This window comes from Thamnophis elegans, chromosome 2 (genome assembly GCF_009769535.1).
Source record: "Thamnophis elegans isolate rThaEle1 chromosome 2, rThaEle1.pri, whole genome shotgun sequence".
In the NCBI taxonomy this organism is placed as follows: domain Eukaryota; kingdom Metazoa; phylum Chordata; class Lepidosauria; order Squamata; family Colubridae; genus Thamnophis; species Thamnophis elegans.
This window is the reverse complement of record NC_045542.1, coordinates 19,415,825-19,560,003: the sequence shown is the minus strand read 5'-3', so window position 1 is coordinate 19,560,003 and position 144,179 is coordinate 19,415,825. Positions and strand designations below refer to the sequence as shown.

The window sequence follows — 144,179 nt, the reverse complement described above, 5'->3', positions numbered from 1 at the left end:
TGTACACATCCTGACAGACCAATCCTTTTCTATTCAATTGCATCAGAGGAAATCAGTGACAAGGCATGAAGGTCTCTTTATAACCCCCAGAGACGAAGGAATAAGTTCTGACCAACCGGAAGCTTCCTGCCTTCCTCCTCTACATTTCAAGCAAAAGAGTTCAAATCTGTTTTTGTAGAATCTCCTCTGCAGCAAAGCAGCATTTAACTTAAAAGTGAAACAGCTGAGTTGCTACTCCCCTAGGTCAACGTATCATGGGATAAGATAGAGATGTTGCAATTATTTTGTGTGGTAGAGATCGGAAGAAAATGGTCACTGCAGCTATAGATTTCCTTCTTCAAGTCCTATAGGAAAAGGGGCCTTCCTCCTTTTTGTCTTAAATGATCAGGTGTGAAGACTGAGACTTCATATTTTCAGTCTGTCATAGTCACTTTTTCAGGTTTGGATGGAAAAAACTACATCTGCTCCTGTTGGCATTGGAGACTGATGAAAAAAAAAAACGAACCATGAAGGACAGTCTGTTGAATTGGTGTTTATACTGGTGTGCAAGCAAAAACATTATAAAAGGAGATGATTCTAGCTACCTGCAACCTCAAACCAAACTGTAATTGGCTGCAGTGAGAATTTCATTGAATAATAGACAGCAGATTGAGGGAAGAAGAAAAGGGGGACAATAACAGATAAGATGGCTCTACAGGATTCAAGAGATTACTCAGGCATCCTTGGCATCACTACTGGTTATTGCTGGAGACAGGTTGAGAAAGCAAGCATTTGTTCACATAATCACCAGGAATCAACTACCCAATTCACAGTTTATTAAATACAGAAGAAACCACATGCAGATCTGTATACGGATATTTACTTGACTATTTAGATCCAAGTCAAACAATATTAACTTCCTTTGTTGGTTGGAGTACTAACTCTGTTTTTAGGTAAGGAAAGCTTATAAGAGAAGAGTCCTTTCTCCCAATTTATTGCAAAATATGTTAGTTAAAGGTTTTTCTGTTTTGTAGTTAAAATTGAATCAGTATGCCTAGGATTACCAGATGATGACCAGCAAAAAGAGGATATCCTCTTTTTCATCTTCATATCCTCCATCTGGCAGGCATAGCCTTAAAATCAAATATTGTTTTGTTTATTTATTTAGGACCATTTCCCCAACATAGTCATCCAAACCTTTGTGCATTGTTATTTTGTAAATTATCTGCTTCTTTCTTTCTCACATCTGTTGTCGGACGCAAAGAATCAGGACCACTTGTAAAGTTCCAATTAAGCTGATTTATTGCTCATGCCCATATGCAAGATTCTAATCATCTGACAATCAGTATTATTTGGCACTCGATAAAGGTTAATGGAATTCAAGAGGTTTGTGAGAATGTAATTACTTTATGCTGATTCCTCTCTTGACTCTGGCTTTAGACTCTGCCATCCCTTCTTCTCCTACATCTTTTGACAGACTCAACAGACAAGGTTTACATTGTTTTATTTATCATATTTAGAACTACCCATCCCCTCATAAAGCAACTCTGGATGGTTAATTTATTTTCACATTCCCGCAATCAGCTTCACTCCAACCCCTTCAAATCTACAATTATTCTAGTCTGCAAATCATATGACAAGTCGTCTATTTCTAGGACAAAATTTAGAAAGAATGTCATTCTCGATTCTATATTACCTCTAGCACAGGGGTGTTGCTGCCGGTTTTACTACCAGTTCTCAACCCGTGCATGCATCAGATGCACACTGTGTGTGCGTGAACTGTTCAATCTAAATTGTTCTTTGTGCATGTGCAGAACAATTTACAGTGAACTGTGCACACCCAGTCACTAAAAACCAAAATGGTGGTAGCCCAGTGGTGGCGAGGGAACCTGGGTCATACGGGGGCAGGCAGGCTTCGGTGACTGCCGGTTCTGCAACCCAGGGCTGAATTCCATTATCGGTTCAGCTGAACCAGGCCAAACCAGGAGCAACCCACCTCTGTTTTAACCCTTCCTAGGTTATAACGAGGCCTACCCAAACTGGGAAATCAAAGATGGCCCCAGTGACATAGGTGAGAGAGATCAGCTATTCAAAAATGTTGATCTGTTCCTGCTGTGTGGAACGCTTGGGTTATTTTCAGACTTCATTCTGTTGCCTCTGGTTAGAATTGGGCAGGCGGGAAGGTAGGGGAGAAATGCCAGCTGTTTAGCTCTTTTCTCTCTAAATTCAGCCTCCAGTTTCAATAGGCCTCTTTGTTCACAGGTACCTTTCCGCAAAGTTGATTTTCCATATCCCACTTATTTTGTATCCCACCTACACATACATACACTCTGGCTCTATAGGGATTTTTATTTTTTTTAGAGGAGGGAGGTAATCATCTCTCTAACGTCTCTCTATTTTGGTCTGGAGAAATTTGCTGAAAGGAAGCGTTGCATTAAAGTACACTTTTAACATAAAAAGGCCATCCAGTTGAAATCGCCTCCTTTCCAGTCTGCCTTTAGAAGAAATAACTGTATGTTGCCAATATTATTTGAATAAAATATTTGGTGAAGCATCCAAGAAAATATTTTGCAACTGTGTGTCCAGGTAATATTTTTTTAAAAAAATCAGGCCATAATCCTATTTTCCAAAACAGCAAACCAATTTTTGGAATGTCTGTTTAATGTGATATATAATGTCCTGCTATGCTTATTACAGTTAATTACTTTTATTAATTAAAAAAATAGTTTCAATAGATGCATGCACAGTGAATAAAACTACAAGCCTGGCTCAAAAGCTGTTTCCCTATAGCTGGTATTGAGATATACTGCTTCTGATGTTGGAAGTTTTACCATAGTCTTAATTATTAGCAGCAGTTAATAGAATTATCTTCTCTGGATTTATTTAGTACTCTTAAAGTCATCTAACTTTGTGGTCATCATAATGTTACATGACACAAGTCATATGAAGTTTGGGAAAAACCTTCCCTTTTTTACTCTACTAAATGCTTTGCCAGTTCAGTTGCATAATCTGAGTTCCAATATTGAGAGAGATTTAATTTTCTCTAATCATTTGCTATCTCTATGACTGTCCTGTTAATCTTCAATTTAAATGATTAAAAGATCCCAAACAGCTTTGTAAAAAAAATGTTGAGACTCTAGAAAGAGTGCAGAGAAGTCAATGAAGATGATTAGGGGACTCAAGGCTAAAACATATAAACAATGGTTGCTGGAACTGGATATGTCTAGTGTTATGAAAAGAAGTACTAGGAGTGACATGATAGCACTGTTCCAATATCTCAGGGGCTGCCACAAAGAAGCGGGAGTCAGACTATTTTCCAAAGCACCTGAGAGTAGAACAAGAAGCAATCGGTGGAAACTAATCAAGGAGAGAAGCAATTTAGAACTAAGGAGAAATTTCCTGATAGTTAGAACAATTAATCAGTGGAAAAACTTGCCTCCAGAAGTTGTAAATGTTCCAACTCTGGAAGTTTTAAGAAGAGATTAGATAACCATTTGTGTGAAGTGGTGTAGGATTTGCTGCCTAAGCAAGGGATTGGATTAGAAGACCTCCAAGGTCCCTTCCAACGCTGTTATTCTATTCTATTCTATTCTATTCTATTCTATTCCATTCCATTCTATTCTATTCATAAGCTTAGATTTTCATTGAAAGTGCAAGAGAAAGAAGATGCTTATTTGTTTTCTAAGGGAAAAGAAAGATAAATCCGTTATGTCACCTATTCTTTGGGTTCCGTAACTTTGCAGGTTGCAATACCTTTACATAGAGTGCAACCTATTGAATATAACAGAATTTACTTTCTGTATCGGCGTTACTAGGATTGTGTTGATAAGAGCCTAAGAGCCTTTTCCATAGGGCAACACTAAATTTCTATCATTTATGGTAGGAACTGGCAGAAAACATTGCTAGCCTAAAGAAGACCTGACTACATTCCTAACCCTCCCATTGTATCTGTAACAAAGTGGGACAAGGTTCTGTCTGCATTGGAATTGGAGTAGGGAGGAGAAAGATGGGGCCCTTGTGAATCTTGGCTGGCAGCAGAAGATCTGTGGGATCAGAGGCCTGGCACTAAAGGAGCTGTTCTCCATCACTTCTTCTCTCCTCCCACCAACATGCCTTCTGTCACTGATGGAAAGAGAAATAGGGAAGAGTAAGGATCTGTTCTATCCTTTCCTCCTCACTTTTCTCATTATGAAGGGTGGAGCAACTTCTGCCAGCAGCCCCACGGTGAAACTGTCCATGGCTTCATCTTGGAGGTCTTAGCCAAAGAAATGAAGGTGGCAGTGCCAGAGTAAAGCTGCCAACCCTCCTTTTCCTTAGGTGCTGAAGTGACTAAACATCAGGAGGGTTTTCTACGAGGAGAAAAAGATCTCAAAATAGTAGCTGACTCAGAGAGGGCCAAAAGGTTTCAAACCAGTAGATCTTATCAAGTGAGGCACAGAGAGATAGATTTCTCCTTGGCTACCTTCTATCTATATCCCCAACCACTTCAAGCCAGAGGAAACATCTGCTTTTACACTTGCTTTGTATTGAGTAGGGTATTTTTGGTGATCTTTGGGGAAAAATTAAGATTCCTGTGCTTTAAATACAGGTAGTCCTCAACTTACAACAGTTCTTTTGGTGATCGTTTGAAATTAGAACAGCACTGAAAAAGGTGACATAACCATTTTTTACATTTATGACCCTTGCAACATCCGATGGTCACGTGATTTATTTTTGGGTGCTTGTCAACTAACTCACATTTATGACGGTTGCAGTATACTGGTTTCATGTGATCTCTTTTTGCAACCTTCTAACAAGCAAAATCAATGGGGAAGCCAGATTCACTTGACAACTGGGTTAGTAACAAATGCAGTGATTCAGTTAACAAATGTGATAAGAAAACTCATAAAACAGGGCAAATCTCACAACAAATTTCTCACTTAGCAAAATAAATTCTGGCTCAATTGAGGTTTTAAGTTGAGGACTATCTATAATGGCAATGGTCTCGCATTTGCAAATTTTCTTGAAGCACAAATTGGCTTTTTTCTTCTTGCACACATTTTGACTTTGATTCGATTTTAACTTATTTATGTCCAACAGTTTCTTATATTTGTATAATTTCAGAAATAGTGCAAGGAATAAAAAAAACTGCAAATAAGAGTGTGGGGAACGTGGGAGAACCACAGAAGCACTAGAAAACACACACACCCCACACGCACACACTCGCACTGTAGATGAACACATAGAGGCATACATACACAACAGCCTAAGGAACGGGGAAATATTTCGTTTTGTTGCTCTGAAAGGAATTCAACCTTTTTCTGAAGGGTCTTTCAGAACCAGGCAGGTTTTGAGAATAAAGAGCCATTTCAGAAAGCAAAACCCCTGGCTTGCTTCCAAACAATGGATGTATAGGGAGAAATGACACATCTAAAGCTGGAAAATGACGCTGCACACAGTGAACTGAACCATTCTTTCCTAGGTGAACAAAATATCACATCAGTGCCATGCCATGAAAATGTCATTTTAATGCCCTTTTGCAAAGCTTGCAAAATCATTTCATTAGCTCAACTTGTGAAAGGGCTATTCTAGTTCATAGCAATCACATATCTTCAACTTTGTTCTTTAGCACAGAGAGGGACCTCTCCAGTAGTGGGATTCAAATAATTTAACAACCGGTTCTGTGCCCTAATGATTTCTTCCAACAACCAGTTCACCAAACTGCTCAGAAAGTTAACAACCGGTTTCCCGAAGTGGTGCAAACTGCCTGAATCCACCATTGGACCTACCTCTCTTAAATGATCCTTCAGCCAAGCCTCTTCTGCAGCTTTTTGCAATTATACCAAAAATACAGAAAGTTGTGTGTATGGAGATTCTCAATCATCCAGGTCATGGTTGTCCCAAAGGTGCTTTTCAAAAGACAATTGAACTTTCTTGGGTTTTTTTTTTCAGTTTCAGAGTTCAGTTCTTCAGAGAACTGAAGAGGCTTCTTGGATGAGAAGCGAAACATTTTCAAGGAAAAAAACAACAAGAAAGTCCAGTTGCTTTTGAAAAAGCACCTTTGGTACAGAAAGTTGTATTCAGTATCATTGATTGCCAGGGTGGTGACTGGTGTTAAAAGCATTTTAAATCATTATTATTGTGATAATTGTGTTTAACAGTGCATTGATAATGCCACGTGAAATCTCAGGCACCAGGCAGAGAGAAGCAGAATGAAGTTGGACATTAATGTTGACTAAAATTTCCAGAATGGTTTTTACCATCTTGCATAGTATTTCCTTAAAGTCTGTACTATGGTAAAGACATAATAACAGCTACTACAACAACAAATGCTAACCTGTTCTATTAATTTTACTGTATATTTTTGTGAATCTTGTTTACACAGGATTGGTTCATCTTGATGAAGAACTTTTTTCCCTTTCCTTCTTTCTCTCCTCCCCTCCCTCTTAAATTCAGGCCACAGATTTTCTGGAGTACGTCCTAAAATTGGTGTGGTGTTCACAATCCAAACAGTTCTTTTTTTGGTGTGTGTGTGTGTGTGTGTGTGTGTGTGTGTGTGTGTGTAAGAAATACATTTACAGTCTCTCCTGGATTTTTCATTCATATAGTCTGTAATGCAGAATCCTGTGCCTTAACCTCCAGAGGGCCCTTGTTCAAAGTAAAATAGGTGACTGTTCAGTAGCTCTGGGGCTAAACCCTAAACCTTACCTCAACTACTTCCAAGGAGAAACTTGAGAGGCTGCATGGATATCACAGAGTATGTGATGTATTGCGGTCTCAACTGTGATCTCTCCTAGTAAACCTAGATGGGAGAGAAAAATGAGAACAGTGTTTGGGTGCTTCCTCACTGGGGCACTGGGGGAGGGGAGAGGAGATAGAGGTGGTATTCAGCTGGTTCTCTCTGGTTCGGGTGAACTGGTAGCGGTGGCTGCAGGAGGCTCCGCCCACATGCCCCAATGAAATGTGCAATAATTGCGCATGCACAAAAGGTGGTGCACATGTGGAGATGCGGTGCATGCGCTCACATTTACAAACTGGTAGGGAAGGTAAGTGAATCCCACCGGGAAGGGAAGGGAGAGGGAAAGAGAATGATTTCACCTCTTTCTGATGACATGAACTCTTTCTATGGGTCATCCATCGATGCAATTGACAAATGAACCACAATATTTTGACGAGGTACTCAGAGATTTATTAAAGTTCTTCAGAGTCACCGCTTTGGTGGTTTTACAAAGACTTTGATGATGTATTTCATGGGACTTCTAAGGCCATTGAGAGGTTTTTCTAACTGAATCCAGGATTCTTTTTCTTTATTTTGTATGCTCTCAGTTATGCTTCCCCCTTTGCTTCCACAATTGTTAGGTTATGCCTTTCTCTTATGGCATTTTTGAGTTTATAATATGGAGGTTGTGTTCCATAGGATGTCACTCTAGGCTGTAGTGGGGAATGACAATAAAAGTAAAGGCAAAGGTTCCCCCGCACATGCGTGCTAGTCATTTCTGGCTCTAGGGGGCGGTGCTCATCACCGTTTCTAAGCCGAAGAGCCACCGCTGTCTGAAGACGTCTCCATGGTCATGTGTACCGTGGTCATGACTAAATGCCGAAGGCGCATGGAGTCCTGTTACTTTCCCACCAAAGGTGGTCCCTATTTTTCTACTTGCATTTTTTACATGCTTTCAAACTGCTCGGTTGGCAGAAGCTGGGACAAGCAATGGGAGCTCACTCCATGACGTGGTGCTAGGGATTTGAACCATTGATCTGCCAACCTTCTGATCAACAAGCTTAGCATCTTAGTCACTGAGTCACTGAGTCACTTAGTCACTGAGCCACCACGTCCCTTCAATAAATGACAATAAAAGCGGGGAGTCAAAACCAGTATTTATGATCTGCATGACTGGATACATTTATTTATATTCCTCCTTTATTGTTTTGATAAATAACTCAAGGCAGCAAACATACTTAATACTCCATCTTATTATTCCTATTTTCCCCCACAACAAAAAGTGAAGTCGGTTGGGCTACGAAAGAACTGGCCCAAAGTCACTCAGCTTGGTTTCACGACTAAGAGGAGACTAGAACTCACAGTCTCCCACTTCCTAGCCTGGTACCCTAAACATTACACCTACCAAACATGCACACAAATAAAATAAATCTTTGTGCCTTGACCACAGACTTTGGCAAGGGGAGCAAACCCCACTCCTTTCCCACCCCGGGTCCTTTGACAATGTTGCGTCTCAAGCTACTACTTAATTTTTATGAAAAACATACTGGCTGTTTGCATGGCACACTGAACCACAGATTAACCAGGTAAACCTAACATCTGAGGTAAGTTTATGATTTCAGAAAAATTGATTGAGAAAACCATCATTATGTTAATATGGGTAAAAAGTGCCATGCAAATACAGCACTTTCCCTATCAGATAAATAGCAGCTTGTGTGAGTTTTATGTTGAAAACGATTCTATGTTAGATTTCATTTGCCCAATCTCTATTGCCCTGAATCAGTCTGGATCTCACTCATTTCCAAGGCTACTTCTTGGCAAATTTAATAGAGGTGAGAATTCCCAATACAAACCTCTCTTTTTCATATTTTAAGCCAATTTCCCCACCCTTAAACCAGTGTGAGACTAATGAAAATGGAGAATTGAAGTGCGCACATTGTCTCCATTGCACCGAGTTGAAGTCCACATATCTTAAAGTTGCCAAAATTGAGAAACATTGGTCTAGGTCAGAGCTGGATTTTATCATCCTGCATTTCTATAGGCATCTTATTTAATTTTTAAACTTTCATTTTCAGGGTTATGATTAGACTTAGAATAAATAACTTTATTGTCACTTTAAATGTACACTAATCGGCATATATTAAAATGAAATTTAGTTGCATGCAGCTCTCAAAGGGTCACCCCCTCCAATATATACTACATAAACATGACATAATAAATAAATACAACAATTATGCATATAATGGTGCCCACATATATTATATGATGCATAGAAACAACACAGTTTAGTTCGGATCTATAGGATGTACATGGCAAGAAAATCGAATCTTGTGAGTTTACCAGGCAGATGGCATAGGGAACAAAGCTGTTACAGAATCTGGTAGTCCTGCTAGAAATACTTCAAAATATCCTCCCAGAGGGGAGCAAAAAAACAGACCGTAAAGTGTGTGTGTGGTGTGATTGATACAATATAAGTAGCTTAAGCCTCTAAGCATTTACTTCCCAATACATGTGATGACTATCATCCAGTGATGGGTTTCAAAAATTGTTCGAACCTACTCTGTGGGTGGGGTCTCCTTTATGGGAGTGGCTTGCTGCCCATGTGACCGGATGGGAATGGCTTGTCGCCCATGTAACTGGATATGAAGATGCCAATGACACTTGTCAGAACCACCTTAAATTACCTCACACACAGCACTGGCATGTATAGGAATATGATGTAAACTTGTTTTTTAAAAGACATCTTTGGTTTGCGTTAAAACAACTTCAACACACGCAATGTTCTGATTGCACCACAAACGCAGTAGTCATCCTTACCTTTCACAGAGGCACTGAGTTTTATAAATATGAGCATAATAGTGTAGAATAATCATATCCAAGGGCCAGTGGTGGGTTTCAAAAAAAATTTGAACCTCTTCTGTAGGTGTGGCCTGCTTTCCGGGTCCACTGGTGGAACCTCTTCTAACCGGTTCAGTAGATTTGACGAACCGGGTTCTACCGAATAGGTGCAAACTGGTAGGAACCCACCTCTGCTATCATCACACAGAACTATCTGCCTCCTTCTGGTGCTCTTTTATTTTTTACTGAACAGTCAATATTCCTCTTAGGTGAATATACAGTATTTAAATGTCACCAGGTTGGAGAAGGCTGTCATATGAAGTTGTCCATATATTGTAAATCAGTCGTAACAAACTAGACTCCAAAAAATATTCCACCCATTTCTAATTTAACATAGTTCCAAAGGCTTCCTAAAACGGACATTGCATCCCCCCCCATTTAAATGCTCAATATGTAATATAAAATATTAATGTTTTAATTAAATGTTTTCGGAGCTGTTTGACATGCACGGTGTTGTCAATAAGCTGATGTATTTATGAAGAACGGCTCAACCTAAACAAACACATCAGTTCTGGGTTGCAGTAATGGAGCAACAAGCTACTAGGAAATTTAATTTTTGGTTTTCAGCAATAAGACCCAGAGAAGGAGGTATGTTTCAGGAGAAATGCCAAAGGATATTTCTCATTTTCATTGCCTCATTTCATGCTTCTTGCTCAGAAGTGAGGACACGTTGTTAATCCCGAAGTACATTCCATACTGCTGCTGAAAACGTATTGGAAGGAGATTTCTTGGAAAAACTAGTAGCTCAGAAAGGTTATTTGCAGAAGCTGTGGAATGCTCTGGTCCTTTGAGATGCTTTCCTTAAATCCTTGCTTTCTCTGACAACCGTCCTTTCTGCTAGACATTTCTCATACCTGCCCATTAGACCAGAGGAAATATTTTTGGGAAAGTCTGAGGTTAGTTTGCAAAGTCATTTTTGACTTGCATTGCTCAAAAAGACAGCAGGGGAGAGGAGACAGTTTTGCACTTGATGAAAAATTTAATTGCCACCTGAAACTCCTTGGTTGATCCACCTTTCAATCAAATATTATTTGTAGAATTCCCCCCCCCCCCCGGTGGGGAATAGGAGGAGAAGGACAAGACATTGTGGAGGCATTAAACAAAGATATGTGTACATGTATGAAAAACAGGCAATGGAGACACAAATAGGACCAGATTTCCCCCCAAAAAAAATTGTTTAAATTTTTTTTATTTAAATAAATAAAAAATCAATGTGTGAACAGTGTGGCACCTGGGTGTCATACATTCTAATACAAATAAAACTAATAAAATTACTCATTATTATTACATTCAGTCAACTTATGTATTTCTAATAATAATACACATTTATATTAGATTATAGTCCATCATTATTCAATTACTCCATGTTATATCTTGTTATTACTTTTATTATTATAAAGTATATACACGAATATTCCCCCTTCTCTTATTTCTATCACTTATTCTAGCTTTTCATCATGTCTCACTTTATTAAAAACCCTTTTTCTGTCTATCCTAACTTCTAATCCTGTTACCTATCTAGAAAAAGAAAAAGAAAAGAGAGAGAGAGAGAGAGAGAAAAGGAAAAGCAAATCAGAACAACAACAAAAAGGATCATCCATCCATCGTTTCTTGCCCCTTCAATATTTTATTTGCTACACTTTAAAAAAGACAGAAAAGTAAATCAGAGCAATAAAAAGGAATGGGACCAGATTTTCCATTGCTAAGTAAGATGGTTGTTAAGAGAGCCACATTCAATTTTATAAACTTTTTTTTGGCCATGGCTATTAAGTGAATAACTGCAGTTGTTTTGTGAATCATCCCGTTATCCCATTCTGAATCCGGCTTTCCCATTGACTTTGCTCACTGAAAGCTGATTGAGAAAGTCACAAACAGTTATCACATGATTTCTAGAATGGAGGATGTTACCTACTTTGGGTAATTAAAAGTTTGCAAGATAACCCAGCTCAGAGAGCACCAAGGACTCCCTGAATTATCGCATGACCCTGAGATACCATAACTGGCATAAATACATGCCGGTTGTCGAGCACCCAAATTTTGATCACATGGCTGTGGAGAGGCTGCAACCTATTGTAAGTGTGAGAGGGAAAAAAGTAAGTCACTTTTTCAGTGCTTTGTGACTTTGAACAGTGGCTTAATAAATTGTTGTAAGTCAAGGACTACCTGTATAGAAGAAAGGAAGGATGAAAATACTTTGCTGCTTCATTGGTGGCAGAAGAATTGTGGGTACAGAGCTATATATTTCTTGGTACATCCGTGTTACGTTTTTCAGCATTCATCCATAAAATGCTAAATATTTATCCCAGTCCTCTACAAGCATAAGTGGGTTCAGATAGCACAAGTGATCCAGCTACATGGGGAAGAAAGTAGAACAGGAGGTTTAGTTTGGTGTATTATTTATATCTTTTAAATATTAATCGTCTGCCCAAATTAAGATTTAAGGAAAATTAATTCAATATATGGAAATGCTGTCCAGTTATGGATAGACCAGAATGTTTTTCTTTCTCACATTTTTGAAGTTTAGGGCAGGGGTTCCCAACCTAAGGGCTATGGCCCACTATTGGACTGTGGCCTATTTGCAGCTGGGCTGTGTGAGTGGTGGACCAGCGCACACGTGCACAGCCCAGTTCACGCAAGCAGCAGGCACCGGTACTCCCAGTCCCACTTGTGCAAGCGGTGGGTGCCGGTGCTTGCAGCCTGTCACCCTCGTGAGCGGTGGGCGCTCACACAAATGAAGCGGTGCGTGACTGGCCCTTGCACAAAACCATTAGTCTTTTCCCGCCCTCCCCCGGTGCCGGGCCGCCAACCCAGAAAGGTTGGGGAATGCTGGTTTAGCTCTTGGTGGCTAATTTCCTTTGCTGTGGGGTTCTTCGTGTAAGATAGAGTACTAACCCCCAGAATTAAAACACACTGTCTAGGCAGGATCTATCTGTTCAGCAAAATTAAGTAGCAGAACCTTGAACACAGGAGAAAAATTATAAGTAACTCTAACACCCAGCTACTGGTAGGTTCTTTTACACCTCCAGTGTTATTGCATCAGGAGTAGGAATGCTCCATGAAAACTCATCATGGCTCTTCCTTTGAATCACTAAGAAAGGGGTATCAAATTCAAGGCCCGGGAGCCTGATCTGGCCTGCAGAGTGCTTAGATCTGGCCCACGGGCTGCCCTGAAAACAGTGAAGGCCTGGCCCGCGGTGCCTCTGCCAATGAAAATGGAGGTTTCAAGGGCCACAGTTAGCCATCCCAAGCTCCATTTTCACTGGCAGAGGGCTTCAGGAGTCTGTCGCAGGTGAACATAGAGCTTGGGAGCCTGTTTTCGCTGGCAGAGTGCTTAGGTCACTACAGGACCAACACAAGTGATCTTGATCTTGCCATGCCCACCCTGGCCACGCCCACTCAGGCCCCCAAGGTTAAACACAACCCTCAATGTTTGACACCACTGCACCAGTGGTGAAATTCAATTGTTTTTTTTGCTACCAGTTCTGTGGGTGTGGCTTGGTGGGCATGGCAGGGGAAGGATACTGCAAAATCCCCATTTCCTCCCCACACCTGGGGGAAGGATATTGCAAAGTCTCCATTCCCACCACACTCTGGGGCCAGCCAGAGGTAATATTTGTCAGTTCTCTGAACTACTCAAAATTTCCGCTAACGGTTCTCGTCAGAACCTGCTGAATTTCACCCCTGCCCTGCACTAAGATAAAAACTCATCAAGCTAAGAAAGGATCATCTGCTATGATTGAATCTTAGATCCAATATCTCATCGTATTGATTATGGCCATCTCACAATACCTTGCTTTGAGACCTGTTTAAAAAGATCCCTGTGGGTTATAATCAGCAGAGTCAGTGTGTCTAGGTAGCTGCACACTTTAGTCACAATGAAACTGCTACTTGAAAGAAACAAGAACACAAAGGGAATTGAGTTGGTCCAATTTGCTAACTTCTCTTGGTCCACCCTGTGAATAATTCTTAATAGTTTCCAATTCTTCCACACTTTGCCTTTCTTAAAGCGACAATATAAGGGGCCAGCTGAAAAGTTGGCAACTTTATTCTTAAATAATAACACAAATATAGTAAACAACAGGGCTGGGTTCCTGCCAGTTCTAACCTTTTCTATAGAACCGGTTCCAACTCCCTCCCCCTGCCTGTCTGCACATCATAAAGATGAAGAGCGAGAGGAGGAATGGTGGGAGTTGAAGTCCACAAGTCTTAAAGCTGTCAAGTTTGAACACCCCTGGGGCTTTTTTCTAAAGTGTTAGGGATGCAAGGGTCTTGTAATTTGACAGCTTTAAGACTTGCGTGCTTCAAATACCAGAGTTTCTGAGCCAACATTTTGTTTGCTAAGCAAGAGCGTTGTTAAGTGAATTTCACCACGTTTTGCAAATTGCCCACACCCACCCAGTCACATGGCTGACAAGCCACTCCCACAAAGCAGGCCATACCTACAGAAGAGGTTCTAAAAATTTTTGAAACCCACCACTGGTAAACACCTCCTGTTCATTCCAAATATCAGCTTGATCTCCTCTTCCTTTGAAACACTAAGAATTCCAAGTCTGATTTTATTGGAATCCAGCAAACAATTTATCAATATTTTGGAGACTTTTCTCCTTGGTTCAGTTTTGAGCCTGCTTTACACACTTCTCCAAAGCAACTTTATCATTCAGAAATAGTAAACAGAAATGGTGGCGCCTTGCCAGAACACTCAAAGCAGTCAGTCAGCTAGACGTCTGCTTCCTGTTCCTTATATGAAGGTGAACGCAACAGAAGCCTACTATCTCTCTCAGGCCTGGACCAGACAGGGGATGAAAGGAAAGAGAGGTCAAATTTCATTCTGGAAAGGTTTCATTGATAGCTTTCAGCTCTGGGTTTCCATCTCTGGTCTCATCAACACACACACAAACACACCCTGTCTGTGTATTTATCTGTGTTGTGTACACACACATGGGCTGTCCCACTCACTCACACATTGTGAGTTAGTGGGTTTATTAATGTTCCCCAGCATTTCCTTTAATCCAAACCCCGGAACTGTCCCAATTAAATCCAGTCAAAAGCAGACCAATGCTAGTCCACAGAGTAACGACCAATGAATCCACAAGGCACTTGAAAGTTTCCCAAACAAGACAAACCCACCAGGCAAAATTAAATCCACCATACAAGCGGATTCACGAGGCAAGAAAAGCATCTTTTCTACCTGAGGGTAGAACAAGAAGCAAGGGGTAGAAACTAATCAAGGAGAGAAGCAACCTAGAACTGAGGAGAAATTTCCTGACAGTTAGAACAATTAATCAGTGGAACAACTTGCCTCCAGAAGTTGTGAATGCTCCAACACTGGAAGTTTTTAAGAAGATGTTGGACATCCATTTGTCTGAAATGGTGTAGGGTTTCCTGCCTAAGCAGGAGATTAGATTAAAATACCTCCAAGGTCCCTTCCAACTCTGCTATTCTATTTTCTATTTTTCTAAGTGATGTGAAGCTTTTTCTCATTACTGTTCTTTTGGCATAACAATTGGGTTGAATATTTCTAGAAAGCTTTACTATAGGTCACTACAAGTAGTTGCAAGATCCAATCTGGGTTGGTCATCAGGACCAGAGGTTCATTCTTTTGAACTTTCAGACTTGTGCTGGAGCACCATCTTCAGGGAACTTCTCTACAGGCAGTAGTCCTTGACTTATGTCCACAACCGCAATTGGAATTCCCATCATTAAGGGCAGTTGTTATGTCAGTTACGTCTTATTTTATGACCTTTTTTGCCATGGACATTAAACGAATCACTACGTGAGTCAGGTGGTAGTTAAGCAAATCTGGCTTCCCCATTGATTTTGCTTGTGGGCAGCTTCCCTGGGAAGATTGCAAATGGTAATCATGTGACCCCAGCATGCTGCAACGGTCATAAATAATTTTGATTGTGGGATGCTGCAGTGGTTATGAGTGCAAGCACTGGTTGTAAGTCAATCTTTAAATGATGTTCATTAGTTGATCATAGATTACAGTTTTCCTACTGATGAGTCAAAGCACTCTCCACATCCTTCAACCATCACTGAAAAAATATCAAGGTTGTCCTCATTATTGTTGCAAACATAGCATTTGTTTAAGGAGCTGTAGAGAGGAGTTAACAGTATATGAGCATCCCTATGGTGATTTTTTTTCTTTCAGATTCGCAGCGCTCCAAGTCTTACTTATTACTCCCTAAAATATTTTAATGTATGTGGAAATCAGCCACTAGAGGGCCCTGTTATATCTGAAGGATGTCCTCCTGCGTCTTCAGTATGAGGGGGTGGAAATTAAGTCATAAATTATTAGATTTAATGAACTAAGCCTCAAGGCCCTTTTCTGCTGCTATTATTATTATGGCAAAAAATGGCTACTCCTTTGACAGAGATTGTACTTTAGATGTAACAATTTCACATCAATTTCAATTATCTGCAGGGCCTACACAAGGCTTTGATGTCAAGGCATTTGATGATGTGAAAAGATTTCATATAATGCCATGAACTATTCGTTTTGGGAAGCAAGCCAGATTCCACCCCCACCCCCCAACTACCTCTCCATTTCCAAATAAGCAAGGGAATGAATGAATGAATAAACACAGACACACAAACAAAGAGAGAGACACAGAGAGAAAGACAGAGAAAGAGATATAAACACACATACACAGAGAGAATCATTTTGGAATTTTCAAACTGTAAGATTCTGAATAGTTTTGTCTCCCTCTGTCAAGCAGCAGAGACCAATAGCATTAAATTTTAGGAGGAAACAAGACAGATGGTTGATGACCATTTAATGGAGAAAATCCCTTTCAGAAAAAAAAGTTATGTTATCTAATATTATTCCTTTTTTTATATATAATGGAAAGACTTTAATGACTTAAAATGAATATTACAACATAAGGATAACTTACAGACATGTGTGCACACGTACGATTTGTCTATATGTTACTTATGTTGTAATATAGCTAAAAATGGGGTGCAACATTCTTTCTCCGTCAATGTCCAGTTAAGGCAATGCAGACTTTTTTCCTTCTGCAAAGATTGGCATTCAGAACCATATTGCCCTATTTAACTACCAAGTTAACACTGTTCATTCCATTTTATTCCTTTCTCTACCAAAAGCCACAATGAGGGAGTACTTTTTCTGGGAGCAGTCAAGCATTGTAAAATTGCTAGCAAACTATTTGGACAATGACCCACATTGTAACATTTGAACAAAGGATAGGATTGCTGTTCTCATTCAAATGAACCAGTCACCTAGAAACTATTAATATTATATATATATATGAAAATTTATGCATGTCTACTATTACCATGATGTGTAAAGTATACTTTGAGTTGTGTATTCTATTAAAGGGATGGTTGAATATATGCCTGTCCATACGCGAATACACAAAAGATTTAACTGTATCTGGCTATTATCAATAGCACAACAATTATTCAAAATTAAAATTATCCTGTCCTCTTTCCTTAACCATTATAAATAGCCCGATAACTGAATACAAGTAATTCAATAATTTTAAAGCAATAAATATATTCCTAAAAACCAAATCAGTACTTTAAAAAAAATCATACTGTAATTTAACAATAGTAATCTAAATAATTTTAAAGAGAATATAGCTGTTTAGGCACTAATATTTTTCTCCTTTTGTTTCTTCCTGTGGTTCCCTAACCCATGGAAGGTCATGAAATAAGTGGGAGATGTTCCACAGTGAAAAAGAAAAAAAAATTCTACTCAAAGGTAAATGTAATTCCTATTTTCCCTTGATGTTGTCTTCTATATCTCAAAACTGGGTAGCAAAGAGTTTGCTAATACAGGAAGTCCTCAACTTACAACCACAATTGAACCCAACATTTCTTTTGTTAAGTGAGACATTTGTTAACTGAGTTTTGCCGCATTTCTTACCACAGTTGTTAAGCGAATCACTGCAGTTGATAAGTTAGTAACACGGTTGTTAAGGGAATCACTTTTCCCCATTGTCTTTGCTTTTCGGAAAGTTGCAAAAGGTGATTCCATGACCCTGGGACAAAGCAACGGTCATAAGGTTGAACCAGGTGCCAAGCATCTGAATTTTAATCTCATGATCATGGGCTGCTACAAAGGTTGTAAATGTGAAAAATTGTCATAAATCACATATTGCAACTTTGAACCTCACTAAATAAACTGTTGTAAGTTGAGGACTACCTATACTGACACTCAGTCAATTGATCAGTTAAATGATAGAGGCATCAACTAAAATGTATTTACTTGGTTGACAGTCATACCTTAAATCAAGCAGGTTGAATCTTGCAGTCTCCTGTCAGTGGGGGGGGGGGGGAGTAGGAGGCTCTGAAAAATCCAACAGGTGTGCACCTGGGCCTCTGTGTCAGATGTGATATTCTTCCACATCTTTTCCTGACTCTGGGCTTTTAATTATTAGTGATGAGCAGATATTTCTTCTGGCATAACTCAACCCTGTGCACCTGGGCCAAAAATTCCTGTGTTGAAGCTATAATGTGTTGGCCAGGGAGGTAGAAATTAAATTAACAGCCTGAGCTGACAAATGATAATAAGAGGGGAAATTGGCCTGGTTTGTCTTAGTGCCTTTTTAGAGCAACATGGTCATCATGCGGAAGCCCCATCTACAACGTATAGATCAGGGCTGTTAAACCTGCGGCCCGTGGGCTACATACATCATGTGCTGGCCACGCCCATGCCCAGTTTAGCGAAAGGGGAAAAAGTCCCAATATGCCAGTCCTCAATTTATGACCACAATTGGGCCAGTGTACCTTCGAGACCGCCTACTGCCACATACCTCCCAGCGGCCAGTAAGATCCCACAGATTGGGCCTCCTTCAGATGCCGTCAGCCAGTGTCGGCTGGCGGGCCCCCGGAGGAGAGCCTTCTCTGTGGCTGCTCCAACCCTCTGGAATCAGCTACCCCCAGAGATCTGGACCATACCCACTCTCATGACCTTCGGGAAAGCTGTTAAAACCTGGCTGTTCCGGCAGTCCTGGGGCTGTTGACCTCATTGTTGAGATCCAGCCCCGGTTAGAATGAATGCATGTTGTGATTTAGATTTAGATTTTAGATTTGAAGTTTATTTGTATGCCGCCCTTTTCCCTGGGGGGACTCAGGGCATCTCACAACCAAAGGGGAGGGGGGAGACAAACTTTTAACATATAAGACAATACATAATTAAAAATACAACATTCATACCATTCGGGCGGGTTACAGTCTTAGCCCCAGGCCTGACGGGATAGCCAGATTCTGAGGGCTGTGCGGAAGGTCTGGAGGGTGGTGAGGGTACGAATCTCCATGGGGAGATTTTAAACTGTCTTTTTCTTATTTTTTCTTTCTCTTTTTCTTTTGTAAGCCCCCCGGAGTCCTTCGGGATTGGGCGGCATATAAATTTTAATAATAAATAAAATAAAATAAATAAATAAATAATTGAGCCCAACGCTTTTGTTGCTAAGTGAATTTTGCCCCATGTTACAAACTTTCTTTCCATAGTTGTTAAATGAATCACTGCAGTTGTCAAGTTAGTATCATAGTCATTAAGTGAATCTGGCTTCCCTATTGACTTTGCTTGTCAGAAGGTTGCAAAAGATGATCACGTGACCTTGGGAAACAGCAATAGTCACAAATATAAGTCTGTCAGAATTTTGATCACATGAACATGGGGATTCTGCAAGGGAGGTAAGTGTGAAAAACAGCCATAACTCACATTTTTGACTTTGACCAGTCACTAAATGAACTGTTGTAAGCCAAGGACTACCTGTAGTCTATCAGTGAATCACAGGGCTCCCAAGCTTGGTCTGCCAATGTAAGCTTAAGCATTTATCCTCTTAAGGTTCTTATCCCACAGGCTGTGAATCTAGAATCTAACTTTATAGATAAGATAAATGTTGAAGAATGCAAAATGATCTTTAAATCTTTAAAGAGAGGCCTTGATCTGTGACAATGAATGGATTTGTAAATTATTTTTATATGTGCACCCTATTTGAATTCTTTCCAGTTTAGATTGTCAGTAATGTCTGGTTTAAATGTCCTAGCGTTCCACATAACTTATACAAAATTGCACATGTATTTCTTTTTTGATATTCATGCTGAAATCTGAAACACTTCATTTGAACAGGAAACCAAGTTCAATTCAATTAAACTTTGCTTACTAAAAAGCAGTATTCTGAAATCAAATCAGCTGAGCTAAAATCAACACAGAACATAGTAACAAGCAGAACTAAACATGCTGGAGAATCACTTGTGGTTCAGATGTGAACTCTAATATGCTCTCTCAGCACTGGTAGATTGTTGCTTGTAAAAGATTGCACAACCAATTTCAACCACTTATAGACTGCAAATGGGAAACTTCTGAATGTAGGCATTTTTTTTTTATTTCACTCCACTTTTTTCACTTACATCATGATACCCACATGGGCACCCACAATCTGAATTGTGTCTCCTAAGAGCAAATTTGGGCGGAATGAAAGAATTACAAAATAAAAGCCTTTCCTTTTGCTTTCGTTTATTTTCTGTGGCAATGTACGGGAACTAGTAAAAGACTATCAAGAGTTTAGAAAGCTATCTTAATGTGCCTCCACAGCCTCAATTAAATAACTGTCTCCAGCCAGTCTAAACAATAACAGGCTAAGAAAGGTTGGGCTAGGAGCATATTGCTATATGATAATGAAGAGTTAAGTTTTCCGACCTGATCTCTAATGGATATCTGGATTTGTGTAATTCAAAATTGACAGTCCTACTTGTGCCTGTTTCATTCCATTATTGTTCATATGACAAGAGAAGGTAGGAAGCAGTAAAAACTGGAATGCTTTGTGTAACACCATCATGTATGTTTCCTCACAATTAGTCTTACTTACATACTGGTGCTTATATATGTATGGCAGAACGTGGAGTGGATTCAAGAAAAATCAGACCAGAGTCTCTACATAGCCACAAATGAACCGAGTCTAACCCCTCTTGAATGCTACTCAATTGTAGGTTAGCCCTATCTCGCCATTAAACAAGAGTTAATGCCAAGGTAGTGCTAACCCAGATTAGATTCTTGTGTGTAGGCATTCTTAGTAATAAATCAATTTAATTGAAACTTCATATGTGATCCAGATCTTTCACATCTCATAATATAGCTAAGATAACCTTGACATTTAGGTTGTTTTCTTCTGGATCTTTAAGCTGCAAAACATTTAGCCTGCAAGACACCAGGGACAGCCCAAAGGATACAGATCCTACCCCCCAAATCAATATAAGCTTTTAGGAAGCAGAGGCCAGAATTGTTGACCTTTAACCTCTATTAAAGGCATTCTTCCCCACTTAGCATTCTAGATATTGTACCCAATTCTCACTTGGGTTATTTGAGGTCTAAAAAAGTCAAGCTTATCTACAAAAATCAAGGGTGTTTTGAGTAAAGTTACCTTACACCAGATTCTAGTGAAGTGGTTGAACCCATGCAATGTTGTTGACACACCTGAACATAACTTTCGACTCTAGTCAACAGCCCTGTTTCCCATTTGACTCTGCTTAATCTTTTAGATTAGTCAAGACCAACTAGATCAGGGGTGTCAAACTCGTTTCATCTTGGCAGCGTCACATATGACTTTTTTTCTTTTGCTAAACCGGGTGTCGATGTGGCGAACACATGATACATCTAGCCCGTGGGCCACGAGTTTGACACCACCAAACTAGATGTTGCTGTCAAGCTGGGTAGGATTGTTGCAGACTATTCTATAAAATGTTTGCCTTCTGCTTTTAATAGACTTGTCCCAGACCAAGAAATAGTGAGCCCAATCATCTACTTTGCACTCTAACTGCTGTTAAGTAAACCATAAACTGAGTTTCTTATAGATTTTTGTTTGTATCTGTTTCTTTGCCAGTTTGGATGATTGCTGAGTGTGTCTCAGAGATCTGAAGAGGCTACTAAAAATTGCAGCAAAATGCTGCTTCTTAGTGTACAAAGTGCTGCTTTCAGGACTGATAGAAACAACATGGTAGGGCATGAGCAAGTATAGGGAGTCTTTGTAGGTTCTAGCAAGCCTACCAATGTTGGTTTGGGAATATTTTTAATCTTTTGTTCTTATAACTGTCAGTAATCAGATCTTCAGAAATGAGTAGATGAAGATTTTTATAGCATGCAAAATAGAACTGGGAGAGGAAACTACATCGGGGCAATAAAAAAGGGTACAAAATTTCACCCCAGGTTAAGAAAAGTCTCATACCTAAAGGTTTTGGAATTTGTAATGGTTCTTCCAAGATTTCCCTTTGTAAATAAAAATTCTAAAGCAATTGACTCTGAACAAATAAAATTGAAGTCGAGGTATCCTAACTGCATGAGGAATTTAAACTCAGAATCCAAGGTGTAAATGCATTTTATTTCAGCTCCTTTATTGCAGCAAAGATTAGGCAGTGAGCATGTAATTGATGAAAAAGTTGCCAGTTGGTTGCAAAACATGGATCTGTCACCTCACTGCAAGAAAACAGAGGGTATTTAAAGTGGGTTTGTCTTAATGACAGGTTGAAAAACAGATAAAAATAGCATTCACAAACCACACACACGTATTATCAAAATCTACTGTTGCATTCAGTGAGCACTGAGTTATTTCCAAGCCTCAGTGGAATAGCTTCCCTGTTTAAATTCAGTGGGGTGAGCAGAATTCATCCAGTTTTGAGGTAAAAGATGAGGGATCTCTGCCATTGGTTAATTGATGGGGCACATTTTTAGCATTCACAGCCAAACAAGGGCAAAGCTCACTGGCTCTTTTTACAACCGAGAGTGTGAGTTATTTTGGGGGAAGGTTCATACCACGCTGTGGCCATCTTTGCTACAAGCACACACTGTAGCTTTTCATGAGCATTGAAAAATTAGGAGCCTTCTTCAAAGAAACCCCTAATGCATTAATGAGCATCAAAATTACAATAGTGTTTTTTGTGTTGTGGCAACAATAATAAGAGATGATTGAAAGTTTTTGGAATATTAGAGGTGGTGTCAAGTTACTGAAGTTTATACTTGTCTGGAGTCATCTTTTATACATGCTTATTTCTTTTATTTTTTATATTTCTTTGTACTTCTCTTTTTCTCTTTATTTTTTATACTTTCCTTAGTTTGTATTTGTGTTTACAAACACAAAGTTTCTATCTTTGTGTTTGTAAACTCTAATAATTATTATGAACAAGAATAGTATTAATCAAATTTATATGACTTCCCATCTCATGGAAAATGACACCATACATACAACATTCCAAAAAACCAATAAATATAAGACAATTGTTACATAAAACCATTATAAATATTTTTTAAAAAAATGTTTATTAATCAAATTTGGTATGCATTTAAACTACTTTGTGTAAATGAAGAAACTGGCATAACTTCTTCAAATGTTTTGTCTCCTCCGATAGATTTGCACTCGCAACTTGTTTCTCAGCCTTTTTCATTTTGTTGCCTCTAGAAACACTTTGTCCAACTGGGTGACTTTAGGGCAGTTGCGCACTCTCTCAGCGCAACACAGGGTTGTTGTTGTGGGGGGGGAAGGCGGAAGAAGGGGTGTGGGTTCACCATCTTGAATTATTCGTAAAAATAATAAAGATGGGATACGAAATAAATAAAATAATAAATTATCTCCAAGCTACAAAGAGTCATGTATTGATATATTGCAAATTTAACCGATCTTACGGGTCAGGAACAATGCCTTTGAATTAGTAGAATTCTGCTTTGGAGCATTAATTCATAAATCACATAATTTTGTGTCGATTATGCACTCTGGAGCCTGGATTCTCCTTGGGGAGGAAACGGCAGGGAAGAAAAATGTAATCTCCACTTTCCCATTCACATAAGATCAGTTCCAAAGGCAGCTGCTTCTTTACAAAGAAATATTTCAGTTATTGGCCAAAAAGCATCTGGTGAGGGCAGTGTGAGGATTAAATGTTGTTCATTTAACTGCTGTCCTATTAAAAAAATGCAACGCTTCCCAAAGATGCTTTGGAGAGTACATACAGCCGTTTTGTATCTGGTTTGAAAAAAGGTTGAGTCACAAAACTACGAGATTGATGTATCAAGGAAGGAATTGGAGAATTTGCCTTAAAATTCTGTATGGTGTTTAAACCAGTTTGGTCTATTGGTTAAGGGCACCTGGATGGAAAGCAGAAGACTAATCCCACCTTAGCCATGAAAGTCACCTGGGTGACCTTGAGCCAGTCATTCTCCTCAGGCCAATTCACCTCGCAGGGTTGTTATTGTTGCGGGGAAAATAGGAGGTTGATGTGTTAGATTCGTTCACTGCCTTCAGGTATTTCTGAAAATAATAAATGTGGGATGTTAAGTAAGTAGAAAAACAGAAATGTATCCTAATATTTGAACACTAACTGAATAAGTTACTATATTTCAGAGCTCAGGGTTAATTAATAGAGAAACTGGCCTAACCATTTTTAGGCAATAGTCAACAGGTACTGATATCCCTTCTATCTGGAGAATGAATGCCTGCCAAGCATTTGTGATTTATTTTTAAGGAAATATAATACAATGTGCATTTCCTTCCAATTTATGCCACTCAAAGATACTTATTACATAAAATTCTATGCAACTTGAACCAGACCATTTAGGCCACAAACTCCAACTCTCTGAGTCTAGGAATTTAAATTAAAGCATCCCAGACAAATGGCAGCACAGTTTTGCTTGAACACATCCATGAAAGCATGCTCACTACTTCCAATGAGCAATTTATTCCATTATTAAGATATTCATAGGCTTAAGAATCTTTTTAAAAGAACATTGTTATATGCTTTCCTATAACTTTAATCAATTATTCTGCAAGGAAAAAAAGTTCTAGATGGCATCCTTTCAGTTATTCTTTAGAACCAAAGATGTTTCCTTTTATGTTGATCTCTGATACAGGATATTTAACTAAGGAGATAAATGTATCCTGATTTATTTTCTCATTCTTTTACTACTCATTCATCTCTCCCTACCAATACACACACACAAACCCTGAATTGATGGGTGCCAATTTTGTAATTGCTTATGTTTAACTGGGTGTAACCCAACAAGTATAATTTAAACATTTATTTATTTACTTATAAAGCATTTATATAGCTGTCCATCTTCTAAGTAACTCTGGGCACCCCCCCCCCCCAAAAGTTAAAACAAATAGAAAAGCATACAAAACTATAAAGCTCAACAGATTAAAACATTAAAAACAACAAAGACCTGGCGTCAAGTCAAATTTCTAATGTGGAACTATCCAATCTTATCCCAGTGCTTGGGGGGAAAGCCAGGTGTTAAAGTTTTACAGAAGGCTAGAAGGGTGTAGGTCTGCCCAACATAGATAGCAATGCCTAAGGGGTGGGTCTAGGGAGCTTCCCCACCTTATCTGATCTGGTAGGACAAGTAGATGTCCTGCAGATAACCTGGTCCTGTGCCATTTAGGGCTTTAAAAGTGCTGGCTAGCACCTTGTATTGCACCCAGAATTAAACTGGAAGCCAGTGCAGCTCCCTAACATGGGCAAACCCATTACTGTGCTCACTGCTGCATTGTGGACCAGCTGACCAGTGGTGTATTAACCATTAAGCAGACTAAGCACCTGCTTAGTGCTCCAGACCCAAGGGGGCACCACAAAGTTGAGAAGAAGAAAAAACCAACGAAGATTTGTACAGTATGTATAAAGGAGGGGGGCACCAAGATTTGTCAGTACTTAGGGCACCAGTAAGCCTTAATCTGTCACTGTAGTTGACGTTTGGAGGTGTCTGGATTTGACAGTTACCTTTTTTGCACGCTTTTTACTTCTGAACTACATTCCCTCCAGTGGTGAAATTCATTTTTTTTTCACTACCAGTCCTGTGGGCATGGCTTGGTGGGTGTGGCAGGGGAAGGAAACTGCAAAATCTTCATCCCCCCCCCCCCCACTCTGGGGCCAGTCAAGAGGTGGTATTTGCCATTTCTCCGAACTACTCAAACTTTGCTACGGGTTCTCCAGAACCTGTGAGAACCTGCTGGATTTCACCCAATTCCCTCCATAGGCACAAAATACGGAGTAAAGCTATCCTTCCAGGCTTATTGTATCATTTGGGGGGGGGGGTGAACTATTTTAACTGGTAACAAAACCACACTAAACACAATGCAGCTGAGCGAAATTACATTGCAACTAGGTAGGTTATTTCACCGTTTTCATAACAGAGGCAGAAAGCTTGTCTATTTTGGACTTAGCATTAAGCCTACCGGAACCTCGGAATGACTATTCACTATAACCTATGAATTGGAATAACCTATGCTTATTCCGAAGAAGCCCAAAGACACAAAACCTTGCTGGCAACTAGATGGTCTCCCAGATAGCTGGCAAAAAAAATGCACTAGGTTCTCCGTTGGTTTGTCCAGTCCTGTTGTGGTCCTATTTCCCTCCCTCTTCGGAAATTTCTTCCAGTTGGGAACTCCCCCCCCTCCCCCTCAATCATCTGCAAAAAAAAAAAAAAAAAAAACAACCCGCGCTTGACTAAACGCCGCACAAACTCTCTGCCACTTGGCCTCCCTCTGGGCGCCAAGCTTCGAGCCACGTGCGCCGCAAAACCAGAGCCAAGCCAGCTAAGCTGCGCGCGCAGCTGGATGCGTTGGGTCCCGCCGGAGCTGGCAGCTCCGCCTTCTGTCCGCCTGCGCTCTTTTTTTTTGCTACTGTAGATTGTTTTCTGGGTATTATGACCGAAACCGGGAATGGGTCTCCTCGGCCGGGACATGGGAGAAGCACTTAATGCTGGAGAAGGCGGCTCTCCATCAAAGGGCTGCTGGGCTGCGTCCTAAACTTAGTGTCTCAAATATAAGCCTTGCTACATTTAGTGGGACTTCTTAACTGTTGAGTAAGGCTCACGCCCGGGCTTCACAGCCAATTTTTCCTCCCATCTTGGGCACTTAAGGGACCATTTACGTTTGATCGTCTTTTTTCTCCCTGGAAATGGCGATGCAATAATGGGAAGAGGGATCGGGCAGGGCTGGGATAGCGAGTATCGTCGTGTGCGACGGGGGAGAGGGAGGGGATCGCTCTCATTAGCCAGTATGTTTCTCATACCCTCCTCTGAAAGGGAAAAGGGGTCAGGAAGGGAGAAATTGAATGAAATGAGGAAAGAGGGGGTTATTCTGCCTATTTGGTCGTTTGCGCCCCCTCAGTTCAGGAAAAGCCACTCGATCATCTCAGCCATGGGGGTGGGGGTGAGGTAGTCAAAACTCAGACCCCCTTCCCAAGCCATTTTCCCCAGCGTTAATTCAGAGTTGAATTAATCAGCGTCATCAATAGCATTTAGACGTATATAGCGCTTCACAGTGCTGTTACAGCCCTCTCTAAGCGGTTTACAATGTCAGCCTATCGTCCCCAACAGTCTGGGTCCTCATTTTACCCACCTCGGAAGGATGGGAGGCTGAGTCAACCTTGAACTTGGTGAGAGTCGAACTGCTAAATTTCAGGCAGCCAGCAGTCAGCAGAAGTAGCCTGCAATTACTGCACGTTAAGCGGCGGAGAGGATGGCCCTAGAAAAACAACCACGACGGGAAAATACAGGAGAGATTTCTTGGGCCAAGCTGGGGGAAACGATTCGTGGGCTGAGGATTTAAACAGCACACACGGGGGTATATTTAGTACGCAAGGGAAGCAGTGAGGTTGAAGCATCTTGAGAGGGGGAAGAAAAGGGGATGCTGCGGGAAAAGAAGGCAACAGGTGGGGAGGGCAAAGCGCGCTCTCTTCGGACCTAGCTGATGCTGCGCGCGTCTCGTGTAGGCAAGCTTGCTTTAAGAATCCGGATAAAGTAAAGTAATCGGTCTCACTTCCCGATTTGTAGAAAAATCGGATGCAAAAAAAGTGGGAGACTCTGGAGAAATGGAAGTCACGCCGACCCCGGGAGTCCAATTGAGCCGCTGCGCTCCCAGCCAGATTCCCAGCTCAAAAGAGTTCCGCGCGCTGTTCTCCGAAGTTGCTCCTTGGAGAGGAGAGCGAGAGCTGGACCGGGCTGATGATGGAGATTTGCATATGAGGTCTGCCAGCCGCCGAAGCGGTAGCGGGAGGGGGGGGTGGGAGAGGGTACGAGTGTGCCTGTATGGAGCGGGGCTGGAGAGGGAAGAGGGCCACAGACCCCTCCCTTTCGTCTGGTTGCCACCCGTTTTGGCTGCAGGAGTTGGACTTGAGATCGATCAGGAGGAGGGGTCTCTAACTAGGGGACAAGGCTGAAAGCTCAGGTTACAGCTCAGCTGGGGGCCAGGGGAGGACTGAGACCTGGGCATATACACGGGCTGCTAGAAGGCAGAGGGGAGCATCAGCCGCGGTGCTTCAGCCCAGAGCCCTCGGCATTAGCCAGGTTTCTGCTGGGCCTTTTGCTACTTTGGATTCTCTTGCTGTTTTTTTTTTTTTTTAAGACCGCGGAGGATCGACTGCATGAAGGCTCGGTAGCCACTGGGGAAACTACCACCACTTACTATCACCTCCTCCTCCTCCTCCTCCTCCTTTCTCATCCACACGAAGGTCCTGCATGTCTAACATTTAGACATGTTCAGCTTTCTGGATTCAAGGACTCTGGTGCTCCTGGCAGCTACTCAAGTAATTTTATTAGAAGTTGTCAATTGTCAGAATGAGGATAACCGTAAGTTACACCTTTCTCTCTCTTGTCCAGAAAGCAGGGGGAAAAGCAAGTTGATGAGGAACAATACATTAGGAGAGGGAGGGGGGAAAGTCAGGAGAGCAAGCAAACTTTTTTTTTTTAATTCACTTGTGAATTTGTACAATTAAACTTCCTCCTTTGAGTTAATCTCCCTCCATCTGTTCTTGCACTTGGTTTCTCTTCTTTCGGCTCCTCAAATTCTTTCCTGTGCAGAGAGATGTTGTTCCATCCTCATAATTAGTCTGAAATCCCAATCTGTTCTTTGTAATGCTTGGTTACTCAAAAACAAGAGCCGCACTTAGCACAATCTAATTCAAATGCTGTACCGTTTCTTCTCTGGGCCTTCAAAAACAAGTAGGGTGAGCTGGGGATAAAGTTTTTTTTAAATTATTACTATTATTATTATGAGTGTTTAAAGTGTTATGTGCCTTCATCTCCAGAAAACAGTATGGTAAAAAGTCATATTCTCAACTCACAGAGGATAAAATGACCTCTCCAACCTCTTGTTGGTGGAATGAAGGGGTTAACTTTCAATGATTTGTATAGGGGCTCATTGAGGGGGGGTCAAGACAAAAGAGAACATACCAGGAAGATTGGGGGGGGGGAATCAGAAAGAAAGATCTTTATCCATAAGATCTAGTGTCTCTCCCCTAGTTCAGTTAAGGATGTGGAGTAAGGTGATGGGGAATTTGATAGCTAACAGATTTTTTTTCTTTTGGGTAGCTGAAGGAACAGGAGGAAAAATTTCCCCAACTCAAAAGAGGCCACCTGAGGGGTACAAAACATTCCAGAGGCACATCAGTCCATTTATTCTACTCTCACTCTTCCCCTCCCCCCACACACTTAGAGGCATGGGAATCCTTCCTGTGTATTAGGGAATTGTGTATAACCATCCCCACCCCCCCTTCCTCTCTCCAAAGCTTTTATCAACTTTCCCTCCCAATCATTACAAAATTTAGAGCCAATTTCTCCCTTTTTCTGCCGCTCATTCAGAGAAAGCCTTTGTTGTTTGCAGTATTTTATTCAAGTGTGAAAATTGAGTGGGTGGAAACAATTCCTCCCTTCCTATATTTTGGGCAGGTTTTCTTCTGTTTGAATCCCATCCTTTCCTCCAGATATTAAATCAATTGCAGGGATTATAATCATGGAAGCAGGGTGGAATTTCCTTTTTTCCCCGCTCCTGATCTTGGGCCTTGCTTTCTCCCAGTGCAAAATTCCAGAGAAAGAGTCTAATTCTTTTTTTTTTTACTATTAATATGCTATAATCTCTGCAGTTGAGTCTTTTGAGTTGGTAAGAGAAAGAGCCTTACACTGCTTTGCCTCGGGGTGGTTCAAGAAAGGGACCTGACCTAGGTTGCTAGCCCTACAGATCAAAAGGTATTGAGGAGTTAGTCTATTCTCTGCTTCTAACAACCATAACAAGCTGGGAAAATACGGGAGGACTACCGATGGAAAAGAGTAGGAGAACTGTGTTAGTTTGTGATGATCAGAAAACAAACAAATACCAGGAGTTGCACTTTTTCTGACTAACACACTTTATTAAGAGGCACAAGCTTTCCATGAACTAAGCAGGGCAACTGCACGCTGAAAGTAGCTGAAACACACTGAATCTTGGGAGACGATTTGTAATTCCCGATCACAATCAGGTGCTCTTTCTCTTATTAATCAGCTGGTGTGCAGAGTGTTAAGTGTAGTCTTTCTAAGTTTAGCATCTTTTCTCACATCTTTTGCCGTGATTAAAGCACTGTGGCTTGGAGATTCAGAAACACGCAGGAGAAGCAAAGTGTTCATCGGCAAATATCATTTAATTATTATTATTTTTGGGTTTTTGAAAGCATATTTTCATATTCTCATGAAGGGGAAAGTTTTTAATCCAGGTGCTTATTTGGAGAGTCTCATTTTTTTCCCTTTTACACACTGATCCCCCCCCCCCCAATAAGTGTTCTCCAAGGTTAGGGTGTAAGCTGAATCCTTGCTTTATGCAGGTTTATTTGCCTTGAGCAGCAATAGCTTCCAGATGCTGAAAGGCTGCCCATGTTTATTTAAAGTAGTCCCTACTGGAGCAATGTGAATTGCACTCTGTGTGCATTTGAGAAAAGGTCCATTCATGAGTGGAGGGTCCCTTGGGCTCCAACTGGCTCTGCTGACTTGTGCACAATAGCCCCCCTGTCATATCATTGCTGCTGTCAGGCCTTTGCTAAGAAGTTAAAGAAAAGGGGAGGAGGGGGAGGGAAGAGATGCAAGTGCAAATGAGGTGCATTTTTAATATACTTTTTTCTGATCTCTTCCCTATGAAATACAATTTCTATTTCACTAACCTAAGGAGCGGGGGTTTCGGACAGAGAGAAAGAGTTAATCTGAAGTTTAAATTACAGCATCAAAGTCTTCCTCTGCCTTCTTGTTTGAACTCTTCCACCACTCTCCATCCGCTATATCCACCAATCTGACATTAGTTTGGTCTTCTGTTGCCTAATAACCCCCCCCCCCACACACACACATTTTAAATGAGAAAAACACATTTTACTCTTCCTTAGAGTTATCAAGAATTAATTCAGGTCACTACTGTTTCTTAGATGCAGGTTGAAAGGGGCTAGAGCAAATTGGGTGGCCTCTAATATCCTCCCTTCCCACATTATAGCCACGAATTAGTGTTAGGGATTGCAAAGTGAATTAATTATGTGGCCCAATATAACTGTTCTAAGTCCTAAACCTCTTCCACCAGAAATGCTATCAGTTCAGCCAAGTGGCTCTTCAAACCACCATGAAATGAGACTATGCTTGTTTATAAGTGACAGTTTGTTAAACGGCAAGGTCTGCTGAGTGAGGACTGAGGGAACTCTAGCTCAGCAGTAGAGAGAGAGGGGAGCAACTACTATAGCTGAGCTAAGACTGAGAATAAACACAACTTATACATCTCTGGTTAGGTTTTAGGCTTGCCGGGTATTTTTTTATGAAGTTAGTATCACTGTACCCAAGAAGTAATTTATAGCAAGCAAAATACGTTTGATGTGGCAAGAAGTAATAAAGACAATGCAGGAATACTCTTGGGCAAGCAATTGCTACTTTATTGGATACCCTGGAAGTAACTAATACTCTAGCAATATCTTATAGGAATCTATTACCCTAATTACTCTATAACTATAATTACTGGGTAATACATTCTGTTAGGTCAAGTAGGCATTATCTTGTAGCGGAGATAACTAATGCTCTAGCCTTTATCTCACAAATGCCTACTACTGGTACCCTAGTTATTAATTTGCAAGTAATTATTATCCTGGCTCTTACTTTGAAGGTAGCTATTACCCAAGCCATTACTTCACAGATAAGCATTCTCTTGCCTCATGGGTGGCTATAGCATCCTAACACACCTCAGATAGCTAATGGTGAGGATAAATGAAAACTGTGATGTGCTAAGTGTCTTGAGCCCACACAGCTGGTAGGAAGGAACCCTAAAAGATACTCTATTTATTCACCACTGCTAAGATCACAACTGGGGTATTATCTAGGATTTTGAATAATGCAATCCCAGAAGGGGTTTTCAGAGGAAGACAAAAATGATGATACAAGTATTTGTAAGACATTTCCTAAGAAGATATGCCGAAGCAACTTGGGATGTTCAGTCTGGAGAAACGGAAACTGAGGACAGACACGATAACCATTGTTCAGGTACATAAAGGGAAGTGATCAAAACTGCTCTCCACAGCTATAGAAACTAGAACCAGAAATAATAGCCTATAAATAAACAAATTGCTGCTACCTAGATTTGTTTTAAATATTTCCTGACAGTAAAATTTTTGTATCAGTGGAACAGTTTACCTGAGGGTTCTGGATTCTCCATCTCTGGGGTTTTTTTAAAAAAAAAAAGGTCTGGAGAGCTACCTATCATGGATGGTTTCAATTGATTTTCCTGCACATTGCTGAAGATTGGGCAGATGATTGGCCATGAATGTTATCATCATTGTTGTGAGGAACCCTGAGATAAATTTATGGGTACTACTTATGTGGAAGTGAGGATGGGGTTGGGAGCAGTTAACCAAAGGCCTTTTTCCTCTATTTGTGAATAGCAAAATGCCCTCGTAACCTGTGGGAAGTTGATGAGATGTTCTTGAAGGGGGGCCGGTTGGGAATAACGGAGGTCAATGTTGTATCACTGGCACAAATGCTGCTATTTCTTTCGCTCTTGGTTTCTGCTGCATTTGTCTCTTAACCTGCTTTCTCCTTTCCCTTTCCTTCTGGCACAGAGGAGGCAGGCAGCTGTGTACAGGATGGGCAGAGATATAGTGATAAAGATGTGTGGAAACCCGAACCGTGCCAGATCTGTGTTTGTGACACTGGCACTGTCCTCTGCGACGATATTCTCTGCGAAGAAATGAGAGACTGTCCCAGGCCTGAGATACCCTTCGGAGAATGTTGCCCTATATGTCCTACTGATCAGCCCACCGCCAGTGGTTGTAATTTATTTATTTCTATTTCATATAAATAAATTACTTGAGAGATGATAGCACCAAACAAGAAAGATGAATAAGAACCATGGATGTGACTCTCAGATGTTTTCGCATCCATGAAAGGCAATTGCTGCAAAAGGCTACTTCTCACAATTCCTCAATCTGTGTTTATGACGTAGAAGAGATTAATTAATTGAACCATGAATGTATGACAGAAGAAGATGGGCAGCATTGTTGATCAACTATTAACTTGTCTAAGACAGCCAATACATTTATTAACAGTGCAGGCATTTTAGACACATTCTAGAAATTTCAAAAATTTTCCTCAGCAAGTAGGTTTTTAACAACTATGGCACCAACTTTTTCGTTTGTATTTACTGTTGCTTTAAAATATTGAGGAAGTGGGAAGAAACTTCCTAATGCTAAATATGTCTTCCACTACACAACGTTGAACTGTGATTTCTGTGTCAGAATTTATAGGGTGACCTAGACAATGGAAAGGTTTTTTTATAGTCCTATAAAAGACTAATCAGGTATTGATATCAGGTATCTGATGGCAAAAACTTTTCCATGTGGTTTTTGAAGGACTGGGAATTTCATTCTTAATATCTAAATTTAGTTATGTGCATAAATCACAGCTTGTGGCTACCATTAAAAAAGTGATGCTGATGCTATATAGTGCTTTAATAAAATGCAGTATTTTATTAGTGTACCCATGTTCAATAAAATTAAAGGCGTATGTAAGCAGCTAATCGGTACATCCTATTAATAACAATGTGTATTTGGCACACATTTTCTAAACAGTACCCATTGCTGTATGCTTTAACAGCTTTCACTTAGTATGCCAATCAAAGTTATGTAAAAAAATTATAAGGGCCAAGTATGAGGAACACAAGTGCCTTTCAACTTTCCCTCTTTGATTAGCATTCCTACTGAAGGCTAGTGTTTGGAAGGATGTAAAATGCTCGAGTAATTTTGGAGTTACTGGGCACATCAACAAAGCAGGAGAAGTAGATAGCAGTTGTCCTTTTAGTGAAATGTGTTTTTGGTCACAGCAAAAAACGTGTATGGTTCAGCCTCTACGAGGGTAAGCTAAAAAAAGTCAAGATATTAGTTTTGATTGGATGATCACAGCTGCCATTTTTTACTTTTTGCACTCAACACACAAACACACACACAAACACACACCCCTGCCTAGCAGATAACTCTGGCTCCTCCCATACGTTATATCTCTCTGGAGCCTTAAAGCCCGGTAAAGAATTCCTGGTTCATTAATTGAGGGGTGGGGGAGAGGCCTCAAGCATCAAGAGGTCAACCTTTCCCCTTGTGTGAACTTTAAAAAGAATGTCCTAACTTTCATACCTCAAGTTTGGGAGATGATTTATAAGGCTTCCTTGCCTCACCTCTGTGCTGCCTTGGGGTCCTGTTTTCCACAGCAATGTCAGGAAAGCAACCACTTTTTCAGTTTCAAAAATAGCAGTTTTTAAATAAGTCTTAACAGTAGATGAGGAATTGTAACTAGAAGTGGCCTTTTTTAACCCTTTCTCCTCTTCTGGCTGTTTGAGGCTCCTCTAATTAAAAGGGAAGCATCAGAAACAAAGTAACAGGGAGGCTGCCAGGAGGAGTAAAAGGGTTGAGAGCTGCAAAAGTTAACCCTGTTTTTTCTGTGCATTGGTTTTTTGTTTTGTTTGCAATTAAGCTGGTTTGGCTTTTAACCTCTGTGTTTTGCCTCATGCATCTGTTTTTTTTTTAATAGCCTACATATCACCCTCAAACCTAATGTTTGCTTATTTGATTGATTTAACCATGTTTAATGGTGGTGAGTTTCACTCATTTTTTAAAATATTTCATTGGGAAGTTGCTTGTAAACAAGCTTGTAAACATTTTGGGAATCCAACTTCCTCCAATCCGTGGGATTCTCCGTTCTCTCCTTCCATCCTATGCAAATTTACGTGGAAGAAAGTCCTAAATGGACACAGTTTTAAAATAGACAATATTGCTTTGATAAAACTGAACTGCAGTTCCTGTGGGCAAAGTGGAATTAAAGTTAGCTAGCCTGCTTTAGCATGGCTTGCAATGAATTATTCAGAACACTATTATTCTCTCTACACTCGCTTGTTTTGTTACTTTGCATCAGCCCTTACATTCCCAGTGTAAAAAAAAAAATCCTGTGCCTGTTGTATTCCTGGGACATCAGCATCTCCCACCGAGCAGTGATTTGAAAAAAGGCAAGCACTGAAATAATAAAGCTCTCCTGTCTGTTTCCTTGATCTAGTTACAGGTTACCCTAAGTTTGTCTTCTGTGTTGTCAAATGCTTCATGAATGAACAGACTGAGGATATTTGTGAAACTCATTTTTATATATATAATCCTGTTTTCAAAATAGTTCTGATGTTTTCTTCTTCTCTCTCTTTCTCTCCTTCATTCTTAACAGGGCAACCTGGTCCCAAGGTAAGACAACTGAACACTATTAATAACCACCATTGTCTGTTAGCACCCCAAGGTTTGCCAACTATATTAGAGGCACAACAAGGCCTTGCATCATGGGTTGCTATTCAGTAAGCAGCTTTATTAATTTAAAATGTGTCATTCATAACCTTCGTCGATCTGCTTTTTTTAAAAAAATGAATAAGTATTACTTATCACCATGTCCCCCAAAAGCTAATCTCTGCCGTATGAGATGCTATAAAAAGCACTGTTGTGGCTACACGTTCTTTGGGGTTTGACTTCAGCCCGAGGGAGAAGACAGCTCTTCAAAACCAAATGATGCAGCAGATAGTTATCATGAATTATGACAGAATCTGGCTATGAATGTGAATGGCAATCTGACAGCTTCCTACTGAAATTGATGATATAATTGCTTTGCTCCAACCAAATGAATATTTTAGTGACTTTACTAAGTCTGTTCATGTTTTAGGTAAAATTATGCATACCGTAGTTGCAAAATTGGAGGTTGGATACTCTCTAACACCTACAGTTCCCACAGGCTATCTATTGCTGTAGTGTTGGAAAGTTAAAAATGTAGATTTAGAATTCAAGATGTGTGAATTGACTGGCTTGGGATGTTTGGTCCCACCCATCCCCTAATTTTACATATTTTGTATCTGGCAGGGTCAAAAAGGAGAACCTGGTGATATCAAGGATGTAAGTTTCAAGTTTAATGAATCCCTTTCTAATTTTTCTTAAAACCGAGCTGTACAAAGTATATCTTTGACTGAACTGATTTTCTGTATGTTTTCTTCTTTTTCTTGTTTTCTCTTTTGGTCTAGGTTGTAGGACCAAAAGGCCCTCCTGGACCACAGGTAGGGGCGTCTTCTGCTATCTCGTTTACATGTATTGAAAAAGAGGTCTTTTAAAAATGGGTTGTGAATGCTCTTATTATCTTCTGCAGGGACCTTCAGGTGAACAAGGACCAAGGGGAGAACGTGGAGATAAAGGAGAAAGGGTAAAACCAACTATACCTGTGCAATGTTTAATGAACTAAACAGGCTGCAAGTCTATTTATACTTACCTCCGAGTAAGTTCTAAGCAAAGTAGAGTTTGCATCCAATTCAAGGTGTCTAGTGCTGTAGTTGTAGAATACCATTGTCTATGTCAAATTAGCAATTTTTTGCAGAGGTAACTCATCAAACCCTCAAGGCAGGTCCACCAACATTAGATATTACAGTTTGTATTAAAATCATAATCATCACAAGAAGTGTGGAAGAAGATCACTTAAGGCATGATTAGGTACAAGAGGCGGGATTAATAACCTGACCGATGAACTTCTAGACACCTCCCTTACCTGAAAAATTGTTGAATTTACTGAACCAGCCCAAGGCATTTGGTTTTGTGTCTCTGAGCCTCTCCCATACGTACATCACTGCATTCAGCATCCAAGTTGAACTGACAATTGAATTCTACTTCAGTGCTCACAGTGCAATAACATTCTTTAGTGCAAACAGACTAGTTTTGGGGGCACAGAATAAGCTACCTTGGGGATTGCAGGGAGCCTGGTATTGGGATGTTCCTTGCTCTCCACAACTTATCACTGGAAATAATTACCTATGACTATTCTGGAATAGAACAAGACTTCCAAATTAGTAGACGTATGGCTAGTACAGTATTTGGACAGTGGTATTTTCCACTTATATCCTTCCATTCCCAATGCTTTCTTTCTCCTCACAAAATCTACTGGTATATTTGTGTGAGAGAGACATGACAATTTAGCCATCAAATGTTTTGACTGGTAAGGTGAGGACTAAACTTCTGGAAGTATTTTTCTTTTGTAGCTTTTGCATTTAGCTAGATAATAATATACAGTTTCAATATTTTTTAAGCCAAATAATGTAGGTTAGAATTCAATTGTAGACTAATGAAATGGGATAATGTACGCTCATAATTTTATTCCTCTATGAAACTTAACTAGCTGAATTTGAGCCAGTTGCTGTATATTTTAGAGGTTTTTTTGTAAAGAGTATGAAAGGCATTTTAAGTCTAAAGATCAAAATGTTTCCCAACATTATTAAGAATTAAGAGGCACAATCTAATGGCATGGTATCCTATCCCATGCCAATTAAAATTAGTATACTGGGCAAAATTCCTAATAATATAGGCATAGGGTTGACACACTGAAATTTAATTTAGTTATAAACAATAAACAACCTTTAATGCAATGGAACTTTCTTTTGCATAGTTTTGAGTTATAAAATACTGTTTTAAAAATTATGAGATTAACTGCATTAGAAGTTGAGGTTTCTAAAAATGATGTATAAGTGAAATGTTAACTGGACATAAGAGTGGAGAGTTTGATATTCATGAAATATCTTCCTTCCTTCCTTCCTTCCTTCCTTCCATCCATCCATCCATCCATCCATCCATCCATCCATCCATAGGGTGTTGCGGGTCCACGTGGCAAAGATGGTGAACCTGGTATACCTGGCAATCCAGGGCCCCCTGGACTCCCAGGACCTCCAGGCCCCCCTGGCCTTGGTGGAGTGAGTATTCTTGACTTTAGGGAAAGTTTTAATCTCACAACTTCTGCATATGAACATTACACAAGACATGTAAATACCTCCTTCACTGGGTTGCCCCTCGAGAATTCCTAATGGAGAAGTCTTACTTCAGAATAACGTGTAATGTGTTGCACATTCAAATACCCAAAACAGCAAGTAACACTCGTGATTATTTTTTAATCAACTAACAAGGCCTTTGACCCACTCCCGTTGCTTTGCTCTGTGAGACTCTCTGCATGAAAGAATAACGTTCCCTTGTGTTGAAAAGCTCCCTGCATTGCTCGAAGGGGGGAAGAAAAAAGCATCCTCATAATCTATAATAATATGAACAAAATTCTTCGCAGCATAGCTAGTTCATCATTACTAAGTTTATTTTTCTGCAGGCCGCCACAAAGAAGCATTGGTTTTTATGGAAGAACGCATTCTTAATTTTTGCTGGGTCAACAGAGGGTCACAATAGGGCGGACCATTGTTCTTTGTAAATTCAGACTGTGCCCCATGACCCAGAATCCTTTGTAATACTAGTGTGTTCGATGGGTTTCCTCAGCAGGCTGACTGAAGTGGGAAGAATTCCCTTAAAGAAGAAAACTTTAGAGACCAAATGCCTTTGTCAGTATAGTTTGGACCAATAGCCCAGCAGGGAATTAGATATGCCCTACGAACTGATTGATTTCAATAGGCATAATTGCCTCTGTGTTTCGTTGTGTTGCTAAGGTCCAACTAATAGTACAAATGGCCTCTCGTAACTCTGGGATCTGTTGACTTTGCTTACTTTAACAGAGAAATTACAAAACATCTCTACTTAATCTACTAATTATCCTCTAGCTCCTTTAGAGGGAAATATTTAAAAGAGTAATGTCTAATCCTTGAATAAGAAAACGCAGAAAGATCTAATTGTTTTTAATTTCAGGGGAGGTTTTAGAATGATCAGGTGAGTGATGGCTAGGCACAAAAACATTTCCACCCTGGGTGTTTCTATAAAATCATTTATTAGAATCACTCACGTTTTAATTTCTTTTGCTGTGAATCATGGATTTTTATTTGCAATGCAAAAACATGACCAGTGATAGAAATGTTGAATAGTATATCTGTAGAATATGTACCAAGTTCTCACTTTGTATCCGCAGTAAGTATTTTAACTTTGGATCTACTTTATTACACCAATCATAGGATACATTCACAAGGTCTTTTAGTCCAAATTAATATACTTTAACAACTAAATTCCACTTATCAGTAACAATTCACCAGAAAAGATGCATTGAAAAGAACACAAAAGCACCCGCTGTAATTGTTTCCAAGCTGTTCTTTTGTATAGGACCGTGATGATCTTCTAGTTTCTGATGCGCGCATGCACACCAGCCACCTAGTCTTCCAGTTTCTGGTGCACATCTGCATGCAAAAACCAGCTGGCTGGTGCACACGTGTGCACCGGAAACCGGAAGATCATCTTCCTGGCGTGTGCATGTGTGCAGCTGCTCTTCTGGTTTCCGGCACTTGGTACCAAAAAGATTCACTAACACTGGTATAGGATATGAGTAGTTCTTAGGATAAGAACTATTCATCTTGATGTTACCTCTTAGGATGTGAAATTTAGGGTTGCTTTTCTGCTCACCCCTATATGGTGACAGATTTTTCTTTGAAAATATACTTAGCAAAATCCATATTTAAGTTACACTTAAATTATTCTCAGTGCCTTTTTATAATTTGAGATTTATTGATTTACTTTACATTACAAACACCATGACTTCAAGAGTAGTTAAAATCTCTTGTATTTGAAAATAACTCTTGAAAGGTTGGATAGTATTACTTTTACTTCTGTCACTACAGAGTTTCCATTCATATCCAATAAATGTTAAACACTTTTGTAGAAGAATAATCAATTGCTAAATAAAATGCCCCCTTTTTTCTCCTTCACCTGAAATACTTTCCAGAAATACCTCCTGATAAAATATCTGCAGGAGTTGCAGGGAGAGAGAAAAATGGTAAAAGAGAGCAAACTTACCCAAATTTCTCCCCTCTGTAACATGGCAAACATTGCCCATCAGATATAAAAGAAAGGTCTGTGCTTTTAAAAGACCTTCTTATATTTCATATGGTACAAGTGTTCTCCATTTAATCACGTCATATTCTGCATCTCACTGAAACTATGTTCCTTTTGTCTTTTGCAGAGCTTTGCTGCTCAGATGGCTGGTGGATTTGATGAGAAAGCAGGCGGTGGGGGTGCTCAGATGGGAGTGATGCAAGGACCTATGGTAAGGATTGGGAGAGTGTACATTCCTTGAATATTTGCACTACTCTACTGGTTTTATAGGGATGCGGTTTTATATGGCTCAGTGGCTAAGACGCTGAGCTTGTCGATCAGAAAGATCGGCATTTCAAATCCCTAGCACTTCGTAATGGAGTGAGCTCCCATTACTTGTCCCAGCTTCTGCCAACTTAGCAGTTCGAAAGCATGTAGAAATGCAAGTAGAAAAACAGGAACCATCTTTAGTGGGAAGATAACAGCGTTCCATGCACCTTCGGCATTTAGTAATGCCGGCCACATGACCACGGAGACATCTTTGGACAGCACCGGCTCTTCGGCTTTGAAACAGAGATGAGCACTGCCCCCTAGAGTCAGGAACAACTAGCACATATATGGGAGGGTAACCTTTGCCTTAATCTTACTGGTTATATATCAAGTTATGGGTCTTGGCCTAATATCCTCCAAAGAATCTAGTCACAGGGGTGTCAAATTGGTGGCCCGTGGACCAGATGCATCACGCATAGGCCACACCCATCCCTGCTCCGTGAAGGGGGAAACGTCATGATATATCATGTGACGGCACCGTGACACGGTTAGTTTGCACCCGTGATCTAGAGAGTTGGTTTTAGTGAGCCTGAGAGTTGAGTCATGATGATGGGCTAAGCAGGTTTGGTAAGCTGTAGCAACCTAATTTGACCTAGATTTCACAAGAGTTTTGCATATGAAGATGCATTTGATCCAAAGCTCACATTTTATATAAAACAATTCAAAAAAAATTTAACGCATATTTTTGTGAGAAATACGTTATTGGCTAACATATGCAAAAATGGAACAAACAAAAATAAACTTTCTAGGTGAGAAGCAATTGCTACTTTAATAAGGTGATCTACATTGATTTCAATTTGATTTTCAAAATGATGACCTTTCTGCAGAAAACAGATTGTGTGCTTCCCACTGGGCTTAGTAGTGTCACTTGAGCCTGTGATTTCATTGGTCAATTGTACTGAAAGGGATGGGAGGTACTTTCTCATAAATTGATTGAGCCTAATGTTGCCCAGACATTTTTTTTTCAATCTGAGGTTCCTTAAGAGCTAAATATTTCTTATTTTTGGGGTGGGGGGAGGGAAGAGCTGGGAATCTAAACAAGCTTTATCTACCCTAAAATGTGGCTGCAACTTTTGAGTTTCATAGTTAATTTTAGACCTGCTCATCTAAACAACCGCCTTAATGGCTGTTTTGGAATTATACGGATACAGGATTTTGAGGGTCGAAATAGACCCAGATTCTTGGATATTCACCTGAAAGAAATAGGCTCCTTGATGAGTCAGGAGTGTTTTTCCACTTCTCATCTTTATGATTCATGTAAATATTGATTGTTATGGGGTGATGGTTCTCTACAAAAGTTGGAACCTTAACAAATATCTTAATTTGCCATTCTCTTGACAGTGCGAAGCATTTGCTAGTGAATGCAGTATATAACAGCCTATTCAACTCTGTAGAGTAGTTATACTTTGAGCAACTTGGCATACTAAATGCCTATTTTTATATTAGAAATTATGCATTTTGACAAACTTAAAAAAGATCAGGAAAATTGGTTGGCTATAACACTATCAGCAATGGCTGTGTTGGTCATTTTATATTTCAAATTATTTAATTATTTTAATTTTCACAATGATAGTGTATGCAGATATACAAAGCAGATAGATATGTATATTAATTTCCTTTTAAGAAGACATCAAGAGTACTTTATGCTTGTTTTATTATTATTTAATCTTATTCTTTTGTTTTAAGTAAAAAAATTCAGAAAAATTATAAATATAGGTAATTAATGAGGTTGTGCAATTTTTACTCAATTTGTTAGTAAAGATTCCAAGCAAAGTGTATTAAATTAATTTTTTGATATCAAAAAGAAATATAATATTGTGGTTTGAGCTTTAACCTTAAAAGTTTACAAGATATTCTTCAGATGGCCTTAATTTGAGGAATTAGATTATTGTTTATACATATACGATTCCTCCATCTTAGTCAATTTGCTTTACAACACTGCTTGTTTTTCTTTTGCAAATAAAAAATGGCAGACAAATGTCTGTGTCACATACTTTATTTAGATTGTGTTAGCCATTAAGAAATGGTTGATTAACTTTCATGGTGCAGTCTAATAAATCAAGAATGGCTTTGAATCTCTTGATTGGAAATAAGATTATACCTCCTTTCCATTTATTTCTTTAAATCAAAAGGATCCTACAAATTAGCAAGCATTTTAAAAAAGTCTAAAGACCACGTTACTCAAAAGAGTTATACTCCTAGTTTAATAACCAATCAACTAGCACAGGGTCAGGGCAAAATCTGAGGTTTTGAAATGATTCCATCAAAGTTATAGCAATACCAATTTTCCTAATACCCCCCCAATCCCAATAAAAAATGGTTCATTGTCAGGGTGATATTCTATATTGCTTTGAAAGAATTGCATGGACATAGGATCAACTGGAGCCATTGCAAAGAGAATGGAGATCTCAGAATCTCTCCTCAGTTCCCGTGAAAACCTCTTCAGGCCTTTCATTTTCTGCCTTGGAAGCCTTCAGACAAAAGTGCCCTGGTCATTTAAAAAAAGATTTTCTTAGTTTGCATTATTACTTAAGAATGTGAGCAGATCGTTGTAATGTAGAAGTGGGTTTTAGAAAATAGCTGTAGGCCTTTGTATTATTGTTATTATTTGTCAAAGCTTCTTGAGGACAGGTGCCAAAATCTTTGAAACAGATGATTATAGATAGGGAAGTAATAAAGAGGGTTGTTTTGGGAATTCCCTCAGTGTTTTCCTTGGACCAAAGGCTGAAGTTATGCAAAGACAGATAGCAGCTACTGTTCTTCAGGATCCACAAAACTTCCAGCAGGAAATTTCTGCTATCCAGCATTTCTTGGCAAGCTGTAAATGAAATTCAGTCTTAGTCAACATGGACTGTTTCCAAGAGAAACCGTGTGTGTGTGTGTTTTGTGCGCGCGCTTCTTTTTGCCTCAGCATGCCTTCCCTAAATAAAAATAGTTCTGCATGAATACAGAGGGAGAAAGAGAGAATTAAAGGAAGCAGCATTATAGCTATAGCCCTGAGATTAGACCCACTCTTAATCAGGCTCAACTCTTCTCTTGTGCTTCAATTATAAAACATAACAATATTGATATGATTGTTTTTCCCCTTTTTTATTGTTACATAGGGACCAATGGGACCACGGGGTCCTCCAGGACCATCAGGATCTCCAGTGAGTATAGAATTTGATACTTTCCTTAGATGACCTTGCAATGATGACCTGAAAACAATACCGTAGAAAAACAGAAAGATTATTCTATCTTGGGATGATCACTGTTGGTGCTTCTATCACCATTTTTCAGGGCCCTCAAGGATTTCAAGGCAGCCCTGGAGAACCTGGAGAACCTGGTGCTGGGGTGAGTATCCAGGAAGCAGGGTTGTCTTAACCAAAGGCATGACATTTTCAGCACAAAAAACGGACATGTATTTCACCTTCCATGTGTGCCTGCAGAAATTTCCCTTGAACTTTCAGCCAACAGGAGAACTGATTGATATACCCAGTCTAAGAATTTTTAAAAGGGTCAGGAAAGATAAAAGTGCTGTGCCTTCTTCAGTGTTACATAGAGCATACTGAGAAAGTTAGGGATCTTATTTAGGCTATTTAGATTATTGTATTTTTGTATTTTGTATTTATTGCACATTTATAGGCCGCCCTTTTCCCTGAGGGGACTCAGGGCGGCTTACAATCAAAGGGGAAAGGGAGTGTAGGACAAATACAAAAAGAGATGTAAGCAAAGGTAAATTAAACAGTAAAACACAACATTCACTCAGCATTCGGGAGGGGCGAAAATAGACTTATCCCCAGGCCTGACGGGCTAGCCAGTTCTTGAGGGCTGTGCGGAAGGCTTGGACGGTGGTGAGGGTACGAATCTCCACGGGGAGATTGTTCCATAGCATCGGAGCCGCAACAGAGAAGGCTCTCCTCCGAGTAGTCGCCAGTCGGCACTGACTGGCGGATGGAATACGGAGGAGGCCAACTCTATGCGATCTGATGGGACGCAGGGAGGTAATTGGCAGAAGGCGGTCTCTCAAATAGCCAGATCCACTACCATGAAGCGCTTTATAGGTGGTGAGTAGGACCTTGAAGTGCACCCGGAGATCGACAGGTAGCCAGTGCAGCTCGCGGAGGATCGATGTTATGTGGGCGAACCGTGGTGCGCCCACGATCACTCGCGCGGCCGCATTCTGGACTAGCTGAAGTCTCCGGATGCTCTTCAAGGGCAGCCCCATGTAGAGCACATTGCAGTATTCCAGCCTGGAGATCACAAGGGCTCGAGTGACTGTTGTGAGGGCCTCCCGATTCAGGTAGGGCCGCAACTGGCGCACCAGGCGAACCTGGGCAAATGCCCCCCTGGTCACAGCTGAAAGGTGGTGGTCAAAAGTCAGCTGTGGGTCCAGGAGGACTCCCAAGTTGCGGGCCCTTTCTGAGGGGTGTAAATTTTGTCCCCCCAGCCTGAGTGATGGTATGTTGGTCAAATTTTTGGGAGGAAAACACAACAGCCACTCGGTCTTGTCTGGGTTGAGTATCAGCTTGTTTGCTCTCATCCAGTCTTTAACGGCCTCAAGACCCCGGTTCATCACGTCCACCGCTTCATTGAGTGAGATTAGATTTAGATTTATTTTATTTGTATGCTGCCCTTCTCCGGGAGGGACTCAGGGCGGCAAACAACTCAAGGGGGGAAAGGGAAACATAGAACACAATAGAAGAAGTTAAAATAGCCAAGAATCACACAACCACACAAGTCGAGAGGGGAGGGGAACTCATCAACCCCAGGCAAGCCCGCAAAGCCAGGTTTTGACAGCTTTTCGGAAGGCCTGGAGAGAGGTGAGGGCCCGAATCCCTGCGGGGAGTTCGTTCCAGAGGGCCGGAGCTGCCACAGAGAAGGCCCTCCCCCGGGTAGTAGCCAGGTGGCATTGGCTGGTAGACGGAACCCGGAGGAGGCCGACCCTGTGTGATCTAATGGGTCTTTGGGAGGTAATTGGCAGCAGGCGGTCTCTCAAGTACCCAGGTCCATATCCGGAGACTGATCGGTAGCCAGTGCAGCTCGCGGAGGATAGGTGTAACGTGGGTGTACCGAGGTGCACCCACAATCGCTCGCGCGGCTGTGTTCTGGACGAGTTGAAGTCTCCGAATACTCTTCAAGGGCTGCCCCATGTAGAGCATGGTACAGATAGCACTTCACAATTGAGTCCAAAACTTCTGTTGCCAAGCAACAGTTGTTAGTTGAGTCTTGCCCCATTTTACAACCTCCCTTGCCACAGTTGTTAAGTGTATCACTGCAGTTGTTAAAGTTAATACCATGATTGTTAAATGAATCTGGCTTCTCCATTGAATTTACTTGTCAGAAGGCCACAAGAGGTAATCACATGACCTGGGATGTTGCAACCAACATAAATATGGATCCATCAAGCGAAGGGAAGAAAAGGAGTCTGCCCCTTTTAAACTCAGCTCAGTAAAACCCTTTATTACCTTAATAGTAACACAAGGAACACTTTCAGGAAGAAATGGTTTGTGTTTAACAGTTTTTCTCCTGTGTATATTTCCTATCAGTCCTTTTCCTCAGAGCAATCTTCTCCAATTGCACTAATTTTATTCCTGGGATCAAAAAAGAGATATGGGAACAATAACAGAGCATAAGGTGGTCGCGTCTTGGGGAGAGAGAATTGGGGATAAGCATCCCAACTTCCTAGTTTGTTACTTTGCCTCACTTTAGCTCTATGAAGCCAACAATTCTATTATAGAGGATTTTGGGATGTGGATATGCTATTTAAATAGCAGATGCTTATTACAGATTTACAGGACCTTAACCCAATCAGCCAGATATTATGAGCCTTGGGACTTTTTAATCACATTCTTCACACTGATCTATTTGAATATTATAACCAGCATTCTTAGCCCATTGTACATTCCTTAAATTGCTCTTCCTCTATTTCCAAATCTCAAGAAAAGTTTATACATTTTAGCCATTGCGTGTTCATCATTTGTACAGAATTCATTTTCAGATTTATCACATTCTATTCCTAGTGACTTTATATTAAACCTATCTGAATTGTGCATATTGGAACCATTAAAACTAAAACTGTCTGACCCTCTTTATATGTTAATCATTTCTCTTTGGTTAGAGAGAAAGAACCATGTTTCTTGAGCTGAGGCCAACAAAAATACTTTGGGTATAATCTGGGTTTGTACCTGTTCTATATCTGTAGTATGGTGTTCACAATTTTTTAAAATCTACATGTACTTTAACTTTGTCATATCATAACTAATCATGCCACCCAAACTTCAGACAATGATCTGCCACATTTAAAAATCTTTTGTTTCTTAACAAAAGCCATTCCTACATTTAAAACGAACAACAGGCAGCAAAATACAGTTTAAAATCAGGTAATCCCAGTCCTTCTCTTTCTATCTTGGAGGATCTCTCATTTAATCCTTGCTTTTCCCCCTGCCATATAAATCTGGAAATGTCTTTTTGTCCCTGTTTAAATTATTCATCAATTTTCAATTCTTGTTATTGTCAGAAACAAGAACAATATTCTAGATAACACATTCATTTTTATGATAAAAATTCTTACAAGGACAATTGTCATTTCCCTTATCTTGTTAAATCTTTCTTAATTTCATTCCATACTTTAAAAGAAATTATTTTCAAATAACATACAAATCTGGTTAGTTATAATGATATCCAAATATTTTATTTTTCTCAATCCGAAAACCTGTTTTCACAGACAATTATTTTTGGATTTTATATTTTCTCTCAACATCTTTGTTTTCTCCTTATTACGGTAATTTTAAATCCAGCCAATGCACCAAATTCTCTTAATTTTCCCATTAATATGTATAACCCTTCTAAAGAAATTTCCAAAATTAAAACCAAGTCATTGATGAATGCCCTTAGTTTATAAACTTTATAATCTTTTTTAAACTTAACTCCAGCAACACTCTCATCTTGTCTTATATCTGTATTCAAAGTGGGTATCTCTACTTTTTTGTATTTCACAAGACATTGTCAATTCCTCATTCACAATTATTTGTGGGTTTGTAATTTATACAGCTATGGTATTCCACTCATGTACTGTAATAAAGTTCTCTCTGAAATCCGTATCTTCCAAAATTTTAAACCGAAAATTCCAGTTGAAATTATAAAAAGCTTACTCTGCATCAAGAAATATGAAGGCAGTTTGTTTTTCATTGTATTGCTCCATATCTAATACATAAACAACATTGTTAATGTTATCTTCTAATTGCCATATTGATCTTCTTAGATAACATGGAACATTTTTCAGTCTTTTAGCTAAAATCATGAATATCTCATAATGATCATTTGGTAATGATATTAGCCTATAATTTTTTTTGCAATATCAAATCCCATCCTTCTTTAGGAATCAGTGCTATTATATATGTTTCTGTCCAACTATCTGGTGTCTTTCTAGTATCAAAAACAGAGTTCATCATTTTTTTTTCAAAGGTAATAAAAGCTCATCTTCAAAATAATTTTAATAAGAAGCCTACGATCCATTTAGACCAAATGTTTTGTTTTTATTTGATTTTTTAAAATAGCATCACAAATTTCCCTTATTTTATTGGTCCCTTCATTGTTCGTCTTCAGGCATTTATTGACTTGGTAAATCTTGTTTCTTAAAGTATTCATTTGTCCTTGCAAATGAAATTTCTTCTCTCAGATAGCCTTGTATAATACTGTACTGATGAAATTTTCTTTAAATACTTACACTATTGAGCACCATAATTTTCTCTTTCTGTGATTTTAATATTTTTCCCCTTTTCTTTTCCCAGGAATTTTGCTGAGTCAAAATTCCTTTGTGTAACAACATTCCATTTTATTTCCCTCTCTCACACACACAATTAACATAGAAAGCTGACACTGTAGGAGTTTAATTTGCTGTGGGATTTTTTTCTCTCTCCTGAGATCTCATTATTTTATTCTCCTTTATCTTTATATTTAGAATTATTGTATATTTTCTTCTCTCTTTTTCATTCAGTTTATTACTCTGTTGTATAAATTGTCCTTCCATGAATGCTTTGAGGTTTTTGATTTTTTTTAACTTAAAGATTTCTTTCATATACAGTACTTTATTATAATTTTATACATGGACATTATTTACTGGGCAGCATATTTTAAACAATTATACTTTTATTATTGCCCCAGTAATTAAAATAGGCATCTACTGCTTTATCAATTTAACTATTGTGCTATGGGGGAGGGGTCATGACAGTATAATATACAGGTTATCTGAAAGTTGTGGGAATTTCCACACAATATATTTGCAACCGTCCTAGATTAGCTTGACATCTAGGCAATCCCATGTCTTTGGCAGGGGAGCCAATTTGTGGCTGGTTTCAACTAGACTGTATAAAAGAAACCATTCTAAGGCCAGTTTCCAGATGGAAGTGCTTGGTACTGAGGAAAGGCCATTCCCACGTTGGAGTGAACTCTTGCTACCACCTCCATTGAACTCTTGACTTTCAGCTAGAGCAGAATATCCTGTGAGGAGAAAGTTGGCTGAACAATTTCCTTGATCTCATACCTTGCCCAAAACAAATAGGATGAAAATGACAAGACTTGAGCATTCCAACTGCCTACAAAGACCTTCAGTCTGTTCTTCTTTCTTTTCTTTAAAGAAGGGATAAATGGATTTCTAAATTTTTTATAATTATGGTTGTTAAACCTGCAGCTGTTTGGGTAGGAGCAACTATTTTCTTTCCATATTCTCAACATTTCTAAGCTGGTAGAATTCAAAGACAATTTTCAAGTTATCTACAGATCACTTTGAGGGATCAGGGATGGGAAGCAACAGCAACGTGGAAGAGTCTTTTAGTCATTGCCTTATCTCATCTGGCTTTTTAAAAATCACTTTCCTAATTTGTGATTCTGTGTATTCTTTTTAAAGAAGGCTTGAACAAATCCAACAGGTGACAATTCTTGAGATCTATGGTTTGCTGCCCATGGCAGCAATATATTCAAAGTAGCAGCATGAAGCTTATGTATAAAGATTAGTGGGCCTATGCATCTATTACAGAACAGAATAGGATAGAATTCTTTATTGGCCAAGTGTGATTGGTCACACAAGGAATTTGTCTTTGGTGCATAAACTCTCAGTGTACATAAAAGCTGTAAGTGATACATCATGATCATAATCATAATAAAAATACATTCATCATAAATCAAGATATTTCATTTATTAAATTATTAAATTTAATTAAAGATATAACACAGTGACAGTAATAGGATACTAAATAAGCAATCAACATAAACTATACTAGGAAAAACTAAATAAAACAATATAAATCATAATGATACAAGCAAGAAAGTTATATATATGAACACAAAGTAAATTTCCCACATGGACTGATCCAGGATTAATTGTAGGACAGAAATTGTTGATCCAGGTAGAAGTGGTTAAGGAGTCTTTTTTCTTTGGAACAGGGTGAGAAAGATATCAATACAGAAGAAACTAGGAATAGTAGATGAGGATTTATGGCTTAGGTCTGGTATAAATACACTGGCACACTGTGAAGTTACTTTGTCATTGTCAGTTGCCTCTGTGAATAAGATGATTTTGAAGGTTCATGCAGGATGTTGATGGAAATCTACACGAATGGCTACTGAGATGGAAATGCTTGGAAAATTATAAATGTGTTCTCATTTCTTTAGGAAGAATATAAAATCCTGCAAGTACTGAGGACAATTTATAGTTTTGTTTTGCATATGAAAACAATTTCAGGAATGATGAAGTTTGATATGGATCTGCTTCTGAGAATGGAAGTCCCATGTAGCATTTCTGCTGCAAGCTGTCAATCAGAAAGAGCTCTGGGACTTCAAAGAAAGCTTCAGAGGCCCATACCTTTGCCTTATTGATTTTGGAAACATAGTTTCAACTTTTATTTGTTTACTTCAGAACATATCTGATTTGCTGGTTCTTAATCTTTAATCTTTGTAGCTATTATTTCATTGCCGAGAAATTAGAGATGCTTTATATGTGAACAATCTTCAAAGGATTTTTACCGTAGTTTGGACTTTACTTGTAACTATATAAGTATTACATATACTGTACTGTATTTATACTTTATACTATGCCTATTTATACTAGTTGCCTTAATATGTGATTAAATTTGCTCATTAAATCTCCTACCACCGATAACTAATTGAAGGAAATATCAATTCAAAGCAGAACTAAGAAAGGTTACGAAAAGCATACAAGCTGTAATCCTGTTCCTTAAATGATCCTTATTTATTATTATGATTGATTGCACAGTCAGCCAAGTGTTTAAACTGGATTTGGCGTTTTTAATCTATCTGTTGAGTCCTTCCCAAGCATCTGGTATAGGCAGATGTTGATGTTTGAGAGTGTTGGTGGTGTAACCGAAGAACCATTCACTAGTGGGTTCAGGAATATGACTGATCATCCTTAATCTGTCGGTGCACCTCTACAACATCAAATCTTTATATCTGACGTGCATTAATTGAAAAATGCCGCTTTGTCTTCCATGAATTTGGCTATTCCCCTTTTAAAGTTAATTTGTGCTCATAACAATTCCTGAGCTATGCGTTGTCTACATATTAATCTTTATCTGTCTTGAATCTCCCACTTTGCTTTCAATGAATAATTCCCGGTCCTGTATTACAGCAAATATTTTTTTTCCTTTTCCACACAAAGACTCCTCTATAGTATCCCCCTTATTAGACAGTTGTATTGCCGGGCGGATCATAGAAGATTCCTTGTTAATACACATAGTAGATATCTTTTCGCTTAGTATTGGAAAAGCTGTTTTTAAGGAAATTGGTGCTTAAATGAGCCACGGTGGTGCAGTGATTAGAATGCAGTAGTGCAGGCTACTTCTGCTGATCACCGGCTGTCAGCAGTTTGGCAGATTGAATCTCACCAGGCTCAAGGTTGACTCAGCCTTCCATCCTTCTGAGGTGGGTAAAATGAGAACTCAGATTATTGGAGACAGTATGCTGACTCTGTAAACCACTTAGAGAGGGCTGTAAAGCACTATGAAGCAGTATATAAGTCTAAGTGATATTGCTACTGCTAAATCCCTGAATCAGATGTAGGAAGAAATAACATGACTTGGGAAGTCCTCAGCTGAGGCAGAATTTGAACCCAGTTTATGATGAGTCAAGGAACCAGCCTATGTGTCCCACTGTCTCATTTGTTGCTCAATGCCATACCAAGTCTAGGCTGTGTCATTACAACCCCTTATTTCATACTTCATTCTTCTCAGTTATATTTTTCCTTTATCTTCTAGGGTGCAATGGGTCCCCGTGGGCCACCTGGATTACCCGGAAAACCAGGAGAAGATGTGAGTATTATTTTCTTAAACTTCCCAATAGTAGGATCAGCATAGATGAATCAGCTTCAGTGAAGGAGAAGGTTGCTAGAAACGTTATGTTAAAATGTTTATTTAAAGATTATATCTTGATGTTTATATCAATTACCCTACACCAATAAATCATTTGTTCTCAGAAGGGAGATGTGGATTCTAATATAATTATTCTGAAGAAGAAGGTGTTTCTAGACTTTGACAGAAGCCAAGGTGTACAGAGATATACCATTTAAAAGAAAGAATGAATTGTTGCATCACAACCCACAACAGAAATGCAAAATGACAGAACTGGAAGGGATCTTGGAGGTCTTCTGGTCCAACCCCCTGCCCAAACAGGAGACCTATACTATTCTGGACAAATGGCTGTCCAATCTCTTCTTAAAAACTTCCATTATTGGAGCCCCTGAGGTGGTATTCTACTGGTTCTGACCAGTTCGCATGAACCAGTAGTGGAAATCGCAGGTGGCCCTGCCCACCCACCCCGGCTCTATGGCATCCCATTTAGGCCCTTTTTTCACCAAAAGTGCATGTGCAGAAGACTGAGTGCATGCGCAGAGGTGGCATGTGCCAGTGAAGCGAGCACATGCTCCCATTTGCAAATCGGTAGGGAAGGTAAGTCAATAACACCCCTATGGAACACCCACAAGTTCTGGAAGCAAGTCATTCCATTGATTAATGGTTCTCGCTGTCAGGAATTTTCCCCTTCTTTCTAGGCAAGATCTCTTTCTATCCATTACCTTTTGTCCTGCCTTCAGGTACTTTGGAGAATAGGTCGGCCCCTTCTTCTCTGTCACAGCCTTTCAAATATTGAAAGACTGCTATCATGCTACTCCTTGTCCTTCTCTTCGTTAGACTAAACATATCCACTTCCTCCAACCGTTCATTATCTGAGAATGTTTACTGGCTGATCAGCTGTTGAGAAGAAGCAGAAAAAACACCCCAGAAAGCTAAAAAACAGAGAAGGATGAAATAGAAAGGGACATGATTGCCCACCCACTTACCAGGAACATCCCACATAGCACTATTTTGTTCCAGATTCTATTTGTCAGTCATATGTACAGTGCAGTCAAACATGGTGATTTTGTGATTTTGTGATTTTATTAATATTTGTAGGCCGCCCTTTTCCCTGAGGGGACTCAGGGCGGCTCACATAAAATCGGGAAGGGGGATACAGACATTAAGATAAGACATATAATAAAATAGTAGACAACATACATTCATCATTCGGGAGGGGAACTATCCTTGTCCCCAGGCCTGACGGGCGAGCCAGTTCTTCAAGGCTGTGCGGAAGGCCTGGACGGTGGCGAGGGTGCGAATCTCTACGGGGAGCTCGTTCCAAAGGGTCGGGGCTACTACTGAGAAGGCCCTCCTCCTTGTAGTTGCCAGCCGGCACTGGCTGGCCGATGGTATACGGAGGAGGCCTAATCTATGTGATCTTATTGGTCGCAGGGATGTAATTCTGCCAGTTCGCCCTGGTATTCTGCCAGTTCGCCCTGGTTCGGGCGAACCAGTAGTGGCGGTGGCAGGAGGCTGCCCCCCTGCCCAGACATCATCATGGATGCTCTGCACATGTGCAGAAGGTTCTGTGCATGCACAGAAGCACCACATGTGAGCGAAGCGAGCATGCATGCATGTGCGTACGCTCCCGGTTTCGAGGCGGTAACGAAGATTAGAGCATTTCATGTCTGCATACAGTATATGACAGAAGTGAGTACACCCCCTCACATTTTGTAAATATTTAAGTATATCTTTTCATGTGATAACACTGAAGAAATGACACTTGGCTACAATGTAAAGTAGTAAGTATACAGCTTGTATAACAGTGTAAATGTGCTGTTCCCTCAAAATAATGCAACACACGGCCATTAATGTCTAAATTGCTGGCAACAAAAGTGAGTACAACAAAAGTGAGTACACAGGTACATTCATACTATGGAATTGACATTTAGAATGTCCCAATTGCCTAACCTTAAAATAGACAATTCCACAGCATTAATTTGCTTCTGAACAAATATTTTTAAGGAATGAACTGTTAAACATATGCAAAGGGAAAATTGAAATGATGAGGGTCTAAATTTAGTTCTTTTTTATTTAAAAATAGTAACTAATTTTGGGGCTCATGAGAAAGAGGAAGAAAAGCCAGGGGATGTCTGGTTCTTCCGTATTTCTGTTTGTGAAAGAAAAAGCACATCCTGTACTTCTAAAAATAAAGATAGCTTTTTGTGCTTGCAATGTTTTGACAATAAAATGCTGGACTTTATCATAGATCAGGCCCAGCCGAGCAGAATTTTGATGAGTCTTATCCACTTGTTTGGTGACATATTTTATATAAATGAGATCCTTCCTAAATAAAATTGCATCCCTTTCATGCTTATTTTCAGGGTGAAGCAGGCAAACCAGGCAAATCAGGAGAGCGTGGATTACCTGGACCTCAGGTATGGCTGTGTCCTCCGTATCAGTATAGATAGCTAGATTCAGAAACCACAATCCTCCGATTTTTGCAGGTTATAAGAGGCACAGTATAAAATTATAGTGTTTGGGGCCAAAAGGTCTTTCTTTTCTCTTCCTGGTGACAGACTGAAAATTGCAACCTCCATGATGCTAAGTGGGTAGTACTAACACCCTGCTTTTTGGGTACCTTTACTGCAGCACTGTAATTCTGTATATCCTAATGTGAAAGGGCTGAAGTTAAATCAGGATACTGAAAAGCGGAAGTAAATAACAGGAAGCAAGCAAAATATTCTCACCTTCCCTTTAATGATGAAGATAATCAGATCGAGAAGGAAACGAAGGGTTATAAAGGCCATTTTTTGTCTGACTTTGTTTTCTTTTATTGTGATAAACATCTGTGCGCCCGACTGATTTAGGTTCTATGTAAAGGACTATTGAATTAGAAACCCAGTTTTTCCTTTAACTTTTGCAGATATCGTAGTTTTTAATCTGTTACGAAGTTAGCAGTAATGTGGGAATTGTTGCATGTGTGTTTTAGAAAACGTGCCTATTTTTTTAACCAATTAATTTCTCATTTAAATTTAGGGTGCTCGAGGTTTCCCTGGCACCCCAGGTCTTCCTGGTGTCAAAGGTCACAGAGTAAGTTTGTATTTTGCACATTAGATTTTTTAATTTTAATTTAATTCAGAATTGATCCCTATACTTCTCCCACTCTCTCTCTCTTCTAGGGATATCCTGGTTTAGATGGCTCTAAAGGAGAAGCTGGTGCTCCAGGTGCTAAGGTAGGACCGAGAACTCCCATCCTAACATATGATTGGTGAAAACCCTGCTATTCTTTTAGCATATTGTTAAGCTTACATTTATTTGTGCCTTTTATTCATTTCCCACCCATTCCCAAATATTAAATTATAACTGATCAATTCCTACTTTTTTTAAAGGGAAGCTTCGATTATGTTGAATCCAATGGTTGCAGGCAGGAAAAGCAAAATTAACCATTCCTAGATTGAAATTCATTTGATAGAAAAAGAATCTCAGCTGCCACTTTGCTGGTCTAGATTTTTTTCCCCTCAAGGAAGTTACATGAAAGGGAGCAGCAGTTACGGTTATTGTAGAAGGGAGAAACACTCCCTTTTAAAAGGATGCTGATTTCTACTGATACAGAAATCAGTTCAGGAGAGATGCCAAGTCAGACATTAAACAATGAGATTAGTAATCGATTTATTTAAAAATATTTTTAAAAGAAATTGTACATTTGTTTTCACTTTTTAAACGAATCAGCAAAAACTGTGATTTGAAAATAGTTAAATCATGATTATATTAATTATGCCATATTGATACAGTGTGTACTTATAGTTGTATTATTTTATGGCCACCAATTGGTGTTCCTTTTGCTAATCTCTGTGGTGCCACTTACTACCCATTGTATTATGATATCTCTAGCCATCCTATTTATCTTAAAAACAATTGGAATTTTATATTAAGACACTTGCATTGCGAAGGAATATGCATGAGGATTCCCAGAACGCCTAGGTCCTGTTTTATACTGTGATAGACAATAATCAATCAATCAGAATTGAGCTGGAAGGGACCTTGGAGGTCTTCTAGTCCAACCCACTGCTCAAGCAAGAAACCTTACCATTTCAGACAGGTGGCTCTTCAGCCTTTTCTTAGATACCTCCAGTGATGAAGCACCCACAATTTCTGAAGGCAAGCTGTTCCTCTGGTTAATACTTTTGATACATTTGAACAGTTGACCTACAGAAATCTTTCTCAACTAAAAGAAACTATTTGCATCATTAAAAATATATTCTGAGAACTTTAAGAGAAGAGCAATCTTGATCTCTTCCTCCCAGCCAGTCTTTTTTGCTGTCTAAATTTTGCTCCTTTGAAATCCAGGGAATCCAGAACACGTTCCACCTCAATAACTCTCAGTTCTAGAAAACTGGAGTTCTTTTGCAGCAGGAGAATTCACCTCAAGTAGCCCTTTGTATAGCAACTGCCTGATTAGCTACCATTCACAGTTATGACTGTGATGAAAAAGTAACTTTGAAACCAATGTTCACATTTATGATTTCAAGTCTGTAAAGTAAAGGAAAGCTGAAGTAAAGTAAGCGCAGTCTTGGTTTCACTTAGCAACTGCTTTGCTTAATGGCTGAATTGCAGGTCCTAATTATGATCACTAAAGAGAACTACCTGTACTCCCTGAACAGTGATTAAGTGTTAACCTGGCTAACTTGGTACCAAGCTTTTGGTACCAAGCTGGAACTGATTACAGACTCTAATAGCTATAGGGCATCCTCTAATGAAGATGTGTTGAAATGTCCAGCCATCAGTTAGCTATTGATGTGTTTTCCATGTTTTTGAATGTCCCTCTAGTGTTCCCTTGATGTGAAAGGTAGTAATGATTTTGCAACTGAGGCCAACTATGATGTCCCAATCTGTTTTGTATTTTCTGTTTAATGACACAAATGTCTAATAATAGTTTAGTTACCATTGTTCCTTTTTTTCTCTAGGGTGAAGCTGGATCTTCTGGGGAGAATGGTTCTCCTGGTCCTATGGTGAGGATCCATTGTTCCGTTAGTTTTTAATCGCTATTACCAACATTGTAGGTTGGCCATTGTCCATATCTGATTATCCATATAGAGCATACTTTGTCCATCTACATATCCCTTCTTTGCATCCCCGTAGGTTAATACAAACAAACTGCATTTACATTTTGAGTTCCATGGAATCTAGATGACACAGGTAGAATTCTTATGTAAAGTAGTTTCCTACCCATGCTTCCTTAGTCACAGCGTGTATGTGCTTGTGCACAGTATCAATCATGGAAAATGCATACACACAAACAGTAGAATCCTACAGTATTCAGATCTCTCTCTCTCTCTGCATCTCTTGCTTGTATATCCTAGCAGGCATTTCATAGGTGAATTATTATTATTTATCGCATGACATATTCACATCACATTTCGAGAAAAGCAAAAGATAAAAATACAAAATATGAAATACAAGCTCTAAAATATGTCTAGATTACAGATACATTTTTTTTCTTCATTTGTCACAGCCAGGAAATCAGCAAAGTCTCCATCATAGATTCCTTTTTGACACTCTGTCACTACATGTTGAATAGTTTGTCTTTTGGCCCCACAGTTGCAATTCAGTGATGGTATAGAGGGCGTCCACACATCTACCATGGCCAGTGCGAATTCAGTCCAGTGTTGGTGAACTAGAAGATAAAACTCACAGGATATTAGTTTTCAGAAGATAGCTCTCTTGAAGGACTGTAGGGCTCTAATACCTTTTTAACCTTTGCTTCTATTATTCCTTAGGGTCCCCGTGGCCTTCCAGGTGAAAGAGGACGTCCTGGCCCATCTGGTGCTGCTGTAAGTATCAGCATAGTTTGAACGTTGCAGATCCTGCCTTCTGGACATGTTGCTTGAGTGCTTTTTAAATCTACAGAATGCATAAACCAGGGGTGGGTTCCTGCCGGTGTTGGTACTGGTTTGCTTTGCGCGTGTGTGCGCAGTTCACTGTAAATTATTCTCAACATGCACGAAAAACATGAAAAACTACTAAAAAACATGCCGGCAACGGCAGCGGAGACCAGGAAACTGGTTCAGAGGCGTGGCCAACCTGAGTCGCTGCCGATTCTGTGACCCAGGCCTAATTCCCACTACCAGCTCGCCTGAACCGGTGCAAACCGTAGAAGCCCACCACTGGCATAAACGCATCTATGCCTTCAGCAGAAAATCCTTGCCCTCTTTGCAATCTCCATCTAATTCACTGCGGCCAATTCAATCTCCTGGAGTAGCGGTGTATCCTCCTAATGTAAAAGATGAAGGAAAATTAATGCAGTACCATGAGGGCTGTGCACACAAACCACACATACTTTTTAATATACCCTTGGATAAGGATGGTAGCATTTACTGTGCCATGAATAGTGAAGCTGTACAAAAGCAGTGTTAATTAAAGGGAAGCATTTGTGTGGAAAACAGTTTTAATTATCTTGTGGTCTGGACCTCAAATATAGGATTAAATTTTGTGCTAAACCTGTCTTGGGCACCTTCTAGTTGTGTGGACCTAAATTCTCAGAAATGATTGGGCTGCTTAGAGAGACATCGGAAATTGCCCAGACTGAGAAAGGCTGCAATAAAAGAAAAGCCAATGTAATGAGGTCCTCCTTCCTTTCTTCTTTCTACCTGCCTTTCCTTAACTATCATATACAACAAGATTATGGAAGCAACATGTAGTGTGGGTTGCCTTTTGAAGTAAAGCTTCTAGCTTAATGGCTCTAGAAGCAACTTCTGGAAGGCAGGAGAATAAAATAGCATCTTAATGTAGCTGTAAATTTGGATGTACCTGAGATGCTTAATCTCAGATCTTATAGGATTAGTAGAGAGCCCTTTTGTGTAGTGGTTAAATCTTCAGGTTAGAAACTGGGAGACCATGAGTTCTAGTTCCACTTTAGGCACAAAAACCAGCTGAATGACATACATGGTCCATTCCGTTTGATCTTCTCAAAAAATTTGCATAGCCAATTAGTCTGAGAAATGGTGATTTACCCAATGTCAGTGGGTAAATTCTGCAGTGTACTGTAAGTACAATGCAAAACAAAGCTGAACTTTCATGTGCAGATATTTTTACAGAGCTGTAAGTCAAAATAAATTCTCCCCTTGGTCCATTTCACATCTCAAAAAGATGTGATCCCTCGTTTGCCACTGCACTAAACATTGCCTGAAATCTCTTTTGGCTTTTTTTTTTAACCACATGGTAAAATTTCTCTAATGGTCATTATAAAACTCAGCAAGGCTGTTTTTGGCTTAGGTTCCAGACTGTTTATTTGCACAGATTTGAAATGTCGAAGACATTAAGGAGCTGAAGTAATCAAGTTACTCAATAGTAGTAAATCAAGATTTGCAGTAGTAGGAAAAAGTAGGATTTACTGTTTCCTGTGACTAAATTTAAATCCATCATATTGAAGAGATTTAAGAGATTGAGGGAAAGTGAGGGACAAGATACGTGGTTCATCTCAGAATAGGCGAGTCCCAATTCGACAGACGTGTGTGTATGGTGGTGGTGGGAATTAAGATATTTTGTTTTTACTGACTGACTGCAATACATTTGAGGGTGGGAAGTGATTGTTGAAAACCTACCCTGTTTTTACCCCAGTATAGTATTAAATATAGTTTCCTAAAATCGATGTCATTCTTATTTCCTTGGTTTTGCCACTACATGAGTCTTGGCAACAGGAAGGTAATTTCCTGGGGGCTATTTTGTCATCACTATAGTTTTTGTAAGTTTCTTATCGCTCACCAAATATAAAGACAGTTTACATTTGTGGTGGAGAAAAAAATATTTTTAATGGTAATTGTTAAAGCAACAACAAACACATTTTTTAAAATAGTTCCACTTCAAAATAGGGGAATATAAACTTTTGAAGGTGAAATCAAATAATTTTATTCAGAGTATACAGTTGGGATGTTTAAAAGGGGTTTTAACTTGGTCTAAGCAAATAATTCAATAAGATGTGTGGTTTGCAATTGAGCGATCCTCTGGATTTGCTCTTTGAATCCACAGAACGGTTTTATCAAAAGTTCTTCTGAGTTATCTGAGTGGTTTATCCGTTAAGGAGTTATGTTTGCACAAACTTAGTTTTTTACTATAATCGAAGGGAGGCATGTGAAGGAGGCATGCTTTTTGTTTGGCTTTAAGTCCTTTGATGGCATCCCCTTGAGGGTTTTGGATTGTGCTGACGAGAGTCACGTGACCCTTTGGCCTCACCTTTCCATTTGTTTTCCTGGCCCGTTGCCTGAGACAGGAGCAACTAGGCCAAGCAATTAGTCTTTAGTTACAGGAGGGCAGGAATGTCAACCCATTAGCTGCTGAGAAGGACTCCTACAAGAGGCCCTGCTCAGGCTCTGGGATTGTGTGAGATTAGAACTACAGCCCTGTAGAAAAGTACAATCCTTTCTAAAACCCATTGTTCAAAGAATAGCCTTAGATATGACTCAGATGTCCTAAAATTGAAGGATGTTGTTGTTTGCCATAATTTTTTCAAGACTAGTATGATTTCCCTTTTTCTCTTGTGAACCAAAAGACATAGATGATTAAAAAAAACAGAATTTTTCTAGAAGAGTTATATAGAACTGTAGCATATCTAACTTGAAATTTAAAGAAATCCAATTTAGACCCTTTTATTCCAGCTGTTGCATGCCTCCAAAACTGGAAAGTTGTAGAAGCGACCCTCAAAGATCTTTTCATTGCTTGTATTCTCATGAGCATGTACTTTCTCACATATTCCATTTTGCCTCAGGAGTTAGAGCAGTATATGAGCAGATTTCTACTCATGTAACATATTTCTTCTTCCTTTTTCTCCTCCTTGGCTTCCTGGCACGCCTCCAGCTGTTAGTATACTGATGGAGAACAAGGGAGTAGGGCAGCTATTAGATAGCTAAAGACTTGCTCAGAATTCTAAATCCATTTGGCAGCAAAACTCCAAATATAACAATACTGTTGTCTGACGAAGTATATTTTTCTGAGTCAGTATTTTGTTCACACAGGGTGCTCGTGGTAATGATGGTCTCCCTGGTCCAGCTGGTCCACCGGTAAGTAATTGTTATAATTTTTCCCCTTCTGAAAAATGATTGTTACATTTATCGTTAGTATAATAATATGATCTAACTTTTTTTAAAAAATAAAATCCTCTCCTTGGTGATACCAGTGATGTCATGAAAGGCAACAACATTATATTGTAAAACCTATCCTCTATACCTGTGATGGCTAATCTATGGCATGCGTGCCAGAGGTGGCATGCAGAGCCCTCTCTGGGCACGTGCGCCATCGTGCAGTTTTTATGACTTTTTCCCTCTTTTATCCCTGATCAACTAAGCCAACTTCATAAATCTTCCCTGAATTTTTATTGAAATCTCTAATGAATAACTCACAAGAAAAAAAGAAGAAAGACTTTGAAGGTAGCTTGTTAAAAACAAGGAACAACAATAACCTGAGCCGAGGTGGTGCAGTGGTTAGGGTGCAGTACTGCAGGCCACTTCAGCTGACTGTTATCTGCAGTTCAGCGGTTCTAATCTCACTGGCTCAAGGTTGACTCAGCCTTCCATCCTTCCGAGGTGGGTGAAATGAGGACCCAGACTGTGGGGGCGATATGCTGACTCTGTAAACCACTTAGAGAGGGCTAAAAGCCCTATGAAGCGGTATATAAGTCTAACTGCTAACCTTATACTTTGAAACTAGACTGGATCTGACACAGATTCCAAATTCAAATTCCAATAATATCCAAACCTTTCAGTTGATTATGATAAATATATTACCCAACTCCGGATTTGTGCTTTCCCCTCCTCCGGACAGCATCTATTACATCCACATTTTCCTTGTTTGAACCTTTCTATATTATTATAAGCACCTTTTTTTCCTGACCAAACTTCTAAATACAAAATAATAATAATTTGGAACAGATGGAGAACTGGAACAGTGAAGGGTGTTGAGTGCTCTTTTTACAAATCTAAGAGTAACTAAAAACACCAGCAACTTTATTTCTTGTCTCAGTTTGACCAAAGACTTGTTTCAGCTATAAATACATTGTGAAACTCAGTTCAAACTGTCTACCTTATATGTTTAGATAAGGTAGATAGTCTACCTTATACTTTAGGAGTGAAGTGCACAACTGCTTAAATGAGCATCAAAATGCTAAATGTTTAAAAGAACTCGGTTCTGCTTTTTGTCAAGCCCACTAAAGCCACTTGTTTTGTTTCCTTTTTTCAGGGACCTGTTGGCCCTTCTGGTGGACCAGGGTTTCCAGGAGCTCCAGGGGCAAAGGCAAGTCATGCTTCAAAGCCAAAGAAATGTCTCTGCAATTGTGTAGCATAAATTGCATCCACCTCCCAGCGTTCTAAATGCCACTCTGCTAACTCGACACTGGGCATCTTTCCTTCTTTTTATCAGTTTATCCATCTGAAGAACAAGGAAAAGAAAAAAGATTTAATCTCCCTGATTATTATTTTTTTTAAAAGGAAGAAAGTACAGGTAGTCCTTGACTTACCACAGTTCGTTTAATGACTGTTCAAAGTTACAACAACACTAAAAAATGTGACTTACGACCGTTTTTCACTGTTACCACCTTTGAAGCATCCCTGTGATCATGTGATCAAAATTCAGATGCTTGGCAATTGGTTCATATTTATAACTGTAGCTGTGCCCCAAAATCATGTGATCCCCTTTTGCAACCTTCTGACAAGCACAGTCAATGGGGAGGCTAGATTCACTTAACAACCGGGTTCCTAAATTATCAGCTGCAGTGATTCACTTAACAACTGTAGCAAGAAAGGTCATAAAAGGGGGCTAAACTCACATAACAAATGTCTCGTTTAACAACAGAAATGTTGGGCTCAGTTGTGGTCGTAAGTCAAGGACTACCTGTATAGACTAGATTTATATTAATAGATCTCCCAGGACCCATTTTTGATCTTGAGGATTACTTCTTTGGAGGGGGCAGACAGCCGGATAATTTTAAGGAATATGGATTATACTGAAGAATATTGTGATTCCATCTTGTCCTGTCTTGTTCTGTTTTATCTGTTTCTGTGGGTGCATAATTTGCTGCAGTGAAATGGAAAAGCAATGAGTCTAGCTAAGAAAACAGTACAAGGAGAAAGCAGGTTTGGGGATTTTTCAAGACTTTTAGAAAATGTCTTGAAATAGTGGCTAATATAAGGCTTGTCAATATCCTGTATTGGATAATGTGAAGACCTTTGAGTTGATGACAGATAAACCAATTTAGACTTCTTCTTTCTTTTTTTTAGTAATGATGATTTTGTTTGTAGGGGGAATATCTTTAACAGAATTAAGGCAATTATTGATTATGTTTAATAATGTTTTTAAGACCACAGGTCAAAATAACATTTTAAATCAAGGGAAATTCTCCCATTCACTTCCTCATCTAGAAAGTTTGTTGAAATATTTATATTGCAATGATTATCAAATGGAATAATAGTTGAGACTGAAAAATACGCTGGTGAAAAAAAAAATCTCACATCCATTTTCTGCTAAATTTTGCTCTTGCCACAAGTCTTCCCACTCACACGTTCATTCACCATCAGTTTGAGAACAGATGTAGAAATTGGTGACTGTGAATTTAGCACTATCCCACATGTGGTAGGATCTTGCCAGTTTAAAAACCGGTTCAGTAAGCCCATGCTTCGCTCGCGTGCACAGTTTTAAGGAAACTTACCTGCTGCATTACTGCTGGGGAGTAACACAGCTGAGGTGTGGCAATCCGCTCTGCTGTGTGAATCGGCTGAGAAGATATAGGTCAGTAAACGCAGGGGCGAATGGGTGGGCCCACCTTATTGTCAGAGCAAACTGGTTCACTCCCAGCTGATCATCAGAGCTACCGATTTGCCTGAACCGCTAGAATCTCACCCCTGCTTAGATACTTGTTCAGATCAGTGGCGGGTTGCAGGCGGTACGCCCTGGTACAGGCTTACTGGTTCCCGCCCAGAGCACCGGGTACCGTTCCGGTATGGTACTCCGAAGGGCCCACCCTCCCGCCCGAGCTCCTTACCTTTCTTTAAACTCTTCGGCGCTTCCACCCACGTGCGCAGCATGTACAGCACCTGCATGATGCTTTGCTGAGTAGCTGGAGCATCACGTAGGTTTCGCTGGAGGGTAAGATGCATGCGCGTACTGTGCATGTGTCTGCGCGCGTTGGCGTGTGTTCATGTGGAGGATGCCAGGCCCCGGTTGCAACGGGATCCGGAACCCACCACTGGTTCAGATATAATCAACTCTTGTAAAAGCTGAAGAAGACTCTGCTTTCAGTGTACTATTGGCTCTGTTATGCAATTCTTTTTCAACAGTATCTTCATTCCTCAGTGAATTTCATATTCCTTTCAAATATTCCTGAGTATTTGGCCCAGGCTGCCTTTTGCTCTAAGCTTGAACAGAAATCAGAATTTTGCTAAAGGGACAAGGCAATCAGGGGATCAACTCCCCCACCCCCGCCCCCCCAGGAGACCTATCATAATGTTATGGTCCTTGGCTCAGCTTCACAGATTTCCTTATTGTAAGGCTCATTAGAGCGAGGGAAAACAGAGATACAACCGGAGAGAATGGCCTTCCCTTGGGAATTCCCAAAACCACATGGTTTCTGATTTGAGTGTGCTAATCTGCTAGTGGACTGGTTTCTAGGGTTACTAGACGGTGAAGGGGCCATGTGTATATGTGTGCGGCGAGGTAGAGATAGTAGGAAAGGAGGCCCCTTGTGCAGTATCCCACAAGAACTAACAATGGGTCTTCTTTATTAACAAAGTGCCCTTGTTGCAAAAGATGAAGAAAAGAATCCTTCCGAAGGGAATGTCAGAGATAATAATAAGATGGGGTGAGAGAGGGGAGAGGAATATTAGCATTTTGCGTTTTAGGAATGGTGCTTTCTTTGGGAGTTGGGGGAAGAGCAAGAATGGAAAAGCTTGAAAGTTTGGTACAAAATACCCTGAGAATGTGCAAGCTTTCAGATTCTCCAGAGCTCTTTATTAATTGATCTAATTCAACAAGGATGGTGGGAAAGAAGTGGACAAACCCAAAAGAACATGCCCTGTTTTTATTTGAGGTCTTGCAATTTAAGAAATAAGATTTTAATTGTCCACGTTACTCCCCAAAAAAATCAGGATCTCTTGCCCTCTCCCCAACCTGCCTCTCATCTGAGGCATGTTTTAGAATTCCTTTCCTTGGTCAAAATATCAGAGATCCTTGCCCAGAATCCATGGTATTTTAGTTTAAATAAAGAAATTTCACATTGGGAGCATCATAGCTTATTTATTTAGCATATGGCATATTCTACACGGCCTAGCAATATATATGAACATTTCACTCAGATGAGTAAAGCACAATAAAATATAAATGTCAAAAAGATCTATATTGAAATATTAATGTCTAAGGCTAGGCCATCTAGCCATTGAAGCGCAGCATTGTTTATATTTTACATGTTTATATTTTTTAAAAAAATCAGATATTGGACCAGTATATGCCCTCATCTTACAGCTCACAATGCTATCACAATGCTATCTACAGTTTAACATGGAACCCCCACAGTCACACTGAGGGGAGGATACTATGCCCCATTTATACAAGGAGTCCCAGCAGACACCATGTGAAGTGCAAATCCTATTCCAGATTGCCCATTGCTAACATGGCAGTTCAAAGCCTGGCACCTTTTTTGTAGGGTCATTTATATGTCTATGTCTGGGCATTCAGTGACCCATTTGGCTTTCCATTGGGAACCAATGTTAAAGTTGTTTAGCAGATGTTGAGCAATGTGGAGGTTTCCAGGATTTGAGTCCTCCTAGGGACACAGTGGCTAAGACACTGAGCTTGTCAATCAGAAAGGTTGGCAGTTTGGTGGTTCAAATCCCTAGCGCCACGTAACAGAATGAGCTCCCATTACTTGTCCTAGCTTCTGCCAGCTTAGCAGTTCAAAAGCACGTAAAAATGCAAGAAACATAGGAACCACCTTTGGTGGGAGGTAATTCCATGCTCCTTCAGCATTTAGTCATGCCAGCCACATGACCATGGAGACGTCTTCGGACAGTGCTGGCTCTTAGGCCTTTGAAACGGAAATGAGTATCCCCCCTAGATTCGGGAAGGACTAGCACATACTGTATGTGCGAGAGGAACCTTTACCTTTTACTAATAAATGAGGAAGGTTGGCTTACACCAGTAGGAGTGAATTGTTCATAATTTTTCTTTATTCTCTCACTCTTGCATCTTGTCTATGTAAAGCTGGCAGTGTTATATGGCTCAGAACAGGAAGCCAGCATGTTGGGGTGATTTTGATACATCCACTTATAATCCTCATGGTGTCATTGAGTCTGATGTCTAATTTATGAATGTGGCAGCTGTTAAACCAAACAGAGGCACAATATTCTGTAAAGTAGCTCAACCCTAGTGCTGATGACCTGGCATCTGAAGCTCCCCATTTAGTTGCACATAATTTCTGGAGTGTGGTGTTCTTGTATGCCACCATATTCTCTAGACCAGAGAGAGTCCAGTCCATTATTACTCCAAGGTATTTAGGATGAGGATTATAGGGGAGTAAGTTGTTGTTTCAATAGATCTTTAGAGTTTCATTTGAAGTTTATTGTTAAGGTGGAAGCATGTAGTTACCGTTTCTTTGGTGCTAGGAGTGACTCTCCAGTCAGTGAAGAATTTTCCCAAGGTTTTAAGATCTTTGGACAGGAGACTGTGCCACTTCCATGAGATTTTCTTGTACTGCTGTGGTCAAATCATCAGCGTATCCAAATTTGGATCCCAGCGTTAGACCACTTTATTCATCACAGCTTTATACTACTTTACAGAATAAATGTGAGATCCAAGTTTGGTCTCTTTTAAAGAACAATGCAACCAACATAAGACAATTATGTAAGATCTGAAAATAGGGGAAAATAGAAAGGAAAGCTATTGGCCCAAAGTTGCAGTTGTCAAGCTCTTCTTATAAGATACAGCTGGATTATTCTTACACGTCACAAAGAATCTAGTAGTTCCCCCACCCTCCCAATGATATTTAAATTCTTATTAGTAGTGTGACCCAGGAAAGCCTTTGATTGTCCTGCTGCAGGAAGTGTGTAACTTTCATCAGTTCCAGGGCCTATCAGTTCTATTGGACTATGCAGGCCACATGGAGGATTATGCTCTAATGATGGGTGAGGCCATTACCTATAGGAGGGAGTTTTTAGGTGCTTTAAGAAGTGCCTTAAGCATATACAAGAAGGCAGTCCCAAAGGTGCTGTTTCAAAAAACAACTGGACTTTCTTTGTTTTTCCTTGAAGATGTTTCTCTTCTCATCCAAGAAGTTTCATCGGTTCTTGGATTGAGACAACCTGGATGACTAAGAATCTCCATAGGGCCCTTAAGTCAATCATTCTGCCCCTTAAACTCCTCGCAACCACCCAGTGATAAGAACCTCAAATGGTTGCCTCTGCAACCACACTGAGAAGTTCTGAGTGGCAAAATAGGAAGGGTGGTGGGTCCATATGAATCCCATGGTCTGCCCTTTTTGCATCCTCCTCTTTATGGATATCTTTGCTGCGTGGTAGTAACTCCTGTTCCTTTCTTTATATCCATTCAGGGTGAAGCTGGTCCCACTGGCGCTCGTGGCCCTGAGGGTGCCCAAGGCTCTCGAGGTGAATCTGGATCCCCTGGTTCTCCGGGACCTGCAGGACCTCCAGTAAGTACTCTGGTTTCTAAAAACATGTTCAAGATCCAGAATCTTTAGGTGATATGACTATGGTTTAGTTCACACACAGGCAATCTTCAACCAATGGGTTGCATACAATCCTTGGCCATTTTCTATTTAAGCAGAGAGGACATTTTTTTCTTGCTTTCTGCTTGATTAGGCATCAGCTGATGATTGGGAATAATGGCTGTTCTTGCTGCTGTTAATATGTGAATGAGCATGCATATAGACTCAGACATAGTTTGCGGGAGAAATTACCCTGGTTTGTAATTGGCAAATGCTCCCAGTTTTCATGGAACTTAGTTTAGTGGTCTTTGGATGGAACACGAAAAAAAATCTGTCCATGCACTGTATAGCTTTAGGCGTTTGTAAAGCCTCACCTGCCTTTTTACATTTGTGCAAAATTTATAAAAGGTGCAAAATACATATGCAAAAAATCCTATTCCCATTTTAAGTTTGCACAAGATGTATACAATGTACACATCTAAAATTTCTTTTGGATTTAACAAACATTCTGTTTTAACAGACCCTTCTTAGTTTCTATTAGTCTGCTAAATCTCAGGTTTACTGTATGTATCTAGAAACTTGTCCTATCATTTGTCTTACGATTCTGCATTCTAAATTAAATAAACCACTAGCAGTGTGCACAACATTTCAATGCTGGAATGGTGCCTTGTTTTTTTGTTTTGTTTTGTTTTTTTAATCTGGTCCATCAAAGTCAAATGTTGTATGCAGAGACTGTGCAATGTATTTCATCCATTCTAGTTTCTGCTAACAGTTACCTACAAATGTTTGTACAAAAACCACCAGTTATGTACAAATTTGCACATATCATCTTCGCTTACCCACGTTGATCTGATTATAAGAAAATAAAACATGCCTACAAATGAGAGGAGAAACTCCCATTTGTTTGTTTCTTAAATGAGATACAAATCATAGTATTGGCAAGAATGTTGAAGAATTCAAGATAAGAACTGACAAGTCCACTCTCTTCATATTAGAAACTCCTTGAATCTTTGTAGGGACTGAGGTTTTAGGCACTTTGGAAACAAATTCTAATTTGTTTTATAAAACCATAATGGCAAGTTAAATTGTAATTGCAAATTAAATAACTGTCCATTTGATATTGTTTATTCCAAATTACTTTGACATATTTCAAGACGAGAACTTTTCTATCCATTGCTGTTTTGAGTTTCTTCACCTTTATCAAACTATTAGTTATGGTGGGGGAAGGGGGAAACCCTTATTTGATATAATGTCCTTCATTTAACAGCATGTCTGTGAATAGCCTGGGAAGGGAAAAAATATGGTTGTGACCAATTTTGTGGTTTAAGCTACCTGTTTATAATTCATTAGGGTAAGAGCCATTGCTCTCCTACAATATTAATCAATATATATTCTAATCAGAAGACATGTATAAGATAATTTTGTGGGTTTCAATTAAATTGCATTTTAGGAGTAATAAATGTGTTTAACACATTACTACAGTTTACATTTTATAATGAACTTTTATAACTTTGATTAAAGAGAAATAGTGGTTTACCAATAACAGCTTGCAATTCAGTAATGTTAAGTGAACGATTTTCTTAAAAATCTGTGAAATGGCAATGATTTTTTTAAAAGGTATTTTGCTCACCGATTTCTTCTTGCTTTTAGGGCAACCCTGGAAGTGACGGGATCCCTGGTGCCAAAGGATCAGCCGTAAGTAGCACGTTAGATGGATATAAAGGCAGAGCTAATTGGAGACTTTGGAAGACTTGAGGAGCGTTCACGGAATCTCTGGTCGAAGCTGCCTATTGAACTTCTGAACATCCGCCGTGATGTTTCTGAATAGCCTGCTGTGTCTCAGTCCACCTGCATTTCTCATTGCTAACTCTGGGTTTCTTGATTCCACTAACAGGGAGGTCCTGGCATTGCTGGTGCTCCTGGTTTCCCTGGCCCACGTGGGCCACCTGGGCCACAAGGTGCAACAGGACCTTTGGGTCCCAAAGGTCAGGCGGTAAGAAACAGATACACCGTGAAACTGTGACGTGCCTGGTGCTCCAGATTGATGGCTCAGGATCCTGCCTCTTGCATCTGTTCTGGGGTGCCTTCATTCTGGGTGATTTATATCACGGGTGCTTCATTCTGAGCTTCTTTGTGGATGGCTTCTTCTCATGCTGATCTTAACTGGGATTTGGCCATGGATGGTTAAAGAACAATGCCCACCTTTTCATCAGCTTTGCCTGCCTACAGTAACTATTATAATGGTTGCCACTAGTTTATTATTTCCATAAAGTTCTATATGTGGACTTAAAAGAAGGGAGTGCAATTTTTCCCTATTTGATTGTTTCAGAGGCATTTGAAAGTGGTGAGAAATATATTTGAGTTTCTCCAAAACCTGGCAAGGCATTATGATTGGTATTTTTTGCTATCCTTAGCAAAGGAGAGAGAGAGAGAGAAATTTCCTTTAATCCTCTGTATCTCTGCAATTAATAGAGAATTTGGGGGAGCAGAGGGATTTTTCACTTGGGCTGAGCATGTGGCCATCAGATAGAGAGCAGAAGATTGCTTTGCTTCAGTGATCTAGCATTTCAGTGCCAAAAAATATGTGACAATATGAAGCATTGCTAAAAGAGCACAAGGAGATTTCAGAAAATGTAATTAATTCTCACTGTACGTGATTTACATTTTGGGAAGATGACAGCTGAAAACTTCAATCCTAAACAAACATACTAAAGAGGAAGCCTTCTTGAGCTCAAAGACTTCCTTCCTTCCGAGTTAACTCGCTTGGGATGGCATTGCTAGTCAATTAGAAGTGATAAGAAATACAGGTCTATGCTTTTATAAACTGATAAAAAAATGATAAGCTTTGGAGACCTGAATGAAAACCCACATGTTCCTAAAGAATTCTCCAATGTGAAATTATTGATCTTCTAGACATGCAGCTTATATCTAAAATGGCCTCTTTACTGAAGAATCATGACGTTTATGCAATATCCAACATCATGATGGATTTAAGAAGCTGTAAAAGATTACAGGCATACCCTGGAAAATTCATAAAAAGTATTATTAAAAAATAATTACTGGAGTGCATCATATCTAAATAGGGGAAATGAAGCCTATTTTAACAACAACAACAACAACAACAACAATAAGTGAGTTAGAGGCGGAACAGAACATGTGCTGTTACAAAACCATGGTTTGAGACGGATTCAGAAGACATGCAAGCACAGCAACCTTCTGCTCTTCATCAAAGACTTTTCGGCCTTCCACATGAGCCCAAGAAAAAGCTGCTGCAGTTTTGACAAACCCTCATATTAATGTGACTCTGTAAAGTAGCCGTTTGCCTTTTTTCATAGTTGCATAGAAATCTGGGAAAAGCTGGGCTCCATTAAAAAAATTGCCAATAGATGTTAAATTCCCATTCATGCAAGTTCTGAAGCACTTCTGATTTAAAAAAAAAAAAGTACTCACAGCCCTATTTTAAACCTGTTCTCCACCATGAACAAGACTTTCTGGGTGACCATGTGAGCTTTGCCAGAGTCTTTAGCCATAGCAATATATTTTTGAAAACTTCCCTATTTAAAAAAAAATGCAGGAGAAGATAAGGAAGTCCAAATTGGTTCAAAGTAGACTCTTGGTGGTGGTATCCAAATAATTTAATAACTGGTTCTCTGCCTTAATGACCAGCTGGGTAAGCGTAGCTCGCTGGTCATGTGACCATGTGGGAGTGGCCAATTAATGTCACTCAGGTCAACGGGTGTTTTGCCTTAGCTGTTACAATGTAACAAGGCTTAACCACAGAGGCAGTTTCTGTAAGCAGGACAACAAAGATTAGGCTAGAAGCAACACCAGAATGTTTCCTTCCTGCCTTCCTTACAGGATTAGCCCTGTAAAGTGGAAAAAACAAAATGAGATTTCTTCCAACAACCGATTCTCCGAACTGCTTAGAAAGTTAACAACTGGTTCACCCGAATAGGTGCGAACTGGCTGAATCCCACCACTGGTCCCTCTTACCCATCTTTGGAACAAACCATTTGAAGACTTCCTGTCAGCAGATAATGCTTGTGGAAAATGTGCAGAGTTTTTTTTATGGACATAAAGGGGTCTTTTCGGGAGAATTCTCCCCATTGTTGCTGAAGGAAGATCCTGTTCCTCACAGTTCTCTATAGGAATTACGATTGTCTGCCGAAAGTCTGCTAGAGTAGAAAATTCCAGCTTTTCTTCCACACTCTAATGTTTTCCTTGCCTCTTTGCCTACGGTTCCTGCCTTTTCATCTAAGAAGTCAGCATATTCTTTATTGTTAAAGCGTCCCCTGCATCTGATACTGCTTTAAAGGTTTTGCTGGTTTGATCAGTAGGTAGCCTAAAGTGATACAGATGTTATTCTATTCTCTTAAGTTTTTTTTTTCTATCTCTGTAGGGAGAGCCCGGAATTGCAGGCTTCAAAGGTGAACAAGGCCCCAAGGGTGAACCTGTAAGTAATTGATCACGTGTATGTCATTTTACGCTAGACTTGAATATATGCTCTCTTTTTACATTCCTTGTTAAAGTTTTGTTTCTACAGGAATCCTCTGATCTGGCTAGGGAATTTTGAGAGTCGTAATCCCAGCCCATTTGAAGGGCAACCATGGAGAGGAGGGTGTGTGTGTGTGTGTGATAATGTCATTGTTTAACATGCAGATATTACTGCAACTCTTCTGATAATTACAAGACTCCTTTAATGCCGGTATGTTCAGAGAAGGCATATCATAAGTCATTGGATATTCAGGCTCCAAATAGTACTTGGGAAAAGTTTATTTTTTTCCCTGATCACGCACCTGCAACTGTAATTGCATTATTATTATTATTTTTCAAATCCAAAAGTTTGAGAAGTGTTCAATACATTTCTTCACTATTTTTTTCTGTTATTTCGTGAACAGGTAGCCTGATGTTCATAAAAATTAATAGCAATAGCAATAGCAGTAGACTTATATACCGCTTCATAGGGCTTTCAGCCCTCTCTAAGCGGTTTACAGAGAGTCAGCATATTGCCCCCAACAATCTGGGTCCTCATTTTACCCACCTCGGAAGGATGGAAGGCTGAGTCAACCCTGAGCCGGTGAGATTTGAACCGCTGAACTGCTGATCTAGCAGTAGCCTGCAGTGCTGCATTTAACCACTGCGCCACCTTGGCTCTATATTGTTAATATAATATCTATATTTTCTCTGAGCTTGCTAAATTTTTATATAAGGATGGCTTTGTTTTCACAGTCCTTATGTAGAGAAAATCAGAACAGAACAGAATAACAGAGTTGGAAGAGACCTTGGAGGTCTTCTAGTCCAACCCCCTGCTTAGGCAGGAAACCCTACACCACTATTAAATCAAATAAGCTCAGTTAGGACCAAATGTACAATTGAAATCTACTACAAAATCTGGAGTTAACTGTGTAGCTTAGACTTATAGTTGTTGGATTTTTCAACTGGACAACAAAAATGTTATATTTAGCATAAAATGGGACAGATGCCAGCAGCAGGTAGGTGACTGCAATCCATTTTCACCACTCAGTCCTAATGTATGCCTAATAAGTAGATTGGAACCAGTTTATGCCTTTTTATTACTAAAAAACCTTGGGCTGCTGGAACCATGCTACAGAAATCTAAATGGCCACTACATGGGAGCAAAGAGCTAGCAAGATATTTGCTATCATCTACTGGTCATCCAGATTTTCAAAGCCTGGGTCTGATAGCCATAGAATAAGTGCCTGAATGAAAAGAGTAATTTGTTCCTTTAAAACCACAAGCTGGATGCCGATAGGAATCTAAAACTTTGATAGGAGAGATGTGCTGCACACACAAGGTCCCAGATTCAGTTGTTTTATATACTCAGTTTAATGTCTAGTTAGAAAGGTCTGAGGCTGCTTATAAAGATCACCATTTGGAACCCTTGTAAAATTCTGTGCTTAAGACATATAAGAAGTTTGTTTGGTAGCAGAGCTGAAAAAGAACCTTGTTCTAGGACAGGGGTCGGCAACCTTAAACACTCAAAGAGCCACAAAGGTCCTAAAGGAAGCCGTCTGTTCAATTCTGGAGCCGACGGAAGTCCAGTTCCCGCACCATAGAGTCTCCTCCTAGTGCAACATCCTTTTTCCTTTAACTGTCCTAACCGAAAGTTCTATCAATTGTCAAGCCGAGCAGCAACAGGGAGCTGCAGCAGAGGGATGAAAGAGCCACATGCGGCTCCAGAGCCACAGGTTGCTGACCCCTGTTCTAGAAAAGCACTAACAATATTGACCATGCATCTGAGTCATACAAGGAAGTTTCATGCGCTTCCCCTTCTTCCTTTCCCATTTGCTGACTGACTGTTTCAATATATGTCCTTTCTGTGTATCTGAGGGTGGTACCGTGGCTCAGTGGTTAAGACACTGGGCTTATTGGCTGGAAAGCCAGCAGCCCAGATTTGAGATCTGAGCTGCGACGATGTAAGCTCCTGTCCTCGCTCCACCTCCTGCCAAACTAGCAACTCGAAAGCATATAAATGCAAGTAGATAAATAGGTACCACTTCGGTGGGAAGGTAACAGTGCTCCATGTCGTAATGCTGGCCACAGGACTGCAGAAAAGTTTTTGGACAGTGCTGGCTCAATGGCCTTGAAACAGAGATGAGCACTGCCCCCTATAGCTAGCAATGATTATAGGGGGCTCCTGTGTATCTGAATCTTTCCATGAATAGTCTTTCTTCCAATCTTCTTAATCAGGTAGCCCTCTGTCTCTTCATAGTTATGACAGTGATGAAAAAGTAACTTTGCGACCAGTGCTTGCACTTACAACTTTTGTAGGTCTGTAAAGCAAAGCACAGTTGAGGTTTCACTTAGTGACCTCTTCACCTAATGACCAGGTTGCCCAATTGTGATCATTAAACAAAGATTACCTATACAGTTTAAACACAGGATGGATCTGGATATTTGAAAATATGTTCAGAATTAAATTGCTTTCCGCCCAATCATAGGTACACCTTTGGAAATCTAGAGTTCTCACATAAACAAACAGAGTAGGAGTCCTTTGACCAATAGCTGGGCTAAGAGAAGTGACAAACTGCCACTATGGACTTATTTCCTATCTTTTCAACTGACCCGCAGATCTTATCCTGACTCTTAAAGTGTCACCCAATCAGTTGCTTAAAAAAGCATCCTTTTCATCCCTCAGCAAACCTAAAAGAAAATTGCTGGCATTTTTTTCTTTAATGCATCATGTATTTCTACATATGCGTCAGAACACATCTCCTTTGTTTTTTAATAAAATCTCAGAGAGATTCTGAGGTGAAACTGTGGAAGAAGAAGCACATTGTTTAAAAGGTACAAATAATTGAATGGAAAATCCTCAAAATCTTCTCACCCCTCCCAAAACAAAACAAAACAACCTCTCAGCTGTTTGGAAACCCCTAAATCCTGCAAGTCTAGCATTTCTGCACTTTGTTTCTTAAGCAGGTAACTATGTGAGAACTAGTAGACTAAGTGAGCCCAAACTCCCTCTCTCTGAGAGCACAGGGCTAATACCGTATTTTCCTGCGTATAAGATGACTGTTTAGCCTCTAAAAATGATTCCAAAAATCAGGGGTCGTCTTATACAGCGAGTATAGCCCGAACCCTATATTTTAACAGGAAAAGTAGGAAGTTGTTTTATACACCCAGTCGCCTTATACGTCAGAAAATATGGTAGTTAAGGCAACAGAGCTAGAAAGCACGAGACTGTGAGTTCTAGTTCCCTCTTAGCTATGAAAGCTCCCTGGGTAATTTTAGGCCAGTCACTCACTCTCAGGCCAACTCACCCCTCAGAGTTGTTGTGAGGAAAATAGAAGGAAGATGGAGTACTAGATATAATCACCACCTTGAGCTGATTATAAAAATAATTAAAGGATACACACACACTGTATGTGTGTGTAGTAATATTTATTGCCTTGAGATAGCATTTCCCCATCCCATGTCACTGGCATGGGAATATACCAAAATAACTTGAATTATGACATCATGGAGCTCTATTAATGAGACTGTACTTTGGCCTGCAAAGCTTTCCTTTTCCTTTGTCACTCTTTCTGTCATTTTTTTAAAAACAGAAATAAAGCCTAGCTTTTTCTTTTGGTTACAAAATCTCTTTTGGGATGCATGGGGAAAACCATGGTAATTTTTTTGCACTCTTTTGAACTCTGTTTTTTATTCTTGATGCTGAAGCTGTGCCTTGGTCAACAGTGATTCATTCACCAATTTATACATTGTTTTTAGATGGTTATAAATGGCCCATTGCAGGGTGGCTTGCTCTATGAAGTTCTTTAGTGCCATTTATATAAAATGTTTATTATGTAGCTCAACAGCCTTCATAGATAAAATGCAGTTTTGGTATTCCTGCAATTTAAGAGATTGTTTGGATTTTACAGATTATACTGAACCATATTTTTATGTCCGTTAATTTTAGATAGCATTGCTTTTTTGCCTAGCAACATCCAAAGGATGGAACTTAATTTTTGTCTATATTAAAAGTGTGCCTTCTAATTTAAAAGCATCAGTGTTAATACTGTGTACCATGTGTATACTGCCATCTGAACAGCGATAAATGTTAAAATAGGATGAGAACTTTCAAAGGTACCAGTTTCTAGAAAACAAATAACTGGAATTTGATAAAGCTGCGATGCAAGTTTTATTTAGATGAATAGAGTGTAAGATGAGTGGCTCATAGAATGTATGCTTTTATAAATATTTATCCCCATCAGATAACTAGAGAAACTCAGAGCTACAAGTTTTGTGAAAATAAATAAAGTAGCTCTTTCCATTTTCTCATTCTAATGTAAGCTGCCTTTTTGCTATGATATGTATACACGCGCACAGATAGAGAGACCGAGATAGAGGGAGAGGGAGAGGGAGGGAGGGAGATAGTTTACTGTTTACTGTTTATTAAATTTATAGGCCGCCCAATCCCGGAGGACTCCGGGCGGCTTACAGAAACAAAAATTAAGAAGGATTAAAAACAGATAAAAGACGACAAATTTAAAAAGACACAACATGCACCCAATCTAAGCGGGGCTGGACCTCAATCCGGAGGTCAACAGCCCCAGGCCTGCCGGAATAGCCAGGTTTTAATAGCTTTTCAGAAGGCCATGAGAGTGGGTAGAGTCCGGATCTCTGGGGGTAGCTCATTCCATAGATCACTCCTCCTTAGCTTTGATATTTAGAGATAAGAAGGCTGAATAATATCTACCCGTCTCATAACTCCTCTTTCAAATATAATATCAGAAGGTTGATGATGGCCATCAACTATTATTGGGGCTTTGAAACAAAATTACAATTATTGTCAATTTTATGCAGCATAACTTTTGAGTTCTATCTGAATGTCTTAACTAAAGTTTTTCACTTTAGCAAAGATTTTAGCCCAGGATTGGGGCAACAGGGGGACCAATTCTTGTCCTGCCCATCCATAACAATTTTTAAAAAAATTTAATCCACCTGGTACCATTGAAAATGGCACTTGAAATAGTGAAGATAAAAATGAAAACTCCCAGAAGTTGCCTCTCTGCCTTGCTATAGAGATTGGGTCACCTAAATTCTGGGTGAAGTTCAAAATGTTTTTCTAAAAATACAGTGACTGTTGATAGGTTTTTGACATTATTGGATAAAAGATAAAGGAATACAAAAGATGTAACAAGGCCTCTTTACTGATTCTCATCCCCAGGGCCCTGGGGGACCACAAGGAGCCCCTGGGCCAGCCGGCGAAGAAGGGAAGAGAGGAGGACGTGGTGAACCAGGAGCTGCAGGACCAATTGGACCACCTGGAGAGAGGGTAAGCGATATCATTTGCAGGGAGTAGTCCTCTATGTGGAATGTCTCTAGGCCAAGAATATCAAACTCAAGGGTCACAAGCCACAACTGGCCCGCGAGATGCTTAGATCTGGCCCGCAGGCCCGCCCTGGAAACAGTGAAGGACTGGCTCATGGTGCCTCTGCCAGCAAAAATGGAGCTCAAGTGGGTCACACGTAGCCTCCCCAATCTCCATTTTTGCAGGAAGAGGGCTGCAAGAGGCCATTACAGGCAGGCTGTGCATGGCCTCCTTGAGCTCAGTTTTCACTGGCAGAGGGCTTCAGGAACCAATCACAGTTGAAAATAGAGCCTGTGCAGGCCACACACAGCCTCCCCAAGCTTCATTTTCGCTGGCAGAGAGCTGCAGGAGGACATCGCAGCTGAAAATGGAGCCTTGATGAGTGACATCAAGTTGGCCACACCCACCCTGGCCATGCCCCGTAGCGCCCCCCTCCGAGGTAAAACACAATCCTGATGGGGCCCTCAATGAAATTGAGGTTGACATCCCTGCCCTACGCAATGTGGTGTCATGTGCGAACAACCAGACCCATATTGTAGATTTTAAACTAGCTGCTTTATTGTTCTATGCCTATTTCACAGGAATCATCCCAGACTAGTAGCTTGTGCCTGAGAAAGACCAAATAAGGCTCAAAGGCATTCAGGGGTTCAGATCTGTCCCTCTTTTGCTTATGTAGCAAATCTAAGCTTATTCCCTGCTTGAACCCTTCTCCCAACTGGAGCAATGACTCTCCAACAAGTGCTGTAAATTCCAAGCAAAGGATTAATTAAACTAAGGTTGGACGTTACCTAAAGTAGTGTCTTAACAGTTGATGGTCGTTTTGATTGAAGCTGTTAAAATAAAAGGTATCCCACCAATAAATAGTACAAGATAACGTCACGTTAGTGACACATAATTTTTGAGGCCATTGAATTCTAGACCCCAAAATAGCTGCCTCTTGATCTTTTAAAGATTGTAATGCAATAGCCCCTGAAGAGTGAACTCATGTTTAAGTGCAAAAATGTTTGGATCATTATGGCACAGAAGATATAAAGAGAAAATTGTATTTGGTCAGAGCTCTTGGCCAGAGTATACCACCCTTTGTTGATGTTACTTGTTACATTCAGAGTTAATGTACCTTGCTCTAAGTGGCCATATTGCAATAGAAAAAAAATCCCCCTTACACACAAATGTATACTTCCATATACTCTCTCTTCTAGAAATCTAAGGGCATGGTGGTGCGAGAGAAGAATTTTGTTGTTTCCATCCTTGTTTGCTTTGCCTGGGCTATTGAATGGGAGAAATACGGGTGCCAATTCAACTTTTGCTTTATAGCACCTGTTGTGATATCCAAAATGCAGGAATTGGGAAGATGATAATGCCCAATGTCTTTCCAGTGGGGAAAATGGCCTGCCTCACATTCTGAAGAGTTCAGAGTTTTCCAATTTAAACCTTTTTTCTCTTGGAAAATAAGTTGGCTCTTATGCCAAAGGCAGATGCCAAATTGGCATCACAGAAATGTACATTTGGGAATGGCAGAAATGGAGGTGCCCTACTATGTAATATGGTCTTAAGAGCCATCAAGGCTCTTCCCTTAGAACAGGTTATATTATTTAGATCCACACAAGGTATTTCTTGTGTAGAGTAGTTATATTGTTAGTGCACTCACCAGCGGTGGTAGCATATTGAGGGTTCTTGCTTCTGCTGTGTCCTTGTTCTAAAAGAGCTAGAAGTGGTCCAGAGTTCCTGCTGAATCTTTGACAATGATGATACTGTCCTTAACTTTGACATTCTTATTTTTTGCTTTCAGGGTTCCCCTGGAAATCGTGGTTTTCCAGGTCAGGATGGATTAGCTGGCCCCAAAGTGAGTGTTGAACTTGCTGCCTTTTCACTGGAATAACATTTAAAAAAAAAAAATAGAAAGATGGTACTATTTTTTTTCTTTGTGTTCTTTTACTGTTTTTTCTATTACTATTGACAAATAGCAATCTGAAGTATGAAAATGGCATTCTGTGTTTCCTTTAAAAGTCTCCTAGCTCGTGCATTCTTTCACAGAAAACATAGTGTGCACATTTTGGACATGCCATAAGATATCTTTAGAATCAATTGATTAACATTTTTCCTTGGAAAAATTTACCACCTCATCCATTTCATAGATGTATAGTGTTCGTGTGAGCAATCCTGTAGAGTTTTCCTCCCAAAATCCATAATTTACCAATTAGATTCGGGTGCAGAAAACATGCATTTAGAAAGAAGAAACCCCAAATTTAGTATAAACTAAAGAATTGCCTTCTTTCATTGTCCTATGTTGTTTCATAAAGTTCTAGTTCTTTCATAAAGTTCTAGTTCTTTCATAAAGTTCTAAGTTCTTTCATTGTGGGAGAACTAGTGTGGTATGGTAGCTTAGCTACTGAAGTAGGATCAAAGAAATCTAGGACCAGGCTCAGCCTTAGGGTCAGTTCATTGAGTAAATTTGGGCTGAGCACTTCCAGCCTATCACTATTTTGTTATCTTTGGGAGGAAAAATTGGAGGAGATAATGCCAAGTTGAGCTCCTGGAAGAAGTTAGGAGAGAAATTTAATGACTGAATAAATCCATTTGTGGTTACTACGGTCCTTTGTAATTTAGCTTGAGGAGGAATTAGTTTACTACAGATGTAGGTAAATCATTAAGAATTAGGATGCAGATATAAATGAGTTTTAAACCTCTTTAATATATACAGGAAGTCCTCGACTTACAACAGTTCATTTAGTGACCATTCAAAGTTGCAACATCACTGAAAAAAGTGATTTATGACCAGAGGTGGTTTACTACCGTTTCACACCAGTTTAGGCGAACCGGTGGTGGAAACTGGGACAGGGTTGCCGAACCGATAGAGATGGCAGGCTGACCACGCACCTGAACCGTTTTCCCGGTCGCCGCTGCCATTGCCAGCTTGGTTTTTAATCATTTTTTTCATATTCTGCGCATGCACAGAACAATTTACACTCAATTGTACAAGCACGTGAAGTAAACTGGCAGCAACCCACCCCTGTTTATGACTGTTTTTTACACTTACAACTGTTGCAGCATCCCTTTGGCCACGTGGTCAAAATTCAGATGCTTGGCAACTGGTTCATATTTATGATGGTTTGCTGTGTCCCGGGGCCTCGTGATCCCCTTTTGCAATCTTCTGACTAGCAAAGTCAAGGGGGAAGCCAAATTCACTTAACAACCATGTTGCTAACTTAACAAATGCAATGATTCTCTTAACAACTTTGGTATGAAAAGTCATAAAATGAGGCAAAGCTCACTTAAAAAATGTTTCATTTTAGCAACAAATTGTGGTCGTAACTCAAAGACCACCTGTATAATGTAGGTATGTCCAGAGTGATGGTAGGTTATTGAGCCAAATACAGATTTTCCTGGTATTCTTCAGAAAATCTTTGACTAAGGTATTTCTTGCCTAAATCTTCCTTAAATAGGGTGCTCCCGGAGAACGTGGCCCCCCTGGCCTTGGGGGACTCAAAGGTGCCCCTGGAGATCCTGGAAGACCTGGAGAACCTGGCCTGCCTGGCGCCCGGGTAAGATCAATGTGGAATTGAAGAAACCATATAAAAGAGATGCCCCCAAATTGTGAAGAAGTCTAGGTCGTGATGGTGAACCTTTTTCACCTCGGGTGTCAAAAGCACGTGTGCGCTCGTGTGTCCACCCCATAATTTAATCCTGCCCCTGTGCCGTGCGCCCTGCACATGCACAGGGCAGCAGGACAGGGTCACGTGTGCATGCCCACAGTTTTCTTGGAACCTGGCAAGGGCGAAAACAGCCGCCCCCACTGGAGGCCCTCCAGAGGCCGGAAACGTTCCTGAACTTCCGCTTTACGTGTTGGGCCATTTTTCGCCATCCGGAGGCTTCAGGAGGCTTCCCTGAAGCCGCTGGAGGGCGAAAAACATCCGAAAATCAAGCCCAAAAATCAGCTGGCCAGCGTGCACACACTCGATGGAGCTGGCAGGGCAATGCCTCCCATGCCCTCAGAAATGGCTCCATGTGCCACCTGTGGCACGCATGCCATAGGTTTGCTATCACGGGTGTAGGTGATTTCTGCATCACTGTGGAAGAATATCACTTAAACTGAGAAGACCTGTCTGCTTAGTATTGCTACTATTTATATAAGTGAATGAAGCCTGCTTATAAAGCATGTATAGTAATACATCTGATACCCAGCTGGTTCAAGTAGTAGAAGATATTCTTTTTATGTAGAGAAACCAAAAGCATTCACACTGCTGTGGGTTCAGGTTGGGTTTATACGGATGGATTAAATCATCTCTAAAGAATTGGATACATTGTGCTTTGAGTCTCTATTTTTGTTTTTTAAAGGAAGGTGTTATGCAAACAGTCCTTGTTTTAGCACCTACCTCGTTTAGCAACCAATCCTCACATTTATGACCTTTGCAGGTCTGTAAAGCAAAGAAAAGCCGAAGTAAGATCATAAGCATAGTTACAGTTCACTTAGCAACTGCTTCACTTAGCAACTAAGTTGCCAGTCTCAATAGTTATTGTTTAATGAAGGTAAGAGACAGTGTGGAGCTGTTTTGCATTTTGTATCAGGTTAAAAATATACCATGCCTGGTGCAACTTCATAATGAAATAATGTCATACCAGCCTGTATATCTCATTGCTTTATTTCATTGCATGCTACAATTGATGGCCACTGCAGTTATGTTTACTACCATATGAAGTTACTATTAGATTTAGAGGAGAGGAGAAGAGTATACATACTTGTAGCGTAGTAGAGCAATTTAGATATGAGTTATAAGTAACCACTAGATGGCATCAAGTGGATACAGAAAATTATTTTAATTTTCCATTTTTTGCAGCTCAAATATGCTAAGCCAGTTTTGTGGCATCCATAATTCTCAAAGCTTCCAGATTACGTTTTATGTCCATAAAAGTCCTTTTTTGAACGATCTTGACTCAGAAAACCTCTGCAGGTTTAAATTTGTAGATCTGCCCCATTTTCAGTGCCAGGTGTGAGTTAGAATGAGTGAGTTTGCCTGTTTGAAACGGACAGAAAAAAGTTATGAGCTGTTTGACTGTAGCAATTGCAGCTGTACCTGCACTTACAGCGGTAACAGGATCATTATTTATGATTTCTTTTGATCTGTCACTTAAAACGCTACACATTTAGCTAGACAAAGATGCCAATAGTTGCTTTGGAAAGTGAAGTGGGTGGCTAGATAGATGGATGGATGGATGGATGGATGGATGGATGGATGGACGGATGGACGGATGGAAAGAGAAAGAAAAAGGAAAGAGAAAAAAAGAAAGAATAAAATAAAAACAAGTTCTGCAATCTTTCGGTCAGTTATCTTGGGCATATTGCTTCACCTATTGTTCCTAAGGCTTGAGACTGCGTAAATTAACATTAGAATTAATTTTCTTGGCAACACTTGAAGAAGTCCAAAACTATCTTAATTTCCTTTTTTTAATAACCTCTTCTTACTAGGGTCTCACTGGTCGCCCTGGGGATGCTGGTGCTCAAGGCAAAGTTGGCCCATCTGTAAGTGAATTTCTGTACTTTTCCTCTTGTGGATACATATATATATATATATATATATATATATATATATATATATATATATATATATATATATATATATATGAGTATACATGAAAATATGTATTTCTATACTTGATGAATCAATTGCTGCTATTCTTAATATTCTTATTAGTGAGATCTGCATTCTGTCTTGCTTCCATGTCTCAAGATAGCTTACAGGGGATCTCATATTTGTTTGATCCCTACAATAGGAAATTTATAGGTAGGTTGAGCTAAGAAAGAATTGCTAAGAAAATGTATCTAGTATAATTCCTTAGATAATAGTGGTTTAAAACTTGCAATTTTGCAATCCTAATCCAACACTTTTACCTCTAGACCAGAGTTCCCCAATGTTTCCAGCTTTGTGGACTGGTGGGAGGGAGGGGATGGTTTGCACAAGTGGTTGGCAGCTACACATGTGCGTGCATAGCTCTATTGCCACGAATGGTGTTCATGTGTGCCTACTGCTCACACAAATGGAGCATACGTGCTCGCTGCTGCTCGCTCAAGTAAGGATGCACATGCCATTTCCTTGACCCAGTTCCAAACCCCTCACGGCCCACTACTGGGCTGCGTCCCACAGATTGGGGACCCCCTGCTCTAGACCGCAATAACTCTTTGAATACTTTCATAGGAGAATTGATCCCATCACTGTACAACAAACAGTACGAAGGGTGAATGACTATCATTATATTATAGACCAATTTTACACTGACCTATTAAAAGAGGTTAATAAAGCAAACAGCATCTTTCCCAGGCCAAGTTAGCATTTCTACTGAACTAGGTCTATAGTGGCTTGGCATTTACTGGTTTTAGCAGTGGATGCCTATACCTTTCTCCCTCTCTCTAGGGTGTTCCGGGTGAAGATGGACGGCCTGGCCCACCTGGTCCTCAAGGTGCTCGTGGTCAGCCTGGTGTCATGGGTTTCCCAGGCCCCAAAGGTGCTAATGTAAGTGGAGTTGTATTTGACTCTTAGAAGCAGGTCCCAGGCAGTTTTGAAGGCAAATAGAGAGCAGATGTGACATTTGGGCAGCTAACAGAAAGGTCTGTTGAGTTCTCCACCATAGGCAACATTTCCCCTTATTTACCATACTTTTTCTGCTCTCCCCAATTTGGGTAGTTACTGTAATCCTTTTTTAAAAATACGATTTGGTTACATTTTAAAACATGAATAAAAAGTAAACAAGCAAGAAAAGAAAAAAGAAAGCAGAAAGGAAAGAATCAGACCAAATGCCAGATTAAAGTGTGGAAAAAGGAAAGGAAAAAAAAAAAAGAATGGCTTCTGACTTTCTTTGATACAGTTGTAGATAAGAAATACAACCAACTCTTATTCTAAAATTAACAATAGCCTACATTACTTCTAGGGACGCGGTGGCTCAGTGGCTAAGACACTGAGCTTGTTGGTCGAAAGGTCGACAGTTTGGTGGTTTGAATTCCCTAGGGCCACATAATGGAGTGAGTTCCCGTTATTTGTCCCAGCGTCTGCCAATCTAGCAGTTCAAAAGCACGTAAAAATGCAAGTAAAAAAATAGGAACCACCTTTCGTGAGAAGGTAACAGCGTTCCACGCACCTTCGGTGTTTAGTCATGCCAGCCACATGACCACAGAGACGTCTTTGGACAGCGCTGGCTCTTCACCTTTGAAACAGAGATGAGCACCGGCCCCTAGAGTCGGGAATGACTAGCACATATGTGCGAAGGGAACCTTTACCCCATTAGACATTTCCAAAAAAAGTGCAGTATTCAGTCCAGATACCTATTCAACATCACCAGAAATAAGAACTCATTATTTAACCATAATCAGGTGGTTTACCTGATTTTATATTTTTTCCCTTTTTCTCCCAACTATGTTTAAGTCCTATAAATTAAAAAAAAAGTCTCCTGTTTTCTTCTCATTTCCTTTTCTCCCAGTAAATTCCGTAATCACAAATGAAGGCAAATAGTTACTGTAGTCCTATAACACACTATATCAGTGGAGAAAGAGTAAGATAGGAGGACACAGAGTTTGAGACGTAGAGGGTCTCCAGGTGGATCTTTTATCTTTAGTAAAATGTGCTTATAAGTTATTTTGTTCATCTCTATTTAGGGTGAAAGCGGTAAAGCTGGCGAGAAGGGGTTACCTGGTGCTCCTGGATTACGAGTGAGTTTACTCCACATCCTTCTACTGTTAAAAGGCCTTTTGCTGTTTGTTTATATACTTTCTGTAAAAAAGTTAAATAACACATCCCCACCTTGTAGTAAAAAAAAAAAAACCTCAGTTCTCCATATCATTCCAAAAAGAGACCATCCTCTTCTTGCCTTCTTACTCCACATCTGCATAAGGCAGATATTAGCTGAGATCGTAAGTACTGAGATGCAGCAATGAGAGACTTTGGGGGAAAAATTCTCACGACCAACTATGCAAACAAATCAATGCTGGCACAGAAGCACGTTAAAACTAGTTATACAACTCAGTTCTGTGTTTTTCTCCATGTAAGTAAAACTGTTCTTTGTTCTTCAAGTTTCCCACAAATGTATTCACAAGGATGCTCATCAACCCAATTTCTAACAATGAAACATTAGTTTGCTAGAATTATCTGGAAAGGTATGCGGAACCTTGAACTATTTGGAAAGCAATTTTGTTTGTTCAGAGTGGCAGGACTGGGGAAATTTAATAATTATGCACATGCTTTAGAAGCCTCAACATATAGGTACATCATATCTCCAGGTCTCCTTCCTTTCTTGAACATTTTACTTATGTACAGAGCAACTAATGCCAACAGATACAAGAGTGAAGTGCATTTATTTGTGCTACTTTTATAATTGCTAACTGCACACTTTGGATTGCCTGCTACCCTCAGCAAGGAGCAAGCAATCCTAGATTTTTTCCAAAAGTTACAAATTTTCACACCATTTTGACAAATCTTGAAAAATTTGTCTGATCGAACATTTTTCTCTTTGAAAATTATTGAAAGAAAAGAATACAGAGGTTCCAGAAATAGCACTAAAAAGTCCAAAGGAGGGTGATTTTCCTCCTCCTCCCTCCACCCTTCTCCTCCTCTTCCTCCCAGAGCAAGAATTATTAGCTGCTTATAGCTAAGGGGTAATGGAAGGAGAGTTGACATGATCGATGAAGGTTTTTTGTCTGCATCTGTTTCTCTCAGGGTCTTCCTGGCAAAGATGGTGAGACAGGAGCAGCTGGACCACCAGGACCTGCTGTGAGTATTTGCTTTCTTTTTATCTTTTGGAGGATGCCATCTCCAGATCACCTAGATACAAACATTACTGAAAGGAGGCAAAATCAAAATCCTATGTTTTCCTAGGTTTAGGGAGACTGAGCCTTTATGAGGATTCGCAAGATTTCCTTTTGGCTTGTTATGATCAGGAAGTGACCATTCAGCAGATTATTTAAGCAAAACTCACTGTCCTTCATTAGTTGGATACAAAATTAGTTTTTCATTCATTCTCTTTCATTTGCAAGGAGAGCATTCTGTATGAGTAACGTTTGTGTCTTTATTATATTTGTATTTATTTTTTCCTGTAAACATCTCAAAGGGTCGCATCTGGTTTTCTTCATACTTCACTTTATCCTTGCAAAAGTCTTGTGGGATAAATTAGGCTGAGACCGGCCCAGGTTGCTCCAATAAGCAGATGAATTTTAATCAAGTCTTCATAGTTCAAACACTATATCACACTAGGTGTTGACCTCTCAACAGTAGAATGTCAATTGCGTACTCAAGTTTGCGAATTTTGTGGTTTTGCTGTGATCATCACCCTCTTTTCTCACAGTTTCATTTCCTACATTGCTGAAAAGTATGAGAAGAGCTTTAACTTATGGATAGAAAGTGAATGTTGCAGCAAAGGAGGAAACGAAGCCGTGGGAGAAGATGATGATGATCACAGCAGAATTCATAGAATTCATTAGTAATGAGTAATAGAACTTAGCACTGTACTTGCTGAGGGCTCAACACAACAGCTACACAAACATGTAATGATATTGAAATTCAGGGATTTCCAATAACTTAGTAGATACATTGATGGTGGGTGGTCCATTATGGAAGAGCGTATGAATTCATTTAATAACTGTAAATAATCTTTAGGTAATCTCTGATTTTTGCTCACATTAGTTATATCTCCCTACTTCTTGTTAGGCTTACAGTGTTGTTGTTGTTGTTTTTGATGATGATGATGATGATGATGATGATGATGATGATGATATTTGCAGGGGGCTGTTGGAGAGAGAGGTGAACAAGGTGCCCCTGGACCATCTGGATTCCAAGTAAGTACAGCAATTCTATTCTTATTTACTAGAATAAATAGTATTATAGTTATTCTGTCTGGAGGACAGTACCCCCCCCTCCCTCCAGTCCTAACAAATAAATCTGCTTGTGCAGGGGAGCATAAATAGACACAGGCAGAAGGAAAAGGCTACCCAATTCCTGCTGAAAGCACACGAAATCTGTCTATCATATTGAATTTTATCTGGTTCGAGGATGTATACATGTTTTCAGGGTTGCATTTGTTGACGATAACTTCCTGCCGCATAATTTTATCAGGTACTAGGGAAGCAACAAGGAAAGTACTATTTTTATTTAGTCTGTCTAGCACCTCTTTTCCTGGACTCAGTTGGATTCGTGGCACATCCCAGAGGCTTATATATGCCTCATGGTTTGCACAGGAAAAAAAACTCTGGAAGAGAGAGAATTAATGAATGGGGCTGAATTGGGGTTATGTATTAATCAGAGGTGCTCAGTTAGGCAGATGTAGTTTTGTTGCAGATGTTTGAGAGCCACAACAGGAATATATCTATAGTTGTCCCATCATCTAGGTAGAGGGTTACTATTGCCCAATCTAATACTAGACTTATTTCATGTTTGATGGTAAATTAATTATTGTTCCTTTGGATCTAAAAATCCTTTTTCCTGTACTGAATCCACTTAGCTGAGGCAGGATGTTACTTCTTGAAGAGAATGAAGTGAGACTTCCTAATATCAAAATAACCTCTTGCTTTCAGGGACTTCCAGGACCCCCAGGCGCTCCAGGTGAAAGTGGAAAAGCAGGTGACCAAGTAAGTAATAAATATGAATCCCCATTTAGTACACACAACATAGATACTTACCAGTCCGGCATGCAATCTTTCCTACTTCTTTTCTATAGATTCAAAATAGCTTCTAGATGTGGAAGTAGATTGAATTTTACATTGAGCTTGAGGATAAGACATGTACTGTACATCTTTCAGAACGCACTAGTTAAATAGTCTCTAATCATTGAAAGGATAGTGGTTGGGTGCAACAAAAGAATTCTTCTGAAAAAGCAACTTTTTGGTGGGTGGGGTGGTAACTTGATTCCTCCTGATCCCGATGGATTATAAATTATTCATTAGCAGTTAAGCAAAACTATAGAATAGCAGAATTGTGTAGTGACATGGAGAGGAGTTTCTTATGAAATCATTTTTTCTGATGAAAAAATATACTTCAGAAAGTATATTAGTTTGCACTGGGCATTCTGTGTTTGCATGTTGAATATCCCCAGGCTGATAAATTAGTGTCTGTAAGGGATAATATCATAGAAGTTGGAAAGGACTATAGAAAGCATTTCATTCAATCACCTGCAGGGTCTACTAGAAAATCTCTGCTAAATAACCATCCAACTTATGTTTGAAGATGTTAACTGAGTTTGAATGTAAACGCAGTGGGGTTTTATCGGGCAGCAATCAGAAAAAGCTTGTGGATGTTATATCAGAAATTAAGATTTATGGATACATTACTGATATATAATGCTTACAATCTTGAATGTGGTGATGGAGGTAATAATAATAGAGAAATAAACATCATCCTCACAATGACATCATCAGCAGAAGAAATAAGCAGAATGTTGATACTTTATCAGGGGATAAAAATATCCCCTGAAAAGCTGCTTATATTCAACCAGCAGATTTTCACTATGAAAAGTAAATAAGATGTTTCAAGGTGGCCAAGGGAACCCTCCGCTACTGCTAAATAGAAATTATGAATCAGTGCTGAGATATTCAGTAGGTATACAGTGCAGGAAGCAATATATCACTCCAAAATGCTGATAATTGTCTTTCAGGTGTTCATAGAACCACTTAATTATATGTAACAATAGAGAGACTCATCATATTGATCAAACTTTTCAACCATGGCCATGGATGATCAGAAACGCACCCAATTTCTCCAGAATATAATTTTCATTATGACTTTGCCTTGTAGAGGTTTCTCTCCCCCACCGACATACGACCTTAAAAGTAATATTTAAAAGTGAAAAAGCTGAAAATATGTTCATCCAAATTAAAAGTGAATGTGTGAGTTGAATTATTCTTCACCTGAATTTATGGATTTGGGGTGTTTTTTTTAGCTTGCCATATTTCTTAATGGCTAGTAGGGAGTCGTGCAAGTTTTAGGAAGGAACGTTAGTAGCTTCTTTCCCTCTCCTCTTGTTTTTAACTCTTTTGTTTTGGTTTCAGGGTGTTCCTGGAGAAGCTGGTGCTCCTGGTCTTGTTGGTCCCAGAGTAAGTCACCTACAGTTCAGTTTGAGCCCCTGAACTTACTCGTAGATAGAGCTGCTGAAACAGCAGCTGGGCTCACTACTTATCCGTATAGAATCTCAATGGCACTAAGGAAAATCTCTCCTTTGTAGGGTGAACGTGGCTTCCCAGGAGAACGCGGACCTGCAGGTGCCCAAGGTTTGGGTGGTGCTAGAGGGCTTCCCGGAACCCCTGGTACTGATGGACCCAAGGTAGGCTGCTTCTTTGCCTTATGTTCTTCCTCCGTAATGAAGCTGATAAGTTTTGCCACCTAGTGGCTGCCAACCAAAAGTGGCATTGGACTCTTCTGGAAGAGCTTTCCCCAGCTTGGTACCCACTAGAAGTGTTTAATCAAGTTCCACAATGCTTTGGTCGGTGTCAATTGGATGTTGAAATCCATCACATCTGGAAAGCACCAGGTTGGAGAAGACCGCTTCAGTTCTTTGAAATTTTTTGGCAAGTTTGCTATTGCCTCCCTTCTAAGGCTGAGAGAGATAATGTCAGGGTTCCAAGTAACACCCACAAGGAAATAAGAATCTGAGGCTTGAAGTTCCTCAAAGTTCCATTTTATTAGAGATGTCATATTGGCACATCTGGGAAAACCTGAATCTGAAAGCTTCCAGGTTTTCCCCACCCAAAACGAAGTCCAAGCCCCTGCCCAGCACCCACATGTCCGTCACATGGTCCAATCAAAACACCATCCCAGCTGGAGATGCCTCCCAGTCACACAACTCCAGGTGCAGGGCAGAATGGCCTTGACTCTCAGAGAAAGGAATGTTGTTATGACTATATATCTCCCCAGCTTCCAACAATCCCCTCTCCCAATTTTCCACCACACTAAATGTGGCAGGCCTGAAGGACCAATGCAAAAGATGGCTTCCAGGCCTGACAGATAGACTGGCCCAGGATAACCTAGCTGGCTTTATGCTTAAGGCAGGACTACAACGCCCAGGTTCTAGCTTCTTGTTTTAACCATTACTTTAATCAGGCTGTCCTCTGACCATTATCTAGTGCAGTTCCATGTTGTGACCTAGAATGTTTTTTCTTGCCTAGGGTGCAGCTGGCCCTGCTGGGCCTCCTGGAGCCCAAGGCCCCCCAGGTCTGCAGGGAATGCCTGGTGAGAGAGGAGCTGGAGGTATTCCTGGACCAAAGGGAGACAGGGTAAGTAGCCGTGATCCTCCATAAAATTTCATAGCAACATATTTTCAATATGTTGCTGTTTTATTTTTCTTTTAAGTGCTGGGTTTTGTTTAGTTGCTTATAATGTTATTTTTAACACACACACCCCAGTTTCCTGTATTTTTTTTCTCTTTAGTTTTTTTTATTCCCTCTATAGTTTAGTGAAATGTTTTTTAAAATCTATTTCATTTTTTTAAGATTTTAGGTTTTTTAATTATGGATTTTTATTTAGAGTGGCAAACTTAAATATTGCTATTGTTAGTTATATTGCTGTTTAATTTGTGTGTTTTTTAAATAATAACCTTATGTTATTTTAAAATAAATGTTGTCATTTTTCTTAAAGTTTCATAATATTAAATAATAGACAACAGCAGAAAATCACAATCTAAGGGATCAGAGTTCCAAGTTCATAGGGGCTACTTACAATCATTGTTTCTTTGGTGTTTTCCCAACAGGGTGATGCTGGTGAGAAAGGCCCAGAAGGTGCTCCTGGAAAAGATGGCAGTCGAGTATGTCCACAGGAGAAATCAATTTCTTTTCTCTTAAGGCAGCAAAAATTTTATTTAATGAAATAAGTGGATGGCTGGTGGGGAGGGGGAATATGTAGCTTATTGGCATATTAGTGTCACGCTCCAGAGAACCTTTACAATACTTATTAATCTAATAGTGAGCTTAATTAAAATATTAAGCAAGATTCTAATACTGTTAAAACTGGTGTTTGCGTGCATGTGTGTTTCTGTGTGTTGGTGTGTATGTTGGTGTGTGTGATGAAGCTTCTCTTACTGAGTGAGATATTCTTACTGAGCAAGTCTTCTCGCCCTTTTCAGAGTCAACCCTCCTTACCATCCAACCAGCCTTAGATAATTTACTCCGGAGTTGTCCTGGGTTTCCTCTATGCAAGAGGATACAATCTGTCATGATAGCACTTTGTTTTCTCCAATAGAGAGAAGACCCAAATCTCCAATAAAGGATCAATAAAAAGAAAGGCTTAGTTAAGGTTTAAAGCGTTAGAACTAAGTCATAAGTGCTTAGCTTGCTAAACTGTAACCCCAAGTGTATTATGGGACAAAGGCATAAGGGGTCCGTTGCCCACTGTGTTCAATTCAAATGAAGGAATATCGGCAGTAGACCCAAGTATTGAACTGGGACAATACTCCAGGATGGGTTGGCAACCCGTAGCTCTGGAGCCGCATGTGGCTCTTTCATCCCTCTGCTGCAGCTCCCTGACAATGAAAATATGCATCACATCTGCCAATGTGTGACACCCACCAGCACACGATTTATTGAGTTTTTCGATCCCTGGTAGGCCAACCATGGATAAATCCAAGAAAAGAAAAGTTTCAGAAGTAAACAGAACATTTAATTCAAGTACATATGTTAGTTTTGTGGGCTCACAGGATATAGTCAGGCACAGGAAGGGTTTTGTGGCTCCCGGTGTTTTCTTTTCTGTGGGAAATGGGTCCAAATGGCTCTTAGAGTGTTTAAGGTTGCCAACCCCTGCTCCAGGAGGATACAGGCTGTGATGTTAGCATCTCATCTCCTTTATGGAGGAATGGCAGCAGGAGGTGGGAGCTTTTATGGACAACACCCTGGACTCTCAATTAAAGCCTTTTAATTTTCATGTTTTCCGATATGCTGAACCAAATGGAGAATCGAAGTTGGCCACTAACAGGGTTTACTTCCCAAATCTTGTTCAGTATTTTACTGCCATGCTGTTGTTGCAGCTGCACTGCCTCTGTTCATTCCTTAACCATATTAGATGACACGATATGGAAGAACACAGAGGCAGGAAGCAACCATGGTGGACTGAGACCGAGATCCAAACCCCCATGCTGCCGTTGATATGCTAACAGTATTAAATTAGAAAAAGGCTGTGAATAACTAGCTAAGAAGAATGCTTACCATTCTATTTTCTAGTGCAGATCAGGCAGAAGAAGATAGCGCTATAGAAAGTTCAGTGTAACTTAATTCAAACATTGTGTTTTGTGCAACTCACGTGTGTGGAATGGCTTTGAATTGTAAAGTAAATGGACAGGTTCAAGGGAAAAAGGTGAAATGGATGAAAGAAGTCACTAGTTTGATTTGGACCTATTTTAATTTAATAGGTGAGGATATGAACACAAGGTTGGGATACTTTGGTCTTGCTTTCTGTCAGCACATCTAACTCTTTATTTTCTCCATTGTCAGGGCTTGAGTGGTCCCATTGGTCCTACCGGTCCTGCTGGCCCTAGTGGAGAGAAGGTAAGAGGTCCTGTCAACTGTTAGGTCTTGTGGCAGGTAGACAGCTAGAGGCCACATGTAAGTTCTCTAAATAGTTCTGCTTCAACAGTAATGTTTCCTATTATCTGGCACTGAGAATTTGGGGTGTGACTGTGGAGTAGCAATAATACTTAGACTGATATACAGTTTCACAGTGTTTTACAGCCCTCTATAAGCAGTTACAGAGTCAGCCTATTGCCCCCAGCAATCTGGGTTCTCATTTTACTGGTCTCGTAAGGATGGAACGTGGAGTCAACCCTTAGCCAGTGAGAATCAAACTGCTGACCGTCGGCACAATTAGCCTGCAATACTGCATTCTATCCACTGCACCACTCTCAAGTCTTTTTAGAATGCCTTAATAACTATTTCTATGCCTTTGAGGAGCCTTGAAAGCTATTCTTTATGACAAAAAGTATACAGGGAACAGTAAACAATAAACACAGGAAACAGTAAACATTGGACATCACATTAGCTATGACCTAGATCCAGAGAGATGAGAAAAACATGGGGGATGAAGTATCAATTTGATTTCATAAGTTTAGAGCTGTACTGATAACGCCATCATGTTTACATTGATGGACTTACTAAATTCTTGTACATCTGAATCTCCTCGCTTCCTGGGGTTTAGGAAGAAACCAGAGAATCAGAAGTTCTAGCAATGAAAACTCTTAAGTAAGAAGAACACATTGATAATGATCTAATTATTTTGGATCTTTTTTTGTCCTGCTCAGTGGAATCCATTTATCTTCTATCCTTAGTTAGTTTGGCTAGTCTCCACAGCAGAGATGGGTTGCTAATTCTTTTACCACCAGTTCGGGCACGCTCCCATGCTCGCTCCCCTGTGCATGCACAGAAGTGTCCGGGCGGGTGGATGGAGCTTCCGCCGCTGCTACTACCAGTTCGGCTGATCTGGGCCGAATTGGCAGCAACCCACCTCTGCTCCACAATGTATGCAAATCTCAGCCAGTTTCCTCCTCCTATACTTGCACCGTTTGCAATACAATCATGACATGAGCAAGGATTGTCTTCTTGTTCTTAATACCTTGTGGAGCCCAATGGTTTAGTTGCTCCATTAAATAAACTAACTATCAAAATATTAAAAGTGTAATTATCCAGTACAGGTCATCCTCAACTTACAACTGCAATTCAGCCCAGAATTTATGTTGTTAAGTGAGAAATTTGTTAAGTGAGTTTTGCCTCATTTAACCTCTTTTCCTTGCCACATTCCTTTCATGAATCCCTGAAGTTGTTAAACTAATCCCGCAGTTGTTAAGTGGCTTCCCCATTGACTTTGCTTGCCAGAAGGTCGCAAAAGGGGATCACATGACCCCCGGGACACTACGACCGTCATAAATATGAACCAGCTCTCAAGCATCTAAATGTAAATCACATAACCATGGGGATGCTGCAACGGTCGTAAGTGTGAAAAACAGCCATCAGTCAGTTTTTCTCAGTGCCGTTGTAACCTCCAACAGTCACTAAACAAGCTGTTGTAAGTCGAGGACTACCTGCTATGCGCCGTCTCGTCATATTAAGAGAACTCAGGACCATTCATCTTACTAGCCATTTAATCCTATATTGTGTTCTGAGCTACCGCCTTTGGCAATGGCGGAAGATATTCTGTTTCAGCAAACAAAGACTCTTTGTTTCCCCTCTTTTCTGTCCCTGCAGGGTGAATCAGGTCCTCCTGGCCCAAGTGGAGCTGCTGGTACTCGGGGTGCCCCTGTAAGTTTGCTGTCGTTGTGAAACCTGCCAGTGAAATTTGTTGGGGTAAAGGGCGGGGGGGAGAGAGGTTCAGGCTGGCCCATATAATTGTAGAAATCCTAATAGGAAAGTATTGAAACTCCTACGGGTAGCCTAGGAACAAATGTAGATGTACTTTTATGGAATTGTTTCCCTGTGAAGAGAAAATTGGCTCCCTTTCCCCCCTATTGTACTACTTAGAGATCAACCCGGAAGGCTCTGGCTGTTTTGATTAGCATCTACCGGTAGAAAAGCCCATTAGAGACTAGCTGATAACTTATGAATTTCTCCAAGTTGTAGAAAGGAAAAGAATAGCAACAGCGTCTAAAAAAAGGAACACACGGTGCTGCAGAGCTACCCTGTGGGCTGTTCTGAAAAGATAATTTGCAAGATCCCTGAGAATATCTTAGGAAACAGTGTGTTCCTAAACAATTGCTGTGTAATGTCTGAGCCGTAGGAAGCGTATCGGTTGGGTCACAGCAGCCTTATTACAGATTCTGAAGTTGGTGGAACAGTTGGAGAGATCCTGTCCCTGGACCAGCCTCTAGAAAACGGAGCTGCCCCTGCAGCTATAGAAATTGGCCAATTGTGGCCGGTTTGCGGTGTGTGACCTTGGCTCCTTCCCATTTCCGACTGCTCTTTCTGTTTCAGGGTGAACGTGGAGAAACCGGACCCCCTGGCCCCGCCGGGTTTGCTGGCCCCCCTGTGAGTATCGCATGACAATTCCAATCTGTCACACTTATGTCTTCTGTCCCTGATGTCTAATCATTGTGCCTCTCCCACTTTTCTCCCCAATGCAGGGTGCTGATGGCCAGCCTGGTGCTAAAGGCGAGCAAGGTGGATCTGGCCAGAAAGGAGATGCTGGGTCCCCTGGTCCACAAGGGCCATCTGGTGCTCCTGGTCCACAGGTCAGTGAAACCACTTCCTGAATTGAAAGTGTGTGTGTGTGTGTGTGTATGCGCACGCGCACAAACACAGAGAGAGAGAGAGAGTTTGTAAAGCAGGGATTTTCCAACGGCTAACCTGAAAGTACTGACAGGTTTAGCACATTATCCATGAAATTAGTACTACCGTTTCCCCGAAAATAAGACAGGATCTTATTTTCTTTTGACCCCCAAAATAAGTGCTTGCCCGTATTTTCAGGGAGTTCTTATTATTTTTGAGGTTCAGGAGGCCCCTTAACCTCAGCCCTCGGCTTGCAGATCAGCTGATCCAGAGAGGGACTGTCTCTGTTTCTGGCACACACTTGCCAGCCCTAGCATCACTGGGCCTGCCTCTCTTTTTGCTGCCGCCACTAAAACAGGCACGGTAGCTAGGGATTTGCAGGAACGGCCTCTGCAAGGTTGTTCCGCATGGATGGCCAAGTGCATGTGGGACATATGGGGCATGTTCCCCCCCTTGCCCCCCCAGGAAATGGCGGGTACCGGCTGCTCATGCATTTATGCATATTTTTGGGGAGTGTTTATTTTAGCGCATGCTCTCAAAGCCCGATTGGGCTTATTATCTGGGGCATTCTTATTTTTGGGGAAGCAGGGTATGACCAACAGTGCCCCAGGCATAGCTTCTGAATGCTGGGAGGTGGATCAGAGGGGGTGGAAGAACTAAGGTCGCTGCTGCTGCTGAACAAAATGATGATACATAGAGCAGTGGTGAAAGGTGCATGAAAAACATCCCGATTTCCTGTTTTCATTTTGCTTTTCATTAGGGTCCAACTGGCGTGACTGGTCCAAAAGGAGCTCGTGGTGCACAAGGACCTCCAGTGAGTATTTAGTCAATCAATTGCTTTTTTTTTCATGCAGGCCAAAAGCGTTAATGTTAATTGTTCAGAGCTTTCCTTTATGGCATCCCTACTACTAGCATGAATGAGATGTGCTGTGACACCATTGTTTAAAATGATGTGGGTAACACTAAAGGGAAGTATCAGCTATATAGATGAACAAGTGCGTATTGGAGAATTCAAGTCAATGGTTAATGCCGGTATCTGAAGTATAACCTCATGGGGATAGCCTTTCCATTTTTATTCTAACCTATGTCAAAACAGATGTCTGAAGATGAATGAAAATGCGGCTTCAAGACAAAAAGGATTCCACATCCTATTGTAGACTCTACCTTATTGTGTGCGCACACACACACAAAAATGATGGTAGCTCAGATGCTTTACCCATGTCATGTCACAGTTGCCCGCTAGATGGCAGTACTGCTCAATCTGTACTGATCTAAAAAAAATCTGAGCATGGTTGGACTTGATTATATTACTTGGGGGGCTACATGTGTGCGAGGGGAACCTTTACCTTTATATAAGAATGTCTTGCATCCTGCCACTCCTCCAAGGACTTAAGACAACCTTATTTGGGATGACCCCTCATTTTGTCCTCATAACAGCAACCATGTGGGATAGGTTAGACCAGTGTTTCTCAACCTTGGCAACTTGAAGATGTCTGGACTTCAACTCCCAGAATTCCCCAGCCAGCGAATTCTGGGAGTTGAATTCTGGGAGTTGAAGTCCAGACATCTTCAAGTTGCCAAGGTTGAGAAACACTGGGTTAGACTGAGATAATACGATCGGCTCAGAGTCACCCAGTGAATTCCATGACTGTGTTGAGATCTTCCCATCTCTATCCCAACAAGATACGCTTTCCACCACGTTTCTAAGGCATATTGCTGAAATTAAAACCTTGTTTCTCGAGAAATGGGCAGAAAATCAAGAGGAAGGCTCTTCACCCCTTGCTCGTCAGTGTGTTAAATGCTGCCGTTGAGGTGTTCCGCTTATGATACCTTCTTTCTTTTCTAGGGTGCCACCGGATTCCCTGGTGCAGCAGGACGAGTTGGCCCACCTGGTCCCAATGTGAGTTCTTTGTTGTCTGCCATTGTTTTTTTCCCATTTTTTTTTTGTTACTTTTAAAGCCCTACATGGTATCGGACCTGGGTACTTGAGAGACCGCCTCCTGCCAGTCACCTCCCAAAGACCTATTAGATCCCACAGACTAGGCCTCCTCCGAATTCCATCTGCCAGCCAATGTCGGCTGGCAACTCCTCGGGGCTGCTCCGGCCCTCTGGAACGATCTCCCCGTGGAGATCCGGACCCTTACTACCCTCCCGGCCTTCCGCAAAGCAGTTAAGACCTGGCTGTTCCGGCAGGCCTGGGGCTGTTGAACTATCCAGCCCCATTCGAGGTTACGGCTGTTGTAGAATTTTTAAATTGCTGTTTTTATTTTATTTTTTGTATCCCCTCCCTTTTTATTGTGAGTCCCCCTGAGTCTCTCGGGAATAGGGCAGCATACAAACCTAATCAATCAATCAATCAATCAATTTTAATATCAGCAGTATAGGAAGAAGAATGATATGTATAAGGTCTCTTTCCCAGCTTCAACCATTTTAAAGTACTGAAATGGTAGTTCAAGGTTTCAAAGGTTCCGACAGGAAACAAAATAAAACATAATTTAACTTGCTTATGAGGATAAAAGGGATGCGGTGGCTCAGTGGCTAAGGCATTGAGTTCATCGATCAGAAGGTTGGCAGTTCAGTGTTTCGAATCCCTAGCATTGCGTAACGGAGTGAGCTCCCATTACTTGTCCCAGCTTCTCCCATCCTAGGAATTTGAATGCAAGTAGAAAAATAGGGACTACCTTTGGTGGGAAGATAACAGCATTCCGTGCGCCTTTGGCGTTTAGTCATGCCAGCCACGTGGCCACGGAGACGTCTTTGGACACAGCACTGGCTCTTTGGCTTTGAAACAGAGATGAGCACCCCTTAGAGCAGTGTTTCTCAACCTTGGCAACTTGAAGATGTCCGGACTTCAACACCCAGAATTCCCCAGCCAGCGGATGCTGGCTGGGGAATTCTGGGAGTTGAAGTCCGGACATCTTCAAGTTGCCAAGGTTGAGAAACACTGCCTTAGAGTCAGGCTAGCACAGGGGTCAGCAACCTTAAACACTCAAAGAGCCTCAAAGGCCTTAACCGGAAGCCCCCCGTTCAATTCTAGAGCCGACTAGAAGTCCAGTTTCCCCACCATAGAGTCTCCTCCTAGCATGGCATCCTTTTTCCTCTACCTGTCCTAACCGAAAGCTTTATCAATTGCGGAGCTGATCAGAAAACCCGCCCCTTTCCTCAGGTTGCTGACCCTTGGGCTAGTTCCTGCAAGGGGAACCTTTACCTATAAGGAAAAAAGTAGAATCCCATTTTTAAAAAAAGCTTGCCACGCGTAGGTTGGTTCAGATTAATACAATAAAACAAAATATTGAAGGAGGAGAAATGATATATTCATATATTTAAATTTATTGGTTGCAAAGTTCCAATTGACTCTGATGAGTTTTTCTTCCCTGGCTTTTCTTCAGAGAAAAAAACATTGTGGGGTTTTTTTTTATCAGTAGAGGGAGTTGTAGCACTGAAAAAGAGTGCTAAATGCCATTGTCTCTCCTGAGCCCTGTTACAAAAGGTGTATCTGCTAGTTGGGCTCTCTCAGACTTTCCAGCCATCCGAGTTCTGGGTTGCATGGCAACGATGAAAGCTACAGAATACACTTCAGAAACAATTTTCACTGACTTTCAGATGAGCCCATCATAGAGAAGAAAAAAGTCAATCCCTCTTAAGGACCGAAGTATCACTTGCTAAATTAGGAGGATGGAAGAAGTATGCAAGGTCATGTTATAAAAGAGAAACTGTAGGCTGGATAGCTTTTGTGATTCTATGAAAAGCCACACCTATAAGCTTCCAGCAAGAAAATGGCATTTCCAGGAATCCATCCTTATTCCTGGGTTCTATTGGATTTTAGACAAATAGAGAACTACACATTTTGAAGAGAGTATTGTTCCTTCCTTCCTTCCTTTTGAAAAATCCCAACTCTCAATATAAGCCACCTCAAATCATAATAACCCATAAACAAACAGCTGCTCATCCTTTTCTACGCAAGATAGATTTGTGTTTTCTCTGAAAGGCGTTCATTTTTATATAGGATATCAGTCTTTTCTGTGGTTGCTTGATTCCTCAAACCACACCAACTCATGTACATGTTTTTATTAAGATGATTTATGATTTAGAATGAATGAGCTGGAAGGGACCTTGGAGGTCTTCTAGTCCAGCCCCTTCTCAAGCAGGAGAACCAATACTATTTCAGACAAGTGGCTGTCTAGTTTCTTCTTAAAATCATCCAGTGATGGAGCGGCCACAATTTCTGGAGGCAAGCTGTTCCACTGTTAATTGTCCTCAGTGTTAGTAAGTTTCTCCTTAATTCCAGATTACTTCTCTCCTTGATTAGTTTCCAAATTCATTGTTTCTTGCATTGCTTTCTGGTGCTTTGGAGAATAAGTTAACCTCTTCTTTGTGGGAGTCCGTCAAATAGTGGAATACTGTTTTCATGTCTCCCCTAGTTCTTTTTTCCCCTAGACTAGCCAAACCTAAATCCTGCAGCCATTCTTCATGTTTTAGGCCTCCAGCCTTTGATCTTCTCTGCACTTTTGTAATGTGGTGACAAGTGGTGGGTTTCAAAAATTGTTCGAACCTACTCTGTGGGTGTGGCCTCCTTTGTGGGGGTGGCTTGCCGCCCATGTGACTGGATGGGAGTGGCTTGCCGCCCATGTGACCAGATATGAAGATGCTGACGACACTTGTCAGAACCACCTTAAATTACCTCACACACAGCACTGGCATGCATAAGAATATGATGTAAACTTATTTTTTAAAAGGCATCTTTGGTTTGCATTAAAACAACTTCAACATGCGCAATGTTCTGATTGCACCACAAAGGCAGTAGTCATCCTTATCTTTCACAGAGGCACTGAGTTTTATAAATATGAGCATGATAGTGTTGAATAATCATATCCAAGGACCAGTGGTGGGTTTCAAAAAAGTTTGGAATCTCTTCTGCAGGAGTGGCCTGCTTTCCGGGTCCACTGGTGGAACCTCTTCTAACCGGTTCGGTAGATTTGACGAACCGGTTCTACCGAATAGGTGTGAACTGGTAGGAACCCACTTCTGGCACTGGTGACCAAAATTGGTTTCAGTATTGCAGGTGTGGTCTTACTAAGGCCTTTACTATTAGCGATACCAATACTTCAGGTGATCTTGATTCTGTGCATCTGTTTATACCACCCAGGATTGTATTTGCTTTTTCTTTCTTTCCAGGGTAACCCTGGTTCCCCAGGCCCACCTGGTGCTTCTGGAAAAGATGGTCCCAAGGGCGCCCGTGGTGACGCAGGGCCAGTTGGACGTACTGGTGATCCAGGTTTGCAAGGACCTCCTGGTCCTGGAGGCGAGAAGGGAGAATCTGGAGAAGATGGCCCTCCTGTAGGTATTCAGCTGGTGGTCTTGTGCAAGTTACTGACTCGGCCTGTGGCTCTTTCTGATGCAAATTCATTCTGTCTTTCTTTCCCCTTTTGTCAGGGTGCAGATGGCCCACCTGGACCTCAGGGTTTGGCAGGACAGAGAGGAATAGTTGGTCTTCCCGGTCAGCGAGGTGAAAGAGGCTTTCCTGGTCTGCCTGGGCCTTCTGTAAGTATCTTGGGTACTAATGATCTTGAAAAATATACATCGAAAAGTGTACAATATACGCTCAGCCCATTTCCCAGCTTCTGAATTTGGGAGATGTCCAACTTTTTTTGTCACTTTTTTTACAAATTCGATAGTAGGTTAATAATAATAATTTTTAATGTTTTGAGTGTTAAGCTAAAGGGGCCGTGGTGATTCATATGGATAGATGTTGAGTCAAAAGACCATTGAGAAGTTGGCAGTTTCGTGGTTCGAAACCCGAGAGCAAGCCACGTGACGGAATAAGTTCCCGTTACTTTGTCCATCCAACAGTTCAAAAACATGCAATGCAAGTAGATAAACAGGTACCACTTCGGTGGGAAGATACTGGGGACATGAAAAGAGCCCCCTCAACCATCCCCTGGGCAATTGCGATGTCACTTGTTATAACCCTTTCAATCCAGAAGCACCTTGGTAGCGCTTCCAACATGAATGCAGTGGTAATCTTAAGCTGCTATTTATGAAGTGTTCCTTTGATTTTCCATAGTCTGGCTTGTATCCCTTCAACATGGCACCACAGCATCTGTGAGAACTGTATCAATTGCATTCTCTGCATTCGGCCTCTTGGGAATGAAGAATTTTAAAATGTTGAATAAGAAAAGAGAAATTTTATGAATGAGAAATTATACAAGTGTAATAAATCTATCTTCTGACTTTCTTTGTTTACCGAATATGAAAACAAAATCCATGTTTTGTCATATCAGGACAAAGTGCAAGGTCTAATTCTTATCTTGAGATGAATTATCTCTCATCCCATGTCTGAAAATTACTGTCCTAAAGAAGATTGGAATCAGATTTCCCCCCCCCCCCAATTAATTGGTTTGATTCTGTCAGCAGAATCAAGAAAGGGCTTTATTTTTTTCCAGGTTTGCTAAACAGCACAAGTCGCTGCCTATTCAATCTCTTAGAGTGAACTGTTCTAACCCAAACACTGTGTAGAAAAGTCAAAAAGAAATAACTGGCTATATGAGGGAGTGATTTGTTGCATGAAATAAATGGTGAGGAAATAGTATTTTATTGGGATATTAGAGATTGCTCAAATAAAAAGCATTATCAGTTGCTCTCACAATTCTGCCAGATTTTTTCTGGGAATTTCCAGTTCATCTAAGTTTTAAAACTCACAAACCAACCTTGCACTAAATAGGTTTCTTATCATCATGATTATGGAGTAAAATTGGGCAAACAATTTTTAGCTCAACTGCTTAATTTTGAGGGAAAATCGACTGAGGTTTTTCACTTTGCCTTGTCCAGTTTACTGTCAACAACTAGTCTTCTGCCTACTTAAAATTGGTTTTCTTTCCCCAGGGTGAACCTGGTAAACAAGGAGCTTCTGGAGGTCCAGGAGATAGAGGCCCACCTGGCCCAGTTGGTCCACCTGGTTTGACTGGTCCCTCTGGTGAACCTGGCCGTGAGGTGAGTCTAATTAATCCAGGCATGTTTCCTGTCTGGAATACAAAAGATGCATTTCTGGTTTCTCATGCTGAATTTGTGATGGATGCTTCCTCTCAAGAGAATATATTTAAGTAAATATTTATCCTTTCCCATTATGCTGAGTTATTTAATGACTAGGCATGATGGCAGCCGATAATGTGACCACAGCATAACACTAAATGCAATATTTCAGAATTCAAGGAGTATCTGATATAGTCATCCCCAAGTTCTTGATGAGCATATGTCCTGTTTCCAAACATATTTATTCCTTGAGTCTTGACCTTTATTGAAAGTTCCTCCTGGTGAATGGATTTAATGCAGAATCAAACAATAATTAAAAGCCTATATCTTCCCTCTGAAAGAGGACAGATCAGTGGTGAGATTCAAATAATTTAACAATCGATTCTCTGCCCTAATGACCAGCTGGATAGGCGTGGCTCGGTGGTCATGTGACTGGGTGGGCGTGGCCAACTCAACATGACTCACATTGATGGGCGTTTTGCTTTAGTTGTTACAATGTAATAAGTGTTAACCGGAAAGGCAGTTTCTGTAATCAGGGCAATAAAGATTAGGCTAGAAACAACACCAGAATGTTTCCTTCCTGCCTTCCTTACAGCCCTCTAAAGTGGAAAAAACAAAAGGAGATTTCTTCCAACAACCGGTTCTCTGAACTGCTTAGAAAGTTAACAACCGGTTCTCCCGAATAGGTGTGAACTGGCTGAATCCCACCACTGGGGCAGATGCTCATATTAAGAACCATAGAGGACAAGGAAGCTGATGGCAAAATATTGTGGAGGTTGGCACGATCTGACAGCTGGATTTGGGGAGGGCTTGGTTCATACCTTCTCTCATGGTCCACCCAGATACTAATTTAAAGCAATTGCTCTTATTGCTATATGTATATATACATATACACTATATATTAAAAAAATTAAAATAATCCACAATCTCCTCAATGGAAACATTTTTGTTTTCTGATAGAATAGTTTTAGAAATGGTATAATAACAGCATCAAAGAAGCAGACGTTCGGACTAATAGACAGGACTTTTCAATTTATTCCTTCGTCCATCACCATCAGTAGATAAATAAGATGACAAAGGTGATAGAAGCTGCAGTTACGAATAGAGCTTATACAAACATTTTAAAAGGGTGTATTTGGGAAGTGGGCTGCAGAAAGCTAGAAGATTGTGAGGGGGTTGGGTTCGGGGTTGGGAAGGAGTTCTGGTTCTGTGCCTTGTTTGCTATTGCTGGTTAGTTTAGGCTAAAGCTTGGTAACTAAAGCATGAAGCCCTGAGGAGCATTTTAGTGTATAACAAATGTATTTCAGATGAGCATTTACCAAACCAGAGTTTGCTCTAGTTTGACTTCCAAAAGATAGAGGAGACCTTCTGTTTAAGATGAGTAGGTGGTAAGGGCCAATTCAAGGATCAGGTCATCACAGAACATATGTAGTTTTACATTAGTAGAAGCTACTGCTACCAACTCCTTATTAATTGCCAGACCCCTGATGCACAAGCACCTTCCTGGTTTTCTCAGAAATAACTACCCTCTTCTTGTTCTCAGGGTAATCCTGGTTCAGATGGTCCTCCAGGCAGAGATGGTTCCCCAGGACCAAAGGTAAGTGTATTGAAGGACTTGATTAGATCCAGGCATCTATTTTAACTCACCCCATTTTATTTGGTTAGTGTTTCATCTCTGCTTTTGACTAGAAAGTTGTAAGAGATAGTAATTTATTCATACAATTTTAGACAGGATTCCCCTCCTCCCCTTTAATATGGCTTTCTTCCTCCATTCATATTCTCAGCCATCTTCTGACTCTTAAATGTCCCATTTTGTCCCACAAGTCAGCATAGTTTTCACAATAGAGTTCAGTACTAGACAACCCAAACTGTTTCCCCCTGTTAGAATGGAGTGTATAGAAGAAGAGCAGGCAGAACTGAGGGGTGGAGTTAAGCAGGTCGTCAGCATAGAATCATTACGTTCCCACAAACAGTTCAAGTCCAACCCCACTTAAATTTTGTTGACCCTTATCTGGTGGCAATTTAATATTGAACTTTAGTTAACTAAATTCTTGTATATAGGCTTCAGCAATAAATTTTTTGAACTGCAAATTAACATGTGTGGTCTTGATCCTTTGTGCCTGACAGGCAGCATGGATACAATAGGTGATGGTTTTAATGTGACATTGAAACTATGTGATTGGACAATGCAGGAGAAATCAGGTTCAGTCCAATTCAATCCCTTGGCTCAGTGGTGGTCAGTGATTGAAACAAATAAGAGAATATTGTTCCCACTGCCTTGAGTCCGGAAGCAGTTCCATAGGTGGAAAGCGTAGACATTTGTGTGGGGTACTAACATTTAGTGCTGTAAGGAGCCCCAGATTGCTCCTAAGTGGAATGTCTGCCAATTTGAATTGAGGTAACAGAATGTGAGGCAACTGGCAGTTGGAACAAAGTTCTGCTCAGGTGGGGAGGGAGAGTAGAACTCCTTAGCATCAGAGCATGTTAATTACTGTATAAGAATTACTAATGATCTGATGGTCATTTCAAAAAATCCTTTCTTAGCGAGCACCTAGAAGCCAAGAGGAACATACGTGCCAAATTTCAAGTTTGTAGGCTTTACGGTTCTGGAGATTTCATGATGAATGAGTGGTATTTGGCTTTCATATATATGGATGTGTTACAACTGAAAAGGCAGTTTCTCCTGGGTAGTTGTCTCTTACTCCATCCTTCATGTATGTGGCATTAAATATTTGAACTTTGTTTCTCCCCCCCCCCTCTCTCCAAACAGGGTGAACGTGGTGAGACTGGTGCTGTTGGAAGTCATGGTGCTCCTGGCTCACCTGGTGCTCCAGGTCCTGTTGGTCCAACTGGCAAACAAGGAGACAGAGGGGAAACAGTTAAGTGTTTAGTAACAAGGAAGACGCTAGAATGAAACCAACTCTTCAAAGCCATTCTGAGAACTCCAGTCTTTGGTCTTCTCATTGACAGAAGACTAGGTCAATGTCTCATTGTTTTGTTTTGTTTTTTTCCAGGGTCCTCAAGGTCCCATTGGCCCTATTGGCCTCGCAGGAGCAAGGGGCTTACCTGTGAGTACTTCTTCCCTTTGACCAGCTCCATCTTCTCCTGACTTCCTGGGAACATTGTAGAATTCCCCCAGAGCCAAAGGCAATCAAGTCAAATTGCAGCTATACCGTTGCTACATCTAGCCAGGACAATTCGTTTTCCATTTATGCGATTAGCACAATGGCTCAATGCCGTGGGGAGCACTTCATATTTTTCAAAGTCAATTGGTAAAGTAGGTCTGGCTCTTAAAAATGTGAACTCTGCCATCTGAACAAAAAAAAAATGTTACAGGAACAGAGGCCAAGTGCAGCACAGACATATACACGTATATGTTTATGTGATATTTGAATAGATGCCTCTTGGGTATAATAACCGCATGTCCCTTTTACAGGAGCACTTTGCACATTTGTCTGAGACGGGGTAGTCTTTCCTTGCCTCTGCTTTCTTAATGGAATGACAGTCATCCTAACAATCATTTAAAGATGTCTCAGAGCTCTTGATCCCTTCTTCTCCCAGATGAAATTGAGAAGCAACAGGGGATCTCCCAAAAAAAACAGAGCTGTATCTCAAATGTTCATTTCCTTGAAATGATATGTGTTACAAATGAATACGTTGTTTCTAAAATTGAAATAACTTTTTACCAGATAGCCATAAAACACGTTAAAGATCTACTAATTATTTCATCCAGAAGAGGGAGTCAATGGACTTCTTTCTCATTTATCACTTGAGGTCACCATCAGTGAATGCCAGACAGAATTCTCCTAGAATGGACTAAAAAAAGTTGAGAGCATGACATATTTAGGGTATTCATAGAATTTCTGCCAGGGCCTATATGCAGGGGTGGGCTTCAAAAATTTTAGCAAGGGGTTCTCTGCCTGGTTGCTGGGTGGGTATGGCCATGGCCTAGTCAGCCTCCTGCACCAGTGGCGTGGGGCGTTTTTGCCCTCTCTGGGCTCTGGAGGCTTTCCTTGAGCCTCCATGAGGGCAAAAACGCCCCCCCTCGGGCTCCAGAGGCCCCATGTAGGCCAGAAACGGGCCTGTTTCCGGCCTCCCTGAACTTCCAATAGGCCCATTTTCCACCCTCCCTGAGCCTCCGTGTGCGCCCTGCACTTACCTGCATCCAAAACAGGTTGCGTGGGGACTCCTGGGAGCTGCAGGGTGGGGTGGGCGTGGCAAGCCAGGAGTGGGATTTGGGGGGGGGGGTTCTCTGAACTGCACAGAATCTTAGCTAGAGGTTCTCCCGAACCCCTGCGAACCCCCAGCAGCCCACCTCTGCCTATATGGCCAAATGGAACAGTAGTTCCTTGCCATCTTTTTTAGTTCCCGAGATGCTTTCTAGTTGTTCACTACCACCGGCCCAGTTTTCCTTTATTTTTGTTTATTTGTTCCTCAGAAAGGGAGTACAATTTCAAACAAATAGCTACAGCCATCATTTCCCCCCCCTTAAATATGCTCACAAGGCTCTCTTTTGGCCCTGGAGGCATTTTTTGTAGATGAAAATAATGCTGGAGGCTTTTTTTTTGTTTACATTGTGACATACTAGTTTCCATTTTTAAAAAAAATTGAAAAGAGATGTCTGTGGACATATTGAGACACAGGAGAAGCATTTAACTGCTTGCTTCTGCTATAAGCATTTACTGCTAAAGAAAGACCAAACAAGTATAGTCTTTGACTTAACTTCTACATATCAAGCTAATCTGTCTATTTCTGCCCAAAAGGTCCCAAATGTTTTTCAAATTTAATCACTATAATTAGCACTGTATCTATCAAGAGATGATTGGAATCTTAGGGCAAGGATTGATGTCATAACATCCTTTGCAAGGAACACAGGAGCTTTGTGACATCAGAACATAACAACCAGAACTATGAAACTTACTTCCCAAGCTTGAGGTAGAGCTACTGTCAAAATGAAAGTTAATTATTCACATTTTTTGCTGGGCAAATATATAAAGCATTGTGGGAGTAACACCACCACCATCTCCTGTATGTAGCAAGCAAGCTTTCCTGTGATTCCCTAGTCCTTCTGAAGGTGGCTTGTGTTTTACGCTTCTAGGGTGCACAAGGTCCTCGTGGCGACAAGGGTGAAGCTGGAGAGGCAGGAGAACGAGGTCTGAAGGGTCACCGAGGATTCACTGGCCTGCAGGGTCTCCCTGGGCCCCCTGTAAGTTTTGATTTCAGCACATCCTTGATAGGATTCACTGCCAGAGGCTCCGTTCCAGACTTGGGAACGGATTGGGAATAGTCATCTGGCTATGGGGTGGCCAGTCTAGAGAAAAGAAGGACTAGGGGTGACATGATAGCAATGATGATTCCAGTATTTGAGGGGCTGCCACAAAGAGGAGGGGGTCAACTTACTTTCCAAAGCACCAGAGGGCAGGACAAGAAACAATGGATGGAAACTGATCAAGGACAGAAGCAACCTGGAATTAAGGAGAAACTTCCTATCAGTGAGAACAATTAACCAGAGGAACAGCTTGCCTTCAGAAGTTGTGGGTGCTTCATCACTGGAGGTGTTTAAGAATAGACTGGACAGCCACCTGTCTGAAATGGTAGAGCAGAAAGTTGGGCTAGAAGACCTCCAAGGTTCCTTCCAGCTCTATTCTGATTGATCTGATCTGTCCCTCTGTTGTAACAAGGATAAAAATCAGTTCATTCGAATCAATGCTGTATGCATTCCTCTCTACAAAGATTTCATAAATGCAGTAACTCTTAATAAGACTTGTGAACTGAAATTCTGTATATTAAATATACCCTTATTAAGGACTGGGGATTTAAATTATCTCCCAGACAACACAGAGGATCTTTGAAAACCGATCAAAGGATCTTCAGTCCAGGAGATAGTTATTATCTGACAATTCTGTCTCCTACTAATGGCCTCCTCCAAAAGATACAGTTGCAAGATATCTATACTATAGGATGAGTTTGTACTTTGTAATACATTTCAGACTCTCCTTCGACAGGTAGGTGCACAGAGAATCACTTATATCCTAGTTCATGCACAGAGGTCAGTGAATCAAAGATCATAAGGAGGAAGGCTCCATGTTGTAGAGGCCACTTGGGCTCTTCTGCAGAGAAACTATAATGCAGAAAATTCAGATTTAACCATGCAGCTGTTTTCCTTTATTCCTTAGGGTCCTTCTGGAGATCAAGGTACATCTGGTCCCAGTGGTCCCTCTGGTCCCAGGGTAAGTACAATCAACAGAGCTAATTTCGTGAACGCTTAAGCCACCCATCGTTTGATGGGTATTCAATCTGCTGTGCAGACTCTTAATTCATCAGGCATGATGATGCTATGATTTGCAGAATTTCATATTTTTTCCCCAAGAATGACAAAATTTGATCGAAACATAAAATCGCAGGCTCTGAATTCTTGATGTTGTAGTTTAGGGCAGGGGTTGGCAACCGCCACTCTGGAGCCTCATGTGGCTCTTTCATCCCTCTGCTGCAGCTCCCTGACACTTAAAATATGCATCATAACCGCCAATGTGTGACACCCATCAGCACATGATTTATTGAGCGTTTCGTCCCCCAGTAGGCCAACCATGAATAAATCCAAGAAAAAAAAAGTTTCAGAAGTAAACAGAACATTTAATTCAACTACATATGTTAGTTTTGTGGCCATTCAGGAAATAACATATTTTTCGGAATGTAAGACACACCAGAGTATAAGACGCACCAAGGTTTTAAGAGTCAAAGTTTTTAAAAAAAGTTTTTGCACTCTGCAAATCTTGCGAAAATGGGCCCATTTTGTTTTTTTTCCAAAAAGGCATGAATAGCGCTTAGGAGGCTTGTAGAGTGTTACTGGGGAGGTGAGGGGGCAAAAACAAGCAAAAAACGACCCACTATTCACCATTTTTGTCAAAAAAGGGCATTAGGAAGCTTATAGAACGCTCCTGGAGACTGGGGGGGGGGGGCAAAATTGAGCAAAAAACGGCTCATTTTTTGCTCATTTCTGCCCTCCCCAGCCTCCAGGAGCTCTTTTAAAGCCTCCTACAAACTATGCACAGCCATTTTTGTGAAGGGGTGGGGTTTCAGGAGGCAAAAAAAAATGCTCTATTCAATGTATAAGATGCACCCAGATTTTCACCCTCTTTTTTGAGGGAAAACAGTGCACCTTATTCTCCGAAAAATACAGTAGTTAGGCACAGGAAGGGTTTTGTGGCTCCCAGTGTTTTCTTTTCTGTGGGAAATGGGTCCAAATGGCTCTTTGAGTGTTTAAGGTTGCCAACCCCTGGTTTAGGAAGAGGCCACAAGCAATTCCTACTGAGTCAAAAGAGGAGCGGTAGAACATTTCTTGTTTCCAAATCCCCTTCTGGCTCACTTCATAAGAGATGGGAAGTTTCCGTGTGGAGCATGTCAGATTGGAGAAGGCTCTCATACTGCAATTTTGTTGTAGGAGAAACTTGGGAGCATCAGGTTGGTTGGTTGGTTGGTTGGTTGGTTGGTTGGTTGGTTGGTTGGTTGGTTGGTTGGTTGGACTAATTTATGTTGCAGTCCCAAAGTTCTTTCCCTTCTCCATTTCTTATATAGGCAGCATTTGTAAGCAGCTGATTCTCACCTGTATTTTTATTTTTTGCTTTCTCCTAGGGTCCCCCAGGCCCTGTTGGTCCCTCTGGCAAGGATGGATCTAATGGAATGCCTGGACCAATTGGCCCTCCTGGCCCTCGTGGTCGTAGTGGAGAAACTGGTCCAGCTGTAAGTAACTTTTTAAAAAGCTATGAATACAGGTAGTCCTCAACTTAACGACCATAATTGAGCCCAAAATCTCTCCTGCTTGAACAGGTGGTTGGACCTCCAAGGTCCCTTCCAGCTCTATTCTGATAGAGAGATGATGATTATGAGACATAGAGATGTATATAAGGCAAATCTGTTAGAATGGTCTCCTTTCCTCTTCTCTGACAGGGTCCTCCTGGCAACCCCGGCCCCCCTGGCCCGCCCGGCCCACCTGGATCTGGGATTGATATGTCAGCCTTTGCTGGCCTCGGCCAGACTGAGAAAGGCCCTGATCCAATGCGCTACATGCGGTCCGATCAGGCGTTCGGTAATTTGCGGCCGCATGACGTTGAGGTCGATGCCACCTTGAAGACTCTCAACAACCAGATTGAAAGCATCCGAAACCCTGAGGGCAGCAAGAAGAACCCAGCTCGAACCTGTCGTGACCTGAAACTATGCCACCCTGAATGGAAGAGTGGTGAGTCTCAGGCACAATGCCCCTGTCTCATTTGGGATGGACCTGAGTTCTGTCAGCTCAGTGATGTAAAACCTATACCCAGACAGAACCAAATGATTCCCACTCAAAACATATATAAATGTCCCTCATAGCAAGAGTGGTTTGGATATTTTTGATTCCTGCCATTCAAATGGCTTCTTCAGCATTTTTTATTCCTGCCACCCAAAAATGTGGAATTCTAATGACAGTTAGAATGCAGTACTGCAGGCTAACTCTGCCCATACCCTGGAGTTCAATCCTGATTGGCTCAAGGTTGATTGAGCCTTCCATACTTCCGAGGGGGGTAAAATGAGGACCCAGATTGTTGGGGACAATAGGCTAACTCTGTAAACTGCTTAGAGAGGGCTGCAAAGTACTATGAAGTGGTATATAAGTCTAGTGCTATTGCTATTTGACCATCTTCATTAAAGATGTTAGAGATCCTGTGGCTTGTAAATCTGGGCATATTCTTTTCCCAGAATGTCACTGGAAACCACACTGTACTGAATGATAAAATGTAGTTCTTTTTCCCTAAGCTCAGATGCACATTCTGTTATCAGAGTAAATCAAGTAACACAACCTGAAAATGAGAGACTACAGTCCAAAATATTAACATGTAATCTTTAATCATTGAATATGGTAGTGGTGATGCTCATACTATTTTCTCCCATATGTAGTCAGTAAACTTTAGAGATATGTTTACAAGCTAAATCTTTCAAAAACCTTTAAGATTTAGCTGCCTTCAAAATTTCTAGAGTAGTTGATATTTCATCCTTTATTGTTTCCCTTTTTACATTCATGTCCTGATTACTAATAAATTTCATTCTACTGTCATTATAATATAATTATAATTCCATTCTAAATGATTAATTAGACACCTGGTGCATTAGTTAGACACCTGAGGCTACCCCTTGGATAGGAAAATGGTCAGTACAGGAAAAACTTTTATGAACAAGTGTGACCCCCTCCCAAAAAAAGGAATATATATGTACAAAATCCAGATTGTTGGGGTGGGGCAATATGCTGACACTGTAAACCACTTAGAGAGGGCTGTAAAACACTGTGAAGCGGTATATAAGTCTAAGTGCCATTGAGATTGCTATGCATGTAAAAACAGAGAGGCATAATATACACTTCAGTGGTGAAATTCAATTTTTTTTACTACCAGTTCTGTGGGTGTGGTTTGGTGGGCGTGGTGTGGCTTGGTAAGCATGGAAGGGGAAGGATACTGTAAAATCTCCATTCCCACCACACTTTGGGTCCAGCCAGAGGTGGCATTAGCTGGTTCTCCGAACTACTCACAATTTCTGCTACCGGTTCTCCAGGACCTGTCAGAACCTACTGGATTTCATCCCTGATACACTTGTAAGTGACTTTGTTTCCCTTTTACAGGTGATTATTGGATTGATCCCAACCAGGGCTGCACTTTGGATGCCATAAAAGTTTTCTGCAACATGGAGACTGGTGAGTCCTGTGTCTACCCGAAGCCAAAGAGTATTCCCAGGAAGAATTGGTGGACAAGCAAGAACAAGGAGAAAAAGCACATCTGGTTTGGAGAAAGCATCAATGGAGGTTTTCACGTGAGTAGCCATCATCAATAACTGCCTTTGCACTGATTAGACAGATTTGGAGAGAGGGCCAATGTTCTGTGAGTATCCCAGTTCCCTTTCTCAGCTTTTCTGTGTTAGCAAACACAACTTTGCTTAGTAACTGCCATTTTTCTGTAACACTGTGTGAAGGAAGAGTCCTGAATCGCATAGCCTTGATTCCATGTGTCAACCCTGAAGTGATCATGGCTGAGGCCATCTTGCAGGCTTCAGGGCTGCCATACAACGGAGGCGAGTGGGGGATAGTTAGATGGGGTTTGTAGCCAAAACAATAAAACTTTCCTGTGGGAACCCAAGGACATTCTCACAGGTGGCTGGCCAGAGGAGGGGTGAAATAACCAAGCAACCGGCCAGCCCCTGGATTGGACAGCGTGATCAGTGACTTGGGGGTTGGGGTAGGGGAAACATTTACTTTTAATTAGGTGAAAGCTGTGGGAAGTTTTAGAGTCGGCTTTCACCAGTTGTGCCATTATGATCTATCTAATAAAACTGTCCTTTGAGGAATCTGCCTGCCTGTTTGTTCTAATTTCTATGGGTGAATTACTTGAAATTGAGTGAGCCATAATGGCGCAGTGGTTGGAGTGCAGTATTGCAGGCTACTTCTTCTGATCACTGGCTGCTAACAGTTTGGCAGATTGAATCTCGCCAGGCTCAAAGATGATTTGGATATTTTTGGTTCCTGCCACCCAAATGGCTTCTTCATCATTTTTTATTCCTGCCACCCAAAAATGAGGAATTCTAATGATAGTTAGAATGCCGTATTGCAGGCTAACTCTGCCGACAGCTTGGAGTTCAATCCTGACTGAAGAAGATTCTACCTTTACCACAATAGTCCCGGTACTATGTATATTAAGATGGGGACTCCTGAAGTGAAGGACTGACAACGGATACACCTGAGGGGGGAACATCGGAAGAATTGGCCTGCTTCAAATGTTGGTTTCTCTCCCCACCTTCAGCAACTTCCTTTTCAATTTACCTTCATTTGTCACAGTGATATTCATGATCTGTGGTGGCGCAGTGGTTAGAACACAGTACTGTAGGCTAATTCAGTTGACTGCCGACTGCCAGCTGTGCAGCAGTTCAATCCTGAACGGCTCAAGGTTGACTCAGCCTTCCATCCTTCCAAGATTGGTAAAATGAGAACCCCGATTGTTGGGGGCAAGGATGCTGACTCTGTAAACCGCTTAGAGAGGGCTGTAAAACACTGTGAAGCAGTATATAAGTCTATGTGCTATTGCTAAACGCTGACACCATGCTTTTCTCTTGGCCATCACGTGTTTCCATGTCCTAATGGCTTTGCCTTTTCCTTTTCCAGTTTAGCTACGGAGATGACAGCCTGGCTCCTAACACTGCCAACATCCAGATGACTTTCCTGCGGCTCTTGTCTTCTGAAGGCTCACAGAATCTTACCTACCATTGCAAGAACAGCATTGCCTACATGGATGACACATCCGGCAATCTTAAGAAAGCTCTCCTGATTCAGGGATCCAACGACGTGGAGATGAGAGCCGAGGGCAATAGCAGGTTTACCTACACTGCCTTGCAGGATGGATGTACTGTAAGTAGAAAGGAATCACTCATCATGTATTGGGGGTATTGATAGAAGTACCGTAAGTAGAAAGAAAGCAGCCGTGTCTGAAATGGTACAGGGCTTCCTGCCAGAGCAGGGGTTTGGACTAGAACAGTGGTTCCCAAACTTGGCAACTTTAAGACTTATGGACTTCAACTCCCAGAATTCTCCAGCCAGCAGAGCTCTGCTGGCTGGAGAATTCTGGGAGTTGAAGTCCACAAGTCTTAAAGTTGCCAAGTTTGGGAACCACTGGACTAGAAGATCTCCAAGGTCCCCTCCTTATCCCTATTATTCTAAATTATTTATTGGGGTTCTTCTGCCTAATTGGGTGGCATAACACCCTCATTCGTGAGAGCATAAAGTGGAAAGAAATTGCAGGACTATCGCCCACGTAAAGCAAATGTCCAATCATAGTTTTACACATTTCTAAAATAATATTTGAGCTGTGATCTTGATGATATTACTTTATTTTATTTACGTAACATTGGGCTAATTACTACCAAGAAAGTAAATACAAATACAGTTGTTTGATTCAAGGGGAAGAGATCATAGTGATAGTACCAGGCTTAGCTTGCTGATCAAAGAGAGTAGCAGAGATTTCCATTTCAGCCAAGTAGCCAGTTGTTATATTTTTCTGCAACTGGATCATTCTGAGTATGTATGAGAGGATACCTGAGTAGGGATTTTTATTTTATTTTTTTGTGATGCAAGCTCTATAGCCAAAACAGAATGACGGTTTTAATCCTCCTAGGAAATTCATCCTAGGGATAGGGAAAGCCTCACACCTAGCAAGCCCACCAGGAGTAGTTGAAAGAACATGTGTGCTCTGTATACATGTACAGGGGAAAAAGTTAGAAGGCTTGCAGTCAGAAGATCTCAGATTAGACATTTCTTAGATAAAGAGTGACAGACATATGGAAATGACAGTGTAAATCTTAAATCTAGGTCTACGATCTATGGCGTGCTTGTAGTCAGGTATGCTGAGGTATCAGTGCCCCTGAGTTCACACTTCCAACATAAAAAGTTGCATCTCAAAGAGATGAAACTGCACCCATGGTCTGCTCTTATGGGCTATACTGACGGATTAATATCTCTATATATATAAAATGGGTGTGTGTTCCAGCATAACTCTAGAATGCTTTGAGCAATTTCAACAAAACTTGGTACACAGATGACTTACTCTCTGGAGAAAAATACGGGGGGGAGAGACACCCCTAATGCCCCTCTGGGAGGTGTTCTGTTAAGAAACAGCCTGTTGTGCCTTAAAATGACTTCTACTGTACTGCCTTAAAATGGCTTCTACTGTGCAGCGCAGTGGAGTTGCCACAGTAACGGCTTCACAGTACTCTACAAGGGGGCTCCCTCTGGTAAGAGGGAAAATCCAACATTAGAAATTACATTTGGTCCGGACATTTCCCCCCTATAAATAAATACCTGGGCAATGCCGGGTTATCAGCTACTTTGAAATAAAAATGGTAAGCAGCTAGTCATTAAGGTAACAGGCCTTCCTTAATGACTAGCTACTTACCGTTTTTGACAGAAACCACCCCAAAAGGTACTTGCAACCTGGCTCCAGGGTTCCAACTACTGTGCACACCCTCAGCAGTCACATGATCACAGCTTGGTTGCTTGGCAACTGCCTTGCCTTTGCAGCCAGTTGCAAAGGTCTGTGGTCATGTGACATAATTTATGATGGCTTTTGCCAGAAACTGGCCGTCTCAGCAGGTGTCTGGCAAAAAACACTCATAGGAAAGCCCTGATTTGGTTAATGACCAGAATGTTATTCGCTTTAACAACTTCCACAAAAAGGTTGTAAAATTGAGTAAGTTACGTGGGTGCCTTGATTTATGACTGTCATCATTTACAATGGAAACCAGGCTCCCATTACGATTGTAAGCTGAGGATTACCTGTATTGGGCAAGTTATACTAGATGATATCAGATTGAAAGGAAGAAGAGACACAATTTGGGAATCCAGTTCTGTAGGGAGAGCTTCTGTTGACCATATTACATATTTTGTCTTGCCCAAATTACCAAAAAGAAGTCAAAAGTACATAAAGCCAGAGAGATTTGTTCTAGTATTTGAAATCTGCCGCAACATAATTTTATTCATCGGAGCAGACAAAGTATGGGTGTTCCATCAACCCACTCTGTCTGAAAATATAAGTATTCAAGAGAACATTAGATTCTGATCTTCTAGAATTCCATAATCTTCTAGAATCCCACACCAGATCCATGAGCAGGTTACATGACGTCACCCTTCAGAACTAGCAACTTAGAATTAAAGAGAAATTTCCTGAGAGTTAGAACAATCAATCAGTGGAACAACTTGCCTCCAGAAGTTGTGAATGCTCCAACACTGGAAGTTTTTAAAGAAGATGTTGGATAACCATTTGTCTAAAGTGGTGTAGGGTTTCCTGTCTAGGCAGGGGGTTGGACTAGAAGACCTCCAAGGTCGCTTCCAACTCTGTTGTTCTATTCTTTTCTGCTACATTGCAAGAAAAACAGGACATCATAATTCCCCACTCAGATTTTTGAAATATTGATGCTGCCATAAAATTCCACTGATTTTGAAAGTAGATACGGTCAGTCTAAGCATGCCATGCCTCTCCAGGTATATTGCATTATTATCTAAGCACCTCATTGAAACTGGAGTACAAAGATCTTGAAGTAATGCATCCGAGTAATGTGTGTGTGTGTCTGTTTTCACCATTCCAGAAACATACCGGCAAGTGGGGGAAGACAATCATCGAGTACCGATCTCAGAAGACTTCACGCCTGCCCATCATTGACATTGCGCCTATGGACATTGGTGGCGCCGATCAGGAATTTGGTGTTGACATTGGCCCCGTATGCTTTTTGTAAAAGGAGAACCAACCCTAAAATCAATATTTTTTTACCAATCCAAGTACTTCCCAATCACTTTTAGGACTTCTGCACTGAATGGCTGAACCAAACTCCTCCCGCTCCCTCCCCTCCCCCAATACCTTTTTGCTTACATTTTTGGACTCTTATCATTTTCTGTGGCCATCATTGCTTGAGTAGATCACAAAGCCAGCATAAGAAAGAAAGGAAGGAAGGAACAACTAATAATGGTATTATTTATTTATTGTCTTCCTAGAGGGCCTTTCTTGGGTCAGGTGGTGATAGGAAGCTCACAAGCATATATGAAGGGTCCTTCCCTCCAAGTTGCTGATGTCCCCCAATCCTGGTTGTAGCCAAATCTTCTCCCCACTCCATTCCGAGTGCGTATCAAAGCAAGATTACTGTGTACGATACTAAAGATGGTGCTATTATTGTTAAAACAAGTCTGTATTTTTTAACATCAATTGATATAAAAACCTTCGTTGGAAAGTAACAAGTTGATCTGATTATTCTTGGTTTTGTCTATGAGTCTGAATTTGACCGACCGTGGCCTCAACTTTATATCTTCCTTTTGTAAAATCAAATTAGCTATAGGGTTACTGCTTAAATATCTCCAGTATTCATGCTAACTTGCACTAGAAAACAGAAATAACAAAACACTCATGATTAAGCCTTATATAAAGGGTATTCACTCTACCGGTTTGCAAATGTGAATGTGCACACCATCCACACATGCGCTTTTGGCAAAAAAAAGGGCCTAAATGGAATGCCGTAGAGCTAGGGCGCGTGGGCAGGGCCACCCATGATTTCCGCTACGGTTCAGGTGACCCAGTCTGAACTGGTACAATCCTACCTTTGCTTATATACCAGAGAGGAGATGTGCGTTTTGGAAGAAAGAATACTGCCTTTCCACTCCCACAGATAAGGGACAATGCTAAGTTTTTCTCCTATTGTCAGCTCCCTTGTTTGGTAAGATTTAGTTGAGCACCAACATTTTCTTAAAAGCATTGCTGATGTTAGTTTGTAAAGTGATGCTACCAGTTCTAGCCAACTGTAAGCATAAACTAAGCTTTTTTCCCCCAACTATATATAGTTTTTAATTGGCCTCCCCCCAAAAAATCGTAAAGCTCTGAATTCCCTGTTAAGAAAAACAAAATAAGATGAATCATATACTCACCATTCCTACATGAATAATATATGTATACCACGGATTGTGATAGCGGACAGAGCACTGTTATATGACTAGAAGAAAATAGGTGTTGGTCGAATTTTCTAGCATTGAAATGCAATGGGCATCATGAATATTTAAAGGTAAAGGTTACCCTCACACATATGTGCTAGTTGTTCCCAACTCTAGGGGGCAGTGCTCATCTCCGTTTCAAAGCCGGAGCCAGCTCTATCCAAAGACGTCTCCGTGGTCATGTGGCGGGCATGACTAAACACCAAAGGTGCATTGAACGCTGTTACCTTCCCACCAAAGGTGGTCCCTATTTTTCTACTTACATTTTTACATGCTTTCAAGCTGCTAGGTTGGCAGAAGCTGGGACAAGTAACGGGAGCTCACTCTGTTACGCGGCACTAGGGATCCGAACTGCTGACCTTTCTGATCGATAAGCTCCGCGTCTTAGCCACTGAGCCACCGCTTTCTTCTATATTTACCTACCTGCTAAAACTCAATATGTCATTCTCCAGCTTGGAAAAGGTTAGGGAAATGCACTCAAAAGGTTAGAGTCAAACCTTGTGTTGACCCATTGAAACAAACAGAATTTTAGTTCCATATAACCAACGTCTCCATTTATTTCAATATCCAAAAACGGCTAATTTTAATTCCAACCTGTAATTAGTAACAGATACAGTACAACCCCTCCCTCCCCCAGAGCCTTATACAAAAGAATAGAATAATATATCATTATCCAGCACATCATAAAGGGTAAAAAAAGGGAGTAGGACAATCTATCAATATCTTTTAAGCCCTGAGAAATGTTCACAGTTATTAAATATTAACAGTCTGGTCCACCACCTCCATTTATCAGGATGAATTCATGAGGTGGGGATGGGAGTTTCATCAGCTGCCTGCTCTAACTTCAGACTTCACAAAGAGACTTGGATGTTGGACATCTCTTAAGTCTCCATATCTCCATATGGATCTTTTCAGCACATTACAGGAAGGGCTGATCAATGCTTTTAGTCATCTCTGCCTTCTAGAAGGAAGTAGGATGAGAAGCAATAGTTGTTACATCTCCCAGAAGATTCTTTTTGGCTACATCCTTGTTTTGGATATAGGTGGAAGTGTATGTACTTTCCCTTCTTTTTGAACTTCTGAAAATATGTACTCGTTTTTCACAACACGGATCAATTTATCAAAAATAGAATTCCGACTATTATAGGTCAGTAATTGCCATTGGGGATGCTTGGAAGCATCAGATATTTCCCAGTTAGAAAACTGAAAAAGTTATTTTTGCAGATTGATCCCAGTATCAGGGATGAGTAGTACTCTCACAAGGCCAGGTCCTCCTGTCTCCAGTTATCTCATGTTATTGGGTCAGCAACCCACGGCTCTGGAGCCGCATGTGGCTCTTTCATCACTCTGCTGCGCTCCCTGACACGCAAAATGTGTGTCACCAGTGCCAATGTGCGACACTAGCCAGCACATGATTTATTGAGCTTTTCAACCCCCCAGTAGGCCATGGATAAATCTAAGAAAAGAATAGTTTCAGAAGAAAACAGAGCCTTTAATTCAACCACATATGCTAGTTCTGTGGATGCTCAGGAAATAGTCATCCACGGGAAGGGTTTTGTGCCGAGGTGGCGCAGTGGTTAGAGTGCAGTACTGCAGGCCACTTCAGCTGACTGCTAGCTGCATTCGGTGGTTCAAATCTCACCGGCTCAAGGTTGACTTAGCCTTCCATCCTTCCGAGGTGGGTAAAATGAGGACCCAGATTGTGGGGGCAATATGCTGATTCTGTAAACCGCTTAAAGAGGGCTGAAAGCCCTATGAAGCGGTATATAAGTCTAACTGCTATTGTGGCTCCCGGAGTTTTCTTTTCTGCGGAAAATGGGTTCAAACGGCTCTTTGAGTGTTTAAGGTTGCCGGCCCCTGGCATAAACAGACTCTCATAGTGTGAGATTAACTCCACTGCAGAAACGTCACACGGACGGGAATTCATATAGAGTTAGGATGGAGTTAATCTTCAATAGCAGGCATGGGAGTACAGGCAATAAGGAGGCTGAAGACACAACTAACTGCGGGATTGGCTGCTGCCTGCATGCTAGTCAGCTGTTGCGCAGTCAGCAGTGATGTAGGAAAAAATTGTCCCTTCAAGTCAATTTTGATTCTTGACAAATAATGCCCCTTGCAGTCACTTGTCACTGCAATACACGGATCACGAAGAAACCTGTCGGTGGATTGTCTAATTATAGGCTGAATCGTTCAGTGGACTGAAACTGCTGATGTCGCGTTTGTGTGACCTGGTAGACTTAATGCCCTATTTCTATCTTGTCTCTCAGTGTCCAGACTGGATTCTTACTTGTTCCCAATAGCCAAATACTGGCTATTGTACGATACCTCTTTGCTCACAGTGGAGTCCTGTTTGGAGTGGGAAGACATCAAACTATCCCACTTTCTAAGACGTTCCTTCCATGCATCTTCATCTTCTTCTCTGTCACTCCAGGACAGAAAATTCTGCCCTGCTGCTTAAAAAGCACATTTTTAAAGGCCAAACCAGTAGCGAAATTCAATATTTTTTTTTACTACCGGTTCTGTGGGCATGGCTTGGTGGGCATGGCAGGGAAGGATACTGCAAAATCTCCATTCCCACCCCACTCCAGGGAAAGGTTACTGCAAAATCCCCATTCCCTCCCGATCAGCTGGGACTCGGGAGGCAGAGAATAGATGGGGGCGGGGCCAGCCAGAGGTGGTGTTTGCCAGTTCTCTGAACTACTCAAAATTTCCACTACCGGTTCTCCAGAACCTGTCAGAACCTGCTGAATTTCACCCCTGGGCCACACCCTCGGCTTTTAAACCCAGGGCACATCATGTACAGGGCGATGGGACTGATTGGTTTGCATCGGAAACAAGTGTAAAGAAGGAATGGATAAAAGCAGCATCATATTTAGCCAAATTCTGCCTTCTTCTCAGGCCCTTTCAGGAACAACAACAACCACCACCACCACAACAACAAATGGCTTCTTCGATAATATCCTTCCTTTTGGCTAGTGGGCATATAGAGGTTTTTTGGGGGGATGAGAAAATTACCTGAGCTCAGGGCATATTCATTTCACTCCTTTCCAGGAAGAAGGCACTGAAGTTTAAAACACGGTAAAAACCATACGGGCCAGCAGGATTGAGGCACTGGCAGGCCTCACCATCTGTAGCCTGGATGAGTTTGCTCTGAACCTGCACGCAGTTCTTACAACTTGTCCTGCTCAGTGGCATTGCTGCTCCTCTTAGGGTCTTTCCCAAAGGCGGGATGGGGCTGAAGGTGAGAGGCATACTCAGGCAAAAGGGGCTGGTAGCGATAGCGGTAGCCATGGGCACGCAGGTGGTAGGTGAGGTATTCCAGGGTGTACATCCACTCTGTGTTCACATAGTGGAAAGAGACAGCCAGGTCAGAGCAGCACTGAGGTCCCTGAGGAAGGCAAAAAAAAAAAAAAATGGAGGTTACTTGCTAAGGCTAAACTACAGGCCTACCCATAGCCACTGTGAAGCTTCCAGTTGCCTTTTGAAAAAGCACCTTGGGACCAGGGGTGGGTTTCAAAAATTGTTCGAACCACCTCTGTGGGCGTGGCCTCCTTTGTGGGAGTGGCTTGCCGCCCATATGACCGGATGGGAGTGGCTTGCCGCCCATGTGACCGGATGGGAGTGGCTTGCCGCCCATGTGACTGGATGGGAGTGGCCTGCCACCCATGTGACCTGGTGGGAGTGGCCAAGACGATGTTATTACTAGATATTACTAATTACTAGATATTATTAATATTACTAGATCATTATTAATGCATAGATAACTGTGGGACATTACACACCCACCCACACCCAAAAACTATGACAGTGCTAGGAAAACACCAAAAAAATAAAAATCCCCCCCCCCCCCCAAAAAAAGAAAGACTGCCAATGAAACCAGTTTTTTTTTCCTAAGCCTAAGAACAGGAAAGACAAAGTCACTGGAATAAAAACCATCAAGGCAATGTGGAAAATTATAAAGGACAGGCACTCACAGAACCATCAACCACCTCAGAATTACCTAAACAAGTAAGGTGACCAGATTTTCAGATTGGTAAAGAGGGACACCATTGACCGGGGGGGGAGCTAGGCCGCAGCAGTTACTGCCAGCCCGCGACCTCGCTAGGGACGTCTGGTCACCTTAATTATATACATCCTCTCTCTCTCTATCCATCCATCCATCTGTCTGTCTATCTGCCTGCCTATCTAGTTATGGTATCCCTCTCCCTCTTTCCCCCTCTCTTTCTCCATCCATCTATCTGCTTGCCTACCTATCTCTCTCTCTTTCTCTCTATCCATCCGTCTATCTGCCTGCCTATCTGTCTATCTAGTTATGGTCTCTCTGTCTCTCTCTCCCTCTCCCTCCCTCATTATCATCTATCTCAGTGTTTCTCCACCTTTTTATAAAAATATTTTTTTTTATTTTTTTTGTTACATAGACGACACATACCCACAACAATAAAAACAAAACAAAACAAAAAGAAAAAAACCCATCATCACATATAGCATGTCATTTGGTTACAAGTGTTTTAACATTTATCATTCTTATACATTTATTATTTCATTTAATAGGTTATAATATACAGTTTGGGTTGCTTTGTTTACCATCCCTTCCTCCTGTTATAACACCACCTTATTTTCCCTTTCTTTTCTCCCTTCCTCCCTTCTCTACTTTCTTCCTTCCTGCTCTCCTTTCCCTTCCTTCTTCCTGTACCTTTCTCCTACTCCTGCTCTTCCTCATCCCCTTCCTACCCTCTCTCCTCCTCTTTCTCTCCTTTCCATCCTCCTCTCCTTACCTCTTTCTTCTTTCCCCCATCTTCCTTTCATTCTCTCCTCCTTTCTCCCTTTCTCCCAACTCCCTTTCTGGGAGTTGAAGTCCACACACTTTCAAGTCTCCAAGGTGGAGAAAGACTGATCTATCTAATTAATATAATTATTTCTCCCTCTCTTTTTCACTCTCTTTCCAGCGCACACACGCAAATGCATAGGGCAGCCCACCTCACACACAGGTAACTCCGGGCGGCTTACGGGAAGAGGACAGCCGACCACTCACCCACGCGGGGCGGGGGCAGGATTTCGCCAAGAAAAGTTAACTTTCCTGCGAAAGGGGCCGGCAGCCTCTCAGCTCTTCCCGGCCGGGAAGACCTCCCCCCACTTCCACTGCTGCGACCCTCCTCCCGCCTCCTCGGAGCTTCAAGCAAGCTAACTGGGAAGGCTGGGGAAGAAGAAGAAACGGAGGCGCGAGGTCAGCGGTCCTTGGGGGCGCGGCGGAAACCCTGCAAAAGCGCTCCTTTCCCGGCTCGGCTGCCGTTGCTGCTGCTGCGGGCGGAAGGGGAAGAGGAGGAGGAGGAAGAGAAAGCGGCGGGGCGGTCCCTGTAGCCGCCAAGGCGGGAAAGGTGCGCTTTGACAGGGCTTCCACAGCCCTGCTAAAGCGCCCCTTTCCCAGCTCGGCTGCCGCTGCTCAGGGCAGAAGGGGAGGAGGAGGAGGAGGAAGAGAAAGCGGCGGGGCGGTCCCTGCAGCCGCCGACGCGGGAAAGGTGCGCTTTGACAGGGCTTCCACAGCCCTGCTAAAGCGCCCCTTTCCCAGTTCGGCTGCCGTTGCTGCTGCTCATGGCAGAAGGGGAGGAGGAGGAGGAGGAAGAGAAAGCGGCGGGGCGGTCCCTGCAGCCGCCGACGCGGGAAAGGTGCGCTTTGACAGAGCTTCCACAGCCCTGCTAAAGCGCCCCTTTCCCAGCTCGGCTGCCGTTGCTGCTGCTCATGGCAGAAGGGGAAGAGGAGGAGGAGGAAGAGAAAGCGGCGGGGCGGTCCCTGCAGCCGCCGACGCGGGAAAGGTGCGCTTTGACAGGGCTTCCACAGCCCTGCTAAAGCGCCCATTTCCCGGCTCGGCTGCCGCTGCTCAGGGCAGAAGGGGAGGAGGAGGAGGAGGAAGAGAAAGCGGCGGGGCGGTCCCTGCAACCGCCGACGCGGGAAAGGTGTGCTTTGACAGAGCTTCCACAGCCCTGCCAAAGCACCCATTTCCCAGCTCGGCTGCCGCTGCTGCTGCTCAGGGCAGAAGGGGAGGAGGAGGAGGAGGAAGATAAAGCAGTGGGGTGGTCCCTGCAGCCGCCGAGGCGGGAAAGGTGCGCTTTGACAGGGCTTCCTCTCCGGAGAGGTGTTTTTTAAAAAGAAAAACCCTGCAGGCACCCAGCGACAGGGGCTAGGAACCCGGAAGTTAATTACTTCCGGGTTCACTGACGAACCGGATCGCAAGAACCGGTGCGAACCGGGAGGAACCCACCCCTGCTTGGGACCCAATGCAGTGGGGTTGTAGTTATCCCAAATCTCTATTTCCTAAATCTGTGATGGCGAATCTATGGCATGCATGCCACAAGTGGCACACGGAACTCTCTCTGCGGGCACGCAAGCCATTGCCCAGCTCAACTCCACCATGTATGCACATGCACCTACCGCTGGCCAGCTGATTTTTGGATCTCTGCTGTGCATGCAGGAGGCATGTGTGCATGCACGGGGGGGGCGGGGGGGAGGGTTGCGTGCACATGCACGGGGGGGAGGAGGAGCATAGGGGTGTGGTGCCCTACCCCTGTGGCCAGTTTTTGGTCCCGGGAGACTGCAGAGGGTGTGGGAGCATGGGGCAGTGCTCACGCATGCGCAGGGGCGCACAGGGGGCAGTGTCACACACGCATTGCATTATGGGTGTGAGCATGCTTTCGACACGCAAGGACAAAAAGGTTAGCCATCACTGCCCTAAATCTTTACATTAGATGATCTGTTCATATGAACATGGTTGTTTCTCAAATGATCAGGCATAAACAGAGGGGGGGGGGGATGACAAAATATGGTTCCTGTATCAATGGAACTGAGAAATTACGTTTCAGGATTACTTTGGCATTTGTGCATGAATAATTTCAGGAATGTCCTACAAGTTTTTGAAAAATCTCAGGAGAACAAGCTAAGATCTGATGATATTTCTGCAATCTGAAGTAGGATGGGGCCCTGCTGGGAGGCCTGGCAGGCTCTTGACTCTATTTCTTTTTTTTTAAAAGTCACAAGAAACTATTCTGTTAGGAAGAATACAAACAAGAGTGACGAACCTATAACTTCACTAGTTATCAGCCTTCATGAAAAGCCTTGCTGGCCCTTGAGATATTGAAGAACCACAAGTTCCTTATTCTGATATTACAAAAACATTTAAAAAACCCTCATTCATATATACATGCACATACATCAGAGGTGGTATTCAGCAGGTTCTGACCAGTTCTGGAGAACTGGTAATGGAAATTTTGAGTAGTTCGGGGAAGCAGTAAATACCACCTCTGACTGGCCCCACCCCCATCTATTCTCTGCCTCCCGAATCCCAGCTAATCGGGAGGAAATGGGATTTTGCAGTATCCTTCCCCTGCCGCACCCACCAAACCATGCCTACAGACCCGGTAGGAAAAAAATTTGAATCCCACCACTGACATACATACACATACATGCAGACATACACTCAAAGGTAATCTGCTTTGAAACGTTTCCTGAAAGAGCAATTCTAGTTGGGTTCTTTCCATTTCAGCTCCTAGCAAGCCTTAGCTAATCTCCAATTAATCACTTAAACTTCTAGGATCACCGAATCCCAATTCCCCCACTAAGGTCAAACATATTTCTGGCATCTTTGCCCTCCAATTCCTCACTTCAGATTAAGCTTTGGTCGGACAGGGTTATCTGTCCATGTTTCACATTTGTCCACTTTAATGGGCCAACGGGACTCTTTGGCTCACCCACTGTATTCCCCATCCCACGGCTCAGGATGGCATCAAGCAATTAACCATCCTAAGTCTACCAGCTTCCAGAGGCAACATCATTGCCAAACCTTGAGCTTGAAAAATAGCAGCTGGGAATGAAGCAAATGCAAGAGAAAAAGAGCATTACTCCTTTGTGGAAGAAAAGGTAGGTAGGTTAAGGGTACCTGCTGAAAAAATATTTTTCTATACAAGTACAAAAGTACATAAGCCTCACCTTCTCTTTCATTTGGCCCTCTTTCACTCTACACAAAGACAGAAACGTGTCCCATCCACAATAGACCCCCAACAGCTGGAGAGGCATTTCTATTTTGCCAAGAAAACTTTATGACCAAGCCGGAAGCATAGAAGTTGTTGACTCAGAGGTAAGCAGTCAAGCTGCTAAAGAACCCATGGTCTTCATATTTATATATTTAACCCCATTGGCCTCAGCAGCATAGTCTATGGTTAGAAAAATGGAGATTGTAGCAATTCCATGTCCAGGGTTTGTAGTCTGCATTGTACAGCTACGGCCAGCAACTTATAGGTTCTAGGTGTCCCTCTAAAGGTCCCTCTAAGTTATAGAGGGAAGGCAAAAGGGTCTGCCATAGCCATCCACATCCAAGAGATTCCAGATTCAACCTCAGGCACCTGTGATCAGGTTCTACGACAACTTGTCCTAGCTAGTTCGCCATAGCCAACTCAACACGGTTAACTCGCCATGGCTAACTCACCACAGGACAATTCAACAATTTAATTATTTTAAAAAGTTAACCAAATATTTTAATTTTTGTCATTCATATTTCATTTTGTCCCTCCTTGGGCATCCTTTCTTTAATGATTCTATTCCATTATTTCTTCAATATTAGTATGACTCTTGTCCTAAGGTGAGTTGTCCTATGGAGAATTGGACATGGTGAATTGGCCATGGCAAGTTGTCCCATTCTGCCTCCGAGCAGCACTGAAGAAACTTCTTGACAGAAAACCCCAAAGGAAACTGCTTCACCCTTGCAGGAGAAATCTGAGTGTGCCACCTACCTCCACAACAGGATAATAGGAATAAGCCCAGTACCAAGAGCTTTTTGAGACCTTCGCCGTCAAGTGCTGCTCGGGCACAAAAGGATGGAAGGTCTCCCTCTTTCTCGTGTCCCGGGAGTCTCCAGCTTCCACGCCCATCTTCTCCATGCATTGGCCCAGGGCCAGGTCCTCCACTGGCGACGTGTGGCTGCAGACCTTGGTGGCAAAGCCAGCAACGAAACGACGCAGGGCCTCCTTGCTCAGGACGTAGCCCCCGCCCCCACTCATATAGCCTTGCTTGGCAAAGGGCCGGAAGCGCTTCCCAAAATAGATGGGCCTGTCCGAGGAGTAGTTGGAGAGCAGCCACCGGAGGTTTTCGAGCACCACAAAGGTATCGTCGTCTGCTTTGAGGAACCAGTCAGCCTGCTCAAAATGATGTGTGTGCACATAATGGAAGGCCTTGATGGTTTTCCAATAGAGTTGGTCCCTGCCTTCCTTGGTACCCAGTCCTACAGCGGGAAAGTCTTTGTCTTCCTGTGAACTCATGAAAAGGACCACGTTGCAATGACGAGTCCAAGAGGCCTTGACATGGCGGGCTTTCTTCTCCAGGTTTTGGGGCCCTGTCATCACCCAGCACAGAATCCGCACCTTGTCATAGAGTTCATCTGCCACGCTGTTATCCTCACCTGAGTTAGAGGGAACCAAAGAGTTACTCTTTTTTCAACCATTGGTCATCTTAGGAACCTAAGAGTTATATGTATATGCTAGGTACAGGTAGTCCTCGACTTACAACAACTCATTTAGTGACTGTTCAAAGGTACAACAGCAGTGGGGAAAGTAACTCATGATGGGTTTTTTCCCCACACTTGTTGCAGCATCCCCACGGATACATGGATCAAAATTCAGATGCTTAACAGCTGGTTCATATTTATGACGGTTGCGGTGTTGCTGGGGTCATGTCAGGGGTGAAATTCATCAGGTTCTGACAGGTTCTGAGAACCAGTAGTGGAAATTTGGGGTAGTTTGGAGAACCGGCAAATGCCACGTCTGGCTGGCCCCAGAGTGGGGTGGGAATGGAGAGTTTGCAGTATCCTTCCCCTGCCACGCCCACCAAGCCACGCCCACAGAATTAGTAGTAAAAAAAATTGAATTTCACCACTGGGTCATGTGATCATCTTTTGTGAACCTCTAACAAGCAAAGACAATGGGGAAGCCAGCTCACTTAACAACCATGTCCCTAACTTAATGACTGCAGTGATTCACAACAACGATGACAAGAAAGGTTGTTAAAATGGGACAAAAATCCCTTAACAAATGTTTCACTTAGCAACTGAAATTTTGGGCTCAATTGTGGTTGCAAGGCGAGGACTACCGGTATTGATTACAAGTTTAACGTATTCTTAGACCGCAGATGTTCAACGGTTACATCAGCAGATGCTCCTGAAGCCCAGGCTGTAAAATCCCACTTCAGAATTCTCAGATTCCATGACCACAAATGTCGCAACAACAATACTGTCCACACAATTATATCGTTTACTGCAGATATCACATTCATGGGCTGCAAGGTGAAACTATTCCTTCCAGCCAAGGGACCAGCTGACCGAGAAACATACTGTGCATCTGAGTAGCAAAATATAATGCATTCCATGATGTTCCCAGACATGAATCATTAACATGATCCAGATCATCAGCCGGCAAAATCTGCTTGACTGTAGCCTCTTTTGATTGGACCATCTTGAGCATTGAAAGTTGCACAAAAGATTAAACTGGGGACTCACACTCTATATTTAATGTGGTGTGATACGGCAAAAAAGCTTCCTCAACTAACTAATCTGAAACTGTCCAGCAATAAATGCACAAGACAGCACACTACAATATATCAAGCCTACAAAAACACATTGGATGCTTTAGAAATATTTTCAATTATTTATTTAGTCAAAAGTTTAATATTGGCCTAAGTGAAAAGGCACATATCCATACTTATTCCTCTCTAATGCACTTTCCTTTCCCAACCTGATGTCCTCATATTTGAAATACAACACCGTCAACCCTCAACCTAACCCTCAACACCAAACTATTTATTAAGTCTACATTACTATTACTATTAATCTTCTCATCGTTCCTATAACCCATCTCCTCCCACTTATGACTGCACGACTGTAACTTTGTTGCTTGTATCCTTATGATTTATATCGATTGTTTCCTAGTATGATTTGATTATTTATTTGTACCCTATGACTATCATTCAGTGTTGTACCTTATGATTTGTGACAAATGTATCTTTTCTTTTTATGTACACTGGGATCATATGCACCAGAGACAAATCCTTTGTGTGTCCAATCACACTTGGCCAATAAAGAATTGTTTATTTATATTGTTTATCTATTCTATTCAACCTCTATTTCCCAGCCCTTATGACTGCTATGGCAGTGCTGAGGACAGCAGGATGGGAGAAAAGATTCTGTAGGACCTCTTCTGTTCTTACCTGCTTTGCGTAAGCGTGCAGAACTGACAAGACCCGATTTAGCCAACACGCTTTCTAGATCCTTGGAGCCATGCGGCATCTGGTGGCCAAGACGCATGGATCCCTCCCATGACAGGCTTTGCAAAATGTAGAAGACGCTAAAAAAGCCAAAAATGAGGCCTAGGAGGAAAGCCAAAAAGGAAGTCTTGGAGCCTAATACACCCATGCCAGGGATGAAAACCGCAAGTGAGGATGCGTCACATAGCCTGCAGAGGGGGAAAAAGCAAAATTAAGTTGAAGAAGCCTCTGCTGACGGCCAACATTATTGTTACATCCCAAGGTCAGCTGTGGAATCCTATCTTCATTTTATTCCAATCACCAATGGCATCAAGCAAATTGGGTGGGAAGTGCAGACACATCTAATGTGAAGATGTAAGGACTGTTCCAAAATCTATAAGATAAATTTAACAGAATAACAGATTTGGAAGGGACTTTGTAGGTCATCTAGTCCAACCCCCTCCCCCAAGCAGGAGACCCTACACCAGTGTTTTTCAACCACTGTGCCGCGGCACACTAGTGTGCCGCGACATAGTGTAAGGTGTGCCGTGGGAAAATTACTTTATATATAGTCAATATAGGCACAGAGTTAAATTTTTTAAACATTTTCTAATGGTGGTGTGCCTCGTGATTTTTTTCATGAAAAAAGTGTGCCTTTGCACAAAAAAGGTTGAAAAACACTGCCCTACACTATTTCTGACAGATGGCAGTCCAGTCTCTTCTTAAAAGCTTCAAGTTATGTCATCACATTTGTTCAGTTTTAACACCTCTACAGGCTGGGGATATCCCCAGGTTCTTCTTGGACCCCAGTGGCAAACTCTTAGAAAGGACCAAATGCCAACAAAAAATATCTATCTTGGACCAGAGACTGTAGAAGACTGTGGTCTAATCCCCCAACTTTCCTCAACCTGGTGCACTTTGGATGTGTTGAGATTACAATTCCAGCTAGCTAACCATAAATAATACGTCTGAGGATGCAATTTCCTAATCTAAGAAGACACAGATCAATGTGTTTTCTCCTTCAAAGAAGAGATATCTTACCTGGTTTGATCTGCTGGACAAAAAGTCCACAACAATCACTTCCACACCATTGTCTCCAACCTTTTGCTTGCAAAAGGTTTAATTTCCTTTAGATTGCCTTAGCATAACTGGGTTTTTTAAAAATCTAGATAGAAAAATCTCACAGTGAAGGGACTGTGACTGCCATTTCTCTCTCTATTTCTGTCTATTTCTGCACCAATATCGATCACTGAGTATATCTGTGCTGTTTGCTGCTCTACCAACCAAGCCTGTAATCGGGAGAATAGGTTGGGTGAGAGATCTCATGGCCTCAAACTATTTTGTAGTTAGCAGGGCGGAAGGCAGATGTAGTAATTAAAATCCAATTCCATTTCTTCCTAATTGGATTAAAATATTTGCTCTTTAATCCCTCTGGTGCTGAAGATTTACAGAGTTAACTGCCTAATTCTTAATGCGTCGACACAAGTAGGGCTGTGGAGACAAATTAAAGGCAAGTCCTAACTAGTGCTATCCATCATACTAGAAACTAGTTGGAAACTGGGAGGTCATGAGTTTAGTCCTGCCTTGGATGCTAAGCCAGGTGGTTAACCTTGAACCAATCACTCTTAGCCCTAGGAAAGACGACAAGAGCAAACACCAGAGGTAGTGACGGTTTCACAAGAAAGGAACTGCTGCTTCTCCTGCTTTGGAAAGTGGCAGCCTTAAGTTGTTCTTTGTGCAGAGAAGAGCAACAAAGATGATTAGGGGACTGGAGACTAAAACATATGAAGAATAGTTGCAGGAACTGGGTATGTCTAGTTTAATGAAAAGAAGGACTCGGGGAGACATGATAGCAGTGTTCCAATATCTCAGGGGTTGCCACAAAGAAGAGGGAGTCAAACTATTTTCCAAGGCACCTGAGGGTAGAACAAGAAGCAATGGGTGGAAACTACGTAATCAAGATCCCTTCCAACTCTGCTATTGTATTGCATTGTATTGATCTCTTTCAAAGACAGTCAGAAATGCCCAGCCCACTGTTTGCTCAGACAAGCTAGATCTGAGATTTGGGTTACTCTGAAGCCCCCATAAACTACATCTCAAATATCAAAGGAAGGTAGTTATGTGAGCTGGAAGTGGGATCAAAGGCTGATTCCCAAAATATTATCCAGGGGATGGACAAACAGTTGGTTCTAACATTTCCTCCTGGGCCCAAAAACTGTGCCTGCTCACCCCCATGATTGAAGTCCATCTCAACCCCCTGTTGATGCCCTTTCTTAGCCTAGAGCCATGATGGCGAACCCATGGCACACATGCCAGAGGTGGCATGCAGAGCCCTCTCTGCAGGCACACAAGTCGTCGCCCCAGTTCAGTTCCACCGCACATTCATGCGTGCCTCCCGCTGGCCAGCTGATTTTTGCATCTGTGCTGGGAATGTGTGGGGGCGGGGCACATGCAGGAGATGTGTGCACATGTGTGGGAAAGGAGGGGCATGGGAAGCATACTTGTTTTTGGTCCCAGGAGGCTGCAGGGAGGCCTGCTAGGCCAAAAATGTGGTGTGTGTGTGGGGTTGCGCACATGCACCGGGATGAGGGTTCTTGCATGCATGCACAGTGGCGTGGGGCACATGACGTGTGTGTCATACATTGCATTATGGCTGCGAGCACACTTGTGCGTTGTCACACACATGTGCGCGCTTTCAGCACACAATGACAAAAAAATGCTAGCCATCACTGGCCTAGCGAATGAACTGGTTTTCATTGCAAGAAAGCTGATGGCCCTGGAGGCAGAGAGCTATGCCCTCATCAGCTGGGTCTCTTTTACCAAAACAACTGTTTAAAGGGAGACACTAACCCTTCTACATATTCTGATGCTAGGGAATCTTTCTCAAAGTTCTTACGCCATTGGAACCCTTATTTTCAGGGGGTGGAGGGAGAATCTCCAAGACAATACTCCTTTGTCTTAGTTGGAACAAGGGGCCAGTCTTCAGCGAGTCCTATGAAGAAAACCCACCCCGAATAAACTCTGGCCTTTCAAAAGACCGAAAGCATGTTTTTTGCCAAAGGTCAAGGACACCAGGGAATATGGCATAGTCAGCAGAGAGGTAGAATGTTAACTGTTAAATGTGATTATGTCAACTGTGAATCTTATTAATCTTTATGATGGTTTTAATATTATATTTATATGTTTTCTACCTTGTTGTTTCCTTCCTCTTGCTTTTCCTGTTCTTTAAATTGTTCTTTTTGTATTGTTCACCATTATTGTTTTTATGTTGGCCTTAATTATGTGTAACACCCCCCCTCGAGTCATACATATGAGATGGGCAACTACATACATGTGAATAATAAAGAAAGAACAAAGTATACATAAATAAAGAGCAAAGGGCATCTTCTGAAGCTAGGCTGGAAGATCAGGATATAAGATCATAATTGGAACAGGCAGTGGATTAACTGTATGGCCTAATTGTGGTTGAGAAGTTGGACTAGGAAATCTCAGTGCGAACTTTTGACCAGCTGGGTTCTCTTTCTGCCAAGTGACTTCACAGGGTTGTTATAGTGGGGGGGAATGGGAAGAGGGAGCAGTACATGCACTGTTTTCATTTCTTCATGATAGGCAAGGTATTCAATAAATAAATATCACCACAGCCTCCTCAAGAAAGAGAAGACGACAAACAACTATAGCAATAACAGTTAGACTTATATACAGCTTCATAGAGCTTTCAGCCTTCTCTAAGCGGTTTACAGAGTCAGCATATTGCCCCCAACAATACGGGTCCTCATTTTACCCACCTCGGAAGGATGGAAGGCTGAGTCAACCTTGAGCCGGTGAGATTTGAACAGCTGAACTGCAGAACTGCAGTCAGCTGAAGTAGCCTGCAGTGCTGCACTCTAACCACTGCGCCACCTCGGCTCTGACTAGGTAACTGGAAAAAGCAGAGCAGAGAGAGTAGAAAAGCAAGCCCCAATGAAATCCATTCCAGTCATGGAGGTCTCATCTCAAGATTAGGATATCTAAGCCATGGGATGTGACTGTCCCAAGTAGAAGACACTGGGTAGTAGCTATGGTAGCCACCGTCACCCCTGCTCTGCTTTTCCTCAGAATCACTCCAGAGGTAGTATTTAGCAAGTCCTGATTAGTTCTGGAGAACCGGTAGCAGAAATGTTGAGTAGTTCAGAGAACCGATAAATACCACCTCTGACTGGCCCGCCCCCATCTATTCTCTGCCTCCCAAGTCCCAGCTGATCTGGAGGAAATGGAGATTTTACAGTATCCTTCCCCTGCCACGCCCACCAAGCCACGCCCACCAAGCCATACCATGCCCACTAAGCCACACCCACAGAACCGGAAGTTTTAAAAAAATGAATCCCACTACTGAATCACTCCTCCAGAATATCCCTTGTATGTGCTTATACAAACTGTTTTGGGGCCCGTAAACTACTTTGGCATAGTAGTTAAAAGCACCAGGCTAGTACCTCAGAGATTGTGAGTTCAGATGTTTAATCAAAGGTAGATTAAATAGAGACATATATGTTTATTTTGCAAGTTTGCACAATTGTATTTTACTTGGCAAAATGTGAACGTATTTGTGTATGTTTTCCCCTCCCTTTTTAAACTAAGCCTCATGTACAATCTGTTCAGGAATTAGTTCTAAGTATATTTCTATCTGTATTATCACCATTTCCCTGTGTAAGACAAACAACTTAGAACCACTTTGGAATGTACATGTCCATTTGTACCTCCGTAAACTGATAGCTAATATTAAATTCTTAATATGGATTAATATTAAGAATTTAATATTCTTAATAGTAAGTTCTTATTAACATTATTTAAAAATTTAAAATTAAATATTCTAATCAATATTCTAAATATTGATTAATATTTAGATATTGAAAAGTACTCAGCCATCTTAGGTCCCGTACTCTTCAATATCTTCATAGACAACTTAGATGAGGGAATAGAAGGTAAACTCATCAAATTTGCAGGTGACATTAAACTGGCAAGAATAGCCAACACCTCAGATGACAGGCTCAGGATCCAAATGGATCTTGACAGACTTGAACACTGGGCCCTATCTAACAAAATTAAATTCACTGTAGAGAAAAGTAAAGTTTTACACCTAGGCAGGAAAAACCAAATGTACAAGTAATGATTGAAAGTAGTAATTGTGAGAGGGATTTTGAAGTCCTAGTGGACAATCATTTAAATATGACCCAGCAGTATGTAGCAGCCGCCAAAAAAAGCTAATACAATCCTTGGTTGCATAAACAGAGGGATAGAGTCAAGATCATGTGAAGTATTAGTACTGCTTTATAAAACCTTAGTAAGACCACACTGCAAAACTGGGATACTGCATCCAGTTTTGGTCATCACATTATGAAAAACATGGTGAGACTTTGGAAAAAGTGCAGAGAAGAGCAACGAAGATGATTAAGGGCCTGGAGACTAAAACATATGAAGAATGGTTGCAGGAACTAAGTTTGGCTACACTAGAGAAAAGAAGGACTAGGGGAGACATGATAGCAGTGTTCCAATATCTCAGGGGCTGCCACATAGAAGAGGGAGTCAAACTATTCTCCAAAGCACCTGGGGGTAGAACAAGAAGCAATGGATGGAAACTAATCAAGGAGAGAAGCAACCTGGAACTAAGGAGAAACTTCCTAACAGGGAGAACAATTAACCAGTGGAACAGCTTGCCTTCAGAAGTTGTGGGTGTTTCATCATTGTTTAAGAAGAGACTGGACAGCCACTAGTTTGAAGTGATATAGGGTTTCCTGCCTGAGCAGGGGATTGGACTAGAAGACTTCCAATTCCATTATTTCTGTTTTCTGCCTACCGTAAATCCACCCAGATGGATCTTCAGGTCACAAGAGACATTTCCTACAAGATCACTGAGAATAGTTAAAAGTCTTCTCAGCTCCCCATGGGAAAATTATGATGTAAACACTAGCTCCTGATCACTTTGGTCACTAAATGAACTGTTGTAAATTGGGGGCTACCTGTACTGGGATAAGTTCCCTCCGTCCATCATTTATATCAGGAATAGTGAAACTTGAAAGAAAAGCACTTTTTGCTCTTCTGAATCAAAAAATAAATTTTTTTAAAGGGGAAGACAGAAAACAGAGGAAGAAAATGTAATGAGAAGAGGGAAACAGCAGGAGCCAAAAGACAGAAATAGATACCTGGAAGAAGCACATTAGCAGACAGAGGAAAAGATCTATTTGAGGCGGGGCTGCCACAGAGAGGAGAGGGTCAAGCTATTTTCCAAAGCACCCGAAGGTCAGTCAAGGAATAATGGATGGAAACTGATCAAGGAGATTTTTCAAGGAGCAATTTCCTGACTGTGAGAGCAATCAACCAATGGAACAGAAGTTGCCTTCGGAAGTTGTGGGAGCTGCATCACTGGAAGCTTTCAAGAAGGGACGGGACTGCCCTCTGTCAGAAATGGTGCAGGGTCTCCTGCTTGGGCGGCGGGATGTGCTAGATGAGCTTACGAGGTCCCTTCCAACTCTCTTAAATCTGTTATCTCCGCTGCTTCGGGGCGTCGCTGCTCACCGCAAGAAGGTAAAAGACAAGCGGCAATCATGACTCCAGGGTCATATATGAAGGAGAGACAGACAATTCCCCCCCCCCCACCCATCGCCCGTACCCGCCGCACTCACCTGCGAAGCCGGCCGCCGCTTAGCCGGCCGCCGCGCCCGGATGCCCAATACAAGCGGCTCCAAGGCACACGCCCTCCCCTCGGGTGCGCCCATTGGCTGGAATCCCGCAAGACCTGCCATGATTGGCTTCCTGACCAGAAGGCTAAAGGCAAGGCTTTAGGGCGGACAAAGCACATGGAGGAAGAGAATGCGGTAGCCGGAGGTGTGGTGTTTGTTTTCCGCCCGCTTTTGTGCTGGACGGTGGGAGGCGGTGGAAGGGCCGAGGGAGCGAGAGGGATCCCCGATCCACACTTTCGGTTCCCCAAAACAGATCCTACTGCAGATTAAGTCTGTTTAAAGCGTTTTGTGGGGGGCGGGTGAAGATAGTCCCTGAACGTGAAGTGCTGCCAAGGTCTTTAAGGGTTGAGGTAAAGAGCAAAGCACGATCCAAGGGCTCGCTGTTATGACAGGCTTGGATCTTAACAATAACAGAGTTGGAAGGGACCTTGGAGGTCATCTAGTCCAACCCAGGAGACCTACACTAGGGATTTGAACCGCTGATCTTTCTGATTGGCAAACTCAGCCTTAGCCACTGAGCCACCTAGCAAGGCTCGAACGAAGGGAATAAGGAGTGTGAAAAGGCATAGATTTGATTTGTGGGGGCGATGCAAATGGTAAAACCGGTGAAGAATATTGAATTAGTCACTGGTTCATAAAATAACCAGCTCCCCAAGCGAGGTAAAAAGAGGAATCCATCCCACTTCATCTCCACTTAGTCACAAAGTTGAGAATTCTTAAGAGTCTATGGAGATTCTCTGTCATCCAGGTCACAGTTGTCCCGAAGGTGCTTTTTTTTTCCCAAGAGGCAACTGGACTTTCTTAGTTTTTCTTGGAAAACGTTTGAAGAGCTGAAGAAGCTTCTTGGATGAGAAGCAAAACTTCAAAGAAAAAAACAACAAGGAAATCCAGTTGCCTCTTAAAAATAGCATCTTTGGGACATTGAGAGTTGGAGTATAGGGAGAGCTTCCTTCCCTCCAAATCAACATTATGATTATTTTATGAACCAGTGACTAACCCAATATTCTTCATCGGTTTTACCATTTGCATCACCCCACAAATCAAATCTCTATGCCTTTTCGCCTTCCTTATTCCGTTTCTTCAATCCAGGGCTGTCAGAACAGCAAGCCCTTGGATCGTGCTTTGCAACTCTTCATGTACAGGGAATATCCCCCCAAGCTTTAAGCAGTCTTAACCTGCAGGAGGATCTGTTTTCTACACCCATCTAGACCAAAATTCATCTAGATTGGTAAATTCTGCTAAGAGATTCTTGTATTTTAGGACAGTAAATGAGAAATCACTGTTCACCAGCTATTTAAGTGCCATCAAAATATTTGCCCTTTGACCAATCTATTAGCCAGAAATGACAACCAGGGGTTAGGATAGCTTATTGCTATTCTGGCAGGCTGACTTACATGAAAGACCTGGGTGTGTGGGTGTGCTTGCATGCACACACAGGCACAGGTCGTGTGATTATGGAAAAATGTTCCATAAATTAGCTTTCTTTCAGGCCAAAGTTGAGAGTTGCAGAGTGGTTCCTTAGCAATCAAATGCATCACATGATGCTCTTCATGCAAGGAGAAAAATCAGTTACAATATAACTAATATATAATTACCGTATTTTTCAGAGTATAAGACGCACCAGAGTATAAGATGCACAAAGTTTTTGAAGAAGAAATTTTTTTAAAAAGTTTTTGCACTTTGCAGACCTCCCAAAAACAGCCAGTTTTTCATGAAAACAGGCCCATTTTTTGTCAAAAAAAGGGCATGCATAGCCTTTAGGAGGCGTATACAGTGCTCGGGGTGGGGGAAAATGAGCAAAAACTGGCCCATTTTTTCACTCATTTTTGCCCTCCCCAGCTCCCAGCAGCACTCTGGAAGCCTCCTAAAGGTTATGCATGGTCATTTTCGGGAGGCCAAAAATGCTGTATTCAGTGTGTAAGACGCACCCAGATTTTCACCCTCTTTTTTGAGGGAAAACAGTGTGTCTTATACTCCAAAAAATATGGTAATTATTAGTTTATTGTTTTAAGGTTCCAGTTTACCAAGTCAGAGATTTCAAAGTTTAGTGATAGTCCCTTTGGTTGATTATGGGGGATGGATTTAATTGGGACATCCTCAGCCAAATTAAGGAAAGATGGTGACTTAAAGGACCCATATGTAAGACTTTGTCTTCTGAACATTTCCCCCAAAATTTGGTTAAGGAGTTAAAGTTTAGCAATCTTGCTACCCAAACGTCATATTGATTTTTTTAGGAACTTTGTTTCATATCTGATGAAATGGTAAATTACTCATACTGCACTCATACTGTAAACCAAATAAAAAAATTAAATGAATACTTCCTTGTAAGAGAAGTGGCACAGCCTAGTACCTGGACTTGGGAAAAGGAAAGTCAACAGACGGAAAAGTAATAAACAGTGCATATAAAACAACTCCCGACCAAAAAAATCCACCACCCTACTATGTAAATAAGTATTAAGGAGTGGTTTTATAGATTTACTTCTTATTTACATAAAGCCAGCGTGAAACCCAGAAAACATGCTTCCTTTCTCTGGAACAGGTTTCCTAAAGAAGTTAAGCTGGCCCTTCAGTAATGCTTTCTGGGAGACAATAGAATCAGAGAGTTGGAAGGGATCTATAAGGTCATCAAGTCCAACCTCCTGCATATTACAGGATTTACTGTCATTCCCCAATAGATGAATATCTAGACCAGAGGTCCCCAAACTTGGCAACTTTAAGACTTGTGGACTCCCAGAATTGAGCTATGCTGGCTGGAGAATTCTGGGAGTTGAAGTCCACAAGTCTTAAAGTTGCCAAGTTTGGGGACCCCTGGTCTAGACTGTTTAAAAACCTCCAGAAAAATGGAAAAAATCACCCCATACATTAATCTATTCCACCAATTGATGGCTCTTATTTTCAAGGACGCTTGTTCCGAATGTCTCGCCTGCATCTACACATTGTTGTAGTTTCATCCCATTAATTCTAGTCTTACCTGCTGTGGAGCAAGTGAGAATAGGCCTGAACCTTTTCAAGAATTGTCTGTGTTATGGTGTCCAGAAATTAGGCTTGGGCTGGTGCAACACTGTAGCAAATTCAGTTGTATCTGATTGAAGCTCTCTTCCATAGCAACATGCTTGCTCTGGATTACCAAATCCAGATTATATTGTAGCAACTAACACATTTGTCTTTCCTTCTGGGAGGCTCAAAATATGGATTTCACTCAGTGCCCGGGGGTCTAAAATCATTCATTTGCTCAACAATGAAGAACGAATTGAAGATATCTCTTCATTTCTGTGAGATTATTGGCTGAGAAAGAATGTCTGATTCACAATCATCCAGTAACTTTCAGTGGCTAAAGGTGGGCTTAAACAGTAGTCTCCCTCAATTCTAGTCTAATGCGACTATCAGTACTCCATCTCCTTTATTTCTAAGGAAAGAGACATCAGTCTGCTCCCCTCTCCTCTTCCATTACCAGGCAATGGAACATTCCTTCCTACCTTCATGCCATCATCAAGATGAAGCCATCCAGAAGGATGGCTACTGCACCTGGAGCCAATTCCTACCCAGCAATAGGACGGCACAAGCAGTTCTATGGCCTGGTAAACTAAAAGGAAATGGAGTCTTCTCCTTCAGGGAGTGTCTCTTGCACGTTCTGCCCTGTATCCTCTTCCTCTTCACAACAGAAGAGGGGAAGGAAGAAGAGAACAGACTTTCCTCCACAAGGAAGTTTGAAAGAGATACATCTGGTTGGCAGCAGCAAAGTCCACTCAGGGACTCAGGATTAACGAATCAAGCCTTGCCTTTCTTGCCCCGCCCCAAAATTGCTCATGCTCTTTCCAAAGTCCAAAGAGGAATCTCAGATGATCCCTTGGTCAGACAGCCATAGCCGAATCCAATAAGAAAGAGGGTAGAGGAAGATGATCTATCTACCTCTAAATTGGGGTTTCAACTCAGGACTACTAAGAAACGTTTAGCAGAAATTGTGGGTGCTCCAACACTGTAAGTTTTAAAGAAGAGATTGGACAACCATTTATCTGAAATGGTATAGGGCAGGGGTGCCAATCTCAAGACCCTGGTGATAGATCTGGTCTGTGGGGTGCTTAGATCTGGTCACTCTGGAAACAGCAAAGGACTGGCCTACGATGCCTCTGCCAGCAAAAGCAGAGCTCGGGAGGGCCACGTGCATTTGACTCTGGGGGGTGGGGTGGGTGTGGCCAGGGTGGGTGTGGTCACCTTGTCATCACTTGTGTCGGGACACCTGTGGGAGTCCGAGCACTCTGCCAGCAAAAATGGGCTCCCGAGCTCCTTTTTCGCTGGCAGAAGGTTGCAGGAGTTTGTTGTAGCTGAAAACGGAGCTCGGGAGCCTGTTTTCACTGGCAGAGTGCTCGGGCCACCACAGGCGCCTCCGATACGAGTGATGTTGAGCTGGCTACATCCAACCCGCCCCCCCCCCCCCCAAAGTCAAACACAACCCTGATGTGGCACTTAGTGAAATTGAGTTTGACATCCCTGGTATAGGGTTTTCTGCCGAAGCAGGGGTTTGAATTAGAAGACCTCCAAGGTCCATTCCAACTCATTCTATTCTATTCTATTCTATTCCACTCCACTCTATTCACTATTCTATTCTATTATTCTGTTCAGTGGCAAAGATTCTCCATTTGTAACAGGCAACCCCAGATACTAAATCCAACATTAGCCTTCCAAGGAGCTTCTGAGTATTCCCAGGGAGAACATCAGTGGCTAGGGTAAGAGCCTTTTCCTGCAATGTTTTCTTCTATGTTTTGCTTAGTAAAGAATGGAGGGCCAGACCTGCTCCACTTTGCCAGCTCTAGTTAACATGTTTGCTTAATTCAAAAAGAGACAACATGGCACACATTACAGTCCTACCTCTGATAGATCCAGCTGGTGGGCTAACTGAAGAGCTCTGAGGTGCCTGCACAATGTATCAGCTTTAGTGATAGTGATGTAATACTTATGTGCTTATAACAAAGTGCAGAAATAAAACTGTTTTATGATATTAAGTTGTATCACCCATAAATCTCATCTGCAGACGGAAGCATGAAGTGCTGCAAAATCTCCTGGTAGACGGCTTCGTTGACCCTGGTCTTAATGAAGCACAGTGGTTCAAAGTCCTGTTGCTTCTTGGTCCAAAGTCCTCTTTTCTGAAGAGAGCAACTTTTGCCAAAAGCAGCAAAAACTGGTTCAATGACCATGGGATTGTTGTGCTTGATTGGCCTCTCCATTCTTCCTCCATACTCAGGGTCCTTGGTTTCCAAATGAGATGCAAAAGTTGCTCTCATCAGAAAAGAGGACTTTGTCCTTATTGTTTTTTTTAATGTAAATGTGTTTTTATTTTCCATTTTCATTTTCGTACAGTCACATATATACTGTGCAGAACCGGGGCCTTATAACTTTAAACACAGCCATTCCTCTTGTCAATAATACCCCCCAAAATAGAAACCCAATGTACCTCTTCGACCCTCCATACACCCTTTCTTTTGCCCCCCTCCAACTTTCCATCTTCCCTCCATCATTCCCCTCTACCCTACTTCCCCTCCCCCTCTACCACACCTCTCTCCCGATACACTCCCTCCCTTCCTTCTCACCCTCCCTCCAATCCTCTCTCCCACCCTCTCTACCCCTCTTTCTTCTATCCCTCTACTCCTCCCTTCGGTGTATTTCTACTATCTATTAATATATTCAGCTTGTCCTATTTTTACACTGGAATTAAAGAGCAACAGTATACAAGTGCAATCACGTTACTTTAAAATCTAACACATACTATATATCCCCCCTCCCCCCCCTCCCCCCTAAAACCCCACCTCCCTTCCCCCCCCGACTTTCCAGAGCCCGTACACGGTGTAGATTTTTAACAAACACAGTCTAAAATATATTAAGACAAAGGAAATAAAAAAAAAGAAAGTCAATAACATCTCTGCGTTGAACTCAGCTTCTTCCTGTTGCACTAACTTTGAGCAATTTAGATTATTCCTAATCTTAAGCATAGGCTATCTGGAATTTCTTAGTCTCGTATTTGTTTTGTGTATAGTCAATCCATTTTTTCCAGTCTCGTTTATATCTCTCATTTGAGTGGTCTTTAAGATATGCCGATATTTTAGCCATCTCGGCTAGGTTTGTAACTTTCAATGTCCATTCTTGAGTTGTAGGCAAGTCTTCCTTCTTCCAGTATTGCGCCACCAACAGTCTTGCTGCCGTTATTAGGTGCAGAAGCTCGGGGGTCGCATAACTAGTTAGCATGCCAGAGTCTCGTTCGTTATCGGAATTAACCAGACAAATCGCTCCCCCAACTAAGAACGGCCATGCACCACCCCCCACAGAATCGAGAAAGAGCTATCGATCTGTCAATCCTTTCCGTGTCTGGGCCGGGTGAGGTTTCCCGGATATTTTGTCGAGGACTTTGCAGGACTTTGGACCACTGTGCTTCATTAAGACCAGGGTCAACACAACCGTCTACCAGGAGATTTTGCAGCACTTCATGCTTTCTTCTGCAGACGAGATTTATGGGGATGCTGACTTCATTTTCCAGCTGCCCACACTGCCAAAAGCACCAAAACCTGTTTCAATGACTGTTGGATTACTGTGCTTGATTGGCCAGCAAACTTTCCTGCCCTGAACCCCATAGAGAATCTATGGGGCATTGCCAAGAGAAAGATGAGAGACATGAAACCGAACAATGCAGAAGAGCTGAAGGCTGCTATTGAAGCATCCTGGTCTTCCATAACACCTCAGCAGTGCCACAGGCTGATAGCTTCCATGCCACGCCGCATTGAGGCAGTAATTGCTGCAAAAGGGCCCCAAACCAACTACTGAGTACATATGCATGCTTATACTTTTCAGAGGTCCGATATTGTTCTATATACAATCCTTGTTTTATTGATTGCATGTAATATTCTAATTTTCTGAGATGGTGGATTTGGGGTTTTCATGAGCTGTACACCACAATTATGACAAATCACGGCTTGAACTATCTTGCTTTGCATGTAATGAGTCTTATCTCATATATTAATTTCACCTTTTAAGTTACATTACTGAAATAAATGAACTTGCACGTTATTCTACTTGTATATATTCAGTCTTCATTTTGTACAGTAAGAGAGTAACATACGTGTAGCCAATGAAATGGATGGATGGTGTTATGCCTGCCTTTGAACTATAAATTCTATAACTCTTGTAAGCCTATTATCTGTCCTACTGGGCAGGCAGGTCTTATAATATTCCTTTATTCATTAAACATGGAATCATTATCCCACAATAATGTGGGGTGGTTTTTTTTTACTATACACTAAAATCAAATGAAGAGTCAAGGTAAAACCAGTTCATCTAATTCTGCATCCCATTTCCAAAAGTGGATGGTCAGATGCCTCTTGGGGAAGATAGATAGGTAGGTAGGTAGGTAGGTAGGCAGGCAGGCAGGCAGGCAGGCAGGCAGGCAGGCAGGAAGGAAGGAAGGAAGGAAGGAAGGAAGGAAGGTAGGTCTCAAACTGTGGAAACACTATTTCCCCTACTTTCCCCGCAAGTGGATATTGTTCAAGTGGATATTGTGATCCCACATATCTAGAGGCAGTAGGCTAGAGAAGGATGAAGTTACATCAGTACCTATTGCACACTAATTCACACTTGTAAGCAAATAAGTCCATGTAAGTAGGCCAATACTTATGTGTGTCTCCAAAGTGTTTTCTTTCTTGCCAACTTCTCTATTTCTTTATCTCTTTTTTGTCAGCAAACTCTGCTGATTTAAGCCTTTTTCATGGGGACAAAAGTATCAATTTCGGTCATTCTGGTGGAAAATTCACTGCCAAAACACCAACAATTGAACCATGGTTTATAAAGCCAACAGGTTACAGTGAGTCCCTGACTTCTTGGGGATGCACAAAATTATATTGGTCTTATATTTAGTTGATCAAAAACAGTTTAAATATAAACCACTAGCACAAAACCTGAAATACAGATGGAATTGCTTTATAATTGATTCAGAAATAAGAGAACCGGAAAGGAACTCCGATACAATACTGTTCATGATGTAAAATAAAGGCACATTCCTGAAAGGGAAACATGGATTAATGACTTTGATATGTGAGTTAATTTCTGACAGATTGACAACCCCCATAGAAGAGGAAAGGACATATAGGAACTTACATTCTTGAGGCCTGTCTCCTTAAAATGCAGGAATTCTCTAATCAGGTAGTCCTTACTAGGGATAGACATAATAAAAATAAAATTTTTAAAGCACATTTAAATGAGAGATATAGCAAAGGAAAATCAAAGAAACATATACAATACACAGTATTGTAAGCAATACTGTACTGATTCATCTCGAGTTCCAACCACCATCATTCACACAACTTTCCACTTTGGCTATAAAATATTTTTTGATATATTTGGCTTGAAAATCTACCTTTTGTTTCAAAGTAGGTAAACTAGAATGACTTGAATGATTCTGGCTGCTCCCTGAACATTTTTACATATGTGTAAATGTTTAAACCACTCAATTTGTCAAATGTCATCCTGTTTCTCCTACCTTGCTAACAAGATTCTCATTGACTTATTCAAACTCGTTTTTTAAAAAAAGGAAGAGAAAGAACAAAGTGAAAGTTATCTTAAAATAGAAGCAGAAAAAT

The 144,179-nt window shown here is 41.3% G+C and overlaps 2 protein-coding genes across 3 annotated transcripts; one reads left to right on the top strand and one right to left on the bottom strand.

Annotated features, from left to right (window-relative positions):
• Positions 1-28,060: 28,060 nt before the first annotated feature.
• On the top strand, positions 28,061-116,765 carry COL2A1 (collagen type II alpha 1 chain). Of its 2 annotated transcripts, XM_032210351.1 has the most exons (55): positions 28,061-28,154; positions 29,214-29,216; positions 32,414-32,620; positions 35,052-35,068; positions 35,729-35,761; positions 35,887-35,919; positions 36,009-36,062; positions 37,492-37,593; positions 39,780-39,863; positions 43,066-43,110; positions 43,241-43,294; positions 51,211-51,264; positions 53,670-53,723; positions 54,325-54,378; positions 54,468-54,521; positions 56,253-56,297; positions 57,066-57,119; positions 60,297-60,341; positions 61,516-61,569; positions 66,872-66,970; positions 68,636-68,680; positions 68,880-68,978; positions 71,385-71,438; positions 76,659-76,766; positions 78,592-78,645; positions 80,246-80,344; positions 82,267-82,320; positions 83,210-83,308; positions 84,445-84,498; positions 85,502-85,555; positions 86,563-86,616; positions 87,352-87,405; positions 88,822-88,866; positions 88,995-89,093; positions 89,935-90,042; positions 90,516-90,569; positions 92,248-92,301; positions 93,991-94,044; positions 94,714-94,767; positions 94,863-94,970; positions 95,768-95,821; positions 96,854-96,907; positions 100,183-100,344; positions 100,441-100,548; positions 101,890-101,997; positions 103,580-103,633; positions 104,807-104,914; positions 105,051-105,104; positions 107,135-107,242; positions 108,213-108,266; positions 109,669-109,776; positions 109,984-110,272; positions 111,683-111,870; positions 113,213-113,455; positions 116,185-116,765. In XM_032210351.1, exons 1-55 carry the CDS (start codon positions 28,061-28,063, stop codon positions 116,329-116,331), a joined length of 4,482 nt encoding a protein of 1,493 aa, XP_032066242.1. In that variant the 3' UTR covers positions 116,332-116,765. The 2 variants fall into 2 exon arrangements, with proteins under 2 accessions (XP_032066242.1, XP_032066243.1); XM_032210352.1 differs by lacking the exons at positions 29,214-29,216; positions 32,414-32,620.
• Positions 116,766-120,623: 3,858 nt separating this feature from the next.
• LOC116504580 (glycoprotein-N-acetylgalactosamine 3-beta-galactosyltransferase 1-A-like) lies at positions 120,624-129,017 on the bottom strand. Its single transcript, XM_032211685.1, has 3 exons — positions 128,813-129,017; positions 126,349-127,013; positions 120,624-120,959 (listed from the first exon to the last, which is right to left on the bottom strand). The coding sequence occupies exons 1-3, from the start codon at positions 129,015-129,017 to the stop codon at positions 120,741-120,743; spliced, it is 1,089 nt and encodes a 362-aa protein (XP_032067576.1). The 3' UTR covers positions 120,624-120,740.
• Positions 129,018-144,179: the final 15,162 nt, after the last annotated feature.

Coding starts and splice junctions, on each gene's coding strand:
- COL2A1 (XM_032210351.1), top strand. CDS start 28,061: ATGTTCAGCTTTCTGGATTCAAGGACTCTGGTGCTCCTGGCAGCTACT. Junction 54,379..54,467: donor CTGGTGTCAAAGGTCACAGA/GTAAGTTTGTAT, acceptor TCTCTCTTCTAG/GGATATCCTGGTTTAGATGG. Junction 110,273..111,682: donor CCACCCTGAATGGAAGAGTG/GTGAGTCTCAGG, acceptor TCCCTTTTACAG/GTGATTATTGGATTGATCCC.
- LOC116504580 (XM_032211685.1), bottom strand. CDS start 129,017: ATGGGTGTATTAGGCTCCAAGACTTCCTTTTTGGCTTTCCTCCTAGGC. Junction 127,014..128,812: donor TGCACGCTTACGCAAAGCAG/GTAAGAACAGAA, acceptor CCTCTAACTCAG/GTGAGGATAACAGCGTGGCA. Junction 120,960..126,348: donor CCTATTATCCTGTTGTGGAG/GTAGGTGGCACA, acceptor TGCCTTCCTCAG/GGACCTCAGTGCTGCTCTGA.